Source organism: Hydractinia symbiolongicarpus, chromosome 8, assembly GCF_029227915.1.
Source record: "Hydractinia symbiolongicarpus strain clone_291-10 chromosome 8, HSymV2.1, whole genome shotgun sequence".
Lineage (NCBI taxonomy): Eukaryota > Metazoa > Cnidaria > Hydrozoa > Anthoathecata > Hydractiniidae > Hydractinia > Hydractinia symbiolongicarpus.
In genome coordinates this window covers 19055278-19168087 of record NC_079882.1, presented here as the reverse complement: position 1 = coordinate 19168087, position 112810 = coordinate 19055278, and the positions used below count along the sequence as shown (strand labels likewise).

Here is a 112810-nt window from a genome sequence, read left to right as displayed (position 1 = left end):
GGAAGAGAGAAAAGGGGATAGTAAAGGCATATAAAAATAATAAAAAAATAAATGTTGACAAATAAAATTAAATTTCAACCAAATTTTAAATATTATAAAAATATATAGAAAAAAACAAACTAGTTTTGACTAACATTAATCCAACATTTTTACTCTAACAAAAGATATGTTTTTCTTGTGACGTCATATTAATTTTAGCCAGTCAATATTGCTACAAGAATGCGCATGGATTGACTACGACAAATAAGTAAAAACGTATTCAACCCGAAAATAGAAACTTATAGCTAAACACGACAGCAATTATAGTTTACACGTGAACGCCTTTAAAGACGTATTAGCTTCTTAGCTCTGCAGTTTATATCTATATCACGATTCTCAATAACGTAAACACGCCCCAGATCGCAAAAACAGGGTGGCTACTAAAGTTTATTTTCAGAAACCCATTGCAGCGAGTCATTATAAGAATTAATACTAGCTTCTTTTCTAATTACTAAATAACATTATTGGTGAGCAGAATAGGGCGGAGGGGCGTTATAAGCCTTCCTTTGACTGTCCTTGGGCGACTGCGGGGCAAGTGGTGCTCTTTCATCGCTTTCTGTGGAAACAGATGTGGACGACTCTGGCCCATCTGGAGTCCCTGCTCTGGGCTCGTATGAGTTTGAAGCTGGCGGTTTCTCGTGAGGAAGAATTAATGGCTGCAAACTAACGAAATCCGGCTTCTCGTCGTATTCTTCTAGGAAAATAACAGGCTTCTTTTTATCTAAATAACTGTCGTCCTGACCTGACTGAGGCTCGTACTTTCGTTTACGACGGTAGACGCAACAGAGGATGATGGCTATGATCAACAGGATAATAAGAATTACAATGACAGGGATAAGGATGCGCGTGAACAAATTGTCATCGTCCTCGAGCGGAACAGGCACTACTCCAACACATTCCTTTTCTTCAACAAAACCGACATCAGTCACGATAGCAGTGGTAGCCATGGCATCTTTAAACTCTGAGCTTTTCAGTAATTTAAAGTAGCTTTGCACTTCGACATTGTTGCACTCTTTCAGACTGTTGCTATCTACACCCCACTGAACAACAACAGAACCTGGTTTGAATTTTAAATTTCGAAGGCTTTTATAGGAATACTCGACGGAATTCACACTCATGGCTTTCCCAAGGTCTTGCACAAGCATCACACGATGTTTGACACTGTTATTGTAATCGCTATAATCGAGTTCGAGTGTAGCATTGAACACGTTGTTATAAAAGTTTGAATCTTCCATCACCTTGACTTTAAACACATCATTAATTTTAGCACCTGAAGGATCAGTCGCAGTCAGGGTGTAATAGTGCTTGCCTATTTGACCTTTTCCTGGCAGCATGTAAAAGTGTTTGTTGCTATATATGATCCAATGCGTGGATGGCACTGGTATCTCACCTTTTACACCATTTATGTTGTACGTAAAAGTAATGTTCAATTCGTCGCCATCTGGATCGTAAAACATATTCACGGGCAACTCAAAATTTATTGCTTGTCCATGATAAACAGAAATGGTACCAAGTCCAGCCTGTAACACTGGACCACGATTTTTAGGCATGGTAGGTTGTTTTGTAGATCCACTTGTAACTTCTTTAGTTATGGTTTGAGTTGTTGGGTCTGAAGACGTGCTTTCTGTTGTACTCTCTGTTGTGGCTTCAGTTGTTGTCGTGGTAACCTTTTCTGTTGTTGTTGTTGTTGCTTCTGTTGTCACAACAGGTGGCATAGTTGGTGGAATAGACGTCATTTTCATAGTAACAGACTTTGTCGGAGATGGCTTTACAGCAGATGGCGAAGGACCAAGCGTAGGAGTACCACCAAGGCTTGGGGTAGGATTTACACCTGCAGAGCGACCAAGAGCACGCCGAGCTCGATTTGATTTTGTTGATGTGATAAACCAGCCAACAACAGGAACCTTGAATGTCTTTTTGAAGTCCTCCTTCACTGTTAGATCACGTAAAGTTGCAACCGTTGAATCACCTGCAGAGAAATCGCAGCAAATATTTCTTATTATATCTAAACCTCGTTTTATTTCAAAGCATCGCCAAGTTTACACGAACAAACGAAAAAATATCTAAATTGACTTACCAGCTAAATCATACCCGCATTTTAACAACCATGATACGGTATAGCCAGTCTTTTCACCCTTAGTCTTATCACCAGGACCAGCCATTCGAAGCATCGAACTCAGTAGTGTATCAGATTCAGATCTGTCACCATTTTCCAAGTATAAATCATGAATACTTAAATCCAGTTGGTTAGAGAACACTCTCAGATGTTTAACAAGTCTTTCTGGTGAGTAGTCGTTCAAATTATCATGAAAAACAATGGACGCAACCGTGATAGTTTTATGTGGGCAAATAAATGGATCAACATTCCTTACAACATCAAGATGCAGATATTTATGCTCTGTGATACCATCAATAGCATTTTTATCCTTTCTTCTAAATTCTATTTTTAAACCCGTCTGAACATCTAAATCATTTGGTATTCCTTGTAATTTGTTATTTTTAGAATTCAGAGATAGCCAATTTGGCAATTTATCACTACCAGCTTCCACAGCCTAAAGAGAAAATTATTATAATTTTACACTGAAAACTCCAGAAGTTGCTTTAATGTCTGATAATTTAACACTACAAAACTAGCATAAACATGTGAATGTAAAGCATTAAAATAGAATTTACAATTTGTCTGGAGAAATAGACTTTGATACCTGGAATTTTATGTTGATATGCATACTTGTGCATGTGAATGTATTGCAGATGCAAATCTATACTTAGTAAATCAGAATTCACGATGGAAAATAAAAATTCAAACTTTATTGGACATTTACGCAAATTTAGCCAGTTATTTGTCAAATTTTCACCAATCATTAAAATTTACACTACTGTAAGAAAAAAATATAGTACCAAAAATTTCAATGTTAAATTTAGCACACAAACAACCGTCTATTGTGGAAAAGATATTAGTAATCCCGAATTACACACTTGAAAATTCAGTTGTTTTAATTTTTGTGACAATATGGTTGTATTTGTTACAATAGTGGGGTGAATTTTTCAGGCAATGTTCTGGCAAATAAATAAATTCCTTTGTTACCTTACACCTTGGTTTTATATTAGAAGTAAATCGAATGAGTTTTAGTAGTTTCATAAGTTTCAGAAACTTGCTTTTTAATATATTTTAATCTTAGTTCTATCGAGATAAAAACAAGGAATTTAAAACACAAAATATTTATCATCTCTTTTTAAAAAAACACAGCTTGTGTCAAAACATTTGATAATTTAAAAAGACTAATAAGAATGCTAGAGAGATTAACATCAGCCTTGATCAGACAATGAGGCACAGCTTATTGTTCTGTTTTTTAAAAAATCTTTTAAAGAGGAGAGGGTGAAAAATTGTAAAATAAAGTAGTAAAATCAGAAAAAAAGTATATACATGTTTTTTACAAATAAAGCTGTTTCATTTTTTTAATAGAAAATTTGTGTTAAGATTCAACAATGAAGTACAATAAATAAATAAATAAATAAATAGAAAAGTTATTTTTTTAGCAATCCAACTGAGTTCATTCAAATCAATAATTTAAATACATAATTTGAAAAATAAGATCCTGCCACAGGATTTTGTGGTTTAAATAAAAACATGATGAATAATTAGGTTAGAAAGTATCTGAGAAAATCAAACTTGGATGTTCCTTTGAACTTTTTTAACTCCTGAGTTTCCGTTTTTTTGCTTGCATCCAAAAGAAAAATAAACTAATTAGTTGTGATGTCCAATATACACCATGTACATGACCTCATTTTAATTGGGTGTCTCAACACCTATAGTTTCAAAAAAAACGTTTTTACTTATGCCTTTGGCTCACCGCAATGCACTATTTTTAGAATGCATCATTATCACTTGTGCTTACTTACTGCTTACACCCTGAAACTAAACAAACAAACTTGGTTTACGTTTAGTATAAAAACTTTATAAATAACTGTGACGTGTTCATTGAAATCACTAAGTTTGACGTAAAAACGACAACTATAAGAAAAAAGTTGCTTACCTCATAACCTGAGCCGGGCAATCTGTAACGAAAAAATTTACCAGTTTTTATTTTTATATAGCTACCAGTTCTATCATTATTAAAAATTTCTTCCACTTTCTCATGGAGTTTCTCTTGGAGGACTTTCCAACTAGGAACTAGTTCAGCAGTCCTAACTGCATATAAACAAAGCAACAATACTAAAAGTTTTGTATACATGTCTTTGCAATGGATAATAAATAATAGCGTGTCTTTCAGTTAAAGCAGAATGAAGTCAAAAACCATCAACAACAACAATCTTAAGCAATGAAAAGAACTGTCTATTCAGGCTGTAAGTGTGCTCTTATTAAATCTAAAGAAATAAAAAACAGATAGTCATCATAAGTAACAAACTTTTCACATTTTTCCTTTTGACAAACCAATACCCTGTTGGTTAAAATTAATTGAGGTAATTACTAAGTTATTGTGGCAATTAAAAAAACACATTCATATCTTCATGATTTTTTCACAAGCACACATGATAATTCTGAATATGACCATATCTTTCAGCATTAATAAACATGCCACACTTTTACTAAACAGTCACGTCAAAAAATTAAAGGAGGGGTGTATGATTCAGTAAGTTTTGACAATAACTAATTTTTTAGACAAAAATTGCTTTAATGAACTTTCAATACCGTAATTAATTTCAAACAAAAGAGTGTATATAGTAATCAAAATTAGCTATTATTATTAAAAATTTAAAATATATATTATATATATATATATACATTGTAATAAAATATGCAAAATTGTATAATATACATTACATTGTGTTGTCATTAAATATTTACAAAGATGAAACACCCTTTCACACCCGTAAAAAAAATGCCAAATCAAACACAAATCATGTAAATGATAAATTATATGCATGAAAAAACCCAAAGTTTAAGAAAGTAGCAAATCAATTTAAAAACGAATAAGTTAGTGTTCTTTTAAATCGAATTTTTTTTATTCAGCATAAGTGAACTGTGAATAAACATTCAAATTTGATTTGTGTATTCATACTAATATTATGTGAATAAACAAAATGGTCACAACGGAAATATTTAGATCAAACTGACTAACATATTTACAGCACTAAATCTATTTGTTACTTTTACAAAAACTAAAAACATTTTTTATACAATTATATTGTATATATATGTATAAATACATTTCCATGTATATACTTTATTTTGTTTTTATTATATATACCTACATATACTCTATTCACCCGAAAGTTTACTTTTTTGTCAATTTTATGTGTCTCCTCTTGGACTCCTGGTTGCCATCCTTAAATATTATTATAAAAGTACCCAGTTTAGCCTAAATATTCGCTAAGGCATTTAAATATCATGACTTACAGGTCCGGCAAAAAAATAACTTTAAACATGCTTTAGTCTAACCTTTACAGCAAAAGTTATTTGTTGCCTGTTCACGGTTGGTTTCTACTTAAACAAAATTAGCCTAGTTAACTGAGCTTTCTTCGAGATGTTTAACATTGAGTTTTGCTCAAACGAAAGCTTAGACGCACACAAATGTATCAGAGCAAATTCTAATACAAATGTACTAATAAACACAAAACAATTTCAACAAATTCTTGGGTGACTGGGACCATTCTCGCTTAAAACATTATATAAAGAAGAAAGAATTTCCCAATATTGATTATGTGAGAGAAAAAAACAATAGAAATAACTAATCAAAAACCCAGCATAATTTTTTGGTAAGAAAAATTATGTTGGGTCTCCTGACTAAAACAAAATCCCGCGGATTGACCGTTGTTGATTGAGGTAAAATTAGAATTGCTTCGGTCAACGTCAATCGATTTGATAGATCCGGTTATTTTTGTCAAGTATTATCCAAATTGTAAATAAAAAATACATAATTATTAGGCTAAACATAAGAACTCAGGGTAAAGCCAAATTCACTAATTCTTTTTAAAAAAGAGTTCCCTTATAATCTTACCATAACATGAAAGGTGAAAAGGAAATATGAACCAAGGATTGACATTTCATAAAATATAATCCAACTTGCTTTAGGCCTAACAAAGCCTATACATTCTCGGATCTGGGTTAACATTTTTGAAATTTCTGATTTTCTTTATACACAAGTACAACTGCCTCTATTAGTAGCCAAACTTTTGATGTTTTATGAAGAAATGACCACACAAATTAACTGCAGTGAAAATTTTTTACTGCAATTAGATATTATGGTCACTCTTATAAAATTTAAAAACTTTAAATTACAATAAATCCTGTTCTAATAATCTTTTGGTATTCTAAATTTCCTATGGTATATAATTTTTGCTGATAAATCCAAATATGCCACTCATTTTTTTCTCAAAAGTTCCTTGTTTTCTTTTTTAAAATTTGATAATGTTAACCCGGATCTGAGAATATATATTATATAAATCACCTCCAAGTTAGTTTATATATATATCTGAAAAACGTTATTTTTAAAAAAGAATTAGGCAAAAATAATTCTCTTGACAACAATGTTAAAGTTTACCATAAAATCGTACTCACTAAGTGCAAAACTGAAAAAAAAGTGATTAAACTTTCAAAACTAAATTGTCCCTTTATAGTTTCTGAAAACCACAATGAAAATGGGAACATTATCCTTTGCGGCCAATTTGATTTCACAGTACAGTAAAACTCCATTAAATATTTAAGTAACATGAGTTTTCTCAGCAAGCTTTAGCTGATAGAATATAAAAGGAAAACATGAGAGTCTATAAGACGATACAAATTTCTTTGAACAAAATAATAACAAACCTCTGATAAAGAACATATTCGTCAAATAAAACTTAAACGTAGCGTATAGATTACTTTTTGTAAGCCACTGCCTTCTCAATTTAAAAACATGGCGAAAGAACAACATTAGTTAATTTAGTTCACAATTAAATCGACCAATCACATATTACATTCAGAGCTACAGACCAATCAAAATTCAATGATATTTAAAATAATCGCCCCGGGTAATTGTTTATCTTCTGTATTTTAACTTTTTGTCTGTCGAAAACTTTCTCGCGGTAGAAATTTTCGCGATTTCGCGTAGACTCGAAAATAAAATTCCCGCGAAATTTTCATCAGCCCCTGCCCTTTGGCAAATGTAGTTCTCCCGTGCGACCAATTTTTAACTTGAGTTGTGTTCACAAATCGGGGGGGATCTTAATATGACAACCCGCTAATTTCAAATTTTTAACACAATTTTGTTAGAAAACTATTTGGTGAGATATTAACTTTAGACTGATGTTTTATTTTTTTTTCACGCTTGACATTGTTCTTATTTTGCCTTTACCTTTTGACTATTTTCTAAATGTTTTACAGTGAAGTACAATTTTTGCGACCAAGCCCCCACTTGAGGAGATTTGAGGGCACTGCCATAAAGAAGGTATGAGTAAAAAACAAACTATTGTTGTGCTCATGTAGCATTTCTATGCATCAACCATACAGTTTTGAAACAATAAAATTGAGAAAATTTCAGGACAATGTTTGGAGATTGGAGGAGTTTTGAGGAGACCATATAAGATTAAGAAGAATTGAAAAGTTTCAAGGTGTGGCAACCCTGATTGCAGTGTGCCAGGGTCCTTTTTTTAAGCCTAAGGTTCATTGCAATTTTTGTTAGAACTTTGACATAAATCTTTGTTTTGAAAATTTGAATTCTATTCATACCAGAAAATTCGCCCAAACAATAAAGTTCGAAAAAAGCTCGCGCCAGAAGCTACACTTTTTTTTATCAGAATCGTACTTGTTGAACCTCGTTATTGTCAAAAGAAAATAAGCAGAAAAACAGTTTCAGCCGTAAATTTTTCTTAACAGAGCTTCTTAAATCATTTTTAAAATAACCGACTAAAATATGTACGATTAGACTACTATATTACTTCGCTTTTGGTAAAAATACATATTTCAGATAGTTTGATTTCTAAGAAGGAAATAAATAGTATATGATAACAAAATGTTCTCGTTCGTTCCCATACCTTGGATGGATCGAATCATATTTATTTCTAATTTATCCGAGTGGAGGCTTGTTGACATGATGCAATGTGTATTTACTGATTGGCTGTCATGTTTATATACAAAAAATTTTGCAGGAATCAAGAGGGAAGACTTGTTTCTGTATGTTTACCAGTGGTTAGTAAGATGGCTCTCCCAATAAAACCTTAAGTAGCGAACAATTATTGTGTCCCATCTTTGGGTCAGTATTTGTTCGAGTTAACATGTGTGAGAGATCGCAGTTGACTGTATTTTGCTCATAATAATAAATAACAAGATTTGGATCAAAATTTTGTGTTCTAAAATTGTCTTGATATAAAAATATATAGAACATATTACACAAAAGTGGGTTTTAAAAATCGCAAATAACAATTTGATATTACCTAAAAAATGACTGATCTATGAATAATATATAAAAAAATGTTTTCGCGTCAAATACCCGGTATGATAAATAGAACTCTCTCAGCGTTTTTAAAGTCCACGATGACTTCAATCACAGCAGAACAATTTAAACAATATCAGTTTCACAAACCATAACAACTTGGGACATTTCCGATTTAAAACACAACAAGAAGAAAAATTATGTCATGACAAAAACATGTACGCGACACTAAAAAATTTGTGCTGCTTAAAAATGTTAAAATTTCTTGTGTAAATTTAGCTACGTGAATTCAGTTTTAACTATGTCTTTCGCTGCGACATATTTTCTTCATGCAATTATATATTTACTACCTTTCGGTTCGGTAATAGGGTTTTTACAGACGAGTAGTGGAGACTTCTTTTGGTTGCTCGATTATCCAGACACGAAACAACTCGTTTCAAAAGTATTCGAAAACACCAACACTTCTCCCCAGCTCTTCGCAGAAAGAACCTCTTGAGCTTTTAGTCATCTTTACGCGACATCAACAACAGCAACATTAAAGTGAGGCAAATCTTTCACATCCGCCGGCGGGGAGGTTTGGTCGACTTGTTCGTTTGAATCGCTGCTCCTCGACTGCTGCTCGATAACTGAGTGAAACGAATTTAACCACTGCTTTTTATCGTGCTGGTCGTGTGCTTGCAAAATGATAGATTTTCCTCTCGCCCAGTCCCTCGTGAAGACACGGAATGCGTGTTTCGCTAGAACGATAAAATAGCATTGTTATAAACTAATCATTAGGGTATAACGTGTAGACGTTTCTTAATCAAGTTTAAACAGATTGCGAAAACAAAATTTTTGCCATTTCGATGCACTTCGTTCATCAAATTAACATATTGAGAACAGCCCCTTTTGTTAATTTGTCATTTATTTTATTAATACCCAGCAATTGTAACCAATACCGAATACATAATCTTAAAGGTTGTTTTATGTTCCATTCGGCTCTATACCTTTGTGCTTTTATTATCACGTTTATATAGAAAAGTGCACTGTCTCGGTAAGCAAGATTTGAACTTTTTTTATGATTTTCATTTTATATGCAATTTCTTGCTTTTTGATTTTAGAGATCTTCAGAGAGATTCTTTGCCCGTCTTTGTGTGAAAAGCAGTTTATTAACAAACGAATTCTACGTTCCAATTAGACGAATATCAAAACGAAACTTCCTATCTTCTTAAAAGAAAAATTTTTCAATCAAAATTAATCCTTTAATCAGCTAATATTTACCATGTGTTTGTTCAATACAAAAACAAATATCTATGTTCTACTAATAGGATCAATGCTAATTTTCAATGAGTGTTATCATTAAGTCCAGCAAACAATTGTATTAGATGACTCCACACGAAATGTATGCGAAGCATTAATCACTTAATTAGCTATGTATTAAAAAACGTTAATCATTTTGTTCGTATATAATTAAAGAAATTTGATTTAATACCTCCGGGTCCTTTACTCAAGGTTGTACGGAACGAGCCACCCAAACGCACCTCGCCATCAGAGACGTCTGCAACAGCCATGTCACTGACCAGGATAGGCTAAAGATAGCACGAGTTTAAAATACTAGCAAATAGAATAATCCTGGTACGATAGCAAAAAGGAGGAACTATGTTTAACTACACGGTAAAAACTAAAAACCTTAAAAACTTGTTTTGGTTTTACTTGACAGAAAAAAAATCCAACCTTAAAAAAGTTAAAAAGATAAACGAGGCAACAGTAAAGCACACAAAAGAGACGGGGGATCCTATTCACCTCCTTATCGTGAATATCTAACTCTATTTCGGACAAACAATTTAGTCCCCTGCCGGGTTTTTTTCCTCCTTCTCTGTCCGATTTTTTTTATCCCTTGATGTTTAGAATACTGAGGGTCCACTGTAGTACTAAATTAGCTAGCTAGAATTCAGATAAGCGGTGTTGTTACCTCGCAAGGAAACGTAATTATATGTAACAGACTTAAGATTTATACCCCAAACGCATTATAGGTTTAAATTTAAACAAGATTGCGCTCCTTTATACAATAACATTGGGACGCATTACTGACCATTCAATGTATGTTAATAACGTTATTTTTATGTCAAAATACTTCGACGCATTATCAAACAAAGAAGTCGAGATACTGGCACGTAGACATTCAAGTCCATGGAATTCATTTGTTTCATCCGTTTTTTAAAAGATTAATATGTACTAGAATCAATTAGAAAAAAAGGTTCCTTTCTTGTCAAATCAGGAAAAGCAACGGGGAAATATTCCATGAAGGGAATTTAAACATCTGACTGTGTTGTCATTAGAAACAAACGCTTCACAATAAAAACTTTTATTAGCGATATCTTGTCTATTTACTCAAAATGACGAACACGGCGCATACGTCAACGCGAAAGAATGAGTCAAATTAAACAACACGCCGTCTCCAGGTTGGTGGTTTACCTGGGAAAACACGTGATATACTTTTGTTCCGCTTCTGGTTGCTAACCTGGTGCAAACAAAGATGGTGTCGAATAAAAATGCTTCCAATTTCTAAACAGATACATAGAAATGGTAAACTTTACGAAATGTGATAAGTAAACATATAAATTAAAAAATAAACAAATAAAACAACTGAAAAATGTCACAAACAAATTTAAAAAGTGGAGATAAAAGAGAAACGTCGTATGACGTCACATAGTTGTCGTGGCTGTACAGAAAGTTGACAGTTGATGATGGAACGATAAAAGGAGTTGAGTTGTGGTGACACACACCACTTAAGCGGTTAAACAACAGACAAGTAGAAAATTAATAGTCATTCAATGAGGTCAATTTTATTAACTCGTAAAAAACAAATTTCCTGTCTGGGAAAGGAGAAAGGAAAAAAGATGCACAAATATCTGCAAATGAATTATTAATTACAAAAGGACTACAACAAATAAATGACTTTTACTAACACTTCCACTTTTGTTTCGTAAACAGCCGTGACATATTAGAATTTCCGCGTCGTCTAACGCCTGCTTATATTCACCCTCGTCCATAATGTACAGCCTCTCCTTGTAAAACGCGCACTAAAATAGAATGAAGACTATATATAGAATAAAGTAAGAAAAAAAAAACATTAAAAAGTTTTTTCTTTTAGATCTTATCATTTTTCAATCAGTTTCTTTATCATTTTTGGATTGTGAAGTGGCTATCAGTGTGACAGCTGTTATACTATATAATATTCTGCCACCTCTTTGAACCTGACTTCTCACATGTTCTCTTTTTATTTTTTTTATTAAGCCTACACAATAACGTTAACATTTGATGAGGTCACGACTATATAATTATTTTTGTCACCAGAACGTCGAGATGAAAACATCAAAACGAAATTAAACAGACAAGTAGTACATGTCTATATCAATAATTCAATCGCCATAAATCCGTTGAAATCAATTTATTATGAGCAAATGAAAGGATGTCATGGAAAGATGGTTGAATCATTAGTGTACCTCAGAATATAGGTATCTGCGAAATTGACAAATAAATTATTAGTAAAATAGCTAAAACCCGCCTCATATAGATTAGGAATAACAAACAGGCTTTCATATAAACAACTCTTCCATACTCTAAGCTAGCAATTCTTAAGCAACATCTCCAGCCTTAGTTTCCAAAATTTTGCAATCCAAAAACTTCTGAAATGAGTTTTGACATTCATATTTAAAACATTCACAAAGAAACAAGTGTTAAACTGTGTCAAAAAAGTTCAGCTTATAAAAGCGCGTAACATTTTTACAGGTGAAAATTTGTGCTCGACGTAAAACACTTATTAAATCAATCACGACGGAATAGAATTAACACATTCCATTTGAAATTCAATTCGATTAGACGTTTCATTTCTTTACCACAATGAAATACGCAACGCTAGGTAACGAAAATAGACAATGACGCTTCGCTTGGATAAACATGTTCCGTCATACCTTCGATATTCCTGCTTCTCTGTCCGCTTCTTTTATCAGCGTTTCCAGCTGCTTAGTCTAAATAAAAAATAAATAAAAAATATGCTAATATTGTATTTCTTGTCTTGTCCTATTTCCTTTAAAAAGAGTCTGGTATCTATAGAAAATTGTGATATCTGCATTATAAAAATAAAAACCAATTACTCACCGTTCGATATAGTATTGGTCTATCGGGGTGATCTTTAGCAGTCTAAATAATGTAGTATATATCGTAAAACACACACTATCGAAATTTATGTTATTATACATAATATATAATAATAACATTTACAAGTTTATTTTAAAACAGTTTTCCGAATTGTAGAAGGCAAACATGGCATCACAATAAGTTCCAGCAAAACTACTGTACCAATGCTGCATATTTAAAGAAAGTCAACAACTTAGGCAAGAAAATGCATAACAAAATTTTCGTTACCCCCGCAAAAAATTCGTCACTTTTGTGCGGCATTTTTGCCTATCAGGTACATTAATGCAGATACTTACGTATTTATGTATGCTTGACATTAATAACGGATACTTGACAAGTCGCCCTCTTGGAGAATCTAGATAAAGCATTTTAAGAATTAAAGCCACTTAACACCTCCATACAAGTAAAAGAATTCTTACATCTTTTAAATCCTTTTTACAGATTTTAAAATAAACATGTTCTTGTAAACAGATGAAAACGAAGGAATGGTCCAACAAAAGGGCTCCTGGTTCATTGGTTTGTTTCCGGCCTTGGGGTGGGGCACACTGATAATATAAAAAAGAAACTGACCTAGAAATGACCATAGATCAAGTTTTCGACTAAATGGTGATTCCAGGCATCTCTAAAAAAGAATAGATTTATCTGCTTAAACAAAAGATAAAAACAAAAAGATAAAATGAAATAAACAGAACAAAGAAGTTCATTTTTTGTGGACGTTACCTGAAGGAAGTCCGAAAACTGTTTGTTATCTTTTACTTTTTGGAACAATATATCTTTTGTCTGCAACTGGTTCGCACAATATGGAATGTATGGACGTAAAGTGGGTATCTAGAACATTAAAAAAATGATGCTTGAAATTGAGTGGGATGATAACATATAACAAAAATGGATACTGGATTCGAGCTATAATGCAATATCATTATAAAATCAGGTATTCGCATTGAAATCTAAATTTGTGCGTTATGAAAAACTAAAACGACCACTGTAGCCTTTTCTAGCGTGTGTCTTTTTGTTAAAGTCCGCCTTTGAAAGTAAGCAGTTTGGTAAAAAAGAGGCAAAAATTCGTCTTACCCAATCTGTTAAAATTTTCCCAACATGTTCAATACTTCCATTTTCACTTCTTGCTTCTTCCAAACGCTTGACTAAATCTGTAGTGTAGAAACAAACAAAAAAAAAGATTTGAACTACGAAAATTTGTTCTGCTTACTGAAATTTGTTTTGCTAACTGAAAGTAAAGATAACAGGTGTAGAGTTTGTTTTTGCACTTAGACAATCTTACCTTCGTGTAATGGTAGCAAGGCTTGAATGCTTCCAAATATACTTGCTAGGTCTTCTTCACTTAGCAGTTTTAATTTTGATGCTGGATTAAAATATACCTAAAAAAAGTTTCCTCAAAAAATTAATTTTTAAAGGGAAAAAATGTGAAAATGTATAGAGGTGCATGATTTTGGCGACTACACCTCCCCTAGGTCAAATTTCCATTGCTGTTTCATGTCATACATTCCAATTTTATGCTAATTGAATGTTGCACATAATTTTGCTTAAGGAGTTGTTTAAATTTAGTTGTGTTATCAGTGATCCAGGAACTATCATAATAAAATTAGAGAACGTTCAGGCTCAGATGTTAATAATAAAAAAGCAGTTGAGTTCCTTAGAAGAAATTAATCAAGAAATAAGTGTATAGAGAAATTTTTTATTTTTTGTATGCATGTTTTTGTATGCAGAAAGCACAATTATTATGTCTAGATTCCATATCCTGAACTGATAAATTTTCAAAAACTAAGGACGAGAGCGTTGCTTCACAATTGCTTTAAATTTCAGTTCAATTTAAGTTTTTATTTGAAGTGTGTGATTAAAGTAATTTTTTTTACAATATAAACTGTGCTTGTTTTTACAAGCATGGTGAAGATTGTGAATATAAAGTGCAAAAGTTTCAGAAAATAAGATTTGTGAAAAGAGTGTTGGAATTATACTTATGGCTTCACACCCATTTCAAAGTTCGCAGTTACAAAATTTACTTAATTCATAAACCCATTCAGGGAATATGCATGAACAGATCACATAATCCCATACTGCACCTATCAGATTTTCTAACAAAAAATGTCCTTCCTAATTTTCTTAGATTTTTACCATTAATGATTTTATATTAATTCTAAAGAAATCAAAGATTTTTTTAGTTTAGCTTGGCAGTTAGATGAAACTCATTGGGTACTCCAGGAGCCCAATGTAAATGGCTGTTGATTGCAGCTACTGTTGTACAGAAGCGTTTTATATTGTGCTAGTATATTTAAAAAACAACCTGTGTTTTGTTTCGGTATGAAAATGGGTCACTACACAATTTTGACAGTTGTTTTACTGAATTTGTATATTTAGCCAATCACGAAGACCTCTTTCATATAATAACCAATCACGAAGACCTCTTTCTTATAATAACCAATCAGCATAGCAACTTCAAGATTTGTTTTAAAACAATCCATCTATTAAAAAGACATTTTCAAAGTTGTTGAGTTGGTTGAAATCGTTTAGACATGGACCCTTTATTTTTTTTACATCTAAAAGCTGAGTATTTTTAAAATGTATAATAATTTTTTATAGCCTTTTAAATATTTTTTATATATAAGTATAAATTTTGACTAACCATAATTTTATGATTTTGGCTACAAAAGTACATCATAAACTGTGATTTTTTGTACACTGCAATAAATTTTGCATACAATTAATTTTTGAAACTTTTGTAACAATTTATTTGCAAGACAAAAAAATTGGGTGACTGAGCAATGAGGCAATGTTGGGTTTTCTGAAGTTAGATGTGGTGTAAAGACTTTCATTAAAATTTATTTTGCAAAAGGGAAAAATGTTAAAAGAGTATTTAGCTAGAACAGGTTATGGAGGAAAGTTCTTTTTCGAATAACAATTTAACAGTAGCAATAACATATACGCATATTGTAACGCAATAAGCACTCCACCTAGATTTCTGTCACAATACCTTTCACTGGCAAAATGTTAAAAACCCAGAGATTCAAAAAATTAGAAATGCTATACCTCATGCAGTAGTTTTAAATCTTCCACTAGATCAGTTTCTCCACAATATAACTCATAAATAGCCTAAATGAAGACATATTTTTATAGTAAAATAAAAGCATTTAAAATAGCCAATCAGAACACAATAATCCTTTCCATAATTAGAATAGTTTAAATATAGGAAAAGTAAAATAACATTTTCGCAAGAATTTATTTTTCTTGACTTTTCCTTTTCTTGACTTTCTTTTAATTTCATTTTTTTAGTATACAGAGACACAAAAAGGAAAATTTTTACTATACACCGCCAATCAATTAACTGCATTACTTTTTCTGTAAGTATACATAAGAAATAAGACAGCACAGAAATGTGAGTAGATCATAACAGAAATTTGAAATATCTGATTGCAAATTTTATTTCAATTTCAATAAAATATCCTACCTCTTGTCGCTTAATTTGTTGCGGTGTCCATTCACTATCTTCAGAATCTATGGATGCAACAGATTCCACCCATAGCTAAAATACATAAGTATAAAGAAAACCTCACTGATTGTTTTAAGACTTCCGAAGATTTTAATGTTCATAACATAATCAGTATTGGACAAAAAAACATTTGTTTTGCAAATACATACTGTGAAACCAGAAAATTAACAATGAAATTGTGTTTTTCCTCACTTCAGTCATTTTTCCTTCAAAATGGCTTTTTGTTGAAACGTATCTCAGATTTACTCCAATTTTGATGTCATTACGTTGCTATTTATATGAAAGGGTTTTTGCAGTCGATATGCCCTCGTTTGTGTTTCCAGCGACTTAATTTTGGATGGAGCAACAAACATCAGAAATGGAAACTTTATTAATGTTGTTGATATATAAAGGACATCCTAATGATATCCCTATTAAAAATTTGATCATTTGGTCACCAACAAGTAATGACGTCAAAATTACTTGGATTCTGACACTTTATGCCCAAGCTCTAGTTAAGATGGCAATAAGATTTGCTTGGAAGTAGCTTGTTTGACTTTGTTTATTTAAATCTTAGTACTCTCTTATAGATGGAAATCAGGCAAAAAACTGATATTTTTTCTTAAATACTAATGTTATATGAGTGAAGAGATTAAGTTGTTTTAAAGTGTTTTTATAAAGCTATATTTCATAAAAGATGCATTAAGAATGGTTGTTTACTAATTGAATATACTAGTATTGTTTTAGACATCACCACACTATCTTTGCCCATTTTTGCACAGTATCCCATTCTTACTATCTGTTGCTAAATTCCACATTATCAGGTCATTTTCAATACCATAGCATAATTTGACTCAGCTGTGTTTAAAGTCTTATTGGCTACACTTTGCATTCATGAAATTTAGATAAAATTTCAAGGCTTTTCAAGTCATAACTTACTAGGACAATTTTATGTTTTCCCAAGGTCATTATTTAAATAAAATTTTAATTGAAATTGTTAAGGCTGTAAAGATTATAAATGACCAGTATAAATGACAAAGATAGATCATAACAAAAAAGAAGATTTTTTTCGAGCATCGTTTTTAATTATTAACTAGACTTTAATGGACAAAGAATTCCAAGGATTTTTGAGGTGTAACTATTTACTACCCATTGTGGAAAATGTTTTCAAGCCACGTGCAGATTTAGTTAGATATGGAAATCAACACAAATCTATTTTTATTTTACCTTTGAGCCTCTCCGTCTTGTTGGTGTTGGTTGTTGAAGTTGTTGCTTGTACTTTTTACTTGATGAGCGTGACAATGAATTTGCCGGAGATGAGGAGTGCTTTGATAGACGCACGCTAGATGAACGCTAAAGCAAAAGACATGATTATTTTTATAACATAGGAGTATAAAAATTCATAATTTTTTTAAATTAACTTATATAAAGATTATTGTCGTAGATTGAACTTCAAAGAAGAATTTAAAGGACTCTTAAAATAGAGGGGTTAAAAGTAAGGAGATTGAGGAGGAGACTTTTTGTTGTGACTGAAGCAATCCATGTCAAAAATTACGGATAATTAAGAGAAAAAAATTTTAAAACAGAATTAATTGTTGTTGCAATGGTATAAAAGCTGTCTGGACAAAAATAAGGATGGATTCTTTGAAATAAAAATGGATATAAAGTCAACAAGGAAGTATCATAGGACTTTTTATTTAGTACTGAATCCATAAACTCCTTCGCACAAAACTAAATAACGATAGAACAGTCAATATTAGGGAAAACTTAAGAAAGGAAAGCTATATTTCCAATATTTCTTAAGGATTTTTTAAGAAGATTTTTTTTATTGTGGTTTAAAAAACTTTGAGGAATAGTCAACCTGCTTTTCTCTGTTATTTAACCAACAATATTTTTAAGGCTTTGTTGCCTTCTTTTAAGGCAAAATAAATAATTTCGTATAAAAATCCTCTCATTCTGCTTTTCCCACTTTAGGATGTTATTTTTTTTGTACTGTATAAACAGTTACACTTCAGCTTGATTATTGTTACATCTACGAAGAAACTTACTTCAAACATTGCTAACCAAATCTTAGTTCTTCATTCTTGTTTCTGTAATACCACACTTTTAGTTTCACAGTTAGTCCTTATCTACACAACTTTAAATGAAAAATAAGGTATTTCCTCATACTAAGTTCTAGCCACTCTCCATTACTATGTTTCAGAAAGATTAGATAACCATTTAGACAAAACAGAAATGTTATAATCCTCCAAAATGCTCCTGTACAACAGTTATAAAACAAACAAGCCTGTACAGAAACAGATTATTGTAATAAGAGCAGGCATTAAAGGTTTTTTTATCATGAGAACTTCTGCACAACACAAGATGTCCAGATTTGTAAAAACAATAAACAAATAAAATCAACATAACTGTGCTTGTAAGGATTATTAGCTAATTTAACAACTAAACCAAAACATTTTTCACATCCAAAACAATCACAAAAGAACGGTACACGTAAGAAAAGCAAAAGCAAAAAAACAAACAATAATAACAATGAAATGTGAGTGACCATTGATGTAATGGCCGCAGGTGTATCTCATGAAAACTAAACAATATTAAATCAGGGCCAAAAAGATTAAGATGGCTTTCATCATTTATGGCAGTATGTTGTATGTTAATATTATTAGGATGTCTTTCATCATTCATATCTTGTATGTTAACATTATAAAGACCTAAGAAGAGTTAGAACTGAACACTTGTGCAAAGGTAACTACAATCAAAGAGTCTTTAATCCAAAAAATCTTTTTTGGTTGTTTACTGAAAGAAGGTAGGTAAAAATAATGGAAACTGACATTGAAAATAAACACCATAATCACAGCTATCAAAGAGAAAATCCCAATACATTCCCCTATTTATTTGATGAAAAAGTCCTAACGAACATTAGTTGCATGCTCAACCCTGAATAAATTTGCTATGTTACCCTTCTCACATACAGAGCAAATTCTAGATGATGAAGGTCCTAGGATGCTGATGTCAGCAACAGGGATCACTTGACAACACCTTGCTTATAGTTACACGATCTGATGGCGAGAGTTAAATTTTTTAAGTAGCGGAATGGTGTGAACAAACAATGAGGCAGGAAGAAGAGGATAAAAATCGAAAAAGTTTTATTTAGTCAACAATTGCACAAGAAACAGAGATGCAATGCATTATCATAAATTGCTTACTCCAAAGTTTCGATATATCTTGTCAGGTAAAATGTTTTATGGACAAGTTAGCCTTTTATTTTGTCCTATAAATAATTTTTGTGAACATTGCCCAGGGAAAAACAGCTGTGTCATTCTATATAATTACGTATATTATCTTTAAGTTTACTTCTATTAAAGAGAAATTTTGCTGGTCATGAAGAAATCTAGTAGATGGTTATTCAGTTTCATAGTCACCAGATACAGACATCGCTAAAATATTTAGGACCTTGAAACAATTGAACTGATGACATTATAGAATACAACTTTAGTTCTACAGTGAATGACTAGTTCTTCTTATACTGATCATCTACCTAGTGGAACAAGCAACTACATTTTATGGCTTGTTAAATGCAATTCTTTTAAAAGACACTTGCCACACTACTCTATAACTAGCAGCAAATCACTTGACATAGTAAATATAATTGAAAAGACGTGTCCTTAGCATTGTGTTACATTTTTTGAGTACAAACATACAAAACTTATCACTATTGTGCAAGAAAGAAGAAAAACTTGTTGCATACAACATCTCTTTTACGGCTCTTATTAAGCGCTCCACAGAGTGTTCAATGCCGGATCACACCTTTACTTGTGGCTTAACCCGGCGTTTCGACGCCGGGTTTCCCGGCTAGTTCTTTAATAAAAATAGCACTATATGCTTGATCTTTATTATCTAAAAAATAATGCATATTGTTTTTAAATTATTGTTTAATGACACTAAAAAACATCTAAAATTGTGTCTTTTTTTAAAATTGATCAAAAGGAGTTGCTTGTTATAAACAGATTTATGTATACAACAACTAACTCCCAGTAACATTTACACTTTTATGGTCCCAGCGTGTAAAGAGTGTAAAGATACAAGGTCAAACGTACCAGAAAGTTTTGTGGAATAACAATATCATGATTATTGCAGAAGGAAAGTTTTGTTCCATAACATTAAAGTTGCTGAAAAAATGTATTGATGGGTAAAACTAACATAATTGGAACCGAACTATGCAAAGACCATAAAAACTATAATTCGTATATATAAAAAATAAAATATTAATTTAAAGAAAAATGTCATGGATTCACAATTATTTAAATAATTAAGCAGTGAGAACAAACCAAGTTACCAGTTGTAACGGTTAAAATAAGAGTCATAAATATATTGTTTAAAATATTTATAGCTTTCACCATTAACAAATATGAGTCAAAATATCAAATAAATTGACCGGTCAACACGAAAGAGTATCAAAACTGAAAAAACACAAATCTTTCTTTAGTGTTCAGTAAATAAAAGAATACACAGCCTTAATTTAAGTCAAAAAAGTGAACATTCTGGCTTGTTGGTTCATTACTAATTATAAATTATAAATATTTAAATGCATTAAGAAAATAACCATATATTCTGTTTTCGTCAAATATTAGATATATTTTTTTATAACACAATATATATTTCTTTAAAATCTGTTTTGTGTTTAACAACCTATAATAATATAGTTTTTCTACACTTCACCGAGGTTTTTATTATCACTTCACATCATCAATTAAGGTAAGATCCTAAAAGAGTTGGGAAGTATCCTTATAATACAGTAAAGTAGAAACTTAAGTATGTTTAATAAAAGTGTTTTTTTTACTGTTTGTGTTCTTTCACTACATGCTTTATAGACAAACATGCTTTAAAGCTAATTAAAGAAAAATCCGAACTAATATTTTATAAGCTCTTCATTGTCTTTATTTACTTTTTTCATAATCAGAAAATATATGAACTAAACAACTTTCTTTTATTCAACATGTGAAGATAAATATTAGAATTGCTCGAGTGTTTTCGTTTTTAATGACAATTTAAATAGATTGTACATAACACATACAAAAAAAATTTTACATCTGCCCAGCATAAATTTCAATGAAGAGACACGAAGTTTTTTATTTCTCTTTCTTTCACATTAAATACAAAGATACAGAAAGAGTTTACCACTAGAAACCTGATGCTCTTTTCTAGGAAAACAGAAACAAAAATTAAAGCCAAAAAAGCTACTTTAATTTTGAGAACTTGGAAACAACATCAAGTGCTGGAAAATATTATGTGACATGTCATGATATTTTTTTATTCTTCCTCTAACCACTTTAATCTCATATCAAACTTCTTCTCCATAAAAAAGACATTGACAAATCAAAGCTCAACAAAGAAATAAACCCTCGTCTTCTACACAATGATGAAACATCAAAACCGTACAAGAAATATCAATTAAAATATCATTAACAATCAATTCTATTACATTGACATTAATTAAGGAGCCCATAAAAGCCCACATGTTTATTGACAGTAAAATATTTCAAACAAAAGAAACTTAACCAACACCATTAAAAGTATAACTTCATGAAAAACATTACATTAGAGAAATAGATAAACTAAGAGGAGTTGATATCATTCCATGTAATATTTATGCTTACACCTTTTAACAACTTGCTCAATATAGCCACAGCTGGAAGAGACAATCAATTACCGTAATTAAACTTTAATCAACTCTTTCCTTTTTATAATAACCAGAAATTCAAGATGGTGTGGGAAATACAAACTGGTGAGGGAAATACAAACAAACCAGTGCAAACTTAAAAAAAAAGAATTGTAACATATTTTTGGTTTGTTCCACAAGCTTTTATTAGAAATTGGACATTATATATGTTTTTTAATTCCAATTTTCATAACTCAGGACTTAAAACAGTTAGGCTTTTTATTTAAAAAATCTATTTGTTATTAGCAGTAAGGAAGATGTTATTCATGGTAATTCAGCAAGGAATACTCTGTGAGCCCCTATAGACACTAGTAAAAGTCCTGTAAAGGGGCATACCCAGTATAATTAAGCTACTATTCACATTATAAATAGTGTGAAATCATAGAAGTAAACTAGAAAACCAGGTAGGGTGTCAAATCTACAAAGCAGAAACAGTCTAATCTTAGTCACTATTATAACTTAGTCAAAATTTTTACCCACACCTTTTCACTGTATCACTAGAGGCTATCTCATGTAGAGGCTATCCCATGTAATTTAATGATAAAAGAATATATTTTTGAACAAACACAGAACGTATTGCCACAGCATTTAAGTGCTTAAAGCAATTTGTTAAAAGCAAAGAATTAAAAATTAGGCATTCAATTAAAGCATTACAATGAACAAGCTGCAGATGATCAACAAAATTGAAAGTGTTAAAAAACACAATTAATGTACTACTTATTGTGCAAGTAAATGGTCAAAGCATTCTTGATTGTAATGTAAATGCCACAATCTGCTTCTTAACATAGCTATGCCTACATATAAAAAATATTCTGCTTAGAAGTCATTTAAAGAGAGATGATTCTGGTGTCTTAAAATATGGCTGTTTGCACTGTTGCACATCAAATATTTATCTTGATATGGGCTCTTATCATAATAAGATCATGAAAATTGTTGATCACAAGTAGTATTACGAAATAATTGGCACTAAAATTTCAAATTCTAGACATTTACGTTTCTATTCTGGCAAGTCCAACATAAAAAAAACGAAAAAGAGAAACTTTTTTATAGATCAATAGGATTAAAAGCCTCAAGTATTTGTGTTCTATATTTGAATTTAACACTTTCATATTTACTGTTTGGAGGTGTACGTCCTGCCTTACTATTTTCAATAATCATTAAATGCATTGAAAAGCTTATCAGGATTGTCATACTAAAAACCTTTAATATTGCAATTAATTAATTATGAAAATCTTTAGGTTGTTTAAGACTACCTTGGTAACAACAAATTCAACAGATACACAAAAATATAGTAACCATGGCTATAGTACGAGATTGTAGAATTGCATACAGCTTTATTTAAATATTTCTTTTTTTAGATTTATCAAACAGCACCAGCACTCAGCAAATCAAAACAAAAAATGTATAAGAAACATTATTGCTAAAGTGTAAAAAGAAAACAAAAAACATTTATGAGATTAGAAAAATGTTTCATGAGCGCATTTTAAAACATTTCTGCAACATGCAAAATAAAATTAAAAAGAAATACAATGCTAATTTCTGCATTTAAAGACAATTGACAAATTCCATAGGAAATTTTTAATTTTATTCACATCGACGCATTGCTGAGGACCTTTTTTCCACAATATGAACAAATTGCTCAGTTTCTTGCCTTATTATTATTTCCTGCTGTTTAATTCAAACCTTGTCTCACTTGTTCAAATTGGCATATGTGCGTGCACATTCATTATGAGAAATACTCCTTTCTATCCACATGGTTCACTGTACTGCAATATACACAATAGATCATTTGACCGTTCATAAACAAGATAATATAAACATCAAGAAGATACGCAATAAAAATTTATTCACAAAAATCACTTCGTTCATCCAAGGGCTTTTATAATTCACCTAGTATCAAAGAAAAAAAGACTGCCAGGAATAACAGATAAACTCTTATTGTTCTATTTGTCCTTTTTAGGTAAACATGGTTAACTTCTGCAAATCTTGAAACACTGAAAAGTGAAATGAGTCTCATTAAAGTGCAATTTAAAAAAATCATATTTTTAGCACTTGCAATTTCTTCAAACTTATTATTACAGCATTATATACAAAAAAAGTTAAAAATATGTATACAAGGTGTACATTTTCCCATCACAGTAATGTCATATCTTTCAACTGCTCAACAAACTGACTAAGCAACAAAAACTTTAAAATCACTCTATGTATAAATGTTAAGCCTAGAGATTAAAAAAACTTCAATGGGTAACACCAACATGATACTGGTAAAATGAATTTAAAGCTCAACACACTGTTTCTTTTTTGTACTGTTATCACCTTGAACATAAATCTTTGAAAACACCTCCTTCTATTTAGCACATTAGGAAAAAAAACAGCTAGAGAATAAAACACAACAAGTACAAATAAGAATTCCTCCCTTGAACTTATTCAAATATTTTAGCTATGAATAGTAATTTATGAAAAAGAAAAACAAAAGTCTCTCAGGAACCTTCACACAGAGTGCTAGCAGTTTCAAAAGAAAAGAACACTTAGTCTAATGTTAAACTGACATAATTAAATAATTAAGGCTTTACATTGTCTAGTTAAGAAGTAATGAAATTTAAACATGCTGTTTTTAATTGATTGTAGTGGATAATCACTAGCTTTATATTTACAATACAATATTAATCCCATGTGATACAGGAAAGGATATCAACTAAGCAGCAGATCTACGGATAATTGTTATTAAAAACATACCTAAACCTCCTTAAGTTACCTTACATAATAATACTTTAATGCATATACCTGTGTGTAACAAGCAAAGGTGATGTTGTATGTCTTATTTGGTAATGTTTTCTTCATAATTTTGAAATTAAAACAATAGATTAATGTTAAAAGAGTCAACAAAATTTCCGATGCAATGACATCAACATTTCACATAGAGCTTTAAATTCAAATAACTTGACAACGCTTTAGAAAAACTGACATATTTTTCAGGAGGAGCAAACATGGTCCATCTGGTATCAAACTGTTTCCCAATACACAACATGGGAAATAAAAAACAGTTCAAAAATAATTAGCAAAGCTTTTCAGCTTTGCTAATTATTTTCAGAAAATATAGTGCGTTTGACTAAAGGCTAAAGACCGGCCGAAATACAAACAATTTTTTTGGAAAATTTGTATATGAGTTACCTCTGCTGTATAGACCTTGAGGTGCAGATTGAAATAATGCACTTTTGGCAAACTGTTGCAAAGATATTGGGATTTAAAATTTTGGGTTAACCCAACTTTAGAGAAATTGGTCACATTTTGGTCCCCGTTATCCAGAAGATGACATCAGTTATATTCAGCTGTTTCCAAGTTACGAGGCCTCAAACTTTAAGTGCACTGCAACGGCTTCCTTAATTTAAATGAAGCTATTGACAGTAAATTCATGTTATTGATATTGTGATGTGTACTTTTGTCAATTAACATTTGAAACATTTTCCGCAACTTTCAAGAAAAATGAACACATCCACTATGCCTGGCACAGACACAGTGTATTATAATATTAGTTCAATGCCACAAGATTTACCTGTACAGAAACATCTTCCATGCTTTTCTTTTTGAAAGACTTTCTTGGTGATAGCCCTTTTGCAAATTGCACCATTTTTGATGTGAATTTTCTTTTAGCTGGTTCCACAAACTGAAAAGAAAAATAAAAGAATTAAAGGTAATGCTGAAGTTAAAGAAAAAGAAGCATGAAGAATCACATAATACCTTATGATCATTGAATCGAATTGTTTCAGTCGATATCTTCTCAGTACTACACGACTTTATCCTTTTCAAAGGTGTAGGCTGAAAAATATAGTAAAATTCTGTTATTGTAAACAAAATTTAATCTTGTCAAGACAAACAATTACTATGCAAAAAATAATGACGAAAGCAAATCTTGTTCAAAAGTATAAAACTATATCTTTTACATATCTAGCACTTTTGAAGACACTAGTTCTATATTTTTTGAAAACTACAGAAATTACTTCTATTTAAAATCAGCTTTAAAGTCATATGTCAACCTTTTTAAGTGTTTATCACAGGGTGACCACTAATAAAATGAGAAAAAAAGTAAGGATATTAAGGAGAATTAAGGAGACAAATTGACATTTTTTAAGGATATTTTGCTGTGAATGAGAATAAATAAAAAAAAAATAAGGATAACTAAGGAGAAAACCAATTTTAGTTCACTATCTTTAATGTTACATACTACGTTCATTATAAGAAAATTATACATATTATACAAATATACATATAAATTATGCCCTGAAAGATAGAAAATATAGGATTTCAGATAACAGAGAAATATGTCTATTTCATTGGTGATGAATAATCCATGAACACATTTCTAAAAAAGTTACGATCAGAAAAATTAAGAAATAAGGAGCCAATAAGGAGAATAGCTAAAATTTCAAAATTTTTTTAAGTATATTTAAGTACTTTTAAGGAGTTTTACTTTTTCTAAGGTTATTTAAGGAATTTAAGGAAGAGTGGTCACCCTGTATCAAGTAATTTTACGAACCAAAATCAAAAACTTTTTATATTTCAAAGTTTGCGTTCCACTGATTTACCCTTTTTTCAGAATCGGAAATATATGATGACGTCATATTAGACTGAAAGTTGTCATTCATCACTTTTGGAGGGGAAGCCCCCACAATGCCTAGCCTAAGGGACTGTCTCAAAATGGGGCTAAGAAATGTATAACCCAGTGTTAACTTGTGAATAAGTAATTATTACTCCTTTTTCTACACATTATTTTACAATAAAAGAATAGAAATCTGGACTGAGGAATTTTTAAGTTCTCTTTTAAACAGTTCATTTATTGACTAGCCCATCCTTTATATCAACCCGCCGCAACAAAGTGGATAAAAATATATCGCATTTGATATTCGTGTTTCCGTAACATCATTTTCTAACTCAGCAGAGACAGACAGACGGAATACGGCTATTATTAAAGAGATTTATTGAAGTTAGGTCAAAGACTTTGCTGAAACAATCATACTGTTTTCACTTATCACAAAAAGAATGATAATGATAAACTGTTTCTATGTAATCCCTGCTTAAATATTCCCTTATTTTTTAAAAAAATCTCCTCCCTGATCTGGCAAGCTATATTTAGCAAAGTTACTGAAGGTTTCCAGCAAGTTTAAATCATTTCTATGAAATCTGATTTACATGAATGAAGAATAGTTTTATCATTTCTGTAACCCACAAATGTGTGATTATGTAAAAATTTATATAACCAATTTCTAGTAAAAGATACAACGCTACATTCAACAATCAAGTAACAGAATCATAAATACACATCACATAAAAACATGAAACACACAATCATAACATTAACTTCATTTATAACACCAATAAGAAACATCTGTGCAGTGTGCTAAATTAACAAGGAATTTAAACTAAAATGCAAAATTAACTTCTTGAAGAATTATTATAAAAACTGTAACTAGCTTCTCTTATGAAGCAACAGTGGCTTCTCTGATGTATGAAGCAAGAGTGTTATATGACTACTTAATCACAAAACTCACAAAAATTCAAACAGCTTGTGTATATACAAAAACATTTTAGTGGTTATCAGATGTATTTAATTTCAGCATTATTAAAACTAATTAATTAGACACAACTTAGTTATGTTACGCAAATTCTAACTTTTTAAGTTCAGGTATGTGCATTGTAAAGTTAAATTGGAAAAAAAAATCCACACAAATCATTTTTTATGTGTTTCTCATACTAGACACAGATGCAAAATTAATGTTGAGGAAATACTCCTACATTTCGCTGACAAATTATTACAAAAACAAACATATCAAACAAAAATATCAAATTTAATCATGAAAGTAAGGAAAAATTGAACACTAATATACAGATTATTTACTATGACATTTCCCAAAACTTTAATAATTTTTGCAAAGGTCTTGGCTACTTATTAGTTTGTTCATTGTTTCGTGTGTAGTTTTAATTTTATTTTCATCAATAACTACAGCAAAATTAATTTGCTTACTCCAAGTCTTTCATAGAACCAAGTGCAAAACATTATATGAAATTTGTACAGCACAAATTTAAATGCATACTTGGAAAAAATAAAAAATTAAAACAGCAAAAAGAACAAGCAAGTTATTATATGCCTTCAAGCAAAATAACTATTTTGTCATAAGTAAAAATATTTCTTACCATAACATTTTCAATACTTCGTAAAGACAATGTACTGTCTCGCATTCTCTAAAGAAAAAGTAAACAGTGTAAAAACAACATCACAGTAATTTTAGCACAAGCACTATTAGCTATTTAAGCATCAGGAGTTTGCTCTGTCCGTTAAAATAATATACAACCATTTCACTATACAATTTATGAACAATTTTTAGTGAGAACTTGCAACCTACTCTGCTTTGGCTAAGCACATTAAACGATTGATGAGTGTGGGTGTGTTGCAACATATAATCATTAATTTATCTTAATTCCAAACAGGTTTTGTAACATCTAACGAATATCAAAGCAATAGAATTAAAAAACAAAAAAGCAAGTTAGGGTCCTCCTTAACACAGATGTTGATACAATAATCAAAATTAAGTAACAAAAACTCATTTAAATGTAATAAAATACAATTAGGACGTTTCTAAAAAAACATGATTAAACTTATGTATTGATATTGACCAAGGGTTGCATCTAAAATACAGAATTTTTTTTGTCTTATAACCTGTCGTTTCCCAAACAATCGCAAGTGGATATTTTAAAGGGACCCCAACACGAAAAATTATAAATTGCTATGTTATAGAGGATTAAAAGTTTCTTATCAAGTCTTTTGACTTTTTAAAAATATTTTTAGTTCTTAAGATATTTAAGATTTAGATATTTGAAATTTGGAACTTGTGAAGTTATATGATGACTCTAAAAAAATGCTGACATTACATTTTTACCTGTAAAGGTAAGTTTATTATTCAACTTTTAATGTCAAGATATCATCCACGTTGTAAAAAAAGATTTAATTTTGTGTAACTTTCCAAGGTACTTATAAAATTATTACACAATCAATGGAAATTTTCAAAGCTAAATATTTTAAGAAAAAAACTACCTAAAAACGCTGAATGACTCGATAAGCAACATTTATCCTCAATAACATACACAAACATTTTTTGAGTTAAATAAACAACCACAGATAACAATTAAAAGTTATGAATCTACACAATTTTGTCACCTTCAAGGCACGCTTTTGCTTCACATTTCTTTGTTGGAAATTAGAATCACTGCAACTTGTTTTAATTTTTGGTTCATGTCTTGACTAAAGAAAATAATAAAATAATACAATTACAAGTCTACTATGTATCATGCATATTGTAATAAACAAAACGATTAGGGTACTAAAACATTCCATCTTAATACTTAATTGTGAAAAGGAAATAATCCCTATTAGCAGTACTATAGTTAACAGATGTTTTATTGCATAAGCTGGACGACTACCATAATGCCCATTTGCATAACAGAAAAATAATGGTTTAATGTAACTTTGTGATGGTTTGCCTAAAATCGTATGATTATTTTCATCATGTGAATCATCTAACTTGACCAATATATAATTTTCCAAAATGCAAAAACACCAAACCTATCAAATTAAGTAAAAATTAAATTTATTTTATTTAACCAATTACTAACAGAAACATCTAAAACAAATCATGCAGGTAAATGTTATCACATTGTCCCCTTATAATATGCAAATTAAAGTTATTATTCAGCCATTAATTTGAGATGACCCTAATCAATATACTTAAATTGTGAAATTTATTTTTAGGCTGTGCATTAATATTTCCTGTTCAAATAAAACAACATAAAATTTTTTATAACTACAATAACAATTTCTGCAAGGATTGTTACAATCAAAGGATTTTATGCAAATTTTCACAAAATGATTTTCTAAACAAGAAAATATTTACGATTATTTCAACAATTAAATTTTATAAATCAAATTTGAATTCTTTTAGCCCTATTTTACTGAACTTTTTTAACATCAAATAAATAGATGATTTTAGGTTTACCCTTGCTTCATAATAAAATTTTTTTTCTGACAAGCTATTTTTGCCTTATGAAAGAATTAGTAAAACTTCGCAATTTCTCGTCGACCACAAGAAGTTTGGGTTGGGATTTTTCAACATTTTTTTATTTTCCCAGTTTTTTTATTTTACTAGCCGATTTCTGATCCCAAAATAGTTAAACTACAGCTCAAATTAATCTTCCATAAAGTATAAGTATAGTTAAATAAAAATGTAGCAAACAAATCGCTGAGCAAATAAATAATTAAAACCAGCCTACCCTGCAAAAAAAACTATGAGTCAGAAAAAGGCAAACCAATTAATTAAGGACGGCCCTATATTCAATTGTATAAGAATATTTTTGTTGGTATAGGGATGATGTGTTGGTCAAAATAAAACAGAAAGAAACATGATCACACTTGACTAACAAATATTGCATTATGAAAACACTAACAAAAAATATTAAGTGTTAAAAGACGGCAATAATTTGAAACTCTCAAATAATTTTCATGTTGGCTACAGAAAAGTAAACTCTAAACTCTGGGACATTCCATGACCGTTTTGTTTTTTGTTAGTTTTCTAGGACAAGATTATTGAGATTCCAGGATAAAGTGGAATGTAAAACTTATCTTTGGTAATCCAAGACTTTAAGATAATTTATTGCTGAAGGTTTGTAAAGAGATTTATAATTGATTTTTTGCACTTTGCCCCAAACATTTTTTAACTACCTAGGAAAAAATGCCCCCTAAAAATTGTTCACTTATTCTTCACCTGGTTAAGATTAAACCGGGCCAATTGTTTATTTCCAAAGCATTTTGAAATAAGTCAAAATGTACAATGTCAAAACATTGAAATTTGCGAAAAAATCATTTTTAATTTGAAAACAAACATCTACTTTGTTTGTGTTTAATGACCGTTTAATTTCAAAGTCTTATAGAAGTAACTGTTACTGTAAGTTAAAGTTGCACGGGTTATTTCTCTCACAAACTATACTTATGACTTGGGAAATTGTTTGTTTTTTGACCAATAATTTGGCAAGCAAATTTTTAAATTAATAATTTTTAGTGGTTTTTTAGTGTGTTTTAAGTGTTTTTATTTAAAAATCAGCTTCAATATTTAAGGCTGACATGTGCCAATAATTAGCTTGGTTTTTTTGTGTTTATTTTTGTTGAAAAATCACATGATGTCAAGTTCTTAAATTTTACTGTGACACAAAATAGGATTTTCAAAGAGGGTTACAAAATAAATTTCAACCCCGCATAACACATTAAAGCTGGTGTCAGTCATTTCAATTAAAAAAAAGGCTAGGCGAGAAGCAAATGTTTCAGGCAAGCAACTTTTTTAGGCCTGTAATTTTTAATTTTCTTAATAGTCTGTGTACCAAAAATTTAACTTTTCTACATGTAATATTGGTTTTGCACAACCAATTCTGTATTAGACGTGTCTGGAGGTGCAAGTGTGATCACACATGCTAGAATGACAAGATTGGGTGGCAAAATTATTTTTCACCTGCCAAATCATTAATTACATAAACAAATTCTTACCTTGGCTACAATGTTGGCTAAATCATCAGCCCCTTTGAGTCTTAAGTCTTGCATGCTTGTACTCCCACCTCCATACTTTGTTCTCTGTAACAAACGTGGTGAGCGACGCGGAACCAACCTGTATAAAAAAGAAATACTTTCTTAAGAAATGTTAGGGAGTGTTACACCATTAAACCAGTATTGAATTACTACAGGGAATACACCTGAGTAACACAGAAGTAAAGAATTTATGAAGCTGGTTGATAATATGAAGTTTGTGTTACCTCTTCAGTAGTTTCTTTTCCATTATCTCAATCTAGAAAGAAAAGTCACATTAAGCTAAATTTAACATAACACAATAATTGATAAAAATATGTGAACTTCTCCTTTGCGGAAAGTATTGTATTTTTTGTTTGCAAAAATTAAAATAGTGTCACACTGAACAATGCCATTTTTTTAAAATCTGCATACTTTGTTTTTATTTTGACTTTGATAGAATAAAACAACCAAAATATTTATACATCGGTGCTTCAATCTCTATTAAAGATAAAAGCCCATAATAGAACATACACACAGTAATGCTGTGTGTAGACAAAGTAAATTTTAGATGCAAATAAGAATTTGAGACTTATAGATACACAAAAGAAAACTTAACGGTTTTTTACTCATAAACAATGAGCAATATTTAAAAAATAAACAATAAAGTTTTCAGACAAATCCTTTTTATTGACACTTCAGGTACAGCCTAGTATAATCAGGCTATGTGATTGTAAGGTCTGACACTGATAACACACTGTGATTAAAACAAACAAGTGTTTAAAAAATTATAAATCTAACCAGGTATAGAAAGTAACACTGGTTTAAAGCAAGATAAAAATTTTAATGTGGTTGAAATAAACTTTTGGAACACTAAAGAGTCTGTTGAAAACTAACAAAAAAACTAACAAAGAGGAAATATGTTGCTGCTGATTGAAAACTACCGCAAAAAACTACTAAGAACACTGCAGAAGGCTAAAACATTGACATAAATAAACAAGCTCAAATCTGATTACTAATGACTACAAATTTAATAGTTTCTAATTTAATAAGTCTTTTGAATAAATAAAAAGCATCAGCAAAAATTTGGGATTTGATTTTGGATATGTAGACCATAAGAAATTAAAGAAAACCCAATATATAAAATGATGTTTGATTTATGTTATAGAGCTTAAAAAGTTGGTTAACAACTCTCTTAAAATTTTAAAAAAAACCTTTTTGTTCTAAAGATATTCGTATTAAAAGAATTTCAGATTTAATTACGCTGCATAAATTATGTTATATTTAAGTAATAGCAAATTTTAACATTTTCTGTCATCAGTAATTTTAGAACTGATAGGAGATGCGCATTCAAACTTTATTAATCTATATTATAATACCCATATACGTCTGTCCATCCGTCCGTCCGTCTGTCACGCAAAATGGTAGCTTAGCTGCGCAGGTAGCGAGACGCACGTCATGCGGTATAAAAAGGACGGGTGAACCAGTGGATTTTTCCACGGGCTAATGACTATACATAAATATTATAAAGGTGAATTGAACATAATTTTTTTTGCCAAAATGACACTCATTTGCTTGTTCCAGGCCTCTTAAATTTTTGCCAATGAGGCGACTTCACCTTAATTAGTTGTTCTACGGGCGAAGTCGATAGTAGCTTACGGTCAGTCAGCAAAATAAAAATAATTTTACCGAGAATGTATGGTCGGAAGAACAACATCAAAAATAAAAAAATAACAACAGAGGAGGGTGTTACGACAAGAATATTCTTCTATGTATTTTCGCACCACGCACACAGTTAATATTTTCGTGTTCGAAGGAAAATAATAATAATTTGTCTCACTAAAAGCAATATTTGGATAAATTTGTTCTTTTGTTTTGAATTATTAAAATACCTAACTGTCAAGGCAAGAATGTAAAAATACTTGCATGCTTAAAAACTTGTTTTTAAAAGTTGGCAGCAAGAGTTTTTCTTGTGTTGTTAAAGTTATACAGCAAGAATTAGTCTTGTATTTTTTTGAAAGTATACACAATGTACTTGCAGTACGGGATCTTTCCCCAATCGAGTGAGTGTGCAACCTGAATCGGGTGAGTATTTTTCTTGCTTAAAATTGATTTTTAAATTTTCCGTTGCTTCACCGATTAAAAAAAATTCACCGTGCCGTTTCAATGCTATTGATGATTTCTTGAGTTGGATTGACTACATGGTGCATATTTTAAGTCTAGATTGCACATGTTGTGCCCCTGAAGCTCATTTCAGTTGTCTTATAGACATGTGCTTGGAATTAGTTTAGTAAGAAGCAAGTATAGCAAGCTATATAGAGAAAAATGTGCATATTTTTTATCATATCTGACACAAAGCATAGTAAAGGAATATTGATATCTTTAACATAGCTAGTTAGCTGTCCCTAGAGCTTAAGCTGACTAGATGCTAGGCAAGAACTAAGTCTCTCCCAAGCACCTTTGGTTTGTTTATGTATTTAGCTAGCTAAAAATTTACCACCAGTTATGACTCACTCAATCGAGTGGTCGTGAAAAATTGCCGCCAGTGCCGACTCACCTCGATCGAGTGGTTAACTCAATCGGGGGACACTCACCCGATCAGGGAAAGATCCCGTACTGACTTGCGTTGTTTTTGTGTTATTTGAATGTTTTTGGCGCAGTCTTTTAGGAAAATTTAAATTTAAGTGCAAAATCTTTTTACGGACTATAGCTCATTTGACAATAATTAAAGTCTTTCACAGCATTAAAATTATTTATTAAAATTCATAACAGCATAGCATATTCTACCTTGTTTTTATTATTTTATTATGTTATCGACTAAAAGTCAGGAATATTTGAGTAGGTGTGCGATGATTCACATGTGTAAATCAAGTAACGCGTGTGATGTAAAACGTATGTGTAAAGAATGTTACGCAACTCCAGTGAAAAAAAAATATTTGAAAAAAAAGTTATTTTGACAATACAATACATAAATATGTCAGAATAAACCTTTTACAATCGTTAAAAATATTTATTTATACCTTAATCGGGTCTGTAAACATCTTCAATTTTAAATAAATTTGCAAGGTCGTGTAAAGTCGAGAGGACTAGGTCCGAATAAATGAGCATACGTCACATTGTGCAGAAAGTCCGTAAGCTCAGCAGTACACCTTCTAAAAGTTTGTTTACTTACAGTTTAGATTGTTCGTTGATAAGACGTCTTGTAATAATGATGAAGATTGTAACTTAGAAAACATAGAATCGGATAATTCTCTTCATGAAAAAGACTTTACAAAGCTACAGCCACACGACTTCGAACCTCTTGTGTCTCACAAGGGAGAAATTAATAATGATGCAAAGTGACGAGCTGTCTTTTACTGACTCAAAGCAACTTTCTTAGCAAAATATTTTCTTTTTAAAGAAATAAAATATATATATATATATTTAATCGCTTTTTTTAACATTCTTTTCGTCAAAAAACTTTACTTCAGTAAAAAATCTTTCTTACTTTACAAGCCAATTTATTTTTTTTCCACAGTTCGGCAATATTTTTCCCCCGCATGGCTATTTTGCGCCCATATGCAAACAAATTTTATGTAACGTTGAAATTTTCTCTGTGATGGAGGACCATTCAAATGCGTGATCGAAAGATCGAAAAATGTTTTGGTTGTGATAAGTTGGTAAAACGGGGGTATTATTATTGTATAAAAAAAATCATTCTTATGATTATGGTAGGTCATAAATGCGTTGCAGAAGCTACTGATTTATAAGTGGTTGTTTTGACAAAGCTTTTTTAGAAACTGCATTATCAGCATTTCAAACAGTAACAAAGATTGAAGAAAATGGGTACATTTACCCCCTGAAAATATTCGGCATGTCTTTTCATCAAAAAGCTTCTTTTTTGAAAAACAAAGAATAGAAACTTGAGCACTACGAAAGATACATGTGTAACTAGAAAACTTTTTTTGTAGGTGATTGTATTGGAAATTGGTATAATGTTCTTTTATTTAATATAAAAATGCACGTTATTTGGTTGTGTTCTGTGGATATAAGTACAAATAATGAAATGAGAAGAAATGAGAAACTTTGATCGCTCACTAGCTAAAATGGCATTTTTACAAAGTGGCAATATTTTAATATGGAAGTTTATTTCCTGGAGATCTCTTTTCAAGGAATTACCTGTGAAGTGCGCCAACCAAATATAAAAATTTGATCGCTTGGTAGATCACTTGCACGACGTATTTTGTTTAGCCATGTTTTTTGACTTCTTTCTTTTTCACAGATGGGATTCTGTGAAAACTTACTTCTTTACACTTCTCTGGTCGTTTGGTACATCGAAACGCAAAGCAACTAACCATTTTTTAAAGATTTAAATGTAAATTATTTAATGTACTTCCAACTAATCCGCTCTTTAAACAACTACGCATTTTGAAAGATAAAGATGTATTCAAACTGCATTTTGCTAATATTATCTACCGTACTATATTACAAGAAACACCTATAATTTTCTAGAATGGTTTACACTAACTCATTTTATTCACAACTACAACACACGCAGTAATAAATTGATTAATAGGGAAAATATTTTTGATTTAGGTACTGTTTCAGACCTACTTACACTTCATCATAACAGGTCTAACCTTGTAAACTATGGTGGCAATATGTTTAGGGTTTTTGGTCCAGTTCTCTGGAACAGTCTTCCTGTTCAAATTCGAAATTCGCAATCTTTTAATGTATTTAAAATTAATCTTAAGAACTATTTTCTTGAACAATACATTTAAACTAGTATGGGTATATCAACTCCAGCTATTTGTCTTCTTCTTCTTCTTCTTTTTTCTTCTTCTTCTTCTTCTTTTTTTTTTTAGGACGGTATCGAAGTTTGTACAAATTTTTTTTTGCATGCAACCCAGAACTAGTTCAGCGATTTTACAGGGTCCTACTCGCATCCTTTAACTGGCCTCCGAGAGGTCCCCTACTGGTTGTAATAGTTTATTAATACTTCCTTGTATTTATTCAGTTTAATTTTTGTAAACTTTCATTCCCAGAAAAGATTATCTGTATCTGTATCTTATACTCCTGAAACGATTTAGGCGTGTGCCAAGGCGTGGGCGATCGCACGCCTCTCCTGAAAAAATTTAAAACATATATAATAATAATAACGAAGGAGGGTGTTACAACAATAATAATCTGTCCTGTTTTTCACTTGTATTATAACTATTTTAGCAAAAGTAGGTAATGTTTGTTAGAAATCACATAAAATTTTAGAATAACTAATCAAGGTGAAGTCCCCTGACTCAATAATTTGGAATCTGCATTTTGGTTTGCAATAAAATTTTCTGGGTAGGCTTGTATAGGCCCTATATGTATACTCGCAGATCCCAAGTTATGGTGTTTTAAGCAAAAGTGGTTTCTTTGAAGAGATTTATTCAAAATGTGTTTTTTTCTTGTTTGTTTTGTTTATATTAATTATACATGAAATATTGTACCTGTTAAATTTTCTTAAATAATGTCGATACAATGCTGTTTTTCATTCTCTTTTATACTCTTAAAACATGTTTTTTAGACTGTCGTTATTCTTCATTGACAGTTTTTATTTGCACAGTAAAAAAAAAAAATTCAAGTTTTTATTAAAAAAAATTAAACATAAATACAATTGTTTTTAGTAGCACTGTAAACAGGGATTTTATCTGCATTCAATTTTGTATTGCTTGCATCTTGTTGAACAGAATTTTTACATATATGGCCTGGTACATAAAGAACAGAAACATATCAATAAATTTTCTAAGCGCAGTAAACATTCATTCATAAGAAAGAGAGAGAGAGTGTCTGGAAGAAGTCTGGAGATAAATATTGCAAGCAAGCAAGCAAAATTGCTTGCCTAGACACTGACGCAAGCATTTGATTGCTCAGGAGGTTGTTTAATCATGGCAAGGTCTGATCACACTACCAAACCCACATTTATTAAATAGCGCCACCACCAACGTTCTCACGTTAACGGTTAATCATTTTTACTAACGGTCAATGTTTTTTGTAGTGCGCTTCTTAACCAGCTCTTGCGCAGATTTCTTTCTATTTTGGTAATTGCCGTATTTCTTGCCTGTTACTCAAATGGAAAACCGCAAAGTTTCCCAAATGAGAAACCGTTTCCCACATGGGTATTTTTTTTCCCTTTTCGTTTCAACTCCCAAACTGTCTATTATGTGAAAAGAGGAGTAGTTGTATAAGCTAAGGAATTCTAAAAATAACCTCCAAACATTGCCTTCCGTGATAAACACAAGTAAGTAGCTACTTCTTTGCTAAACACTGCTAAACAAAACACTGCTAGCTCTAGCTAACTTCTATTTCCATTTCCACTATATATATATCCGTAGCTTAGACTGTACAGTCTAAGCTACGGATATATATATAGTGGAAATGGAAATAGAAGTTAGCTAGAGCTAGATGATGTACTTTAAAAACAAACATAAAGTAGCAAAATTTTTCTTACAGTTGGAATTTAGCTCTTTAATTCCAACAAAAAATTAATAGCAAGAGAAAACTTTAAAAACTTTCACCATTTCAATTCAATCCTTCGCTGTATTCTTTGCCGCCATTTTCAGAATTAAAATTCGTGATTTTGTTACTTGAATCACGAAGCGAATTGTGAATGGTGAATTCGGCGGCGGTTAGCTGCAAAATATCTTTTTATGGGGAACAAAAAACATAGTGGCGAATTTTAAATATATACTGGATGTAAGCATTCTTTTTGGGTATTACCAACAAGGCGGTTATTTTAAATTATTTCCAGTTAATGATTTGTCTAAGAATAAACACTAAAGATTGAGTTCTGATTAGTTAAAAGTTTATAGCAAAATATTTAAAAGTGCTCAACCTCGTCCCCAGGGCTGCTTTAGGTTTTTATATTGGGTCGTCATAATATAAAGACCTAAAAAGCCCGGGGTACGAGGTTAAAAAGTGCTGACATGCATATAAGATGTTGTATTGGTTATATAATTATTTATTACATGTATGTTCATTACCAGGTCGTTGCAAGGTGTTGTTAAGGAGATACATGGGTCTTAGGGATAAAATACAGATCAGATTTTAATTGAATTGAAGTGTATATTGATCCAGCGACATGACGTCTGAACCCAATGAATTCATTACATTGTTTTCTTCACCTCGAACATCTAAAAATGCCAAATTCTAAAAATGTACCAAGTGCAATGACAAGAACATCAATATTTCTGGTGAAATGAATCTTTTTACGTTCATTTTATTGTTATAATAATAAACTTTAATAAACTTTAGGGAAATGATCCATATGACGTCATCAAATTGATATTTTTACCTGAAGTCTTTTTGTATTTAAGACATCTTACAAGTAAGTCAAGTTCTATCACTTAAGCATAAGTAAGTTCCTAATTTATGCCATGCAGCCCCCGCCTGCTGCTATAAAGATCGAAAAAACCTGGTGTTAAAAGGGTTAGAAACAAGACCCCATTAGGAGGACCCCAAAGTCTCATCTGTGGAGGTTTCATTTTACCGAAGAAATACCTTAAAAGATATCAATCCGCAAGGTGTGGGACACTCAAGTCTTTTTCCCTTTCTCACAATCTTGGGTATTGAGAGGTAAGAGGACAAGGTTGATAATCTTGACCATCATTCTGTTTAGACTCAACTTCGTTCCCAGGGCTTTTATGTTTAGATTTTGTCTCGATGTAGAAACCTAAAAAGCTCTGGATCTGAGGTAAATAAATTATTTGAACAGGGTCACGCTAGGCTCAAAATTCTTTCCGTTCGGTCAGGCACAGCCGTAAATTGTATTGTATATCAAGTTTCAAAGCAGTAGCAAGAGTAATTATTTATTAAGGCAATTTTTTTGGTCACTGGGCACAGATTCATTTAATGAGAAAAACAAGTTTAAAAAAAGTGGGAAAATCCATGCACAATCCTTATATCATTTTAAATACGAATTTTTTATAACAGCAAGGGCAAAGAATGACTGCACCAGTTAAATATTGCAGAAATAAAAAAAAACGATGTTTTAATTTTTGTTTTTAATAATTATGTAATATGCTTGGTATTGCCGTTTCAGTATAGTTCGCAAGCAAAAGCTATGTTCACAAATAAATGAACAAATTAGAACTTGCATAGTCCATCTAAATTGATAAAAAAACTTGCAGCCACCTGGAGTGTAATGCTAGACGATCAAACAAACATTTTGTGATAAAAACATCTATACAGATTTTTTTTTTCTTCTTCTGCAGGTAAACAAACAAAGAATCTCTGCCATTCCCATTGTTTACCGTAAGCTGTTAATATTTCTTTCAGCACAGCACATGACGAACATGCTAAGCAACGCAGGTGGTTCTAACTTCACCCTTGTTTCCAGAGCCCCTTTATTATTGCTGACCCCCAGTGAACTAGAGTCAGAGCCCTGGGAAGAAGTTGATCTATGTTGCTTCATCGCTAATTAGCATTGTATGTATTAACGGAGCAAAAACAGAGTAACAAATAATAAGTAGAAAAACTTTTTCGATGATAATTTCGGCCAATTAAAAGTATTAACATCCACTCTTCTCTGTTTACATTATAATAAAGAAAAAAGAAAAGAATGTTATTTTCAGCTGGGAAAACAATTTCTTTTCACATTTTAAAGCAAAATCTGGAACAAGCTACGGTTTGGATTTATGGATTTATGTCGTGATATTAAACCCAGTTTGGGTGTTTTTTTCTATTGAAATTTAGTGCTATTTTTTTATGAATATATTGTTTGATTATTTAGTACGTTTCGCTTAAGCAACAACAGCAACGACAACGATAACAACAAAAACAACAACACGACGACAACAGTAAAAACAAAAACAAAATAATAGCAACATTAACAACCAAAACAACAACAACAACAATAACTAACTAACTACAAAAATGAGAAGTCAACAACAAAAATGAAAGAAATAAACGTGTAACGATCAATCTGTTTGTACTGTGGACTTGCATTTAAAATTCCATATCTTATTTGCTTCTAAAAACCAAATTACAAAACAAGTAAAAAACAGCAACAAACAGCCACATGCAATCAAAAACTACCACAAGCGACCAGAACTAAAAACATACCGTCACGTACAGCCAAAAATTACACCAAGCTTTACAGATCATATTTTTATTCTTATTTCAATATTAAAGTCGATTTATTAAATTAGCCTCATCTATCGAAGATCGTACATTAAAAGACTATAAGTAGTTAAATAAATTAAGTGATTTGCACACTTCCAGGCTTTACTTAAAGTGCTTGGCGTGCGAAATTCAGTTTCCACATTATAAAAAATTGTATAGGTTGCCAATTTTTTTTTAGGTTTTAGTTTTTTGGCTTTCTAATTGGATTGGTTTGCACGTGAATTTTGTTTCATATGCTATTATCCTTTATGATACAGCAGTCTCTCTAATTAGCAGACACCATAGGTACAAAAAACCAGTCCGCTTATTAGATGTGTCTGCATATTAGAAAGTTAACAATTCTTGAGCTTTTTCGTTGTTGAGTCAAAAAATTGATGTATACTCTAACCAATAAACTCATAAAGACGTGCCTGCTAATAGCTTGTCCTATGTAGTGAAATTTGCCCCTTGTTTAGAGTGTCCGGTAATTAGAAAGAAAACATCGCCAAAAGTCCTTTTGATGAAGAAAAATGTGTCCGTTAATTGGAGTGTTTGCTGATTCTTTGTTCGCTATTTAGAAAGCTTGCCATGAGGCTTTTACTAGGATTCCTCCACTGTAATGAAATTTTTCCGTTAGTTATAGGTGTCCGCTTTTCAGAATTTTAGAGAAATATTAAAAGTCACCAAGTTTTATCTTTGTTGCTATGGTAAATTACTTTTTTTCGTTGTTTTTTTTGTGTTTGTTTGTGTTGCTTAGGAAGTTTTATGACGCAGCAGCTCGCTTTCTGTCTCTACTAAATTATTATCAAGCACAATCTCCCTCTTATTTAAAATGAAAACTTTATCTGAAGAATAAATAAAGAAAAAGAAATTAATTTCTATGGCTCGCATTTTGTCTTTGATTTTAACAAAGAAAAAAAAAACTAACAAGTGAAATGTGTTAACTAAATAAGTTGTTTTTTTTCATTAGATTATAAAAATCAGTGAAATTTCACTTTTCACACAAGGCTGTTTGAAACAGTTTGAAACAGACAACAGTTTAAATTGAACTACGTGGTAATCATTTATTTTGACAACGTAAGCAAAGATTGAAAACCATAATGGCGCATTTACGAACAAGAAATAGTTATGGCTTACGCCTTGGTAAGTTGTTCTTGTATTATAAGAGTTTTAAAATTTAAACCGATTATCGAAGAGATTTATTCGGATTCTTGAATTACAAATATTTATAATAAACATTGTTATCAATGGAAATAAAAATGAGTCAGCTGGCTTTCTTGCTGAGTTCTCGGTTGCATTTGCCGAATTCTCCGTGTTAAGGACAACCTCGTCCCCAGGGGCTTTTGCCTTTTTAACATCGAGGCCGGGTCAAGTAAGCGCTAGTGGCTTTGGCATAGGCAACAAACCCGCGAGGCGAATTGTAAATAGCGAATTCGAAAGCAAAGTGGCTGCGATCTATCTTTCCAGATGGAGCAAAAAACATGGGGCAAATTTTAAATATTAAATGCAAACACTTTTTTTAGTGTAAGCAAAATACAGTCAAACACTAAAATAAGATGATCACCCTGATCGTGGAAAAGCTGAAATACACGATCATTTTAAACGGAAGAATTAAACCTGATGGAAGAGTCATAGGTCAAAACGGATCGTGTATTTTTTTAAAAAACTGATGTCTTTTTACCTGTCAGTATTTACTCATCAGGCTCCTCAAAAAGATGGACGTGTTCATCTTTTTTGTTTTCACGCAGGATTTTTTTCAATTGAAATTTGGTAAATCTTTTGTTTTAAGAGCCCGACAGGAATAACTTTCGGAACATAATAAATACAGTTGATAAAAAAATAATTAAAAAAAAAATAGTTAAAAAAAAATTTACGAAGCATTTTTTTGAGAAATAAATGGCCTGAACGAACCTGTATCTGGGATGTAACATTGGCGTTGCATAAAGACAAAGATGAGGAAAAAAAATGCTACGAAAAATTATCCGCAGTTCCTTTTTTTCTTATAAATGGTCGGTCTAATAATGGAGATGATGCAGCAACGGTAGCGACACGTTTTATGATTTTGCTTGCCACAACTTGAAAGACTTTTAGGCATATTTTTGTACGTTTAAACGGATTACCTTGGTTTAAAAGTAGAGTAACTAATATTGACAGCCATTGTTGTAGGTTTTCTTAAAAAAGTTATGAAATTAGGCCCTGCAACTGTTTGCTACGCTGTTCTAGGCTAGCATGATCTCCTGACAAAACTTAATATACGCGGATGGACCAATACACACATGGAAAAAAAGTACAAGAAGGAAGAGTTTAACTATAGCAACGTTTTTTATGTGCAGCAAATATATTACTAACTTTCCTCCGAAGAGGATTCCGAAAAAGAATCATCGTCAGCTTCGTATTTGTCATAGCTTAACATCCTCTCATCTCCACTTTCACTGTCACTCTGTAGATGAAATTCTCTCTCTTGTTCAGACATTTCATTACCTTGAAGACCACTAATACTAAGTGATGTTCTGACTTATCTATCTTATTAAAATATTTTGATTTTACATCAAGCGTTGCCAACAGACTTTGTGATCAAAACTCTCCTGAGGCTTTTAACTGTAGTGCATCACTGTGTAATCCTGTCGAACTTTGTAATCCTGTCGCACTTTGTAACTCATTTTGTCGCATTTTGCAATCCCAAATTTATTGCAGTATGTAAATCTTTTATGTCGTACTTTATAATCCCTTCACTTGTGGTACGTTTTTTACTTGACTTTGCATATTCCCATTGCTATGTCATCTGTCATGGTTCGCCAAACTACTAAGGTGCCTGGCATATGATCTCGTTTAGCTGGGCTGAAATATTCAGCAAAAACATTAAAAAATCAGACAAATTTGTTGAACAAAGTGTTTTTTCTAATATATATGTTTTTAATGTACAGAAAACACTTGCACAAAAAAGAAAAACCAACCTGGTTTGCTGGACAGTAGTGTTATGTGAGAGTTTGTTAATAAAGATGAGATCTGAGTAAACTGATGTGATAGCCCCTAAAGCTAGGGGGACATGAGGGATTTTTTACATATACATGCAATGCAACACGATGCATTGCACGCGCATATAAAAGTCCAATAGTATCCTGCGATATGAGGACAAATTTGTGGGGACAAATTTTATGCCGGCAACTTGACATGTTTCATTGTTTCGTCACAGGTTGCTGCAATTTACATTCAGCATATAATTCTTGATTTTTATATGTAAAAAAGCTGAAAAAAAGTTGAGCGTTTGCCCTCATTTATAATATAATCTGTGAACTAGTGCCATATAGTCGTAGCATAATTGTGTGGTCTATTACCTGCCAGAGGAATATATTTGACGCCAGCCAACTGATTATTTTTCCGCCAGGAGCCTTTTATCACGTTTCTAGATTCATCTTCTTGGTCGACAAAGCCGTTGCGTGATTCTATTTTCCCTTGTTTCGTTGATAAAATCTTTTTGTTGGTTTTTGTGGTGGCTACACACGCAACATTTCCAGGCGCCTAGAATGAAACAAGTCCTGTTGTATGCGCATGAAAAAAGTTCCTCGTATCCGCCCTAGCTTAACTTCGTGTGCGGTTATCAGTTCGAAAATATTTGCCAAAAAAAGAGAATAAATTAACTAGTGTGGCTAAAAAAAACACAAAGTTTCGCTTAAAGACGCTTTTCTATGCAAATTTAACGTTATAAAAATTCGACAAAGGAATCTCATGGTCCGGTTAAAAACATTTGCCATGTTGTTAATACTCTTTCTTTCTATAACAACCTTGCTTCCATGGCTTTGCAAAGAGATGGGATGGAATTTGATGTTGTGTGTCAAATTGTGAACAAACAGCTAGTTTTTTTGAAAAAGTGTCTTTTTAAAGCAATGAACGTTGGAAGCCAGTAGGTGTGGCTCTTACTTATATTATATTTGAAGAAATAAGTTTGTAAGAAACAAGGAATTGATTTCCCAGTGTTTTAATCTTTTTGCTTGACTTATTTATTCCATGTATTTAATTACATGCGTATATATCTACTCAGTACCCGAGCAGGTTTTTCTATTTTTTATTTTTTTTTAAAATATACTTTTGACGTGCTATCACATTTGCGGACATATAACTAATGGGCTGAAAATAGCTTCCATCCCAGACTCCATAGCATTTTTCTATTAAATGAGAATGAATCGAGGATAATTATCATGGCTTACAATACAATTTAAATTTTATTCTGAAATGATTTGGAATTCAGTGGATAACTTTCAACAAATTTACATTCACTGGATTGCTCTACACAAGAAACGAAATAACAACAAGAAGCCCTGGGAGCTCTAAGAATTTCCGCTCGCTACTAAAATATTTGATGACAACCTGCTAATTCGTTGTGTTATCGTGCTAAACATTCGAAGAGGTTTGGTGCATGAAGCTCTGAAGATAAACCACGCAAGTGACATTATATTTTACAACAAACGCAAACAAAACGAAACGTGTCATAATAAACTCACATTTTAAAAGAAATTGCTAAAAAAAATACAGCCTATCATTCATGGTTGAAAGTCTTGCGATTGAAACGTTTATGGTCTTAAACGGCATTTAGTTGTCAAAAAATCCAAATTTTGATGTCACCATCATGTTCAGCATACTTTTTTTGTGATCTGTGCCAAATTTTCTCGAAAATAAAGTAGTTTTAATTTTTGGACCAATTTTGGCCTAAAATGACATAAGGTAACAAAAAACCAAAATTTTGATGTCACCATCATGTTCAGCATACTTTATTTGTTAACTGTGCCAAATTTTGTTGAAAATAAAGTAGTTTTAATTTTTGAACTAATTTGGCCTAAAATGACATTTAGGTGACAAAAATCAAAATTTTGATGTCATCATTATGTTCAGCATACTTTATTTGTTAACTGTGCCAAATTTTGTTGAAAATAAAGTAGTTTTAATTTTTGAACCAATTTTGGCCTAAAATGACATTTAGGTGACAAAAATTCAAATTATAATGTCACCATTATGTTCAGCATACATTTTTTGTTAACTGTGCCAAATTTTGTCGAAAACAAATACCATTTTTTGCCTGAAACGTCATTTAGATGACTTCCCAGTACTTAGGAATTTTGGGTACGAACTTTAAATCTGTGACGTTGCAATTGACCATTTGGGACAGGGTTAGTTAGTTAGTTAGTTAGTCCGTTAGCAGTTGAAAACCAATACTATCCTCCTCTCAGAGGAACGTGAAATCCCAGGGACGATTTTTTCTCCACAAATGCTCCAAAAGAAAAAAAACGACGGTTTTAAAGAATTTCCAACGCCTTCGGGCGCGGAAATTCAAAGATGCACTGCTAATACTGAATAAGTAAAACTAATTTTAAAAGAAAACAGAATATATTTTATCTCTTTGAGTTGTTAAGTACTGGCAAATATAAGTTACTATGAAAGAAATTGGACACATCTAAAAAACTAGAAAAAACATATGCTTTTCAGCTGTTCTGAGAATGATTCTTTATTCTTATGAATTATGTTTTAATAATTTATCCCAATCAAAGTCGAGTTATACTTGAAAAGAATGTGTTTTTTCCGAATGTATTCCTAATGTAACACATTTTTCGGAAAAAAAAATAAAAAAAAAAATCCCCTTAAAAATATATTTAATTAGGACAGAAGAAGAATGAAGAGGGATGAAACTTGGAGAATTAGTCGCATTTTACTGATGTACGCGTATAGCTTTTTAGTGTAATTGATTTTTTGACATTTTTATGTTCGGGAAAAAAGGCGTTTTATATATTTTTTATTGCTTTTTTAAATTAAATTTTGCAACGTCCTACTGGCGGTCTAATAAACACGGAGAAGAAATATATTCTATACTAGACAATAGCTTAAAAAAATAAAAAAGGGATATAATATTATGAGATGTAAAGTTTAATAATATCTTTATGTTTTAAGAAAAAAAGAGAAATAAAAAAAGAAGAGCTTAAAAATAAGAAATATAAATAAAGAACGTAAAAAAGAAAAACAAAACAAACAAAAAATAAGAACTTTATTTTCAAAGAATATAATGTCATGTGTGAAGACTCGTTGCGTAGGTGTATAGTGCACCAATGAAAAATGCTTTACTTGAGGAGAAATGGTAAGGTGAATTTTTTGTTATGTATGTTCCGCTAGTGTGATTAAGATGATTTTTAGAAAGTACAACTTTTATAGAGAGCGTCAGTTAAACATGGACGCTTATTTGCTAGGGACGCTTATTATTTGGAGTGAAGAAATCCTTGCTTTCCTTTTTGATTAGTTAGTTTCTCGTGTTCATAAGGTGTAGGTAATGTGACGTCTATGTTTTATGTTCAAAATTTACCATCGTTTTATCGCTCTTAAAAAAGGGTTACAGCCGATTCGTAAAAATTACCTTATAAACTTAAAACTGCTTATTGATGTATATATAATAACGAAAAAATGCATATGCTGCGTAAGGTATATTAAGTGAAGGTAATTTTGGCGAACATCAAAATCCACGCCAAGAGGTTCAATCTTTTTTCCAGGGCTTTTTTTTTGTTTTCTGATATGCGGCTGGTGTTAGCGACTGCAAATTTGGCGTTATTTTAACTGTGGAACTCTTCTCATCATGAGACTTTTTCTATCATTAAGCGGGGATTAAAATATTTAAAGCTGGACGGGGTGGTAGAATTAGTACCAAGAAAAATATCAAGCTGGATTCTTTGCACTTGTGCACATTTTCAGGAATGATCGCTCGAAAGTTTTTGTTTCGACATTTTTTTAGGCATATGTTTTTCTTCAAGTATTTTTCACATTAATCGTTCACGTGTGTAAGGATTTCTAAAGTTTATAAAAAAAGCTGCAGAGTGAAAAAGATATGAGAAAAACTGATAAAACTGATCGCAAATATGCTAATAATGTTAGTTAAAGTCGACTTTAAATTTATTTATTAATAACAAACAGCGTCACAAATGCGATGCTATTTATTGCAGAGTATAAACCCTACTTAAATGTTTAAAATTTGGCCGAGGCGCATTTATGCTTAAATTTTTGCATTTAACAGGCGATAGTGTTACTTGATGAGTATCTAGTTGAGAAGGTCAAATTTACGTGTTTGATCAGGTGCTACCGGTTAATGACGCTTGACATCGTATTGAAACTTGCATATTTTGTAAAACAAAACTATTTTCTGTTTTTGTAATCCCTGTTTTCAGGCTGGTTGTTGCTTATAAGTTGCTTTGTTTATTGATGGGTTCGAGCCTCGTGTAGCTCTGAAATGTGTCTTATTAAAAAAAACGTGTTGTCTATCTTTACCGCAACGATCAGTAGTTTGGCTTATCCGTATTGGAAGAGCATCTGTAACATCAGAGCTTTTAAACATTCCAGATCGCGTTTTGTCGTTAATATCAATCGAATAGAGACGTAATTTGGTGACTATGTGAATATTAAATTCGATCTTAGAAAATAATTTTTCAGGCAGAAGTTCAAATTTATTGGGGACCTTGCGTTGCAGTTTTTCTCTGTGTCAGAAGCTTATTTAAGGTTGCAGTTAAGGTAGCTTTAAAACGGAAAAAGAGCTTTTTTCTTCATGTAGCAGTTTTGGTGGTCTCAAGCTAAACTTTCTAAATTATGCTTGCAAGTCTATTTTAACCCCTAAAATTTTAGAACGTCAATTAGTGTCGTAGCAAGATCGACGACATGCCATCTATTAGCCGCAACTCGTGATCAATCAAGTTTGAGATATTAAAATAAAGTCCCATTTGAAATAGAATTCAACTTTCTCTCCGGCAGTGCCCAATTTCTTTAACATTTTGAAAGCAGGTAGCCAGAAATCGCGCTGAATGCAAAAGATTGTTAGCGAAAAACCATGGATTTCTAGTTTTAATAATAATTCGATGTCTAAGGGTTATATAAAAAAAAGAGGAAATAAAAATGAAATCTTCAAATGAAAACATCGAACGTTTTTACTTACATTAGCTGTAAAATTTATTTATATACAAAGAAAAAATCGTGTTAAAAACAATGTTTTATAAAGAATATTTGTATGACTTATTTCTTTTTCTTTAACTATATAAGTTCCCGATGTTTAGGGGTGGGCGTTACAAGAGTTCTCTGGTTCATAATAAATCATTTCAGATATTTATTATTCATTGCACGCCATCCAATATTATATGGTATAAAAAAACAACGCAAACCTTCTTTTCCGCAATATTGTCATATACAAAAAGATTCCATAAAGCGAGTTTTGTCTCGGTTAGAATTGATGCAATAAACTTGACTTAAGGTGATTACCAACCTCGTTCCTAGAAAAAGAAAAAGAACACTGGATTCCAGATTAAGCAATTAAGTGATAAAGCTAAATTTCCACTCAAGTAAAATACTTAAATCTGATTGGCTATCTTCCGATTATTCTTTTGTTTTTATATTTTTCCCATTCCTGTCCACAAGAAAATTGATGATTTAAAAAAATTTCAACACCCAATTAGATTCTAGAAATCACAAATATTTATTCCCATTAGTTTCATTTCGTTTCCGAGTGGAAGCTCACCGCGAAGGAGAGGCGAACAGCCGTGGCACGGCTGCTCTGATTGAAAATTCATGATGCCTGAGATAATTTCAAAGACCAGATCCGCTGGTCTGGAATATCCCGTAAAACTTTGACAATTGTTTAGTTTTTGTAATATTTAGTTAGCATCAAATCAAGTAAAAAATGGTTTCCTGAAAGATTTGCTGTTTTTATATTAAGGGGGTAATAAATTAAAGCTGTTTGTTTAAAAAAGGTGAATTTGTGGCTTAAAACTTTGCAGCACAACAACACGTTATTATACGCACAATATACCCAGAACATCTCTTCATTAGAAGTTTATTTCAAAATACAAGTTTTTATTTTTATCCTTGAATGCTGAAGCATTCATTTTATGGCTCAATATTTTTACACATTTGTTAAACTGGTGATTCTTCAGAAACAATAATAGATCTTTCGCTACAGTGACAGCCTCGCTTCGATGATCACACTGTTTTTTTAAAAATAATACACAAGTTAAAGATCAAATTAGAAAATATGCTATTAGTTGAATAACACGACAAAAATATTTTTATTTTCATTACTAAGCTTAGTAAACTATTTCATGAGTAAAGATAAAGAAAATATAGATTTGTAAACAAAACTGAAACCGCCATATTGCAGGTTCGATTTGTTGTTGAAAGTTTCCGGTCTGTGTATTTCATCGTTCGAAGTTGGATGTATGTTGTGAAAAAGCGAACCAAAATACGAAAAGAATATTATTATTGGCTGTGAAAGATGTATATAAAGTTCCAAGAAGTATTAACGAAGGTTTTAAAATGCTGGCACTACGGTTGTATGAAAATATTCTTGGTTATTGACAATAACAATGACTATTGACAATTTGTGATCACAAAAAAGCAAACAGCAAACTTGAGAAATTAGTAGTTTTGTAAAAGAGATCGCATTTGTAGGAGAGGGGTCTTTTTTCCGTGTCTATTAAACCTTCAAATTTTATTTTCTCTTAATAATTTTTTACCATTTTATAAGTAAGCATATAGGCTTTCTAAAAATATATACATTAATATATCAAAATAAAGTTTTGGTGAATTATTAGCATTTTAAAATATCACACCTTTTTTGTATACTCACCGTATTTTTATTGTTTATTGGTAAGTACATCTCAAACTTGCTTCTTTTTTACCCACACAGCCATAAAAACTTTGTAAAAATGTTGCTAGGAAGGAATATGGATATTTATTTAGGAAACATAGTTATTTGTGTATCGTTATAGTAGTTATTTTAGTAGATTTTGGGATTTAGACGTTCCTTAATTTTTGCTACCTCGCCTAAAATTTATTTTGTGGCTGCCACAAAAAAGTTTTTTGTTCGCCTCTCCTTTAAAAGAATAAAAATCTAGGAACAAAAAAAGATTTTAAAATGTTGATATGACGTCATTAAACATGAAAAAAAGTAAACACGCTCTAACGAAGTGAATAAATTAATCAATTAATATTAATAAATTAACAGATGGGTTTTGTCACGCAATCTTTAAAACGTTCTGTTGCACATTTCTAACAAGCAATGAACTTTATTTTTACATAAGCAAATGTTATATACACCTGCCGTATTGACTGATGTGAGTCAGGGGAGAATTACTGTGAAAAAAAAGGAGGAATTCCTAAAGAGTGGGGAATTGAGAGGAATTCTGTAGGAGAATAAATCGCCGATTGTGTCAAATTCTAAAAAATATATTGGAACAAAGTAAAAATTATTTCCCAAATTAAAAAACTTAAAAATTATTTTGTTGCTAAGCAACTATACACATCTGGTTAAAAAAGACTTTTTTGGATATCTTATTTCGTAAATCCGTCACGCGATATATCACATGTTTGTGCAACGAAACATATTATCGGGAGCGTTTTGAAGTAAAAACTATGTGGCTAGTTCACTCGCGTCGAAATAATTTCAAAAATTCAAGAAGTATGGAATCGCAAAACGGTATAAGCTTTTCTCAACTATTTTCTTGTTTTCTTGTTTTTAATTTTGGATTTAAATCCAATTCAAATATAATCTTATATAGCCAGCTGATTATTACAACAGTTTTAAAACATAACATAGAATTTGTTTTCTAAAACCTCTGTTTTATGTTCAATTAGTCTTCACTGCTTTTACCCGGAAAAAAAATTAAAAAAATAAGATATAATGATTCAATGACGCCTGATTTTTTAATGGTTGGCAGAAGGATAATGAATTTCTGAGGCTTATTGGTGAGATCTGGTTGAGTTACAAGTTGCAGGTTTCGAGTTAAAGGATAGCCACTTCAGTGTTGAAAAAAATCGTTGTCAATGCAGACCATGTACTATGGATGTTGACATTAGGTATACGCCAGCATTACCTATTCAATGTCTATCAAATCCGAATCCATAGTAATGGCACTTGTGGAACATACCCGCACTGTGGAATGAACAACTGACCTGGTGTTTACGAAGTCAACTCAGCAATCACTGGGCCTCGCCTACGTAACATAGCTACAGCCGGAGGGGAGTAAATGTCAGCCGTTAGGATGGAATCTCCAAGGACTTTAAAACTTCCCGTTACTTACTTACTAAAAACTGGTTCTTTTTATTTTCAGGCTACCCGAAATCCCGACAACATCATGATGCCACGATCGACAAATTAGAATCAACCGACACAACTCCTATAAAACCATCCGTCAAAGTTCTTCTTATTCGTGGTATCGTTATCATAGTGTACTTGTTAGTGGGAGCTTTAGTTTTTCGAGAATTAGAACACAAGGAAAGAGATAAAACATACTGGAAACGAACGTTGCACAAAGAAAGAGAGAAATTGATTAATGAATTCAACATCACGCTAGATAGGTTATTGCAATATGAACATCTTGTTAGAAGGAGACGCTTTGAAATCTTCGTTGAACACAAGGACTGGGATTACTATCAATCTCTCTATTTCGCGTCTACTGTGACCACAACTATAGGTAAGATTGCAGCACAATGGCTTCAGTTTATTTTCTTCAGACATGATTTCTTAGATCTTACCACGATCTGAATAAGCACACTACTTCGTCTTATTTCTTAATGAAACAAGCTTTAAAATATAAAACATTCGAACACATATTTTTTAATACTGTAGTATTAAAAAATATGTGTTCGAATATTTTACTGAGGGCAATATTTAATTCTGTCTCCAGGGTATGGCCATATTACACCTCAAACGCAAAGTGGTCGTCTTTTCCTCATCATATTCGCACTTATCGGCATACCGTTGAACATACTTGCCCTCGCATCGGTTGGAGAACACATAACTGTTGCTATCTTCTACTTTTTACGCTACATTAGCAAAAAATGTTGTCACAAGTCAAAGATGAATCATATCAACATTAAAGTCATGTTTGTTTCGGTTTCACTTATGGTGATCATGCTATTTCTTGGAGGAATGTTGTATTGCTACACAGAAGATTGGAGCTACATAGATAGCATTTATTATTGCTTTGTTGCCATGGCAACAATCGGTTTTGGAGACTTAGTGCCAAATCGTGGTCGTGCTCCAGATAGTGATAGAGAACAAGGCATCTGGTTTTTACGTGCGTTGTATATATCGATAGGATTGAGTCTGGTTTCAACCGTGTTCACTGCGTTATCAAATGCAATGGAAGAAATTAATCTTCTTTTAGGCAGAGGCAAATATGGTAAGAAGTTAGTGCTTTTGCAGGGAAGCTTTGAAATGATCAAAGAGCATTTGATGGGAGCAACAGCTTTTGTTGTTTTCGTTCGTTGACGTTGTTGTTTTGTTGTTGTTGTTGTTTGCTTTTTTTATTATTGTTTTTTTTGTCGTTGTTGTTGCTGTTATGGTTTTTGTTGTAGTTTTAGCATTTATTAATGTTATTGAAATTATGCTTTTTTTTCGGTGTTACAGCAAACACTTGGCGTCCGAATCATAAGGATAAATCAATGACAGACAGCTTTCGTCCTCAGCGAAAAAATAGTGAAGACAAAAGCGAAGAAATATCTTACAAGCATAAAATCAAAAACCATGGAAACCTTGTCCTAAAGTACAAAGTTCTTGGGAAATTTAAACGGAGAAAGAAAGGGGCGCTAAATCTTTGTAAGTACGCTACGTATGTTGAATATAATGTATGATTTTATGTTCTGGAAATTTTATAGTTGTAACAAAATGACAATATTGTTGCATCAAAATTGTATGAAATTGTATATAACCAAGCATAGTGACATTTTAGCTGACTGGGATGGATTACTAGAAGAAGCTAAGCGTAAGGAACGCCATAACCCATCAAGACACTCACCATCAATTATTCGTGATATGGCTACGAAACCGACTATGGTAGTGCTAGCTGATCAAGAAAAACAAACAACACACAATAGCTACATCAAGAACAGCTACCCTAAAGAAAATTTTTTATTATTGCCTATGTTACCGGACTGTGAAACAGCTTCTTCCAAAATTTCAGCAAGTGAGGGCAGTACTCCATCTACTGCTACGAGAAGTGATGATACCTCCGATAGAGAATTTGTGGAGCTGCATTGCAACACTAGGACTGCAAGAAGGCTCAACTCATCTCCTGATTTTAGAAGTAGACACATACCTCATCAGAACGTCTCCAGAAATTATTCCGTTCCTGCTGGAGTAAGACAAATTGACGATGCGGACACTAGAAGACCTTTTCCCAAACATTTAGTTCATTATAACTATAACAAACAGAGAGATAAACATTACCCTAAATATGATGGCCTATCGAGATTCTGTAGGACGAACACTTGGAATACTAAGCCGCCGATTGACGAATATGATATAATTTTAAATCAGTGTTAGCTGAGTTAAAAATTATAAATATCAAAAAATTTCAATAATGTTGGTTCTTCAAATTTTTAATTGTTGGTATAGATTATTTAACTATTTCCGGATTTACAACATAGTAGCCAAGTTCGCTAAGCCCGTCCCACAAACATGTCCAGGGGAAATTGCGTACCCCGCATTAAGGACCCTGAACCTATATCCGGTTCTTTTGCGATTAAGATTTTTGTATTTTTAAAAAAGCCCCTTGAAAAACTTTCACATAAAAATCAAGACCAGAAAATCCTCCTGTCCCTAGTTTTTCTCGCTTGATGACAAAGCCGCTAGCTTTTTATTGACGGCTTTAATGTCAAAAAGGCAAGAACCCTATGGACGATGTTCTAGAAAAATAATAAAAGAAATAATTTTTAAACACTTTTAGTTCAAAGATAAAATAAAAAGGAGAATTGTTTAGAGGTCTTATGTAAATACGTAAAATAAGATTTCGTTAGAAAAGAAAAAATATTTGATCTTTTATTCTTCATAAACCTTCCACGTCATCCACAGGGCATGTAAAGTTTTTCTACATTTAGTAGTAACCCATTTCACCAAACGATCAACCTTAACATGTTTTTTAATTAAAAGGTAATAAATCTGCCAATAAACTTCCCCTTGTTACAACAACTAATAAACAAATAAAAAAATCTGAAAAATTGACGAGGAATGGAGTGCGGAGACCGTCATAAGCTATTTACGAAAGCCTGCCACCTGACCTAGGCTGCATCGCAATGGATCGAGCTAATGTCGATGTAGACTGGAACACACAAACACCATGCACAGTGCGAACTCAGAAGAGAACGTGTTATCAGTAGAAAAAAGGAAGAATGGCAGGTCGACGGGTATGAGCCTACTACCAGAACTGTCTACGAATACCACGGATACAAGTAGCACGGATGCCCTTTTCAACCAGACGGAAGTACAATCTGGCAGATGTAGAGCTATTCATCAAAGCCATAGACAAGACAAGGCTTCAATACTATGACAACGATATATATAGACCTCTTGAAGGATGCGGTGAGTATCCCGGAGGTGTAGATGCCTTATGTGTTGAACAAGAGACCTTGTATACACAAGTGCAAATGCCTGCACGGAATAAACCAAAAACGAAGCTTACGAGCTTTTGCAGACAGAGATGGTTGGTCGGCCTGCTATTGTGTTCTGTAGATATCACAAAAGAGATATCTCGGGTATAAGATCTCACATCCATAGGGAACAACCAAGAACGTGCAAGACAATCCTAGGGCTAGATGCTGTATGCTAACATGCTGTAATCTAGTAGCTGATGCACGACTTCCCCTTCGGTAAAGAAAAGCTAATTTAGGTACCAACCCTAAAACAAGTCACAACCTAGAGTTGCTGACAAAAGGCGTGCAAAATGGGTTATTGTTTGAGTTTGTATAGGTCGACATCGAAGTACCGCTATTTGTGGTGCAGGGAATACCCGATGATTAAATTCCTTAGCATATGCATGAGTACCTGAAAGCAACAGGATAGAAACGTGTTCCCTGCACACGTAAGCTCCTTGGCCTGATAAAAGCAGAAAATATCCTGCTATGTACACCTGTTCAGAGTGGTACCTGGACCATGACAGCTTTTCGCCAGTTTTGGGTACCAAGGTTTACCACGTTGGTAACAAGTACCAACGTGGTAAACTGTTCGCATGATTTCCTATGAAAATGCTGACACTCGAAGACATTCAGATACAGACCCTGACAAGCAGATAACTGAAGCGATGGCAAAGCTTAAGGGGAACTCGTTCTACGGTTCGTTGATTGAGGATGTGGCAAGGCATGCGAATAAAACCTTTATGAGAGATAAAAAAAGGTTGATAAAGCCTTGAGATTCCTGTACCTCGAAGATCTTCAGGATATAGATAATACTTATGAGATGACTTAAGGTAAGCACAGGGTGAGTAGTGATAGAGCCTACGCATGTTGAATTGCTGTGTGCCAACTCTCCAAGTTGCGTATGTTGGAATTCTACTATGACTATTTGGGCAAGTATGCAAATCGCAGAGACTTTGAGTATACCTACATCGATTCAGATAGTGCGTATTTTGCAATTTCGGGAGAAGAGCTTCGAGATGTCGTATGACCTGAACTTTTAAAGGAGTACGACAAAAATGTGTGAAACTGGCCTATGTCTGACTAGTTTTCAAGTCGTACAATATTTCGTGCATGTCGAAAAAGCAAAACGATATGACTTTGCAGTATATGAACGCTTTGTAAGGCCACCTAGATACCAGGAAAACACAAGCTTCCATGTACATAAGCAAGCGATTATGAGCAAAGCAAGCTAAGCTATTAGCGTTGTAGCGTTTCTAACAGTTTTGTGTATACCTTATAGGAACAAGACCCTAATAAAAGGAACATGACGGAGGTTCTATATGCGAAATAGTAAAGATCTATTTATGATCCTGCTAAACATTTCGTAAATGTTACTACGTCTAGAACCTACCAGGCTCTACAGGAGAACAATAAACTCAGTTCTTTAGAGTACCTTGGGTGTGAGAACCGCTTCGTGCACATCATATTAAAGCACAGTTTGTTGAGGGTATGTCTTGGAATAACTATGCTAAAGAGTGGCAGATTGACCGCAAAATACCAATAAAGTACCGAGAAATTGATGAGCCCCATCGCTTTAAGGAAGTAGCTGAGAGGTTGTGTTATACCAATGAACAGCCTTGTGGAAAGCAAAAAATATACCAAAAGGTAACCGTTATATCTCTTTCTAGTGTCTCGAATAGTTGATTTACGAGCAATCCAAGCTAATCCTGTCGGCGTTCTGCGATAAACGTCGTGCTTTAAAAGATGCTATACGCACAAAAGACTAGCCAGAAGACCCAGCATAAAATTTCTTACCACCGGCAAATCGGAATACTTAAGGTGGGAAAATTACGCTGGGTCGCAAACGATTTTTCTGCGGTCAGAGTAGTGAATACACTTTATGATTGGTTACTTCTATTGTTTTATTTGCTTAGGTGATCATTATCAGGGAATCTTTTCTTCTTTAATAATTTGAGCGAGGATGATCTCACTCACTTAACAAAGCATAATAAATTTCCCCATTACTTAAGTGGGTGAGTGGGTAAGATGATCATTAGTTGGTTAAATCAGGGTTTGATCTGACTCAGATCTTAGACGCAAACAAACGAACATAAAATAATTCTTAGTGAGAATTCTTTTATGTTTGTTTGCGTCTAAGATTTGTATGAGAGAAACTCAATGTTAATATGTCGAAGAAAGCTTAGTTAAATAAGCTAACAAAACTCTAAGGCCTATTTTCCACCTTGCCCTAAATCGCGTTAATTTTTTCGCGCTAATTTCTGACCTCAGAGTTAATCTAGCCCCAACAACCTTCTCACATATGTTTCGGGTCTTAAGATGATTTGGAACAGCTTTAAGTGCGTAGGGCTGTTTCTAAAAGGCTTTCTCGCACACGTCTTGGGTCTTAAGATGATCTGGGACATTCTTAAATTGAAGGTTAGCCTTAACAGCCTTGTCCAGCGGTAACTGCAGTGGGTTGTCAAGCAGTCGTTATTTAGTCCCTTTGCTATAAATAATAATCTGGTCTGTTAAATTTCATTCTAAAACTGCAAAATATAGCTATTTTTATAACTATAATCACTATCAAGGACACAGATCTTTTGTTTAGTCAAACGGTCTTACAACACGAATCCTATGATATTACCCAGCAATTCGAATATAGGGGAAAAAGATTTGGTTAAAAATAATGCAGTGTCAGTGAGTCATTCACAAAAGGGAGAAATATGTTTTATTTTAAACAACCAACATAAAAATATCCATGAGAGAGAGAGACACTTAAGCGACCACTTGAAATAATACCAAATCTAGTTTTTACGCCAAAGTTATAATGTACAAATCACATACCTGATGAATTAATTTGAGGATTAAAACAAAGAAAAACAACTTAGGCGGTTATCTCCCCAGTCATCGCTAGCTATACCTCAGTGGTAAGTGGGGCGGGCGTGTTGCTTAACAAGCGGCCGCTTGAGAATCCCCCTATTTATTATCTGCGGCGGTATCATGTAGACGCAGTTGTCCAAATCTACCACGGTACAGCCACGGGTATAGAACTGAAACAGGAGACACACACGGAAGAAAGGATATCCAAGAAGTTGTGCCATTTCGCCATGTAAAAATCATTTTGAGCACGGAAGGGATTTAGAGCAATAGCCACAGATGCCTTTGTCTCGTTTATCAATAACTTATAGGATCATGTACAATATTTGTAGGAAAAAAAGTATGGCAATGTTTGCCGTTCAGAGTTATTGCTTTTTACGTCTGGTGGTTATTATAGTCCGAGAGTTTCGATAATGAAAATGTTGTTGTGATGTGTCACATTTTATAAACATTGTCAGTTTTATAACAGTGACGCCAAAATGCACGTTCCATTACTAAACATTTGCATGCATACACTTTTTTTATACTTATTTTTATCAGTTGCTGTTCTACTTTTTGTGGTGAGTTTTGTATATAATTCTCTTTTTTGCACTAGCTTGCTAGCTGACAGCTCAAGCATATTGCTACAGCTAGCTATAGCTGTACAAATATTTTTTCTCTTAACAACACATTTGTTATATAGCTAGGTAACACTCAATGGGATCTTAAAACATAGATTATTTAATAAAGATTATTACCTGACTGATACAAAAAACGGCTAGCTAGGCCCCATGTTTTAGACGTTTGGTGTGTGTGTGTGCCTGTGCGATAACATGCTTCTTATGGCAAGGCCTGCCAAATCAGCTAAAAAATTAAAATCCATTGCAAAAAAGTCTTAGGGCATTTTTCATAACACTTCCTTGTCAAGGTTTGAAAGCCACTAAAAACTGATTGGTAGAAACAAGACAAATAGAAGTAACCCAAAGAAAGAACTGGCACCAAGATTGAGTCTTGTAGCTTTGTTTATATATACTTTTGCATTGGTAGATAGATAGATGTGCATATTTTAAGTTTTCTCTGGATTTCTCTGTTAAACAAGTAAAATGTAAATTTTAGAGGCAGAAAACATTTTGTCGCACATAATTGTGCCAGGTTACAGTATATTTTATCAGCCATGGTGAAAACTATGCTTGAAATCTTTTGGACATAGTTGACTATTTTAATAACTTAATGCACAGTGCTGTTAATACCCTTTGACATGGTATAACTCTAACTAATGTCGAAATATAAAAATATGGTGAGGAAACTAATAAAATTTTGGTATCTTTGTGACTTTGCAACCTTAACTCATGCTTGAGGTTATCATGTCAACACAACATTACCTGTTGAACATTATAAAAGCAATTTGTGTGAGTTATTCAAATGTGTGAAAAAATTTTTGGTAAAATTTATTGTCTACAAGCTCCTTTTTAAATTATTTTATTTAACTTTTATGTAAATGTTCTTTTTAGTTCCTAGTTGTCTTGTATCTTACTACAAAAGATGCTATCCCAGTTATCCTACGTTATGCCAGTGAAAAAACATTTATCGATCCAATTCAAGAGAAGAATTTAAATTTTCCCTTTATTATAAGTGTTGGAACTCTATCTCTCTCTGTTGTAGTTCCAGCATATAATGAGGAGCAAAGATGTAAGTAAAAATGTTGTTGTTGTTACCCTTTATTTTTTTTATTCTTTTAAAAAAAATTGGTCAATAGATTCCTATGGTAAAATAAGAAGAACTAAAAGTTTTTTATGATCCAGATATGTACAATGTACAAAAAGTTTGTACAGTTAAACTGCTATTTAATGATAGATTTTACTAAACTAAATGCATTTAGACCACCATTACGTGCGTGTTCATGGATTTATGCAAGTGTGCATTATCTAAAAGTAATCATATTTTTAGATGGAAAAACAGCAGTAAACATTTGTAAAAAAACAACCCAGTGAAGATTAAGCTCTATATTTTCCATTTCTTAACCTTACGACAATATGGCAATTAGGTAATGTGTCTAAAATCATATTAAAATGGACATCAATAAATAACTAATTTTTCAAGTTAGGTATACAGTACACTCTTGGTAACTCAAACACCAGTTAACTCAAACTTTTAATAGCTCAAAGTGTTTTCTACAGTCCCTTAGACATTTCTTAATACTTCCTTGTAAAAACTACTCCTTAATTCTAACCCCAGATAACTCAAACATTTGTTTTCTCAAACAATTTTTTGGTCCCCCTAAAGTTAATTTCTTCGGATAACAGGAACTTCTTAGTGTCTAAGTAGAACATAATGTCCACCATACACTTTTGTCCTGGCAGTTGGATAATGCAAGTTACTTGGATGCCATCGCCATCTCCAACATTTACTGCTTTTGCAGTAATAGTGATAACGCATTTTCCATAGAGATCGGCACGTAGAACATAAAAAATTGTTTTAGCTGACTTTCCGTTTTTCCCTAACGGCAAATGCCCAATCACTTACACATTCTTCTTAACAGCGACATCATATTTGTCCGCAGAGTCCCTTTAACGTAAGAAATCGGAAGTCACAACTACTTCAGTCTCTTTGATATCTTTTCCCATAATTTCCATATTGAACCAACCGATTCATTCAATACTCTGCGCCAACTCAGTACCTTAAGGGAAGAAATTATTTGCGGAAGAAATTTTTCCAGATTTTGCCCAAATCCGCAAAAATTAATTCCGCAGAAGTGAAGAAATTTTGGTGATCCGCAAAAATAAATTCTGCAAAACATTTGAAATTTTTCATCTGCAAAAATAAATTCCGCATATTTTTCAAAATACTTCATGCGTAAAAAATCGATCTGTTGTTTTTGCTTTTCAAAAGTTGAAACTGTCCATTCTGAAAACTTTGCAAACAAAATGGATTGTGGAGCTTGATGATTATTTAAGCTCTTGGATAGGTCAAGACATCATTTCAAATGGATGAAAAGCATCTGGCATCACAAAAGCTATAGAAGAAGGGTCAAGAGGTCTACTGAACCTTGATCCTTTCGCTGCAATCGATCCATTGGAGAACACTGAAGTATCTCCATTGCTGATTGGACAAGAAACAATCGATCCTGTAGATATGGCAAATTTTGTTACCTACAATGGTAAAATGATATTGACGTGTTCTGCGAAGGACGATCAATGTCGAAATATTTTCAATATTTTCAGTGACGATATTTGATCTTACATTTGTTTCAGCTTACATAGTATTCTTTTTTTGATATTTTGATGAAAAATACAAAGATGGTATTCCATAAATCGTATGTTTTTCATACACTTACACTTTTGATTTACCAAATTTCTTGCATACGCAAAAATTTATTCGGCAATATCCCTTTTGAGGTCGCTTTCGTAAAAATTTATTCCGCAAAATATGTCATTTTTGGCTCACTTATCTGCAAAAATAAATTCCGCACAAATTTCTTCCGCAAATAATTTCTTTCCTTAAGGTAATATATGTTGTTTAGTGAAAACAGAGCCTATCTTCACAAACACATCAACCTAGTTAGTCGAGTTGTTGAACAAGAACTATTAACAAGGTTTAGTCAGTTAAAACTACTAGATTGTAACATTTGTAAATTTTATAGAGTCTGAAGAAAAAATCGCCTTAATTCGGACTAATATCCCATTTTTGTTTAAGTTCGAATTAACGATAGGTTCGCTTAAGTCAAACATTCGTAAAGTCGAACTGTTTCCTCTGGTTCCTTGGAGGTTCGAATTACCGGGATTTAACTGTAATTTACTGTATAAACTAGGTCCACATAGCTTACACTGTGTTTTGTTGACAAGATTTTATCTTTTGCTTTAGTACCGATTATGCTGGATGAAACCTTAGAATATTTGGAAAATAGACAGGTATGTTATATATTGTTTACTTTGAAAACCAACCTAGAAGTATTCTGTTTAACCCAGCCCTAAGACAAGAATGATTATGATAATGCTGATAATTATAGCACTAACAGTGTTTTATTTTTAATGCTTTTATGTTGTTGTTTTTTTTCAAATAATATTGCAAAATAGAAAAAAGGAGAGGCAAGATGAATTCTGACAAATATAGCTATAATAATAAAGTTTTATTATTACTTTACTATAGTCCATGAGGCCCGTTGAAAAATCCACTTAAGCAGGATTACAATGAAAAAGAGAACTGTCACTTAAATTTTAATGACGGCAGCAAAGTTTTACAAACATATAAAAAAATTTGCTGTTGCCTCTGATGACTTCATCAACCATCCATTCCCGAACGGACTCACATACCCAGGTTTGGAAAACTTACCCAATTTGTTTCCAGGTTGTCCCTAGTAGCCCCTGAGGTGAAGAATAACTGACGTCATCGCCTTGTTTCCAAGTTATTTGGTCTCAAAGTTATACCTGCAATGCAATGGCTTCAACAATCTTATTAATCACATTAATGTCAGTCTAAATGCATTGATGTTGTGCCATATCATAAAGATATCAGAAAGATAAACAACAAATTGGACTTTTTCTGCAATATCAAAGGAAAATGAAGAAATCCACTTTTTGTCAGAGATGGACACAACTTTTGTATTATTATAGATTTAGACCAATTTTTGCACATATTAACTGCTAAAAAGTTAGCTATTAAATTTAGCTCAGAAATTATGTGTGGCACGCTTTGCACTAAAATTATAAATTGGGAATTGAAAATTAATACATCATAAAATTAATGTATATATTGTCATTTTGCGAAAAATAATCTGTTCAGATTTTTTTGCTGTAAGAAAGCTAATATGTGTGAAAATTAGTTTAAACAGGCCATCATTATCATCATCATCATCCATCACCAATATTTCTCATTATGGAAAAATCACATTAATTTCAGCATATGATAAACACCAACACCTTGCCTATTTTATCTGCAACAAAACACAAAATTTTTAAACAAAGCAACAAGAATAATATTTTCTAGAATTTTTAAAGTTAGCTACAACCCTAGACATAATATATTGGGTAAAAATGCAGGATTTCTAAGATCACTACCACAAGCAATTAAGAAAGCCATTTCTATCTAACTAAAGAGCACTGTGAAGTTGTCCAAGTTTACTCGTCCATGTTCACTTGTCCATGTTCACTTGTCCATGTTCACTTGTCAATGTTCACTTAATAATGTTAACGGCAGACTTGGGATCTTAGGTTATTTGGTTCAAAAATGTTAAAGGGTGCTATTTTTTGCTAATGTCAGCGTGCCCCAATTTAAAATATTTAGGTCTTTTTTATGTAATGGAGTGGATTGTTCCATAAAACAGCCATCGTAGAAAGTGCCAATAGCGCACTTTTGACAATGGTTACTCAGCCTACACCTTAGCTAAAGTAGAACCTTTGCAGTCTACTAGCTGCAAAGCACTGGCCAAGTGATGCTGTTTATTCATTTCAAAAAGAGCTGAAAAACAGACAAATCTTAAATATTATTTCCAGGGTTGTAGCTCTACCCAGCTATATAGTCTAATGTATAATTCCTTTGTGTTAGTTAACTATCATTTAACAAGCTTTATTCACGTTGAAACATAACAATTGCCGGGGTGAATGCCTGTATTGACAATTATTGATTCATGTATGTAAATATTTGCCAATGTGGTTTATAAGTTGGAAGTAACTTGAACTTACAAAAGTTTCATTCTTCTTTCTCTTAATTTAACTGTTGTTCATGTATGGGAGTATAACTAAAAATATAAATTGCCCACATATAGCACAAGTTTGCCAATGTGAAGCATGACATATCACATCTGCAATGTTACCTCAACGCGAACTTGAAGGGCTCTGTAACATATAGTCAATTGTGTTAATTTTGATAATTTACATCATGTTAAAACAATGCTCGCTTTATTTTATATAAGAATGTGTGCAAACACTTGTGTTTACACATTTAGAAAAAGGAAGGATCCTTTACATACGAAATCATAATTGTTGATGATGGCAGTAAAGATGGCACCACTAAAGTAAGCTGTTTGAGCTTTTTTTCTTTATGTTAAAAATAAACTTCTGTGATATAGTCACTTAAACATGTAAGTGTGCTGTTTCATAATGATAAAATATAACTTTGCAAGGTCCGTAATTCACATCTGATAATGAAAATTCAATTTTTTTTCCAGGTGGGACTAGAGTATGTTAAAAAATATGGAACAGAAAAAATAAGAGTGTTAACATTTGAAAAGAATAGGGGAAAAGGTGGAGCTGTGAGAATGGTAAGTGAAAGTAAGATAGGAAATATAATTTAAAGTAAAGTAATGGTCTCTATAACTTCATTGCATGGTTAAGGTTGCTAAGGTGCTCGTGCTGTTATCTGTCAAGTATGCTTATGGCACTTTCACATTCAGGGTAAACGCCTAAAAAGGCGATATCTATGTTGTTCATAAAATTACCCAACCAAATTTCCCTGAGAGTGACTTTGTTGTTTCAAATAATGGAATTTTTACATGAAAAATAATAAATGTGGCAGATAATCCGTGACCTAAATAAGTGTCATATTACCTAATTGTACACGAACATGTTCAAATAAATCAGCCAACAATGCTGTAAATTTACAAATGATAAAAAGTGTTTTTTTGAGGATAACTTTTAAACAAGAATGTTTTAGTTACAAAAGCATGTCAGGTGGTGTATAACGTCGGTTAAAAAAAATCTTGGTTAAATTAATATTTCTTGTAATGGGTCTGCTAACACCCCCATGCATATCAGTTTTGGTGACAGGGAAGTGATTAACATGCTATCTCAGAAAGTTGTAGATAACAAGTAAATTGATTATCACTTTTTGCAATTATTATTTGTAACATTTTCTCAAATATATGCCAGTTTTTACTCCACATGTCCAAAAACAGTTTGAAATTTAAGGTCACATAGGCTATCCATTCTAACCTAAAAATCGCTGAATTTTTTTTTCTTAAAAGTGTTTTCCATAGCCCAATGAGGTTACAAATTACCTAGTTAGTCTATAGTGTGCCGCCTAACTAGCCGAGTTAAGCTATTGTAGTCTAATTATGTGTTTACCCTGGCTTTTTGATAATTGTAGTGTTTGATAATTGTAATATTTCCGGATGATGGTAAACCGTAATTGTATCAGTGACAAGTAGTGATGCCGTTTTGTTCTTTTACTTCTTCAGGGAGTATTTTGCAGTAGAGGCTCTAAAATATTATTTGTTGATGCTGACGGAGCAACTAAATTCTCCGATCTGGACCGTGTAGAGGAAGGGTTGGATGAATTACATGAGGGTAAAAACAATATGGCTGTCTCTGTTGGTTCAAGAGCACATTTAAAGGATGACGCAGTAGCACAAGTAGGTTTATACTTTTAAGAGAGGGGGGAGGGGGGTATAACATATGGAGAAACAAGATACTGGAACGGTCATTTAAACAAGAGATCATTTATTATACTGTCAATTTAGGCAAGGAGTTTATTTAAGACATCCTTCAAATGCAGAGATCATTTAAATCAAAGGATGGTATTTTATTGGTCACTGTGAATGATTAGATTTATAAAGCTTGATCATTACTTAAATAAATTATTTTTACTCTGTGTGGAAATTCGAAGTTTATTTAGTTTAACATACAGAATTCTTTTAAAGGGCTTTAGTGAGAATAATTGTTTATTTTTCATCCGTTATATATGAAATTAGAGCGGCAATTTGCAATATTTGGAAAACAAGCAAACAAAATCAAAAACCAATTGGTGTTGTTCTTGTACTTTTTATTTTTTAAATTTGAATTTTAGAGAACATTTATAAGGAATCTATTGATGTATGGTTTTCACTTCATTGTATATTTCTTCTGTGTTAAAGGTGTAGAAGATACACAGGTGAGCTGTTTTTTAAACTTGTAAAATTATTTTTAAGAAACTCTGTGAACGCTGTGTTGACGTTCAGTGAAAAACTAGCAGAAGTTGATTATATTTAAAAACTAAAATGGTTTGGTGTGTGATGTGTTTGAAGCTTGTCAATCACGTTTTTTTATTTAGTGTGGATTTAAATTGTTTACGAGAAAAGCAGCGCTAACATTGTTTTCAAGTCTACATGTGGAGAGATGGTATAAAAAATATTTTTATAGACTTTTCCGTATCCCTTGTCCCCCTGATATAATTTCCATCCATACGGCATAATTTTCCAAAGTCTCTCCACAAGTGATAGTGACCCAAAAAAGAAAGAAAAAGAGCATTAGTAAACTGTTTTGCTATACAGATAAAATTTTCTATTCTAGTTAATTAATTTTATTAAATTTATAATCTGGGTAAATTCGCCTGTGAACCACATGTCGGACAACACAAATTATAGTTTCGATTCGCATCCGATTCCATTTCCGACTCGTTTTGCATATAATCACTTTCGGATATATCGGAAACTTTTGGTTGAAAATTCCTGCTCGTGAAATAATTGACTATTGTTTTGGATATTTTCACGTACAACTCTTTGATATCCGCTGAAGTGTGTAAATGTTTTAATAGGGATAAAAACAGGACCAACTTACGCTCTGTTTTTTTGTTAATAAAATGTACGAGGTCTTTTGTTGCGTTAAAATTGCACGGGCCCACACCGATCATAACAATGAGAACGGCTTTATCATTCATACTCAATAGATATTTCTTAAGTTTCTCTTCGTCGTTGGGAATTCCGTCTGTAATGAGTACCGCTAGCAAAAACATGTTTTCACCATAGTCTAAATCACACAACATGTATTTTAATATTTTTTTGAAGTAAGTTGGTCCACTGGGTTTCACTTTCGGTAGAATGTTTTTATAACTTTGAACCACCTCCTCTATGGTATTCTGATGTTGGATGGAACTGTTTATTTTGAAGCAATAATTTACATTTTCCTCGTCTTTTGTTTTATCATTCACACAATCTGCTTCTTCGTATTCATCGAAAATCGCTCCGAATCCATAAAGTTGTATATTTTTAGTATAGTGTGCCATCCATGCGCCAACTTGTTGTAGAGCGTTCACGTATTCGTTCTTAGAGTTTTCGTCTAAAAAGTGCAAGGACGATTGATCAAAGGGGTCACCGTTCGATAAAGTAAAATCAACAGCGATGGAACAATTTAAGTGCACTCCTCCATTTATGTAATCAGTAAGTGAATAGACTGCGTTCATTTTAACTTGGTAGATATGAACAGCAGGAGCGGAGGAATCGTATTTTTTTTTGTCTGTCTTTTTACTTGTTATTGTTCGTTGATTGGACGATAATTTCTTCATTGGTATTTTCTTAACCGTCCCAGACACGTTTAATAATTCGTTCGTGTTCATCTCTATTCTCCCGAGTAGCTCGTGATCACCTTTCGGGTTGTAATTGTATATGGTGACCAGGAAGGGAGAGTTAAGGTTGCCGTTGCACAACTGCTCCAGCGTTAGAGGGATTGTTCTCCATCGGGGGTTGTTATTCTTGATGATCATTTCGGAACGATATATCGGGTGAAAAAAGCTTTCTTTTACCTCTCTACTGATCTCAAAGAAAGCATCTATTCGATTGAACAACCCTTTCTTGACAAGTTTGCTGGCGCCAATCGTTACGTGAATTTGCTTTTTATTGTTGAGTTCTCCTTTCAGCTTTATCGCCCACACACAAATCTTCCCTACGGAACTGTTCTCTTCAGACTGAAGCTCAATCTCGGCTTGTTCATCTTCCACTAAAGAACGGATGTCGGTCACACACGAGCCGATGTATTGGCAGCGTGTTAAGTCTTTTGTGTGCATATTTTTACTGTCGTACAAGGCGAATTTGATCATCTCATTTTCCGGACGATTTCTGTCGATTTTAAAAGTTTCAACAAACTTTGGATCGTGACAGTTCATAATGGTTTCTGTGCGCCCATATTCAATCCACTGTCCGTACCTTTTGACGAGTAGAACACATAACGGGTCGGTTTTACTAAACAGATCGCATTTCGGTAAACCATGACATTCCACAAGAAGTTGTACAAAGTCTTCGGTAAATGTCCGTCGCATATATGGTGATGTCACCCGTGTGATCGTTGTTTGAATGCTAACGCCCGATTTATATTTGGGCGTACGTGGGCGGTTGTTGGTTGGAGAGGAATTCCTAGCCTTTAAAAAAGTAACATCTTGGCTGTCCGTAAATAGTGGCGTTACTTTTGGTGATCGAAATATACTTCCTGTCGTTTTTGTATTTTTACCTTGAAAACTTGTGTCGTTGTCGTTGTTTTCTAAGCAGTTTGAGGTAATAGCCATTATACACTCATACTCGTCTGTTGGACACATACGGCTTAATGTCAGTACTGCAATGTCAAAGTCTTCTCTCTCTCTCTCTCTCTCTCTTAGCTTTCATCAGAATTCACGTCTTAGTTAGCAATTCGTATGTGTGCGTTCTGTTGATTGTTATTTTGCGTTGCCATGGCAACTGATGTACAATATTCTCAGGATAGTTGAAGATCTTTGTACTGTGACAAATAGAAACTGCAACAAGAAATTATGATAATTAAAAGATAACCACTTTGTTCGTGGTTTTAACGACCGATATTTTTCATATCCGTCACAGTTTTTTACCAATGAATGAAACATATAAACGTGAAAAGACAACACTATTTCAAAATGATTGTCGGAGCAAGGAACTAAACCGCAACATCTGATATCTACTGTGGCTTCAGATAGCTTGCTCCTTTTTTGTTTTACGAATATATCTTTTACACTAATGGAGCTTTTCCGACATGCATCATAAACGTTTTTGCTCTTTTCAAAAAATCAGACTTATCCCGGTTCAATAAAAATTAAAAGCATGTGTAAGTTAGTTACATATTTATTGATTTTATTACATGCAGTAAGCATAATCATAGGTCTGTGTGATGAAGAAACCGTTCAATTAGGCGTTACGTGCCTTCCTGTCTGTGTACATGCCTCGGTATTTCCCGTGCGTTTGCGCTTTGCACGTGTAAAGATTTTCATCATATCAAAGTGAATATATATAAATAAAATAAACAAATAAAAAATAAATGTATAAATAAAAAATAATAAAAATTAAATAAATATAAATAAGGATATGAATTAGGCACATACAAGATGAAACACTATTAGTTAGTTACACGCAAAAGAATTTTGAATTTATTTTCTACAACAACGGACAACATCCGATAAAACAGTAATATTGTACCTTTTGGTATATCTAGATGCTGCAAACCTGCAAAATTGTCTACACATTTTTTTTATAAGAAACATACAGTTTAAGTTTGCTGGATGTTTCTTAACTTTAAAAAAGATTTTCTGACAATTTATCAGGCTCTTGTTTTCTGCCCTTAAAATGCTTTTCAGTAAGAAAGATGTCAATCTATCAATATACTTTTCTAATGTTCTAAATATTTTGAGAGGGAGCAGTTGGTATCCATAATTTCGGCGTCAAGTTAAAAAACATTGTGTTTCTTATACAAAAAGGATTTTTATCTCATTATCCTCCATACGACAAATATAGATTCACCGTTTACTTAGTTAATTAAATTAGTTAATTAAAGCCGTTAACTGTCTTTGAATTTTTTTTATCTATTTTATCAGTAAACCAAAGTAGGAACCCAACTCAAGAATTAAGACTTAAGTTTCCTGCAAAAAAGTATAATGTGGGGAAAACTATGTGTGATTTTTCTGCATGTGAAACTTTTTTTTAGGGCGTTTGACGTTGAGCTCCTCTACATAGCCCAGTGTTTAGGTATTCCAGTGGCAGAGAAAGCTGTCAACTGGCAAGAAATAGACGGTAAGTCGACTTTTATTAGTTTCTGCTAACTGTGAAATCTGGAAGGCTTTTTTGACTAATTTTACCATTTATACCATTCTTAAGAAAAAAGTTACGCAATCTCCTTCCCTTATGCATTTTGAAATAAGCAGGTAGTTTTCTTTTCTCCAAGCTGTATAGCAACGCATCGCTGCACTTCTTGTGGCGGTTTGGTCACGTGACCATAAAGCATCTGAAAAATACACTTTACATTGCGCATCGCGAATTTTTTTTCTTGTTACGTTGCACACAAATCTTGTCACTTTTAAATCATGCAGAAATAGAATATCTGCTAAACTTAGTCCCGCCATCTTACCCAGCGTATCCTTATTTTTATAGTAAATAGTCGTTAGCCCGTGGAAAAATACACGGCGTCGCCCGTCCTTTAAATTAATCCGTTGCAACAAAGTGGACAGAAATATATCGCATTTGGTGTTGATGCGCATTTAAAAAAATTCGTGTTTCCGTTACGGGACACGACTTTCGCGGACACACAGACAGACAGACGACGGCTATTATTAAAGAGATTTAAGCCTAAAAAACGTTGTGTTCTTATGAATGTTTTAAGAAGAGTTATTAGGTGTCATTTAAGTGGACATGAAATACACGTTTTTGTATAAGAACATTTGACTTAATTGAAGCCTTTTAATTTAAAGCCTCATAATGTTCTTATATCGTTTCTAATTTTCCTTACATTTTGTTATTTTTAAAGTTTAAAGGAGCATTTTTGTCGTTCTTGGTAATGTCAGGGATAAAATTTCTTAACATGTTCATAGTTTGGGCCTCTGAAGCCATAAGTTCTCATATACTGTGTGCCATATGTTCTTATATACTGTGTGTCATATGTTCTTATATACTGTGTGTCATATGTTCTTATATACTGTGTGTCATATGTTCTTAAATACTGTGTGTCATATGTTCTTATATACTGTGTGTCATATGTTCTTATATACTGTGTCATATGTTCTTATATACTGTGTTCTTATAAGAAACGTATATTTTTTGTTATAAGTTGTTTGTAGAGGTATACCTAATAAGAAATATCATTTTTGTCAGGTTCCAAAATGGTCCCAATCTTCAGTTGGTTACAGATGGGTAAAGATTTACTGTTGATTCGAGCAAGGTACATGATTGGCGCATGGCAGTTATCACGTGGTCAACCCAACGTAATTGATGTGTAGATTTCTTTTAATCTTGAATTTTAAGCTCGCATTTTTTAATTTTATTTTTCAAATTCCCCTGTTGGAAACATACGTTTTAATAGAATTGATCTGTTCAGTAAGTTGCGAAATCGGATATTCTAGAGAAATTTTCGGTGTGTTATTGATATCATTCTGGAAATCTCTGAAGAGAGTTTTCAATTTGCTCAATTTAAAAGCTTTCTGGTGTCGTAGAACCATCGACGAAAAAAAAAATATTTAAAAGTTGTTTTTTATACATGTATTATGCAAGTTGTAGCTAGTGGTATTTTTAACAGAATTCTGTTTGGTTAAATGCGAATAACATATGTTAAATTCAAAAACGCTTTCATACTCCTTGTGTTTTTTTAACCTCGTGTATTTCCCTGCGCTTCCAGAATTGAAAGAAGTCTGTTATTGAAGGTTGTTTGCTTGCATTATATGAATTTATATGAATAAATATATTGTATGGATTGGTCTGTATATATATATATATATTTGAGACAACGGCGTGTTATTCTGTAAAAGGCGGGATATTTAAAAAGCATCGGCTTCTGCAATTGTTTTTCACACAACATCGTTTCCAGGTTTTTATTTTTTCATGCCAAGGTCTGAACACGAAAGTAATACCGGAAGAACGTGTAAACGACGACAGTGACTAAAATTGGTACATGTTAAAAAAAATAATTATAAATTAAAAATATCTGTCGTTTGGAGAATTTTTGCCCTTGAATTTCTTTGTTAATTTACTATTTTCCTATAAGCGAAATAAAATTTGTTTCCAGAGCTCTATACCACCCCATATAATTAAACAAAAAGGGGAAATTCTCGTGGTTGGTTTCAAAGCAAAATCACAATGCTGTCATATGGTTAGTATTCTAAACTTAATCTCAGCCTTTCCTGTTTTTGAAAGGTGATTGTATAAAAACAGTTCGCACGAAAGGTTTGGACACAAAGGTGACTTCCTCGGCGTTAGTAATCGGCGAAGTTTAACTGCCAAATGTGGTCGATGAAACTAATTAACCTCGTTGTGGCAATTAAACTTAAATACAGTATCACAACTTTGCGTTTTATTTACTACCATCAACCCACGGTGTAACCGCAATGTCATTGTGTTTTCCCTGAAGAAAGAGAAAGTGAACGAGCGATTGAACATGTTAACTTAGTGTGGAGTTTTTATAGTGTGTATGCGATGTTGAATGTTTGTCATGACACAGACATAATGGAGTTAATATTTTAGTTGTTTATTGGTTTTTATTGAATTGTTCTTGTCTGTTCTCACTTAGTCCTCAGCCTGTGAGTCATATGGTCTGGTTTCTTTTATAGTTTATTGATGTTAAATATGATTGGTTTTTTTGGAATCGAAATTACTTATCTATGTTACTGATACTCAGTTTTTTTGGTTTTTTGTATGTGCGGGAATGTTGTACTATTATTTTTTTCACATAATATAAGGTTCAGCAGTATGAAGTCTGGGTATGAGGTTGTTACGTATAGGTAAATAAAGCAGTGACTGTTGTTTTTTTAACAACAATTTTTATATAATGTTTTATTATCCGTATCTTTCACTACGCATTCAATGACTTGCTTTGTTTCAACTCGTGTTCTAATTGGTTGTTTAAACATTCCAGTCTCCATGGTTACGTTGCTTCTGTGTAAATAAAACGACGGCGATCAATGAATTAATGTGCTCAACACGAGTTCTGCACACACGAGAGAAAAAAAACCTTGCAATTTTTATAACGAAAAAGAAAACACGGAAATATCTTCTGTATGATTCCAAGATGGCCGCCGGAAAAACAGAGAAGCTAAGTACGAAGAATACGTTAGCAATGAATAAGGTATCTTAGTTAATTAGTTCCTATTATGTCTTAATCGCCTCTAGATAGTGATGCGTTTATTGTGGTGATTGTATCTTACAATTTGATTGAATCATAGTCACTCAGATCCAGTGACAAATATTTTTTTATAATATAAAAAAGATTTACTTTGTAAAGTTTCAATAGTCGTTATAAACGAATTGATTTTACTATTAGGCTATCGCTGAACATTAGAGTAGATATATTTTTGTGAAACAAGGACTTTTTGTACACTCTACAAGACGAGACGAATCGTGTACATGTTTTTCAACTAAAGTTATTTACAAAGTCTGCACATTGTTTATTTACGATGTAAGTAAAATATTATGTCTGTTTGAAATAGTGATGCGCATAATAAAATATTATGTCTGATAATATTTTCAAGTTTTGACAGATTTTACTAAACTTACTATAGCTTCTTTATAGAATATATGTTAAATATATTCTGAATATTCTCTTTGTTTGGTTGTATAGTATTATGTACGAATGACGGAAGACAATGACGGAAGTTGATTTTGTTGCTATCAAAACACACGGCGACATTATGAAGCTGCTATTAAGAGATTTATATTACAGTTTTCGTCACCGCATGTGGGAAGCTTTACTTTCACATGACGTTTTAAGCTCGGTTTCCAATTAAGTCCGTAACTGGCGTACAAGAGATGTTGTGTAATTGTTGTAGAAATAGAAAAAATTCTGTCTCTACAACATTTATTGTACAACATCTCTTACATTGCTTTGTTGTACAACATCTGTTTCCAGTAAAGTCGTAACGACGATTGTTTGTTGCTCAACAATTTTCATAATAATGGAAACCAAACTTTAAGCGGTAAAGATAACTGCGAAATAGACCATTGAAATGCGACTTTAGTGACTTACACGAAATACAGTTAAGCAATGGACAAGCTTTTACTGCATTTTTTTACCTGAGTTATACACTTTAGTAAAATCAGAAAAAATGTTAAATTTTTACTCTAAAGCAAAATCTCTAACCTAAATGTTAAAACGGAGAGTGTATAAGTAGTTATCTTACTTGTATACAAGACCACCCAACCTCATTCATCTCCTAATTTCGAAAGATACAAGATTCCCTGAAGGTGAAGTTAAAGACTGCTTTATTTTGTTTTTCTAAAAGTTCTTAAAAAGGTATGGTTGGAGACTGCTGGTGCGGCATTTTTCAAATCAAACACAAGTACTTTGTGTTTCACTGATGAACATATATCAAAATAAACTAGTGCTATAAGAATCAGAAGAAAAAAAACACTATGACAAGAAACAGGTTATGAGTATTGGTAATGTGAGAGTACAAGCCACAGAATCAGGTTGTAAGACATTTACGCTGAGATATGTAATATGATATGATACCTGAATTTTTAACCTTTGTGTATTTTATTATTTAAAGCCAACGCAGAGAAAATATTCAAATGAGAGAAAAAAATATAATCATTGAATTTGACTGATTCTTGGTCATTTCGATCTGGAAATTAGTCCGCCAAAAGTATTCAAATTCAAAAATTCTTTAAAAACCTTTGTGTCAAGGAAGAAGTGGTCAAAAACATTGCTTGAAGAAGTTTAGCTTTTTTGAAATTATCAACTTGATAAACAAACAAACTAAGAAGCCTAGGTTCGACGACGTATAGGCTTTTTTAAGATTTTAATTTTAAGGAATATGGAGAACATTAACGTAATATTAGCAAGCTTCGTGGTCCGTTATTCATAATATGTCGTATACTATACAGTCATATCATCTTGCTTGGACAGAAAAGATAATAAAAATAACAATGAAAGGTATTTTTTTTTAAAAAAATGTTAACAAATCAAACATTTTCTAGCCACAGGCTTTCCGCTACTACACGCGTTTTTTATAAGAATATACTCTATATAAGAACAATTAAGATGAAAATAGAGAAAAGTGAAGAATATCTTAAGAATATGCTCATCTTGAAATTTATTTTTTTTATTAACTCATGTAAACTTCTATCTACCTGAGAAATGACATGGGTGAAATCTCTTTTCTCAGGTTTCATTTAAAGTACCCTTCCCCCCACACCCCCCCCCTCCCAACAAATCTAGTTGTCTGTTTGTCAGTTGAATTAGGATGCTTAAAAAACAGCACCTCAGGGGGTAATTTCTAGTTTGCATTCTCAGACTTTTTAAACTTAACTGTGCTATTAATGTTAAGAATATATCGGAATGATTTTTGTTAAAATGTTGAAATGAGAAACATTATTTTTCAAAAAACACAACCTGTATCACATTACTTCTGTATGTGAGTAATTGATTGCAACAAACAAAAATGTGTATGTTATTAATTTCATTTCCAACTTTTCTTTGTTCATGTTTGTTTCCAATTTTTTCTTTTATCTTCGTTTAACGGTGTTTCGGGTTTTATATTGCTGTGATATTGCATAAATAATTCAAGATGGTCCCTATCAATGAATTTGATGAAAGTTCTTGTTAAAACTCTTTTTTTCCGTTACGATTAGTTTTTTAAAAGAAAGTTGAAAGGAAAGAAGTTTGTTTTTCTGTGAATTGTTAAAAAATGTATCGAAGAAGCAAAATTCCACGAAGAAAATCTTTCTCTGTAAGTATTAAAATATTTCATGTTCAAGTTAAAACAACAACATAACATTAAATAAGTTAACGCTTGTCGAAACACAATCGTACTTTTAGCAAAATACAGTATACCTTACAACCAAACTAACTGCTACATGTTAACAGTCAGTTTGGATTTAAACTCCATGGCAACAACAGTCTAAAGCCATGAACAGCCACACCTATAAATTTATCTCAGAGAGCTGAGAACTAGAGTTGTGTTGGGGCAAGGTTTTTAATTTTTGTAATCAAAAAAACAAATATATACGTTTTTTAAATCATTGTCTTTGACATCGAGTTTAACACTAAAATAAATCAGTGAGAAAAACGCCACCTCGTCCCCAGATTCCCTATTCTGTTCTTTGATCTTGAAGTAAAAGTGGGTAAAATAACGATGCAGCTTAAGTTCAGTTATTCTATTATAGCCATGAAAACACAAAATCTCAACCTTGGTTCTAAAACCCTTTTATAGAGATTTATATAGGAGGAAACGAGACATGGGGACGAGGCTGTGCAGACAAGGTTTGGTCTCATTAATTAAACAATTTAATAGTATGCTGTTAATTTTTAAACATTCGCGTCCCATCCGCGTATTGTTGCTACTATCGAAACATTCGCGTCTCATCCTCGTATTGTTGCTACTATCGAAACATTCGCGTCTCATAACCGCGTATTGTTGCTACTATTGAAACATTCGCGTCTCATAACCGCGTATTGTTGCTACTATCGAAACATTCGCGTCTCATCCGCGTATTGTTGCTACTATCGAAACATTCGCGTCTCATAACCGCGTATTGTTGCAACTATCGAAACATTCGCGTCTCATAACCGCGTATTGTTGCTACTATCGAAACATTCGAGTCTAATAACCACGTATTGTTGCTTCTATCGACTTACTTTTGATCTCAGAGAAATGTGGCGAACACCTGGCTTTTTAAAAGCTTTTTAAAAATTATTACAAGTAATTTTTATAATGTCCATAATAGCTAAACGTTTTTTTATAAGCAACACAAAATTTCGGTTGAGTTTTTTTGCATTTTTCAGGGTCAACTGTCGCTTAATTGTTGCTTGACCAAACAATCATCACGTGTTTTCCTATTCAGTAAGGCTGGTATCTACCACATTTGTCGTCGTATCAAAACTTGATGGTTTTTAGAACAAGGAAAGTGTCGGAAACTGACGCTGTTTTTAAAATGCTTTTGCCTACCCACTTCAAGATGACTGTTTAGAATGTCCAATTGGCTTTGTTAAGGATTTGAACCTCATTTTGTTTATAAGGTGTTGTTAATAGAAAAATAGGTGCAAAACGTATATGATTATATGTATTGATATAGCTACTGTCTGATTTTTTGGCTGAAAATTTTGCTTTAGTTACCAACTGAGTTGCATATTATTTGTATTTGTCTATGAAATGATGAGAAGTCAATGACCCTTTGTCCAAAGTATACAAGGAAGCCTGTAAAATAATTTGTCACTAGGTGTGGCCCTGTAAGCAACGCTTGCTTCCCCGTTTCGCTATAACAACCCTTCATCGCAGAGGAATAACTTTTTTATTAATTTATTAAGATGGAAATAAATAGTGAAAATAAAACATTATTATAATTATTAATGTTCTATTATGAACATTCAACATGTTAAAAGAGGAAAACTGCTTTTTCAAAATAGTTCAAAGCTTGTATGACACAAATTTGACAAATCATAATTCCCTGTGACAAGCTTATTCAAAGAATGCTTTGGTTTTTGTTCATCGCATTTTGAGGGACACAAAAGATTTATTTACAGCGTGGTATGTGTTCTATTCTTCGTGCTAATTAAAATCCTTTGGTTTTATCTATAGCTTTACAAGCATTTCTAAATTATACCGCATCTGTAGTTAGTATTTTTGTAAGAAAGCGCGAGAGTAAATGTAAGAGAGGGTTTCTATGCTATGTTTTTCTTCCCTTCACCGTACAGGGTAGGTTTTCTACGTTTTTATTGTAGTTTTACTCAAAATAAACATTGATCTGGAAGATTTATGTAAATTAATGTTGTTGTTATAATACACTGGCTTACAAAGGTTAACTTTAAACCGTTAAATAAGCTTTTGGAACTAGTAAAATTGATCTGTTATGAAAAACTCTTTATCGCCAACCCTTATTGGCGTTAATTTTTATGTCGGGCGGTAAAACGTCCGGTATTAACTAATAATTCATGTGCGCAGTCATACGACTTTTAGTATTTGATTCATCCCCAGATTCTTGAAAAGCTAAACAATAAGTGTTCTGTAAAATAAATCCTCATAACATTCTGAAATAAAAACCATTACATAAATTTAGGAACATTTTTCTTTTAGATCCAGTTACGTAAGATACTAGGAATTTAAGCCTACTCGCTTTTTTTATGTAAGAAAGTACTTTATAAGAAACTGACTAGTCGTCTTTAAACAAATTAAGAAACTTGTAGTAGTTAAAAAATGTAAAAAAAATTTAAGTAAGAAACTTTTCTCACACACGCCTCCCATCAATCGGACGAATATCGAGTAAATTATCCTGATAAATTGGACGACTACTTAGAACTTCAATAAATCAGATATCATTTTAGAAGATGAAAAAAAGGCGAAAAGTCATTATTTCATCTTTTTTGTATACATGTTGATCTATATGTTCTTATAGAACCTGTGAACATTAAGAAACTTTAAGAACTCAGACTTTAAGAAGCTTTTACTAGCTGGCAGTTTGCTTGGTTTCTTAAAAAAGAATAAACCTGTAATTTGATTCACAAGTTCCAGAAAAACTGCTAAACGTTTGCAATGCAACTACCAAGATATCCAAATTTTACTCGAACGAGTGTTAAAACTCCGAGGATTTTTTGCTTATTTAATTTTAAGATGGTCAGCTGAACTTACGTCTTTTTGGGGGGTTGGGGGGGGGGAAACTGTGACATTAGTTAAGTTTGATATTTTATAAACACAACAACAACAATAATAATCATCATGTTTCAGAAGGGTTTAATTCGCGTGTTTTTTGAAACAACATTGTTAATGCGGGGAAGAAAATAAAATAATGCAAGATTACAGTGGCTTGACAGATAAAATATTTGAAAGAAGTAATGTTTTCTCTGGCATAGTAAAAAAAAAACTAATTTTTTATATAATCATGTCATCTTTAGCTTGTTTGTGAATAATGATTTCAAATTACCAGCATTTTTGTTACAGCTGTTTTCTCTGTATCAAAGATGGTTCTACGCAATGCGATAAAAGACAAAATTCACCTTGTTTGATAATATTTAACGTTTATCTCTTCTTTATCTAGACGGGATCACGTCACGGTAAACCGTCGTCATTATCGTCATTTGCTGGCTCGTCAAAATTAGTTCGCCGTCTTAATCGCTCTTCTAAAAAACAACAACTTAACATTGGAGACCAAGTATCATTTTTATACAACGGGAAAACCCAACTTGGTATAGCACGCTACACCGGTTCCACAAAATTCAGCGCGGGAAAATGGTGTGGTATTGAGTTATTTGAAAACAGCGGAAAGCATAACGGTACTGTTAAAGGTTATCAATACTTTATATGCAAACAAGGTCATGGAATATTTATTCCCCTACAGAAGGTAACCGCTGTGTTGCCCAATCAGATAAGTGACGACATGAAAATTACAATAAAAAGCATAAAGACTCCAAGGAAGTCCAAATCTTCTATTGACAATACTAGTGACGAACTATCTCTGCCTAGAAATGGACTCTCCCAAAGCAGCGATTCTGGAATAGAGTCACCCAGTCATCATATTAATGCTGGGCGGCCTAAACAACCCACCCCAATATCTAATTCCAGGAGGAAAGACAGCAAAAGGGAAAATATTGTTATATCTTCCTTTGTTACTCCTTCACCTGAAAAGGCTGTTTTATTAAATCATGAAAATGAAAACGAGAATGAGAAAGAAATATTCTGTAAACATTCAGATTATGGCTATTTAAGCAAACTTTCGCCGAAAGGTAAATTTACTGGTCATATTGTATCAAGTGAAACGAAAAATGATGTTGAGAAAGAGACCGATAGGGAGGGAGACGGAGAACACAATGAGAACGATGATGTATTTTCAGAAGGTGTTACCACAACCCAGAGATTGTCATCACCGGACGATGGAACATCCAAAATACCTCGTAGGGTTACGTCGTTTAAAGTAAAAGACAGTGAAAAAACAGAACCACACGAAAGTCCTCCTTTGGTTTTTCCGAGAAAAAAAATATCTTTGAAAGACAATATTGTAACTTCTGCACCAATAATCTCGCGATCAACAAAAAATAGCACCTCCGATGGAGGAAAAATAAAAGAAACTTATGAACAGAACAAAGTCTATACTCCTTCGTGGACGAGAAAGAAGAATTCCCTGAAAGAAAAACAGCAAGTGGATAGAAAAGAAAATGGTATAAAAAGAGGTAGGGTTTTGTTTATTGTTATATTTATGTATATATATTTTTTTTAATTCAATATGCGTTCGCGTGCATATCATTTTATTTCATTAATATAATATGAATACTATTTATTTTCATCTTTTTTTTAATCAAGTGTAGCGTTTTTTTATGTTTTTTTTTTTGCACCTGTTTATTTGATATGCATGAAACGAAAAACTCTTCTTCATTTGCAGTTTAAATAAGATTTTATATACAAACGTGGCACGCAGTAACAGCTTGAAGAATTCAAGTGGGAGACAACAGAAAATAATTCGACTTTTCTGAAATATTTTTAAATCGACTATAATTAGGAAACAAGTTTGTTTATAAAAAAAGTGGAGCAAATACCGTGAAAATATGAGGAGGAGTATTTTTAATCGTTTTAAGAAGAAACAAAATTCAAGACAGCAAAAAGCAGTGAATTTATTTAAGTATTGCTATGGCGGCGGTATGTCGTTGTTGTTGTTATCGTTGTCCAGCCTCATCCCCAGGCGTTCTGACCTTTTTGACATTGAGGACCGGCGACGAAGTAACCGTGTTAGTCGCCAAGCAAGCTCTGCGACTTTGACATTCAAACTATAACAAACCTCGTTCTTAGAGTTTGCTAGAGTTTGGTGTTCTCTGCGTTTGTTGGTCATTTTCGCGAAAGTTTATGCCTTTGAAAATTGTAAAACAGCGAAACGCGGAAGTTTTTTCAGGCGAAGTGAGATTGAGACGCGAAAGTTTCACTTTTAAAACTTGGTTGTCAGGGTAAGAAATAGCGCTCTGACATCTAACGCAACAAACATTTTGAGACATATATTTTTGACAAGGATGATGTGAAAAAGCATGCACGTATTTTTTAAGAATCTTTTTTTTAATTTTTATTTTAATGTCAAGGAAGAAGTTACTAGGTGCTACTATTGAAAAAAAAGAAAGGAAATTATTAAGTAGATTATCAAAGTTTAAGCCTAAATTGCAGAATTTCTATGTTTACAGCCTGGCCAGTTGCTTAGTTTTTGACTTTGTAACTTTGTATTGCTTATGCATGTACTACATGTGTGACGAATGATTATCATAAACAAAACATGTCAGTGCGGAATCACGTGGTTGACGGTGTTATAACTTAAAACAGAAGTTACGGATATATGGCAAACACGAATCATAATAATGACCAACCTCTCTCATATATTTCTAAAAATTTGACTAAAAAGATTAAAGATCACTGGAAAATAAGATGGTCCAAATGCCCCGAGAAACGGATGCCGTTTACCGTCACATTTCGTTATAATTGTTTACATTGTCTCGAGTAATCGCTGTGACTTTATGTAGGTTAAAAGTTAGTCGAGACAAGATTATTTTTGTGCTGATTTTCTAACCAGCACACGATGAGGCGAAAAGGTCTAGATTTATTTTTTCATATTGATATATAAATTGTTACAGATAGAAATGTATTAGGTAGGTTAATAATTTTCAATTCGTTTAAATTAGGGTTGTGTAGTGGGTCCGTATGTTTGTAAGCGAAGAAAATGTACGTTATACGCCATGCTGGGAAGACAACAAGGTTTCTTGAGCTTATTAGATAGATAGATAGATAGATGTGCATATTTTACATGGCTAGCCTCACAAATATCGAGGGATATACCCTGTCTATTATTTCCAGTAGGGGCCATGGCTTAGATGGAGAGTCCTAGAGTATTTAATGCTCATTTTGAGCAACGCAGACCCAATTAGGGCCCGCGCTCTACTAGACAACTCCCGGCAACATCCAACGGCCCACACAGTGTGCCATCTTCCCAATTTCCCTCACATGGCTTGGGTTAACCCGGGGCTATGGTAACATTCACTCGCCCATGTTGAATCCCACACAGAGTACGAGAGCTATAACCACTAATCTACGGCGCCACAAATTACAACAAAAACTGTTATTCAATGAATAGCTGTGATAAAATCCAATAAATAAGGGGCCTTCGAAATTTTTTTTCGGGCCCCGTTAGCGGGATATCGCCGCTAAGGGGGGGAGAGGGGGTCTGAAGCTTGAAAAAAAAATCCGCTAAGGATTGAGAAATTTCAAAAATTTGTTCGTGGCCTGAAAATTCTTTGTCGTTCGTGATCATAATTCCTCTTGTCATCAATTCCGATAACTTTTATCTACAAAACACGCCCCCTAAGCCTTCCAAGATTTTATCCGAATGTATGTATTCACGGACAGAAATCCGCTAAAAGAGGGGGGATAGGGTCCGAATCTTAGCGGCAATATCCCGTTAACGGGACCCGAAAAATTTTTTCAAAGGCCCCTAATAAACTGACAGTACAACGACAAAATTGCACCTTCCTTCTTCTCAACAAAATTTAAATGAGAACAATAAGCTTATGCGCGTTGCATTTCGGGCCCAAACCGGGCAGTTTCGGACGGACCCAGGTTTTTCTGAGCGGTTACAGACAAAAACCTTGAAAAAATCTCATGTTTTTCCATAATCAAAAGCACTGTTTTAATTCCAAGGTTTTTCTGTTTGTTTAATAAAAGATCTAGCAACATCAGGGAGCAAGAATAAAAAAATCAAGTTTAGTTAGCTATCATATACCCTCCTTATTATATGATTATCTAAACTACTCTGCTTGCCAGGTAATTTCATTGTTTTGACTATAAGCCATCTCTCAAAAACAAATTTGCAAAAATGCAGCTAACAAGACATAATTAATTATAATTAAAACATTCAACATCATTATTTCTTGACATCATTTGACTATTTTTTACCTTGAATATTTTCTTCTCTGAATTAAATTATGAAGAGACAGAATCAAGATACAAAAGGACATTTTAAAACAAATCTGAAGTTCTTCTCCCAATAACCATAGCCAGTGTTAAAATTTACGAGAAGTTCTTTTATCCCAAAATGATTGCCACATTTTGCACAGGCTGCATAATCTAGTAAATATATCAGAAGGTTTAAATGATTAGAAAATTTTCACATCAATACGCTCTTGTTTAAGACAAAAGATCTTCTTTATTACCTTTTATTACATATTTACATATTTGCAAATTCAAAACAAAATCTCAATTCATATCCCTATCAATACGCTATTACAACCTACAAAAAAGCTGGAGAACAAGTAAAAGCTATGTTTTATGAGGCTATATATATATATATATTTCCAGTCAGTTGTTGTTATTGCAACGTATTGCATAAACTGTTGCTCTTCCTTCTAAAAATATTTTACCCAATGCAACTCACATCAACAACGCAAAACATTTGCAGTTCATCAAATTTATTTTAAAAATTTTCCTTTTTCCTGCTGTATGGTAGAAAGTAGAAAAAAATAATATGCGCTTAAATGCCCAATGGGCTTTTCTTTGCAAAAAAATAAAATATTAACTTACAGAAAAGTAAGCAGCGGTGGCTATTTTGTATCAGCGAAAGTAGGTTGTTGGAATATATTTTTAGACACTGGTAAGGTTAAGAGGTACTGTGCGTATGACATAATTTTTCGTGTGGAAACTTTGCAGCATGTGTTGTCTGTCAATGTGAAGAAAGAAAGTTAGTTGAGTAAATTTATGAAAACTTTGGTTTTTTATTCTAAATTTTAGAATTTTTCATATTCTTGAAAAAGAATATTTTCAACTTTTTAGAAAGATTGTTAAGATAGATAGATAAAGATACTTGCTCAAATTATTTCCAAACTTGCCCAAATTATTTCAGAACTTGCCAAATTATTAATGCAAAACAGCCTTCAAAGTATTACATTATTGTGTGACGTTATTAACTATATTAGAGTAAATTTTATCAAATGAAGCCTTTTATGAGAACTCTGCGCCACAGGAATTTTACACCGTTTTCCAGCAAGTCAGAACCCTCTTTAAAACAATCAATGGCACACAATCTACAAAACTCTAAAAAAATGAATAAAATCAATTAATTATTAGGGAGAGGTGCAAGGATATTTTCATTTGCATTACCAGTGCAAAATATCAATTTATCTTCTTATTTGAATCAATCAAAACAGTGGTCAGCTAATTTCAAAATGGATGCAAATAACAAACAACCAGATAAGGAAATCATACTTATTAGATCATATAGAGAATTTGATACACAGAATCAATTTTTTTGTCAGCAATTAAGATTATCAACATTATGGTAATCTTCAGAATCCTGATGTTGTTATCTTTTTTTTTTCAAACTCTCATACATTTTACTATAGTTTTGTTTTTATCATTTATGAAATTAAAATTAAAAGCAATATTTCTCTCTTCAAATTTTTTTGTATTGGAAGACTGCATCGCATGAACATAAAATATACAAGATTCTAGTTTCTTAACAGAATACAACAGCTGCAACAAGATATATATTATTTGCGTTTTTTTCTGTTGTGGGTCATGCAATATTGATAAGGTGAAACCTTGGTTAGTTTTTTTTAAATATTAATAAAGAAAGAAGTTTTTATTACATTTCTGTAGTTTTAACTTACACAATTACTTTTTAAAACAGAAATTAAAATGGTCTCCAAAAAATTTTGGTTCTTTTGCTTTGCTTGTGTTTGTAGAAGAAGAAATAGGGGTAATGAATTTGTATTTTGTCAAGTGCTCTTTACTGAACTACCATTATTTTTACAATATTTTCACAAGTATAAACTTTTTTTTGCCCTGCAAGTCCTTGATATATTAATCATAATAAATGAAAGTTAAAAATCAAAAACACTAACAAATACAATTCCTAGCGAAAATGGGCTGTCTAAAGTGGTTGTATACAGACAGACAAAACAATCTATGTTTGCGTATGAAGCGGAACGATGTATAAACGAACCTATTTTAATTTTTTCATCTTTTTGTCATAGGAGGCAGTCATGATGAACCAGCATTTATCATGGGAAACAATAACGCCACGCAACGTGGATCTCTTCGCAAGCAAAACACGATTGGCTGTGAAGTGGACTTACGTAATAACCAAAATACAGATGAAATTTATTCACAACACGAAGTACAGGGTGCAATTGTTATTGACAGAAAAGGAAAGGAAAACAAAGCCAAACCAAAATCCAGTGTGAAAACGAACGGTTTTATCACAGATGCAAAATTTAAAAGTTATAAAGACCTACAAAAGGAAATTGACGATCTTCGTAACCAGCTGAATGAAAGGACTAATAGAATTGCTGATTTGGAGGTGACGTTAAAAAATAATATCAACAAAAAAGAAGAAGAAAAAATACAATACGAAAATGCACAAGAACTTATGCAAAATGAAGTTACAGACAAAAATAAAAATATAGCCGAACTAAAAGAGAGGATATTTTGTGCTGATTCTCTACTGGATACTTCAAACAAAGGTTTGCAAGCGTTAGCAGTTGTAATACAGTACTACCTAACGCAGGTTAGTGCCCCTTTTAAAATACAAAAACTTCTGTCTCAATGGAACATCATTTTTCAGAATTAAAGTAACACTCATTTTAGTGGGGATGGCTAGAAAAGTATATCTCACAAATTTCGCGAATAGCGAATTACCAAATAATTTTTGAGCAAACTAATTTTTGCAAGATTTAAAGAAACTCGCAAAAATTAATTCTAATAAATTCACAAACCTTGTTTAGGTTGAAGAAGCTACAGAACAGCTTCGCAATGTTAAAAAGGAGAAAACTGACATAACACGTCACCGCGATGACCTTCTGACAGAGAAAAATGAATCTGAAGCACAAATCACAGATTTGACAACTAGTCTGAGTAAGTACTGTAGGTTTTTATCACATGGCGACCTTGGTCATAGAAAAATAAATTTGTCATTGAACATTAAAGTCCTTGAAAAAAATTTCAAGAAGTCTTAAACAGGAAGCAAATAACATAACATGTGCTTTGCTGGTGCTGTCTATATTTGCTTTTACAATCCAAATCATGGGCGTGGTTATCACAATGTGCAGGGTTCCAACTGCAACTTCTTGATGTCATAGTAAAAAAAAACTTGTGTTGATCATATTCGAGTTCTTCAAAAATAGAAAAAAGTTATCTAAGAAAAAACGTCAGTTTTTAAGATTTATTGTATAAAAACACATCCTCGGAATAACCTGCTCACAGTCCTGTTAAAGCACTGAACATTGTTAATGAATGTTGGATAGACTTAACATATATAGTTCGTCGTATTCTATTTCTGTTGCCTCGCTATGCCAACGTGAGAAATTATTAAACACGAACGTGGCTAAGTTTAAACTGTTTCCGACATGGCCGTAACCGCACAAAAGATCTATAATTAATGACTTTTTCTTAACGCAATGTATGCTTGAGTGATATAATTTGTATCGAATATTTAGCAAGTCACACTTATCGTTATTGCTTCGTTTATAAAAGTTTTTATTACACAGCGTTAAATTTATATAAGAATTATGAAATTTTTACGCTACAAAGTAACAGTTACACGAAAATCTGGTAAAAACAAAGAAAGTAAGTATAAAAAATGTCGAACACATGTTGTGTTTAAGCGAATGTTTTTTGACTTCTACGAGCAGTTTCTTATGAAGGGTTTGTGAGTCTAAATAAGTGACATATTTAAGAGTCCTGCAGACAACATGTTACTCTAGAAAAACAAAAAAACTTATACATTACTTGTTTGCGGAAGTGCTGTTTTCAGTTACCCCCAGGATGGAGAGCATGTAGGGCGAATAAGAAGACGAAATGATTACGGAATTTCGCAGAATAAATTACCGTATGTCAACTTCGAAACGTCTTAAAGAAATAATTTTACGCTGTTTTAGACGCTACAAAATGTCGATGTGAAGAAGCGGTAAAAGAACTTCATTCCCTCAAGCTTAATCACGATGTACAAATCACTGAACTGCAAAACAAATACGAGAAACAAGAGGAAGACATTCGTACAACTTTGGAGAAGCAAAATGATGTTCAAGTTAAAAATTGTAAGTTTGGCTATACCAGCGATTGTCCTCATTCGAAATGCGCTTAATTTCATGAAGTAGTTTTGTAACATTTTTTGTTTCAGTACTAGCGAAATATGAAGAGGAATTAGAAAAACTGAAGGCTGCCCATGAAAGTGAGGTAAGTACTCTATGTAGCCTTGCTTAGAAAAGAATCGGACATTAAAAAATGACCTTCGTTGACCTTTTTGTTCTGTTGTTTTTAATAAAGCAGATTTATTACTACAATACCATAATTAATCACTGATATTTTTCTTTTTACTGTCGCCATTTTGATCGGAAGTAATTTTGTAACATTTTCGTAAACGTCATTTTTAGTGTCAATTATATTGTTAGACAATTCTTTGTTAATCGCAATCATGTTTCAGCTCTTGCAATTAAATTCACACCATGGCGATGCACTTGAGGAAGTGAAGAAAGAAAAGGACGATGCTACATCTAATTTGCAGAAACGGCATGAACAAGAACTGAAAGGTATTTACCACCCCTGTTTCGTATACTCCCCATGAGAATTCTGCCGGGTTTAAAAACTTTCGGCAATGTGTATTAGATATTGAAAATATATATCCTTTGTAGAGTGAGTTTCGTTTGGTGAAATTCTTTTTTTTTTTAATTAAAATTTAAATCGGTTCCAAAATCCCACATGTCACGTGTTCCTTATATGGATTGATATATTCAAAACAGTGAAAGAATAAAAAATATATGGGTGGTGGCTCCACGTGAAATATTAAAGGGGTATGTTACTTTATTAACCTGAGTATCCGACTCTCTTATAGAGCAAAATGTCAAGCACGAGAAAGACGTAGAAATAATACAAGCCGACCACGCCCAACAATGCGACACACTACAAGTAAGTTGCGTTAGTGTTGTGTTTCTTGACGTTCACAAGATGAAGTTTATTTATAAAAAAATTACCTCATTTTAGAAAAGAATTAACACTTTGGAATCCGACAAAACTGATTTATCTAAAAGGTTGGAAGAAGTTGTTAAAGAAGTTGCAAGTGATGCCAAAGTTCAAGTGAGTTTTTTTTATTTATTTATTTGATGATAGATTTGTTCGATACATCGTACACAGTCTAGTTCCATGACGTAAATAACATAGGCTGTGTAATCGTCCTAAATATTATTTTTACCTTAGGGATTCCCATGATGATAGATATCAATAATTATGGAAATGCGTATTTCCAGAGCTCATTGCCAGGCTGATGAATTATTTTCGTGATGTCCTAAAAAAATGCATTTCACGATGATTAATTTTTGCTAATCAGTCAAGATTTTTTTTGCGAATGAGTCATTTTAGGTTTTGTTGCGAATAATTATTTTCACGAGTTTACAATTTTTTTGCAATTCAGGTCTATTTATTACGATAAGGTAGCGTTTAATTAATTTTGCTCCTATCACGGCTGTCAATTACTTTTTTAGCAAATAAGTTATTTCTGGTAATTTATTTTTTCCAATTGAATTTCCGAGGAATTTACATGAAAATAAGTTTTCGCAAAAATTAACCTAGTCGGCCCTTCCAAGTTTTTTTTTTTTTTCCGATAAAACCCCTTCACTTGGTTGCTTATTTTGTAGGCCGCGTTGGCGCAGTACAAACATTTACCAGCTGAGCTAGAAAGTTTACAAGTTGTTGTCGATATGAAAAATAGCGAGTTGAAAACTTTGCGAGTAAAATGTATGGAGTTAGAGAAGAAGGTAAGGTTTGCTTTGTTTTGAAGCAGGTTTCGTTGAACGGTAAAGAGGATAGGTTCACATTTGTGACGCAAACGCAAGAAAAGAAAAAATGCACAAGCTCGACACAAGATATCAAAACGTTTTGATGTTCTTCTGTTTGCGTCTACGTTTTCAAAATATCTTTGTAGTGTGCTCAAGAAAACGCAGACGCACAACAAACGTAAGAATATTCTCAAGAATAAAAATAAGAAAACTGTGGTGATTTAAAATCAAAAATTTATAAAAGTACTGAAAATGGAATTTGTCAAAGAAAAGGTTGTAAAAAAAATTGCTTTTGAAATATTTGTTTTGTAATGATAAAAATATAAAGAAAGATAAACCACTTTTTAAAACAGTTTGATGCTAATTTGTTTATCACCTATCCATCTACAGTGTGGTATATTCTGTTTTCTCTTTATATTCTGTTGTTCTTTTTTCTTTTCTTAGGTAATTACACCATATTAAATCCAAATATAATTCTTTTGCGTTTGCTTCAGAATTTTAAATTTAAAATTGCACATGCGTATGCTGCTTGGGAAAAACGATTTGTGAAAAAAAGTTCGCGGTTTATCAAGTTTAATTACTTTACGCAGGCGCAATGCGAGTAATCGTTTACCTGCCTAATTCTTTATGTTGTGTGTTGTTGCCTTTGAGATCGAACACGTGTTTCTTTGTAGGTTGAAGATTTCTACGAGTTGCAGACGAAATGCGATGTTTTGACTCAAGAGAATCAGTCTCTCGCTGAAGTGTTGAAAAAAAGAGTCAAAGCTGAAAGGTATGTTATTTACACCCCCTTATTTTATTCTGTATGTTTATATTCCTCAAGTTGATTGTTGACGTTGATTATCTTTTAGACAAATATCTGTGGAGAGAGATTCGTTAATAGAAAAGTTTGAACGAGAGAGTCGCAAAGTGTCTCGCTTATCTATGGAAAAAGAACAACTTATATGGCGTGCTTCTAATCCTGACCTGCGTTTTAGCGGGAGTTCACCAAACGTGTTCAATGAGGAAGACGAAGGCGACTCTCCACCGTCGCCGTTACTTAATTCAGGTTCCCTTTCTACGACAAAACAAATGTCGAAAAAGATGAAACGGAGGAGTATGAACTTTCCTTTATCGCAAAATGACTACGACTTAAGATAACGTTTTCTGTACCCCTGGCTGGATTTCTGAGATTGTCAGAAGATATAGTCTTTTTTGACGAGGCTGTTTAGTCTATTTTACTTGTTGAAGTTAGTTTTCTTTCATAACACTTGTTTTCTTTTCCAAAACAAATTTTATCTTCCTTAAAAATATATCTACTGTCTTCTTTCTTTTGCATGGCATTGGTGTGTTTTTTTTCTTTCAAAAATTTCTTAAAAAGGCTGGAACCTCCAAGAAAAAAGCTAGGAAAAAATCACCTTCGATCTTTTTATATTAATAATGACGTCCCTGCATGCGTTGTGATTGGCTGCTGGCATACCAATCACAATGTGGTGTTATTTTATATAATAGTGTAAACACCCCTTGATCACCACCCAACCTCACCCCCGGAAAATATCTCGATGATTTAGACTTCCCTTCCTTAAATATAAACCCATTTCTGATTTTTTAATATAAGACACCCCCAAAGGGAAATGAAAGACATTTCAACCAATTGGCTAATTTTGGGGAGGGGGTAATGTTACGTTTTCTTTCTGCCTCCTTTCAAATGCTTGTTAACGCCTAGACGAAAAATCCCTGCCAATCTTTAACGCAGGGATTTTTTAAAACGAATTGTAAATATATAAACGAAATATTAAGTACGTATACGCTGTTTAGTTACTTTTCTAACATTCGTCTCTCATCAGAAAAAAAACTAAACGCTTATTTTTGGTTTGGGAATTGTAATTATTTATATTCACTGTATTTTATCGAGTTTGCGAAAGTGCTATTGTAAATGAAAATGTGCTGTTCTTGTTCCTCTTCTGAAGATTTAAACACACCTCAATGGTACTTTGATTACCTTTGTTTCATCTTTTTATTTAACGCTTTCAATCTTAAAGAAAGACAGAAAGCTAAATGTGGGGAAATCCAATAAAGAAGGGATTCAAAAGACATGGAAAGATAGAGGTTGACTTAAAGGATTGAAGATCGTATTTCGATTAGGCAACAAGATGGAAGAGAGTTTCAGAGACAAGCAGTACATGAAAGAAGCTGACAGGGTATCCACGTTCTCTCAAAACTCCTCAATTCCCCTGTACAATTTGCTCTAAAAGTAGATTTTTTTAAACAACTTTCTGTTCAAATACCCTTAATTATAACAAGACTATGTTGACTGTCGCTTTTGCCTGTTGCTTTTGTATTGTAAATGCATAGAAAAATTCCATTCATAGAAATGTTACAATAATTTTAACATTAATTTTAACATTAACCTTTTTTAATATTCTCAATTTCTTTGGTAAATGTCCTCAAACCTTTTCAATTATTTTTATGAAAATACCGTATTTTAAAAGGTTGGGAATTCTCGTCAATTAAATATCCTTAAATTTGACAGTATAAAGAGAGTGGCCACTCTGTCTGGCAATTAGAGACCTGTGCTGTAAAATGGTGGGCGGTAGACGATAGCCCAGTAATTCTTGAGAAATTCTTCAACGATGGTGTTATTTCTTGGAAATACTTATAACAATCCGTGAGACAACAAGTGAATTTGACATTTAATACCATTTTTTATCCTCTTTTTAAGCTCTATCTAGCAGTACAAGTGGTTTTTTAATTTCACTTGTATAGGGCAGAGCATATAAAGTAAATCTTTGGTCCTGAACATAAAAACCTACAAAATTTCTGACGGGCAAACACCTTTTTTCTCAAACTCACACATATGCCCTCAGGTAAGAACTTGTACCAGTACCAGTGTTGACCCCTTGTTATGTAGACTTGAACAAAGATCAGAACCATCAAAATTAAGAAAACGTTTCTGAAGTCAGTCAAGAAGATGAAAGCGAAAGAGTTGGTTGCCATCCATGATGACAGATTGGAGGAAAGTCCTTCTGAAGCGATTTATGTATCTTCATTTTTGTGAAGCATTGAATCACGTTACGCTATTTATTTTAACGCCCTGTTGCAATAAATTGACGCCAGCATTCGCAACCGGTGTAGGAAGGACAGATGAAGTAGCTGGTTGAAGCAGAAATAAATACTTTTTATACACAGTAAATTTGCTATCATGTTTTAAACACTACTCTCTGCTTCGGTACCAACTTATTACAAATAGAGGTACAGTGGAATCTATCTCGAACTCGCAAGGGACCAAAAAATTTGTTTGAGATAGAGAAAGTTCGAGATAAAGAAAGGAAAATACCTTAGGCGGACCACAAAGGGACCGAGACTTTAGTTCGAGATAAGTTCAAGATAGTCGAGATAGGGAGATTCCGCTGTATAAGTATTTAGTTGTTTTCATGCAGTGCGAAATCGATGTGGGTTCATGTGCTTTTAAAACAGTGTTATAAACAACGTGTATCGTCAAATCCAGATATGTCTTTAATTAACGCCCTACCTCGTCCCCAGACCTTCATTGGTGCGAAGTTGTTTTCATTGAGCTTCAAATGCAAAAAAATATATCAATTAGGAGGCAACAAGTACGTTTCCGTTAGTGGATAATCAACTTTTCCATCAGGGAATTCAACGCCAACTTTGATGAAATCGCGCCGTTCTTCTTCCCACATTAATGCTTCAATACTGTACTTTTCGAAAGCAATCAAAGCTTGAGATGTCGTTTTCTGTGTCGTTTTGAAGTAGCTTGTGATTGTTATAAGTAACTTGCGCTTTGTGTCAGGATAGGTTATGTATAACCTTGCGTGGTCGTCAACTTGGATGTAGAAGATATATGATCCAGTTTGTGGAGGAACAAATATTGTCTTAAGCTGACGACCAAAATAATTCTCTGCATAAGGTAATGTCGTTGTATAAAATTGATGAAACCATGCCATGATATCAGGGTTGTTCGGAAAGTTTGGACTGGAAGAGAGACCATCAAGGGAGAATATGTTTCGAAACAATTTGACTTGAATTTTTCCATCAACTAAAAGAAAATGATAAATATCTAGGTATCACCTGTGATACCAAGGCTCTACATGAAATATGTACAAACAGAAAAGTATTTTCTTTTCAATTAATGTAACCTTCCCTCTATAAAAAACGACCCGTTGAACAGATTTTTAATGTGTTTTCCGGCAATCTGGAGATAATAATTTCCGAAATTTTCTCTTTGCATTGATTGTCTCGAAGGAAGACACTATATTTAAGCCCTGCCAGAACGGCATACGGGGAAAAAAATCCAGGGTCTGGTCCGGCATCCGGGGACTCGGGAGAAAGTGCAAATTTTTTAATTTAAATTTTTACGATGACCAGAATATGCTGCGGCATAAACATGGCAAAGAGAGAACGCTAGAACGTAGTGTTGGGGTTTCTTCCTAAAAAAAGATAATTATAATGCGATAGTGCCAAGAAATTTACATGAAGGTAAAAATGGAGAAAGATTTCACTAACGAACAAACAATGTTAGCTAGCTGTGCAAAATAAAAGTCGTGTAAAGCTTAAGCAGCTAGGATAAATATAAATTTAAAAGTTAATCTGGATTTATTCCTATACTTCTCTGCCATATTTGTCTTACAATACAAGGAACTCTTTTTGAATTTTTCAGCTAATTATTCTTTCCCTTATTAGCCTATACACCAATCAATCCCATCCGGCTACCATTATGAAACCGCGTCGGAGGAAAAGACTAGTAACTAGTATAGGAAGGACAACAAGAAGTAAACACGCTCACTTACAATGGAGTTTGATATGATAAGCAAAATAAAAGTTGAAAAAATCAAAAAAATATTTAAGAATGCGAGGTTTAAAGGTGTCTGGAAGGAAATGTGAGTTGGTTGGCAAGGATATTTTCTGCTCGTGAGAACAATGTAAAGCTGGTAAAAACTGCAGCGCATGTATGTAAGCAAATTATTAGTTGAAGATAGTGTTATACCTGACCCAATGGGCATTACTTCTGGATGGTTAGCGGAGGAAGACGGTGTATCGCTTTGGCCAATGATTACATATGGAAATATTTTTAATTATTTAACCTTCACTCCTAGCACACTGGGTAGTGACGACCTAAACGATTACAAAACAAGCAAAGCATATAGCTATTTTAAAAATGGTTGGCTAGGAAAAATAATGTACCATCCGATTGACGAAGATTCAAAATATTGCTTTTTAAAACGAGATTGTAGGCCTTCAGAACGATTAAATGATCCACCTCATAAACTATCGGTATGCATTCTGAAAGGGTTAACTCTTTTAATAAATTTTATCCACTTGTGTCTTTTTTCCAAATATCTGACAGGCCCAGGAAGTCAATATAATTTGAAGGGTTGCTCACAGCCACACAACCTCGTCCTCAGGCCCATTTTTCTCTTTCTGACAATCTCGGGCAGTCTCGGATATAAGAAAAGCGAAAAATTGCCCTGGGAACGACGTTGACAGTCACATTCTTTTTTCAGCACACCATAGTGAGTTTCACATTTACTATTCTTCCACTTTTCTAACATCCTTGAGTTGTTAGTGCATTCAACAACAGCGCAATTGACTGGACTCATTGTAGTTTTAATAAAAAAAGTTTAAAAATATAAAGTTTGCTATGTTCTATAACATTTTCTCCTCTTGAAGCCCTCTTGAAATAACGCTGTCGCTTCTTGTCTGTCCCCTCTAAACTAGAGCCCAGTTTCCTTTATGCGCGGTTGAGAGCTACGGGTTGATTGGTGTATTCACTTAAGCTTTTTGTAAAAATGTTAAAATTGCGTTCAACAATTTATTCCTTTGATTTCCCGATAGTCAAAAAAATTATGCTGGGCCTCCTGGCTATTCTCTTGTTTGTTTAAAAACTACTCTTGACTATTCTTTAGATTTTTTTATCTAAGTTTTAAATTTTCTTCTGTACTTCTGTCTAGACTATGCTCTTGAGTTGAAATGTTAAGAAAAAATTGGCTCGGCTAATTGGTCGGTTGTAATAAAAATCATTTTGCTGGGTCTCCTGACGAAAAAAACTCTGCCCTAATCAATTCAGTTTTGGGTCAAAGTTGTCACATGAACAACCTACGTCCCGGGTCCTGGGGCCCACCCTCTAGAGTCCTGGAATCCTAAAAAATGTTCATTTTACAGCACATTCTGTAATCGGAAGATGGAGAGCCAGAGTATAAATGCTTTCCTGCTGTGTTGATAAAGTCGCATAATAACTATGTTACAAACATAACATCCTCGTGCCCAGGGTTTGTTGCCTGATGTCAAAGCCGCTACTTGACGGTCGCCGGCCTGAATGTCAAAAAGGCAAGAACATCTGGGGATGAGTTTGAAAAGCATAATACCTCCATTTAGAAATCTATGGATTCCTTTTCCATGTCCACAGTTATCTGTACCCAGCTCCAGTCCAACATTAGATTCTAGCAAGCCACCAATTGGATAAGGACAGAAGTCGTTTAGAGGTTTTAAACCATATTCTACAAAAAATGTCCAGTTTTGAATTTTCTTAAGTCTAGACAGTTTGACAGAATTATAAACACCCTCCCGTGGTCTGACCTGGCCTTCTAAAAAGGGTACGTTTATTAGAATTCAGAGAATTTTCTAAAAAATAGATAACTTCAATTTAGCGATCAAGTACCCACTCTCAAATAAATGCCCCTTTTAAATAAGCGCCTGCCCTTTTTTGCAATTTTTTAAAAGCGCCGCTCTTAAATAACAGGGTGGTCACACCTTTTAAAATCTCCTAAATAACCTTATTTTGGACTCAGAGAATTGATTATTTCTGAAACCTCCTAAAATTGTTTATGGTAACTTTCAATTTTTGCAATAGTACCTTTTTGTCATTGCGTTTTATGTGACAAAAATTTCGGCAAAATCTCCTAAAATATGGAATGTTTTTTTACGTTTTTTTTCGTTTTTTTTCCTAAAATGTGAGACGAAAAGCTCTTAAATTTAAAATTAGTATTAAATCCATGACCACCCTGAATAAGAGCCAAGGGGCGGCTACTTGAGTATATTACTAGAGCCAAAAGGGCGTTATTCGAATTTTATGAGAGCTAAAAAAACGAGCTCAAACACAGCTTTGTTTTTAAATCATCTACAACATGAAATTTCATGTCAAAATTTATGTCTATCTTTTCGCTTAATCTTTTCGCTATTATTTCTTTAACGAAACATTTAAACATTTTCTGGTGATATCGTTTAATGTAGCTACAGTTACCATTTTTATAATCAAAGCAACGACATTGTGAGTAAACTTGTGCTGCGTGACATTGTTTTTTGTGCATTCGTCTTTCAGAACAATAATGTATTGACGGATTTAGATAGAAGTACCAAAGGGTTTTTTTAAACTCGAGGTGTGGGAAATTTATTTTGAAAAAGGACATTACACCTAAAATGATGCACTGTTGAAAGAGTTCCACATGAACAGACAACACATTCTCGAGAACATATACCACAGGATAAAAAATACTTTGTCTTTTCTCATTTTGACAGGGTAAAAACAAGTTGTACCGTATGTTTCTAATTTAATCGAAGTTATTTAATATCTGATCGAATTTTCAACAAAAACATTTTACAAGCGAGTATATACTTACGCTCTGTCATATACCAAGGTTGCGAGCATGTCTCGGTAAGTACGACGATGCCATCAATAAAACAAACTCTTTTCTGCGAACATTTGTGAAAAACATCTCTTCGTCCATCATACATAAACTGCTGGCCAGCATCGTTTTTATCACATGGTTTGATAACGATTTTATCGCCATTACTGGCAGAACATGAACTATTTGCATACCAACACCAATTGCCAACTGCTAGTTTGATCAATCCCTCTAATTAATAAAGATATATGGTAAAATATTTAATGTAACTGAATTCGCATATTATTGATGATTGTTAATTTGTAACTGGTAATTGAAGAAGGATGCACATTTCATTACTGATGTTTTATGATGGTGGTTGGTGATTGATGATTGGTGGTTGGTAATTGATGATTGGTGATTGGTGAATGTTGATCGGTGATTGGTGATTGATGATTGGTGAATGTTGATCGGTGATTGGTGATTGGTGATTGGTGATTGGTGTTTTGTGATTTGTGTTTTGTGTTTTGTTATTTGTGATTTGTGATTGATGATTGGCGGGTGTTTATCATTGATGATTGGTGATTGGTGGAAGTTGATTGATTATTGGTGGTTGGTAATAGATGATTGATGATTGGTGATTGTTGGATGTTGATTGGTGATGGGTGATTGGTGATTTGTGTTTTGTGTTTCGTGGTTGGTGATTTGTAATTGGTGATTTGGGATTGCTGATTGTTTTTGATTTATGATTGGTGATATATTAAAATATGAACTAATAAATTTAAAATTATGGTTAATTACCTTTTGAGTAGCAAACACATCGATGTGTTTTTTCTTCGGGTGGCTGAATGCAGGTACATTTGTCGCATTTGTTAGTCGAACAGGATATGTTGTACTAGAGAATAAGCGTAAAAAATGCCGCATTTAATACAATTAAGATAAGAAAAGGGAGAAAAATAACTATATTTCGTCAAATGAGTATCTTCAATTTCGGGAACTTTGTTATCAAAAATTCTAGGTTCAGAAACAGATGAAAAATTGTTCCCAATTGTTTTCGAGCTCATTATGAACTTCGTTATATTTTTATTTATATTACTTCTATATTACTCTTAATCTCATTGAAAATTAAATTGAATTTCATTGAATGAATCAAGGTTATTTACATTTGTGTGATATTTTATCATTGCTTCTTCAACAAGTTCACTGAATCGTTCGAGTTATTTTATTTATATCTATAAATTGTAATACACCGTTTTCCATTAATACTTCTCTTCTAGCTCGAACAAAATCCTGATCTTCTGGGATTTAAGTCAGGATATGCGCATCTCGGACGCGGTTAGTAAAATTGACGTTTAATCTGCCATTTTAAAGCTGCATAGCTTTCTCTTTTTGTCTTGTAAATGATTCGTATGTTTTTTATGCTATCACACCTATGTAAATCTTAGTAAAATGTTTTTTATTATTTTGGCTATCACGGACGTATATAGCAGACCAGCTACGTAGTAAGTGTCAGATGGCAATATACACATACGGACAGCTAGCTAGCTATTTTGTGCTTTTCTCTCAAGTTTCCATTTAGTTTCGTATAAGTCCATTTTGGGCTAGCCATTGTTACTTCTTGTGTTGTTTTTTACCAACCTGAAGCTAGCCACAAAGTAGTAGGGAAGCATATACAGCTTTTGTAATAATAATCCTGCAAATTTTAGCTATGATGTTTTTTTCATACATCAATTGTGTTTGCTTCACAGCAACGAATTAAATATTTTATCCTAGTGGTATAAACGAGCTTCGATGTTTATGTTTTGATGGAATTTCCACGCTTGTGCTTAAAATTTGAAAAATTGACAGATTATAAAATGGGCCAGACTATAGAAGAAGTAAGTTAACATTCAGGGAGAACTGAACCATGTGACAGGACAGTTAGTCCACGCTTAAAGGACTATAATACGGTGCAGATCTTTTTTGCTTAAATGTCCACAATGTCGATATTGTAATGTATGACTTCTCCATTTTTTTCACGCCTGACTACGTCTTTTCAATGTTTTTCCATAAAATCAGAGTTGCCGTTTCAAGAGCATTCATAAATTGAATCTGCTAATTATATATATGTATATATATACAAAATATATATGGCTAATTATACAGTAACAGCCGTCATATTTCTTGTGATGAAGCTGAGGCCATGCAGTGCCAGCAAAGTCTGCATTTAGACAGTTAGCCGGTATGAGTTTAAAAATATTTATCTTTCACGCGCCGTCGGTTCTTGTTATTTTTTTGCTTTTTATTGAAGCATAACATGCTATGAAACTAGGTAAATGACTATTAGAATATCAATATCGAAGAAAAGTACAGAAATTTAAGCAAATCAGATCTCTACCGTATAATTAGCCGCACCAGCAGCTAATTTTACTGCATGTATCATATAATTATCTTGTAATGGCTAACTAAATTTAAAGGCTAATTATCAGTTCACCCTGACAGGTCAAGTTAAGGGTAAAAAGTATCTAGTAGCATTTTTTCACTGATGTATAAGGTAAATTATAATCTGCATGCAAAAACTAGATTTTAATTTTAAGATCAAATTAAGATGCCTTTACTAAATTAAAGTTTGTAATAGGCTGGTTGGTCTACGGCTTATCGCATGCTTATTTTGCCTGTCGATTTGCGCAAAAGATCTTGGGAGTATATACAACACCACATAACAATGGAACTAGTCCGAAATTGCTCAAATTTGTAGAAATTTTCTGCATACCATGTCTCAAAGGGTGTTCTATTGGACTAGCCTTCAATCCATAAAACAACGGTTGACTATCGCGGATATCTTTAGAATTTCGCCCATGGTATATCTCCCTGCCATCCTTTTTGAGGCGTCCTCGGCACAAAATAACAATTCGGCTACCAGTTTAAATAAAACATGCATATTATTATTAAGCTCACTGCTCAGTGACTAAACAGGAGGGTTCTACAATTTAGCCACCTTGTTTAATTTTTCCTCTGTAAAACAAGCACCAAGCATTACCTTAAGGGAATTAATTTTCGCGGGAACTTAATTTCGCGGGGTTTTTTTTAGGAAATTTCGCGGAAAAAAAGGGAATTTAATTTCGCGGATCAACGTGATTTGGAAATTTCGCGGGAATTTATTTTCGCGGATAGAGTGTATCCAAAAATTTTGCGGGAATTTAATTTCGCAGATCCAAATTTCGTTAAATTTTAAGTAAGAAATACGAATTTTAGTAACTCTTAATATATCTTTTTTTAACTATCCGCCATATCATCTTCTAAAATAGAAAATATATTCCCAACGTCATCCTCATTATCACAATCAGGGTAGGTTTATTTACTAAATTTTACGGTATCTAAAATTAAAAAAATTAAAAGAAAAATTAAAGAAAAAAAGGGAATTTAATTTCGCGGATCTACGTGTTTTCGAAATTTCGCGGGAATTTAATTTCGCGGATAAGCCACATTTGGATTTTTCGCGGGAATTAAATTTCGCGGTTTTGACCAAAAACCGACAAATCCGCGAAAATTAATTCCCCTAAGGTAGTTATGCATTCCTAAATTGCAAAGTCAACATTTTGTTGCTTTAATGAGTTTTTTATCTTCCATGCTTTAAAGTGTTTTCTTGATGCTGTATATATTTTGACATAAGCTAGCTCTTATGCAGGGATTTTCTTATATTAAAACATACTTTTACTGGTACAACTTTTAACTTTTATTAGAAACATTTAGTTAAAAAAATGATGTAACTTTTCTAATTCATTATATTTCGGTCTTGTGTTTCTGAAAAGTAATAAAAGCAATTTTTAGTAATTAGTCTAGCATTACCTGTTGCAAATGCTAGGCAAGCGAGGCTTGAGTTTTTATTTGTTTGCAATACGTTGATGATTAGAAATGGGCTTTGTGTATCCTCAGTAACAAAAAAACCCCAGCTCCGTTTTAACATTGGTTCCACAGCTTCAAAGCTGTGAAGCTATCTTGTTAAAATATAAAATGAGCTAGTTAGAAAAGCACCCTGCGTAAACTAGCCCTTAGAACAAATTTTTCTTTTCGCAAAGACAACATTTTCTTCGCAGACATCAGAGGCAGAGTCTTTGGATAAGGAGATTCCATTTGAATGCCAGCTATCACTTCTTTTTTTCCGATTTTCGGGTACATTCCGAAAAAATCGAAAAATTGGACTAATCACGTGTCCGAAATGTGGATAATGATTCATCTTGTTAAACAAAGTTGTGTTGTAAGTACCGAATAGAGTTAAAAAAAATTTGTACTCTCTGGTGGCAAAATTTCTTCTTCGTTAGAACGTACCCTATATCTCTTCTCAGTGAATGTGACTGTTTGCAAAAAATACAGCAAAGAATGTATTTTGTAACCCTATTTCTGGCATTATAATAGCAACTGCTTCTTGAACTGACATTTCGCGATAACATCGATACGCATTTGCAATTGACTTCATTTATACAATTTGTACAACATTTGCGGATTTTCTCATCGCTTCTAGAGATTCGTCTTCAGCTTTAGAAAAATAGGCACACATGACACATGCAAGAAACTGCTTTATAATAATCAAGAACGGGTTGAATGTCTATGTTGGCTTTCCCTGCCATCAAGCCTTTGTTAAAATAATTATTTATAAAACAAGAATCTGAAAATCGAACACACTTTGGGGAGGATGTTGATTAATCAACAAGTTAATTGTGATTGTTAGAAATCATAATAGCTTGAGGTACAAAAAAAAAAATAAAAAAATAAAACGAGGTCGAAAACGAGGCTCTGGGCTGTCTCTGTCTGTTTTTAAGATTCCGCTCCGCGCGGCGAGGGCGGAAATCAATTAGCCTAGAAAAGAAATTTAAAAAAAATTATTACATAAAGCCTTACCAAGTATTTATATCTCCAATTTGAATGTCGAATGTCAAATCCGGTATCATAGTATGCCCATCCAGTTGCATTTACGAAAGTAATGTTATCTGCTTTACTGTTTCTATCCACAGATAACAATTCACATGTTTTTGTTGACATCTTGAAGTTGAAAGATTCGCATGGTACTTTATAAACACAATATTTTCCACAATCTCTAGCACTACAATTGCTGTAGCCTGTAATAGGTGTTGTATCGAGCCTTTTATTGACGACAATTTTTCGGAATAAAGCTGCGTTACCATGCGAAGATCTTTTTATTCCCAATAGCATGTCAACTTGTGCATCGGTTGGGTTAATGATTACCGTAAGTATCGCAAGTGTCGTAAATGCCGCAAGCGTCAGAAGATTGAAATGAGACGACATAACATTACAGTTAATCATTTTTGACATTACTTTGTTAATAACACTGAACTTTTACCTTTTTCACTTTCCAGGCCGTATTCTAAAAGTTTAATAGATTACACAGTTCTGATTTAGACTTTTCATAACACAAAATCTACGTGCATGTTTTTAGAAATTCTAAAAATCTCGAGTTTTTTAGTTTTGCATTTAAAAATCTGAAATCAAAACCACAATGCGATCCACAATGCATCACTTTTCAAAAATACGGCATGCTTTCTTAATTTCTTCGATTTAATTGAGAAGAAACTTACAGTCAATCAATTTCGTCACGTGACCGCTGCAGATAAGGTTGACCAATAGACCAAGGATGATGCAACAGATGTAGTCAAAACAAGTTCTCGTATAAAAATTGCTAGTGTATAAAAAAAACTAGATACCTTCTCCAAAAACTTTCAAAATTCATCTGTAACCAGCCTTTCGTGGTTTGCGCAGCGAAGGCATTTCTTAATTTGAAACATTTTTTTAATAATATAGAAGTTATATTCATACCTCTATTTACTATTACTAGTATTTTTCGCTAAAGAAAATTTTCCATTTATATGAATTTGTGGGTGAAGCGTTGACGTCAGCACATTTAAAAATTAATAGTACGCACTCTGTCAACAGGGATATGCACGTCAGTATTGTTTGAGTAAAACACGGTTAATGTATTTTCGTAAATAAGCACCCAGGGCGTAGGAATGAATGAAACATTCTAGAATTTTTTATTCGAGTTATCGAAACGCCAAAAACGCCGTCCCTATTAATCCCATTTGATCTCAATTCCAGGGCCTGTTGTCTCTTTTTGTGTATCTGAAGGCGAAGCGCAGCATTGTTAACACAAGCACTGGGGATAAGGTTAAGTCCCATCTATATCAATAATATTGGACAATGTATTCTAAATGTTAATGAAAAGAGGTTTCTTTGCTTTTACTTTGCCAAATCAGCCGATCTGCAGTCACTGCGTCCTAATCTTAGAGGTCTTTTGGGGCTTGAAGCGTTAAGGTGGCTGTTTGTTCTAGATGAGTCACCCTCGTCCCCAGGTTTTTTTGTCTTCATCTCTTATATCAAGAAGGCAAAAATCCCAGGGACGAGGGTGCTAGATGAGTATTTCCTCTCAATACACGGTAAACATCTTTTAATGAGGAAAAGTTTGGATTTTACACCACGAATTTGGGTCTAATTTAAGAGTGTTTTGACATTTCGGTAAGGGTAAGGCACATTTTGCATCTCCAAATTTCTGCTCACTTATCCAAATTATTTTTGCGCAGATACGTTGACGCATATTTACTGACCATGAAAAACGTCACTGCAATGAATGGTGAACACAGAAGATTTCAAGTTGTATTTGTTCGTCACGATTTTTCGCACTTAATTATTTATTTTAAAATATCTTATAGATTCATAAAATTCATTCAACTGTTATAAATTCTTAAAAAGGGTACACGGCGCAAGTTATTGTATGTCATTTGACGTCCTCATTCTGCGAACACGATTTTCAACACGACAAATATACACGCTTTTTTTCGTAGAAGCAGGGGCGTTAGCATAACATATGAACAAAGGATAAAGTTTAACTAAAAAAAGCCTGTAACGTAGCCGTAACCAGTTCCATTTTTGCATTGCAAACAACTTTATAAAAAAGACGAAAAAACATTTAAATAATATTAAGCTTGGTATAATTCTTAATTCAGTTCAATTTTTTTTAGACATGCTTATAATAGCCAGTATGTTTATTTTGATTGGGACGAAAATTCTAACAAGCTATGGACGCATTTTTCAAGGTCAAATTAAAAAAAAAGCAAGGCTGCAAGGCGAAGATTATGGTGCTCATCTACATATTTAAGATTAAAGGGGGGAAGTTAAATTATTTTCTCAGTCTCCAACTAAAATACACCTGCCATTGATTGTTACAAAATTTACACCGTATGCGTTTTTATCTTTTGTAGCACCTCTTATATCCGCTTAAGAGGATGTTTATTTGAAGGCTCACAGAAATTCCAATATTTGGAGCAGAACATTACACAAGTTGCTGATGTTTCTTGTATGAAGACACAACTTAGAATTCGTTCCCATATTACCACAATGATTCTGACAAAAAATAAATAAAATAAACATTGTGTTGTGTGGATCCGTCCAATGGTTTATATCTTGCAAACATGAAAATAGCATCTTTTCAACGTATAAATAGAACAGTACAATGTACCGTATAATTATCTTTAAAATTTATTTAGGGTAAAAGATGCCAATGAAATATCCGAGGTCAGAGGTAAAAAATGCAATGCATTGAAAGCTTTGATTGGATTGTAAGAGTATACTGTGAAGAAACTTTATTTTCTATAAAACTGAGAAAATTGTGACACACTTCAAGCAATATACGCTTCTGCTGAAAAATATTTTTAGCTTTTACAAGCTACATTCCATAAAGTTTTTAATCTTAAAAATAAAAAATAATAATAAATCCTATCAAGGTAACCTCACCATACTTCATTACACGAAAATAACGCAAGCATTACTTTAATGTTAGAAATGTTGAAGAAAACTTCAAATTTTAACCGCAACAATAAATTGCGATTCCGATTGATCCTGCGCAAAGTATTACTAACAAAGTGGATATTCGGTGTTTAAAATGAGATATTTCTAATTTTTTTTCTGACATATTTAAATTGAGAAGTTTCTTTTTTTAATTTCAGCAAAATTTAATTTTCGATCATCCAAAATAAATTTCTGCGAAAATATTGAACTTGGTCAATCGCGAAAATTAATTGCGCGAAGATGCAAAAGTTTTCAGGTGTCTTGGAATAGCAAAATCTTCTTCTCGCAAAAATTTTCTTCCACATTTAGTTGTGATAAGCAATAGGTATTTCACTATAATACAAATAAAAAATCGAATTTTCAGATAAATGAAATAAGCGAATGGAAACATTGCCCATTAGATAAGAATGGACTCACAATGTAAATCAGTTACTACAGTGTCATTGACAGAAAGAAAAAAAGGTGAAAAATGGTCGTGGTTACAAATCGACTCCATCTGCGTTAATTGTCAAGCTGCGCTAATTTCGTGTAACAGGGTAGTTAAGGTTCCCTAATATATATATACCTAAATATTTGTTCAAAATCCTACCAAAAGCCTATCACGCAAGCTTTCCATACGTTTAAATGTGAATTCACCATGTAACAAGACAATAGGTCATCAATTAAAATCTGACCAAATAAGCAATATATTTATTCTAATCGTTTTTGGTTTCTTTTATCGCCATTTACCAGGGTTTTTGTGATCTCCTCACGCAGGTTATTATTGCAAAAAGAATCTAAAGCGCTGAGTAACATTCTAATCATCTTCGGTTTCATCATCTTCTTCTTCTTCAGTTTCATAAACACTCTCTCCGGAATCGTCTTTGCCTTCTTCGTCACTTGAATAATCCCAATGCGCGCCCGGATCGAACTCCTTCGCTTCCGTCACATTAACTTTAAATGTTTTTGTGACGTCAAACTCCACGTAGGAATCGGACCGAATAACAACAGTGTATTGGTAACATCCCGGCTTTTCGGGAGCAGTAAATTTTAGTTGTATTTCGTCCGTTTCTTTCAATCCGGTGATCTGCTGGGGAGGCGTCATAAGAGCGTTCGTTTTTCTCGACACAACATACGCCCACCAGTACTCGTGCTTTTCCATTGGAAAATACGGGCAGTGCACAATGTGGCTTTCCTTGGACTTCATTTCGAGCAATTTTTCAGGCTTTATTAAATCGTCATCTTTAATTGACGACCATTCATCGTCTGCATCTTTCCCTTCCCGTTTTTCTTCCGGTTCTTCGTCTCTTTGTTCAGCCGTCTCCTCGTCAGTTTCGTTAGATTCGTCATCTGAATCGACGTCGTCGTTGTCTTCATCCTTCGAATTGTCAACCTCCGATTTTTTCTCCTCTTTTTCTTCATTTTGTGGTTTTTCTTCGCCTTTCTTTGTCGGCTTCTTCGGCTGTTGCTTTTTCGTCGGTTTCTTCGCACCTTTACCCTTTTTCACCTTCCTCTGCCAGTTCTTCACTGGTTTGGGTGATGCTTCCTCGTCCTCTAGATCCTCCACAGGAATGGCAGCGTCAAGAAAGTCTTCATCATCAATGATATCACCTAAAGAATTCCTCGTCAAGTTGACCACGGCAGTCACGATAGAACCTGATGTCACGACGTGCATATCTTCATCGTCAATTACCTTTACTTTAACTTCCATGTCCAACGATGGAAACGAACAGCAAACATTCATCACATCCTGATACTGCTCGTCCGATAAAGTGCGCAGTAACAATCTCCTATCCTCGTTGTTCATGGCAACGAACTGACGGATGTTTTTTATACTCCTCTTTTTTGTATTAAAATGACGCAAGTGTTCCTGGGATATGTGCGGCAACATAAGAAAGGCTGATTTTGAGTCCCACACGCCTTGTATGATCATTTGATTTAGCTTGATTAAATTTTCCAGTGACTCCAGTCTGGGAGGTATTGCTACCCTTCCAGCTTTTCCTAATGCTATCAACTGCCCGACAATGTTGATAATTTCTTTAATTAAATATGGACACTTCTTTAATATAAGCTCCAAATCTTTCAACAAAGTTTGCTGTGGCAAAGCAATTCTAGAAAAATGTGCATGAAGAAGCGCTCTGGCTTTGACACTATAAGGATAGCACAACGGCCTCTCCTTGTTCTTTTCGTTTAACTGAGGCAGCTCTCTCATTAGCTGTGGTAGCTCAATGTTGTCACTTGGTCTTTCCTGCACGTCATTGTTGTGGCCTTTTTCGAATTCGAAGGACGAAGCCAGGATCATGATGGCCCGTTTCAAAGACATGTTAGGAGTCCGATGAAAAAAGTACCAGTAGAGTTGTTCGGTGTCCATCAAAACTTCATCAGCACTGTACTGTATCGATCGATACCACCACGAGCCGACAACGATCGGTAGAATAACAATAAAAGCTAAAAGATACACTCCAAGGACCCACATAGAATTCTTCTTGTCAACAATCCACGACGGCAAGGCAATTCCGAATTGAGCAGCTCCAGGTCCGTCAGGATTACCATATTTATCCCAATTCTCTTTCGCCTCCTCGTCGGTTAAAGCTTGGTAAGCTTTCGCGACTTTCATGAACTCTTTTTCGTCGCCACCTCGATCAGGATGAAACTCCAAACTGAGTTTGCGGTAGGCTTTTTTAATCTCTCCGTTCGAAGCACCAGGCTCCAATTTTAAAACATCGTACGGGTTATACTCGCTAAATTCCTTCTCGAACTGCGACACTTTTACGACGCCTGCTATCAAGAAGGCCCATAGTAAAATAATCGTCCCCTTCGTTAACAATCTCATTGTTTTTTTTCGGGGCTCTTTTTTAGTCAGCGAATCGTGTTTGGCCATGCAGGGTGGACAGTAACATGGCTTCTTCGCATCCAATGTAACATCTTTCTTAGACTCGTCGGGAAAGAAGTAATAAGTGACAGGTATTAAGAACATAGCGAAGAAGGAGAGGAGAAAATAATAAAATGTCGTTCCCTTGTCATCGTACTCGAATTGCATCGCCATGTTGAAGTGATGGTACTACTTGCCCTCCGAAATTGATTTTCCTAAATATTAATAAAAGCAGAAAATTAGCCGTAGTTGTTCACGTAAAACCACAACTGCCTAGGTAAATAACCAAAAGCGGCGGGGTAACGCATATATAAGAAGAACAGTCATATGAAACGTTTGGAACGGTCTGATGTCGTTAAAGGTCTAAATGAAGCAGTTTATCGTGAAATAAATGCTACTGATATATCGACTGCAAGTATAAAGAAATAAGTGTAAAGTCTGTTATGTTTTTTACTAAGTTGTGGTTAATCCACGAAGAAACACGCACAGTACTAGGTTACTGCGATTCCTAAATAAAGTAAGTGTTTTATAACTTATAATGACGAAGATCTTATTCCTAAGCGTTTCTTAGAGAACTGAATACAGAGAAGAAATATAGTGGAAAGAAATTATGTACTGGAAGAAAGATTTGCATCTTGAAGGTTTTAGTTGGGAAATACAAACGATCATCGTTTCTTGTGGATGACGTCCTCTTAAGGGTATTCCCCACCTTTAACACTGCTAAATGAAGATAACCCGAGCTAACAACAGGTCAAAGAAAAAGTTATGAGGACCATTTATATCTGTAGCTTCCTGATTACACACAAATCGATTTCAACATATGAAATTGATGTCTTGTGGTTAGTTTAGTGTGTGTCTACTTTCAAGAACTTGTGCACAAAAATATAGCAATAAAAACCTCGACTACCTGCATCAAAGGAAGAACAAAACAAAAACAAAAAAACTTGCAGTAATAATCTCCTAAAATCATGTAAAAGAGTTTTTAGCAAAAAAACATTAAACAAAATAATTTTGAATAAAAAATTTGAATACGTATTACAACGTAGCTAAACATTCCAACCTCACTGACGTAGTGCATGTGAATAAACCAATTCTCAATATAAACAAATGGATAGAAAAGTATTGAATGAAAAGGTTTCTATTGCAAATGCCATGCCTTTTAAAAGCTTCTCAGCCTCATGGTTTTGTTCTGTTGATTTTTAGTGTTGCTAAGGTGAAAGGTGCTCAATTCCACAAAATGTATAAATACTTCAAGTGCAGAAACTTTTGCGGATAGAAAGCTTCTGAAATCAACAAATGTTCATCTTGAAAATTTGCAGGGTTTTTTTTATAAGGCATTTCCTGAATTAAGGGAAAAACTTTCTGTGTCATAAACTTTCACGATTCGATGCTTATGGAAAATTTTGTGACATATACTTTTGAGAATTAAGTTAAAATTTGCGAAAATTTCTGTATTTAAAAATGCTTTAGAGATGTTGATACAACATACAATCAAGGCCTTTGCTTTAAAAATATTAGCTTAATCACCTTACTCTACTCAGAATTTAAAAATTAACTTTTGTTTTTAAGTCAGAGTAAAACAACACATTCCTGAAAAACAGAGGAACATTCGGCATTTATGTCCAAAACATTATTCAATTATACAATCAGTAGTTCATCAATTATAAAAACGATTATTCTGCACGCATATACCCAATGTTTAATTTATAACTAGCATGAGTTTAAAACCTTTTCAATGAAGGGAAGGGTGGATTTTTCAAATGGCTTAATTTTGGGAAGTGTAAATAAATTGGGTGTTAGAATTTTCCAAAAATTAGTGTTGCCCCCCCCCCCTTTAAAATTAGGTTATAAAAGAGCAAATTCCCTGAAATTTAAGTTCTTGGATGACAAGGTTATGTCCCTAGTCGACTAAATAATTGGGGATAGCCAAAAAATAAACTTTGTATATAATCATTTGCATTTGGAAGTGGAAGAAAGGACTAGAAGAGAAAGGGCTAAGGGTGAACACAGCAAAGTCTAAAGTCATGATTAGTAGCATTGCAGCAAATAAGAAGTGCAGTAGTATTGGTGAAAGGTTAAGAGCTGACATTCAGTTTGTGTGCGCGCGTTGCAAAGGTGAAATTATACAGAATGAAGTATTTCCAGCTTTAATGTGCTTATGGCGCCGTAGATTAGTGGTTATAGCTCTCGTACTCTGTGCGGGAGACCGGGGTTCGATTCCTCTTGACGGCGATTCAACATGGGCGAGTGAATGTTACCATAGCCCCGGGTTAACCCAAGCCATGTGAGGAAAATTAGGAAGATGGCACACTGTGTGGGCCGTTGGATGTTGCCGGGAGTTGTCTAGCAGAGCGCGAGCTCTAATTGGGTCTGCGTAGCTCAAAAGGAGCATTAAATACTCTAGGACTCTCCATCTACGCCATGGCCCCTCCTGGAAATAATAGACAGGGTATATCCCTCGATATTTGTGAGGCTAGCCATGGAAAATATGCACATCTATCTATCTATCTATCTATCTAATGATGTACAACAGTGGCTCGTTAGAGATAGTTGAAAAGTTGTTACTTAGGTGATATGCTGGGCAGTGAAAGGGGTGTTGGAAGAAGTGTTACTTGCAGGATAGGTTCTGCTTGAAAAAATTTCAGAGAGTTACTTCCTTTGTTGACTAGCAGAGTCTTGTCAATTGAGGTAAAAGGTAGGTTGTATGAGGCCTGTGTAAGAAGTGTTATATTGTACGGTAGTGAAACATGGGCAGTAAAGCAGGAAGATCTTGACCGTTTAGAAAGGAATGATATGAGAATGGTTAGGTGAATATGTAATGCCAGTCTGAGGGACAGAAAGAGTTCAGATGAGCTAAGAAGCAGGCTAAGTATCCGTAGAATTAAAGATGTTATCCAGATAAGAAGACTGAATTGGCTGGGGCACTTGGAAAGGAGGTTATAAGGACAGACTTGATACAGAGGAAGTTGAGTTTAGATCTAATACAGTCTAGATCAGATTGGAAGAGGGTCATTAATATACCCCATTCAACCCATGCTAAGCCGAGAATGATGAACGATGCTGATTTGGCGGAAATAAGTTTAAGAAAGATTCATAGCAAGAAAAACTGATTTTGAAAGTTTCTGCTGCCCAAAGGTGATTTTAATGACCAGACTAACTGGTCCACAGTGCACATTTTTTTATTTTTAGCTTTTAGCATTACAATCATCGAAATACATTAACACAAACAACTTCTGCCAAAAGTAATTTGTTACTCAAAGTAATTATTTTGAGAATATGACAGGCAAATTTTAAACGCTGTTCACCTGGTCTATCTACCTGCCTTTGTATTAATTTTTGTGTCCACAATTTTGAGTAAAAGAAGTTAAAAAATTAGCTTTAAACAAAGTAGTACCTTATCAGCACTTATAACCCTGGCCCTAACAGCGTTAATTTTTGTTGGAGGCAAAATTAAGGAAAATCAAGCAAAAAAGGTCAAACGTGGCATTAATTTTAAAACCTTAAGAAAAAGAGAACAATATATTAAAAGAACATTTTGTAAGTAATTTTTTTTTTGTTCTAAACTTGAATTTGGAATTTATTTTGTAAATTTTGTTTCAAACCATTTAAATATTTTATAGGAACAATAAATTTTGTCTGAAGCTGGTTGTGCTTATTTTTTTGCTGAAATTATTCTTATGTTTTAAACTGAACAAAAAGCATAAGAAAATGTCAAATTTAGCTTTTTAAACGCTATTTACAAGGGGAGCATCTTTATTAACCCCAATCTGGTGGTAAAAATGCGCAAATTATTGTTAAATATATGAATTTTACGAAAAAGCAACGAAACACTACTTACGATAAAATATGCTATATAAAGAAGAAAAACAATGTTTAGTTTATACTAGTTCCCTGCCTATAAGTGCATTCACCAGGGTCTCAAAATAAGGGTGTGTGAAATAATTACGACTGCAAATTCCCATAGTTTGCTTGATAAAAATCATACATTTACATGTATGGTTTTTATACAATTTTATCACAACTTACCCACACCAACGGAGACAAAATGGTAACTGAGTTGCAAGAGAATCGACAAGACTGGCTGAATGCAGGAATCTTTTTTAATTATTTTGCATTGATTTTAAAAGGCAAATGCTGCTTAAACGGGAGAATATTCTTTCAAACAGGAGTATGGGAGGATATGTTCAAAACTGGGAGTCTCCTGCTCAAAACGGGAGGGTTGGAACATATGTAAGAGGAAGTGATTAAAAGCATATACTGGCAGTTTTGTTCCTGGTATTGTATTGGTGTTCAGGGATTTTAAATCATAGGTTTCTGTTAGGACTGTAGGAGTGAGATCAGTGAGAATATTTTAAATAAAGAAAATGTTCAGTCAATATTGACTTAAATTGCATTTTGTCAAATATAAGATCTTTAGCTACAGAATTGTATTTCCATGTTTTTGTGTTTCTCTTCAAGGAAAATAGGGAATAGGGAATAATTCTTAATTTTCATTCATTTCACATTTCATACAACTAATAAAAAGGTACTAACCTAGTGCTAGAATGTTGTACTTTAGTTTATGTGTTTCGTTTGCCTACATAATAATCATCATCATCGCCAGTCCGCCATTATGATAATGTTAAAGTCATTAGCCGGACGCAACTCCGCTTATTCGCGACACTTAAAACCCAAAAATAAAATTACTTTTTTTAATGAAATATCAGCTAATATTCTTTTTTGATAGAGAATTATTCTTTTGAACATCAGATACCTAAAAAATTATCTTATAAATGTTATATTTTTAATATATGGCGATGCCGTTTTGTGTTTTGTTTTGCACAGGACTTAGGTCCGTATTTTCGCGGTGCCTTTGTTATGACTGCACACATTTTATGCACACGATCAGCATTCGTGGCAGATTTACACATGGTGCCCAGTCCCATAACAAAAAAATTACAAAATGGTAGCTGGAATAACGAGAAAACAGCTTTACATTTTGATAGTTTTTTGACATAATGTTTCTAATTGTTAATTGTTAGTTGTTTTATATTCAATACATGCACAACATATGGCTTTTTTTTTATGATAGAGTATGTATATAACTGGCTATATACCTGCAGGTGGCTGGCTTAAATGAGGGTTAAAAATGCCCTTGGCTTCAGATTTAACTTAAAGAAAGTTTTATAAATGAACAAACGGGAAGCACTGAGTAAAATTTTGTCCACGAAATGCTTGTTATGTCAAACTTTAACTTTAATGAGTGAAAATATGTGATTTTTTTTTTGAGATCAAAAACAAAATTTTTGTTTTTATTTTTTTACAAATAAATTGACACTGTTCTGACCAAACTATAAGCACCGCCCCAACTTTAGACGCAGGACTGGCCCATCTTGGTGTGGACGCGTCATAAAAAGACTAATCAGTGTGTTCGCAGTTGGGATTGCCCATCTGAAAGCAAATTGGTCTTTAGTTGGTACAGGTCCAACTATTGACAAAGTAATCTCCTGCTTTTTAAAAAACCGTGTCGTGGAACAAACTCAACTGTACATAAAGGACTCTTGCAATTTTAGAAAATGTGTCATAAGATGGGACAGGCCTAACTATTGACAAAGGACAATACACTCAGTTATAGTGCCTTGTTTTTCCTGCCTGCGCAGAAATGGAGGTAATGTGTCCACTTGGTTTGTTTACATTTTTACCTCCATTTCTGCGCGGGCATTATGTAATCACTTAAATGCGCGCGCCAGTAAATATTGAGACTGTGATTCCATGTATTTTGCTTTCAAAAATTGTGCCAAAAAAGGTACATACTATTGACACTTTTTAGAGACAACTGCATCATGTTAGTCTGGAGACTCCCAGACTAAAATTAAACCTTGTAACATGGGCAATTAAAAAAAATTAAAAATAAGACAAGCCAAGCTTAACTGTGGGCTAATGCAGTGTCTGCGAAAGGACAAAAGAGGACAAAAATGTATGACAAATTAATTTAATAAATGGGGATTAGTAGCACAGTCGGTGAAGCATTCTACTCTTGTCCAAGTGGTTGTAGGTTTGATCCCCACATAAGGCTGTCGTCTAGTTGGTCAAGAATCCAAAAATGTTTCTGTAGCACAATGGGGAGCTTTAAAGACTCTAGAACTGCCTTTGCGGTCCATCCTGGAAATAATTGAAAGGGTGTAATGCTCGAAACTGGTGAGACTGATCACATAATATATAAATTAACACATATATTTCTTTAAATCATAGTCATAAATCTTATGACTATGTTTTAATATATTATATACAAAATATTTC

At 33.1% G+C, this 112810-nt stretch overlaps 7 protein-coding genes across 16 annotated transcripts in view; 3 read left to right on the top strand and 4 right to left on the bottom strand.

The window, feature by feature from the left end:
* The window catches only part of LOC130655988 (dystroglycan 1-like), a 4979-nt gene extending 575 nt beyond the window's left edge, over positions 1 to 4404 (bottom strand). Inside the window, exons 1-3 of the mRNA XM_057458820.1 lie at positions 4074 to 4404; positions 2117 to 2591; positions 1 to 2008 (exon numbers count right to left, since the gene is read on the bottom strand). The exon at positions 1 to 2008 is cut by the window's left edge and continues 575 nt beyond it. Coding sequence (XP_057314803.1) covers positions 501 to 2008; positions 2117 to 2591; positions 4074 to 4271 — 2181 coding nt within the window. The 5' untranslated portion in view covers positions 4272 to 4404 and the 3' untranslated portion in view covers positions 1 to 500. The remainder of the gene's footprint in view (positions 2009 to 2116; positions 2592 to 4073) is intronic.
* A 3948-nt stretch (positions 4405 to 8352) lies between these two features.
* LOC130655989 (rho guanine nucleotide exchange factor 3-like) lies at positions 8353 to 38017 on the bottom strand. Of its 3 annotated transcripts, none has more exons than XM_057458822.1 (21): positions 37894 to 38017; positions 31676 to 31707; positions 31413 to 31530; positions 29040 to 29123; positions 28019 to 28066; positions 25568 to 25645; positions 25383 to 25493; positions 17338 to 17463; positions 16090 to 16164; positions 15672 to 15734; positions 13909 to 14005; positions 13701 to 13777; positions 13350 to 13457; positions 13200 to 13251; positions 12926 to 12984; positions 12591 to 12632; positions 12404 to 12460; positions 11399 to 11512; positions 10905 to 10994; positions 9922 to 10018; positions 8353 to 9187 (listed from the first exon to the last, which is right to left on the bottom strand). In XM_057458822.1, the coding sequence occupies exons 2-21, from the start codon at positions 31696 to 31698 to the stop codon at positions 8961 to 8963; spliced, it is 1746 nt and encodes a 581-aa protein (XP_057314805.1). In that variant the 5' UTR covers positions 31699 to 31707; positions 37894 to 38017; the 3' UTR covers positions 8353 to 8960. The 3 variants fall into 3 exon arrangements, with proteins under 3 accessions (XP_057314805.1, XP_057314804.1, XP_057314806.1); XM_057458821.1 differs by having other exon boundaries at positions 37961 to 38012; XM_057458823.1 differs by lacking the exon at positions 37894 to 38017 and adding an exon at positions 31863 to 31953.
* A 3466-nt stretch (positions 38018 to 41483) lies between these two features.
* On the top strand, positions 41484 to 53918 carry LOC130654649 (TWiK family of potassium channels protein 18-like). 5 transcript variants are annotated; one of them, XM_057457262.1, is made up of 5 exons: positions 41484 to 41687; positions 51665 to 52027; positions 52241 to 52738; positions 52966 to 53154; positions 53288 to 53918. In XM_057457262.1, the coding sequence occupies exons 1-5, from the start codon at positions 41645 to 41647 to the stop codon at positions 53878 to 53880; spliced, it is 1686 nt and encodes a 561-aa protein (XP_057313245.1). In that variant the 5' UTR covers positions 41484 to 41644; the 3' UTR covers positions 53881 to 53918. The 5 variants fall into 5 exon arrangements, with proteins under 5 accessions (XP_057313245.1, XP_057313246.1, XP_057313244.1 ...); XM_057457263.1 differs by lacking the exon at positions 41484 to 41687 and adding an exon at positions 46457 to 46665; XM_057457261.1 differs by lacking the exon at positions 41484 to 41687 and adding an exon at positions 49813 to 49885.
* Positions 53919 to 58180: 4262 nt separating this feature from the next.
* On the top strand, positions 58181 to 71103 carry LOC130654478 (dolichyl-phosphate beta-glucosyltransferase-like). The gene is made up of 10 exons (XM_057457069.1): positions 58181 to 58384; positions 59315 to 59492; positions 61665 to 61711; positions 63745 to 63813; positions 63967 to 64059; positions 64975 to 65148; positions 65583 to 65666; positions 65826 to 65893; positions 69470 to 69555; positions 70630 to 71103. The coding sequence occupies exons 1-10, from the start codon at positions 58304 to 58306 to the stop codon at positions 70752 to 70754; spliced, it is 1005 nt and encodes a 334-aa protein (XP_057313052.1). The 5' UTR covers positions 58181 to 58303; the 3' UTR covers positions 70755 to 71103.
* A 542-nt stretch (positions 71104 to 71645) lies between these two features.
* On the top strand, positions 71646 to 90168 carry LOC130654466 (CAP-Gly domain-containing linker protein 1-like). Of its 3 annotated transcripts, none has more exons than XM_057457052.1 (12): positions 71646 to 72592; positions 78496 to 79624; positions 84452 to 84984; positions 85202 to 85331; positions 86354 to 86512; positions 86596 to 86651; positions 86899 to 87004; positions 87307 to 87380; positions 87456 to 87548; positions 88106 to 88225; positions 88921 to 89018; positions 89098 to 90168. In XM_057457052.1, exons 1-12 carry the CDS (start codon positions 72437 to 72439, stop codon positions 89384 to 89386), a joined length of 2943 nt encoding a protein of 980 aa, XP_057313035.1. In that variant the 5' UTR covers positions 71646 to 72436; the 3' UTR covers positions 89387 to 90168. The 3 variants fall into 3 exon arrangements, with proteins under 3 accessions (XP_057313035.1, XP_057313036.1, XP_057313037.1); XM_057457053.1 differs by lacking the exon at positions 71646 to 72592 and adding an exon at positions 75056 to 75194; XM_057457054.1 differs by lacking the exon at positions 71646 to 72592 and adding an exon at positions 77024 to 77159.
* A 1214-nt stretch (positions 90169 to 91382) lies between these two features.
* LOC130654474 (uncharacterized) lies at positions 91383 to 101794 on the bottom strand. Of its 2 annotated transcripts, none has more exons than XM_057457061.1 (6): positions 101544 to 101794; positions 100723 to 101206; positions 96646 to 96739; positions 95860 to 96096; positions 94609 to 94740; positions 91383 to 92282 (listed from the first exon to the last, which is right to left on the bottom strand). In XM_057457061.1, exons 2-6 carry the CDS (start codon positions 101152 to 101154, stop codon positions 91822 to 91824), a joined length of 1356 nt encoding a protein of 451 aa, XP_057313044.1. In that variant the 5' UTR covers positions 101155 to 101206; positions 101544 to 101794; the 3' UTR covers positions 91383 to 91821. The 2 variants fall into 2 exon arrangements, with proteins under 2 accessions (XP_057313044.1, XP_057313045.1); XM_057457062.1 differs by having other exon boundaries at positions 101418 to 101558.
* Positions 101795 to 103510: 1716 nt separating this feature from the next.
* On the bottom strand, positions 103511 to 111213 carry LOC130654469 (translocation protein SEC63 homolog). Its single transcript, XM_057457057.1, has 2 exons — positions 111065 to 111213; positions 103511 to 106746 (listed from the first exon to the last, which is right to left on the bottom strand). Exon 2 carries the CDS (start codon positions 106703 to 106705, stop codon positions 104477 to 104479), a length of 2229 nt encoding a protein of 742 aa, XP_057313040.1. The 5' UTR covers positions 106706 to 106746; positions 111065 to 111213; the 3' UTR covers positions 103511 to 104476.
* Positions 111214 to 112810: the final 1597 nt, after the last annotated feature.

Coding starts and splice junctions, on each gene's coding strand:
- LOC130654478 (XM_057457069.1), top strand. CDS start 58,304: ATGCACGTTCCATTACTAAACATTTGCATGCATACACTTTTTTTATAC. Junction 65,894..69,469: donor AGTCTACATGTGGAGAGATG/GTATAAAAAATA, acceptor ACTTTTTTTTAG/GGCGTTTGACGTTGAGCTCC. Junction 69,556..70,629: donor CAACTGGCAAGAAATAGACG/GTAAGTCGACTT, acceptor CATTTTTGTCAG/GTTCCAAAATGGTCCCAATC.
- LOC130654469 (XM_057457057.1), bottom strand. CDS start 106,705: ATGGCGATGCAATTCGAGTACGATGACAAGGGAACGACATTTTATTAT.
- LOC130655989 (XM_057458821.1), bottom strand. Junction 29,124..31,412: donor TAGCCAACATTGTAGCCAAG/GTAAGAATTTGT, acceptor TATTTTCTTTAG/TCAAGACATGAACCAAAAAT. Junction 17,464..25,382: donor TGGAAGATGTTTCTGTACAG/GTAAATCTTGTG, acceptor CTTTTGCTTTAG/CGTTCATCTAGCGTGCGTCT.
- LOC130654649 (XM_057457260.1), top strand. CDS start 50,967: ATGTGGCTAGTTCACTCGCGTCGAAATAATTTCAAAAATTCAAGAAGT. Junction 51,031..51,664: donor AAGTATGGAATCGCAAAACG/GTATAAGCTTTT, acceptor TTTTATTTTCAG/GCTACCCGAAATCCCGACAA. Junction 52,739..52,965: donor TTTAGGCAGAGGCAAATATG/GTAAGAAGTTAG, acceptor TCGGTGTTACAG/CAAACACTTGGCGTCCGAAT.
- LOC130654474 (XM_057457061.1), bottom strand. CDS start 101,154: ATGTCAAAAATGATTAACTGTAATGTTATGTCGTCTCATTTCAATCTT. Junction 96,097..96,645: donor ATGTGTTTGCTACTCAAAAG/GTAATTAACCAT, acceptor TTTATTAATTAG/AGGGATTGATCAAACTAGCA. Junction 94,741..95,859: donor ACCTTGGTATATGACAGAGC/GTAAGTATATAC, acceptor CATTTTTTGTAG/AATATGGTTTAAAACCTCTA.
- LOC130654466 (XM_057457052.1), top strand. CDS start 72,437: ATGTGCTCAACACGAGTTCTGCACACACGAGAGAAAAAAAACCTTGCA. Junction 87,381..87,455: donor AACAATGCGACACACTACAA/GTAAGTTGCGTT, acceptor ACCTCATTTTAG/AAAAGAATTAACACTTTGGA. Junction 89,019..89,097: donor AAAAGAGTCAAAGCTGAAAG/GTATGTTATTTA, acceptor ATTATCTTTTAG/ACAAATATCTGTGGAGAGAG.